General features: G+C 34.6%; 4 protein-coding genes across 7 annotated transcripts; all 4 read right to left on the bottom strand.

Annotated features, from left to right (window-relative positions):
* Positions 1-48,960: 48,960 nt before the first annotated feature.
* On the bottom strand, positions 48,961-67,506 carry LOC111062346 (ribonuclease P/MRP protein subunit POP5). The gene is made up of 4 exons (XM_039437026.1): positions 67,197-67,506; positions 64,420-64,568; positions 53,673-53,842; positions 48,961-49,378 (listed from the first exon to the last, which is right to left on the bottom strand). Exons 1-4 carry the CDS (start codon positions 67,214-67,216, stop codon positions 49,226-49,228), a joined length of 492 nt encoding a protein of 163 aa, XP_039292960.1. The 5' UTR covers positions 67,217-67,506; the 3' UTR covers positions 48,961-49,225.
* Positions 67,507-71,915: 4,409 nt separating this feature from the next.
* LOC120353414 lies at positions 71,916-75,926 on the bottom strand. Its single transcript, XM_039437025.1, has 2 exons — positions 74,250-75,926; positions 71,916-73,529 (listed from the first exon to the last, which is right to left on the bottom strand). The coding sequence occupies exons 1-2, from the start codon at positions 74,454-74,456 to the stop codon at positions 73,332-73,334; spliced, it is 405 nt and encodes a 134-aa protein (XP_039292959.1). The 5' UTR covers positions 74,457-75,926; the 3' UTR covers positions 71,916-73,331.
* A 1,580-nt stretch (positions 75,927-77,506) lies between these two features.
* Positions 77,507-84,628, bottom strand: LOC120353413. Of its 4 annotated transcripts, none has more exons than XM_039437021.1 (2): positions 84,400-84,628; positions 77,507-83,146 (listed from the first exon to the last, which is right to left on the bottom strand). In XM_039437021.1, the coding sequence occupies exon 2, from the start codon at positions 82,997-82,999 to the stop codon at positions 77,573-77,575; it is 5,427 nt and encodes a 1,808-aa protein (XP_039292955.1). In that variant the 5' UTR covers positions 83,000-83,146; positions 84,400-84,628; the 3' UTR covers positions 77,507-77,572. The 4 variants fall into 4 exon arrangements, with proteins under 4 accessions (XP_039292955.1, XP_039292956.1, XP_039292957.1 ...); XM_039437022.1 differs by lacking the exon at positions 84,400-84,628 and having other exon boundaries at positions 77,507-80,907; positions 81,628-83,958; XM_039437023.1 differs by lacking the exon at positions 84,400-84,628 and having other exon boundaries at positions 77,507-80,907; positions 83,020-83,035.
* Positions 84,629-93,920: 9,292 nt separating this feature from the next.
* LOC111062331 (ARF GTPase-activating protein GIT2) lies at positions 93,921-141,072 on the bottom strand. Its single transcript, XM_039436665.1, has 14 exons — positions 140,831-141,072; positions 139,710-139,843; positions 138,947-139,050; positions 137,128-137,308; positions 135,670-135,800; positions 134,250-134,448; positions 129,264-129,336; positions 128,149-128,331; positions 127,054-127,160; positions 124,635-124,961; positions 122,404-122,730; positions 114,184-114,336; positions 112,854-113,033; positions 93,921-98,149 (listed from the first exon to the last, which is right to left on the bottom strand). Exons 1-14 carry the CDS (start codon positions 140,892-140,894, stop codon positions 97,967-97,969), a joined length of 2,346 nt encoding a protein of 781 aa, XP_039292599.1. The 5' UTR covers positions 140,895-141,072; the 3' UTR covers positions 93,921-97,966.
* Between the last annotated feature and the right edge of the window lie 3,107 nt (positions 141,073-144,179).

Here is a 144,179-nt window from a genome sequence, read left to right as displayed (position 1 = left end):
TTTTGAGACTTGGCCGACACATATGATTGAATAGTTGGGGAAGTAACAGATTGAATAGCTTTATTGATAGCTCTTTAAAGCTCACACATTCTTTAAATACTATATATCTTTATTATCGAACAATCACCCTCCAATTATACTACATTCCACCTTATTTCCGATTTAGACTCAATTCCTCTCGGAAACTTCCAAGACATGTTTTGTGAAATATGTTGGAAGAGGTAGCCCTCTCACAATACAACCCTGCAACATTCAGAAGAAAATTCGCTAAATCACCTCTATCTACAGAGTGTGACGTAAACCACACGAGCCATACATTACATCAAACCATTTCCCCGTTCTCTTTCACTTTCATACCGGCAGAAAAAGAAAGAGGGTCACAAAAGAAACGGCGACATAAATTTCTGGTAACTGTAAATTAACAGTAGATTCAGATGCCGGTATTAGTAGAGAGTGGAATGCCCCATAAATTCCCCAGCGCCATTTTGACTAATCCTTTTTTTGTTCTAAAGAAATTAAAACTGTTCAGTTCGTATAAATCTTTTGATCGTGTGTACGGGAAATTGTTATGATTCGATGGATTCTGTTTTTCATACAAGGTCCTTATTTTTGTAGATTGAAAGTCTTTCAATTTTTACCCAATTTCACTTTACTGCAAGGTAGACTTTTAGACGTGTACTTAGACTTCAAGGTCAATGCCTATCATCGTAGAAAGAGTTATACAATATTTGAAGAGAATCGAAACACAGTCCATAATTTTAATGCAACAAACTCAAAACCACTAGTATAAAACCTCAAAACAAGTATAAAAACTCTAATTATTCCAACTACCTATTTCTCTAATAATAATTATATTCAATCGATAATTTGTAAATTATTTACAAATCAATCGATTTCACTCAACAAACAGAAAACAATTGAACCATTTCATAAATTTCCAAACTTGAATAATTAGTATCTGTGTAAGAAAAATGTTTTCATTCATTCATCAGAAGCATTTATAGAATATACCTTATTGCATATTCATGATTCTATACATGAAAAAACATAGTAGTAGTTAGTCATCAACTAATTATAATGATAATCATCATTGTAAACCTTCCACACACTTTTCAATAATCTGAACGAACAAAGTTCAAAGTTCGCAAAACGTTTATAGTTCATACAGTACCGTATATTATAAGATAATAAACATTGCATGAATTATAATAGGGTTATCAATCAAGTAATAAAAATCAGATCATTTTTACTTATTTAAGCGTAACCAAGACACAACCCTCAAGTAACTCTGCACCACCCTCTAATTTGCACGCTTAATAAATGAGTGAACTCTTGAACAAAGTAGAGAGAGGAAGCTCTCCGACCTGGCCATCTAGCCAGCCATTTTCAATCTAATTTATGTCAACAATTTATGTATTCTCCGTCCTCGCTTGGTCCTTCTTTATTTGTGTGCTCCGCTTTTTGCATATTCAACAGTCGTTTAATCCCTTCTTCCTCTCTGTCTTCTTTTTTCCAGAAGGATTAAGGAGGAAATTTCTAATTGGACCCTCTCAAGATATAAAACACTCGCCGAGCGATAACGAACACTCAAAGGGGGATCTATGCAACCCGTATTTATCGAGATGTCTCGAACCCTTAGCCTCCCGAAATCGTTATTTTGCCAGTTAAAGTCGGGGTTTCCACTTAGCACGAATAGTTGCAGTCAATGAGTCTGATAATTCATTAATGAGTGGGCTGGCCGTTCTTTTCGATCTGATCAGTCTCGATTAATCTTAACCTTCGTTTGTTCGGCTGCTAAGCCCGGCCTAAGCTCGGACTAAGTTTGCAATCGGGTCGCAAATTTATACTCGATAATTATCGCAGAAAAGTAACATTATTAGAAGAAGGTAATAAATATTTGAAAGTGGGTATCAAGTTGAGTTATCTCAAGTGAGATGTTTATTCTAGCAGCTCCAACTTTATATTATTGATAGGCCTAACTAAAGTAACTCTTGAATATCAGGATAGAAGATTTCTTATGTTCGACATTTTTCTGAATCCAGTGATATTACAAAATAATATTGGCAAAAGCAGTACTGCAGTGTAAACAGTAAAGTATAATTAATCAGTAGAAAGCAGTAATTTGTTATTTGAGAGCTCTCAGATGGTAGACTAGGTCTGAATGAGGGAGCAATATTCAATTTTAATCAATTATTGATTATTCCGATAACAAGCTGTAGTAATGTAGAGAGAAACACTACATTTTGATAAAAGATAACATATAATGACAATGCTTGAAATTTTTAAAACTAACATAACTGCAATTGAACATTTTGGCTTTACATTAAACAGAACCCTTAGCGATTCATGAATCAAGTACACGTACGATATCCACACAAGTATTTTAGTAATGAGTGATACATCAATGAAGATCTTAAAATACTTTGTGGAGGAATGAAACCTACAAACTAGCACTTCAAACCTTCAAACAATACTTCATTGATATTATATATGTCCTTCAACGATTCGTCCCCCCACCCTCCAAGTCCCAACCCCTTTATACCCCTTTCCCCCCACCACAATAACCCCTACCACTAAACCTATCCAAACCGACGCCTCAAGAGTGAAGATCCGTAATTAAGTTGGTCGGATATTTATTATCAGCAATAAGCGTGGCTAGAGAAGTGAAGAGAGAGAGAGGGGGGGGAATAAGGAGAAGAGAAGAGGAGAGAAGACGGTTAGTGTGAGATATTGTTAATGGTCAGTTTGGCTGAAATTGAGATGTTGGTGAGTGAGATGGTCTTTCTCGGTTATTACGCCGTTGAAGCATATGTGACCAAGACGACCCCTTCAAATCCAACACCATGCTTCGCAATGAACGTTGCAGCGATGGAAATGTGCTCGGCGCATGATGGAGACGGTAGTAAGGGAGGAACAAGATGGAACAAGGATGAAAGGATGAAAGAATGAAGAGGGGTGACAGATAGCAATGACAATATGGGTGAAGGATGATAAGGAATTGGTGGCAAATGAAAAGTGAAAAGGATAAGAGGAGATTGACAAGGGCATAGAATGAAAAAGGAATGCTGAAAAAAGAATTTGAAAAAGTTTCATTAGTTTTAGATTACGATCCCTCAGATTACTGCAGAATCAATGAAACTATGACAATTAATTGCAAATGAGGATAGAATTACTGTATCAAGCTTGAGCTGAAGGACAAAAGTAGATTTTTTATGAGAGTGTACTTCTATCATTCGTTTTGTTATTGCACTAACGAATAATTTTTTGTAAAATATAATCGTTCTCTTCCATGTCATGTTCAGTATCATGTGCATATATTATTTATAAGTCATAGATTACTGGTTACACAAACATTATTTGATTCAATCTCTGTCGAATGAAGTCATCAATTCATCAAAATAATTACGAAAGAACCAATCGGACGATGATACGATGATCTATCAACCACGATTGAATGTAATAAACGTTGTCAAGTTCCTCAACGTTTCATGCCCCACGTTGTGTCGGAATGTGTCAGGTTTCACTTCTATGGGTACATAAATATATGCCCCTCTGTGCGACGTTAGAGCTGAGAATTTATTTATTTCTGAATTCGAAAGAATTTTGTCTAAGGGATTGATGTTATGTCTGTATGACTTAAAATTACCTGATTCGGTTTATTAACTGATATTATGGAACCCTGAAGAGGATAACAATATAAAATATTCAGAGAAAATAATATGTAGTATGTAAAAATTACTGATGTTACTAAGATAAATTTTTTTAAGTGTCACACACAGGTTGACAGATGAAAAGATTTTTTATTTGGTCAGAGTTAACGGTAGTATACTGATAGACACACCTTGATCTCTTATATGGACCGTGAAATTTGTAGGTTATCCCAGATTTGGGAATGGAATATTTCAATTGCAATGAGCTTAAATAAAGCAATCTTGAAACTATCACCTGTTTGTTGTTCTGATAAAGAGCCAATGCAACTTGAACAAAGATATAGATCACAAATCCATGTATGATTGTGTCTCTCACCCTTATCAGAATTAATAATGAGTAATTTAAAAAATAAATATAGTATCTGAAAAGAGGTTCGAGTACAGAATCTAATTCCTTCAGTGTTGAGCTACATTGGCCTAAATCCTGCAAAATGCCGCATTAATTTTGTCTGGAAATTATGAGCTAGGTTACCGACAGCAACTAATGTAAGAGTAAATTAATGTGAGCAAAATTATATTAATTAATTTCGCAGCAATCAACTGATACATTAGCAACCATCTACAAACTTCCACTCAATTAATTTCTCAACTTGTTTCACTAACCATATGAGGTCTACTAAAATATCAATGATAACGTGTCAAAGACGATATTCAGGTTTTTAGAAAGGAAACGGACTGGAAGATATGCTCATTTATTTCAATGTATTATATAATCATTAGATTTGCGACATTACAAGATAAGCAGATAGTAATTTAAAATTTTCAAGTGAGTAATGGTGATCGGTATAATGTGTCTTGGTTTAACAATACCAGACATGTAGCCTACAATTGATAATTTAACAATCATTCATGAATTGAAGAAAATAATATAATAAAATGATAATTACAGGGTTGTAAGTTCTGCTTTGGAATAGCTTGATCGATAAACAGATTATAAATTAGTTTAATATAATTGTTAAATCTCACTTCGCATTTTTCCTCATTTCATTTTGTATTTAGCGCGCATGTCTCAGCTGTTTGTTCAATGCTTGACGTCAGCTGCCTACTAGATTATGTCTGCTCTGGTGGAAGAAATTAGCATTCTCTCGGGTTTTAATTTAGCGTTTTATATTTTTCATTTATTTTGAATATGTTCATTTCTTATTTCTGTATTTTGCATAATTACTGCGAGGAGATTCTTATCTTTGAATTCTTCATCTCTTTTGGCATATTTGTTGTTAACGGTTCATGTTGGCATTGGTTTTTGCCGTGATCCCTGTTTGCGTTTGCTCTAACACACTTCGTTTTTCCGCTTGTTAAAAATATCTTCAGCTTCTACGCCTTGCTTAGGTCTTGTAAAAAATGTTTATTTTTCATCCCCTTTTCAAATATGTAGCCTTTCAGCATTATAAAAATTGTTCTCTTATGTTTTTTGATCGTTCAAAACATCATTCCCAGTTTTAAAGTGCTTCCTGCTCAGTTTGGTTTGCATTTGCTTCGAGTTGCAACGTGCTCATGTAGACAAGGAAATTCTCAACTTCTTCAAAGTTTTCATCAACTTCTTCATCTCGGGGATTGTACTAAATCCATTTCCTGCTTTATTCACGATGAATAAAGGGGATCTCTACTCATCACTTCATCATCTCGGGGATTGTACTAAATCCATTTCCTGCTTTATTCACGTTGGATAAAGGGGATCTCTACTCATCAAATTCATCATCTTGTGAGTCTACTTCCAATCCTGTCCTTATGCGGTGTAAGGGAGGGTCCTTCTGCTTACCTTATTCATGGGAATATTCTACTCTTTGAGGTCTTCTGTCCAAGTCGCACGCCGAACGTCTGCTGTAGCCAACTTCACTTCTGAGAAGCATTGAGCTGTATCCACTGTTCCAGTTACTGGGAAATACCATTCAGGTCAAGTTTTTAATTCTTTTTATTCATGCATTTAAGTCTTTAATAAGGATTCATTCATTCCCTTTTTCAATCACTTGTTCAACCTTTACTATTTATGTTAGGCTATGTCCTCCAGTTTGAGATCTTAATCATAACTTGTCAAGTTCCTACATTCAAGTATTTTTGACTATTGAATGATTTTTCTATTCCCGGCTTTGTCAACTTTTTCTATTCTCGGCTTTGTCAACTCAATATCATTGTTTATCTTGTCTAGTCTATGATAAATGACTAAATAATATGCCTAAACTGACTAAATGACTAAAAATCCTTCTAACTCTTGATTGACCTATGTCATAGCCACCTCTAATACAAGGCCGCGGCCTACGATATTGCAACGTCGCAGTGTAGTGTGTAGGCCTAGAATCTAATACATGATTGGTGATAAAGATTTTAAAAAATACCAGCTGATCTTTCTCACCAATCATGTATTAGATTATAGGCCTACTACACTGCTACGTTGCAATATTGTAGGCCGCGGCCTTGTATTAGAGGTGGCTATGCCTATGTCAAGTTGTTAGGTTGCTATAATATTTTTGTAACCTCATTTCATTTTATTGTTTTTATTATCTTCAAGTATTCAACTTGAATCACTTCTTAGTAATCAATTTTTTAGTTACTTTTTTATATTTTTGGATCTGCACTTGAAGTTTAGATGTAATTTCAGTTTTGAAATTTCATATCTTTATCCCATTTGTTTACATTTTTAGGCTAGCTATTAACCTAGCTTTTTCTCTTTTTTACTTTCCTTCAAAATCACATTTCTTTAATTACTATTTGAAATATCTGTGTTTCAATGATTAAACTTCAAATTTGTAATTATTATTCATAATTATTATTAATTCACTCCAGATTGTTCTAGGTTCACAGACAAACATTTGTTTAATCCTGGTTATTGTTACGGTATACTATTTTCAATAATTTTTCTTTTAAATTGATTTATTTTTCTTAGCTTCAACCTTTGAATTTTCCAAATTTCTGTAATAATTTTTATTGAGCTCTTCTAAGTGTCATTATCAAATAATTTGCTATTTTTCCATTATTTCAATTTTTTAAGCTTCATTGTTTTCTTGGTCTGAGATCAGATATAATAATTGTCAACTTTTTAGAAATTGTGGATTTAAGTTTCAAATTTGATAGCACTCTACCTTTGTTCTCTAGGAAATTCTTATGAAATTTTTATCACTTGTTGATTATTGTTTTAATTGCAATATCATTTATGTCTTTTTTGATTATCTATTGTAATTCATTCCACCTGACTTATATTTTTTACCTTTTTCAATAATTTTCTTTTGAGCATTAAAATTGCTTATTCAACTACTTTGGTGTTGACAACCTTTTTTCCTTTTATCTACAATCCCTTGAGCTACCAAAGGTGCCATCTACCCTTTTGCATGGACAAGCTATTGGCCAAGGCAAGTGCATGCACAAGGGTGCACCGGTATTTATTATATTAATTTTTCAGTCCATCTATTCTAATATTAGCCTTTCAATCATTTTTTCTATCTTCATTCATTTATACAGTCCACTAGTTTTGGGCAAAAAATTCAATATAATAATGACTATTATAATGTAGATTAACTTTGTATTCTCCCTGATTGCCATCTGTTCATGACCATTAATTTTCTCAAGAATTTATGTCGCTTATAAATCGTAGATGGGGCCCCAATTTAGTTACAACAAGAATAACTCACGCGACTCTGTTTTCCTTTTTACTTGGTTCGCAAATAATTCTTCTATGTGCTGGATTTTCTGGCCTCCAAGTGGAACGTGCTGTTGGTGTATTATTCGGCTATTCATAAAGATTCAATCGGGTATTTTACGTTAAATATTATTTTTACAGATAAAAAGGAACTTTAGAATTAACATTAATATTTCAAACACGAATAATTGAAAACAATTAACATATAAAATTTTTCAATAAAATGCAAGTCTTCTAGAAACATATGACTAGGTCTTCGCTAGAGAAGGAGTCTCCATCCACGGATTGAGCTAATAATTTCTTGAATCTCTATGTTTCACAATTTGCATTTTGTTTGTTACAAACAATTATTGCTATTGGTTGTAACTGAGTTATGTAATGTACACGTCATATTTTTATGGAAAGTAGTTCCTTTGTTTACACTTAATCCCCTGACTTATAGGACAAATAAGTACATTAAAACATCAATATAATCCAATCCAAACCGTGCAGATCAATTTCGATAACAGATAAATTACGATAATAAAGATTTCGACATTTTGTGTTTTATCTCAACAATTCACATTTTGGTATCGCTTTCTTTGTCCTCTGATTGGTTGTTCATGCAAAGAGGAACAAATCCAGCGAGATCGCTTCCATTCAATATTTATTTGTTAATTAATAACCTAGATAATAAATGTAATTAAATTAAAAAATACCACTCATAAATGTAGACCTACATACAAAGAATATTTGTAACTTTCTTGTTGTTACTGTACATTAACATAATATATCCGTTTCATAATTTGTTTTTCAAGAATAAATTCATTTATTGTGCTAATAATTTCAATTAATTTGTTATTATAGATTCCATTTTCCTTTTTTACAATGAGGAATAATAATAATTCATAAAGAATGGCATGCGTTCACATTATTTTATATAATACGCAGGGCCTGGTTGATCTCGGATCTATACTAGTATTTTAGGCCTTCAAGCGTTTTAGGTTAGGTTTACCATAACATTTATTTGACCTATAAATGTTTTTTTAATACAATGATTTTATAATAATATAATAAATGATATGAACTCTCAATTTATTAACTGGAAGAGACTGATTCAATCGAATATCGTTATCAGTAACGGTAACGTTGGTAATTATTTCATTGAGAGATAGTTTGCTGTTTCTGCCTTGATCCTTCATAATATAATTTATATAAGAAATTAGTTTTTTGAGTAGCCACTTTGAAGAATCGTTACAACGCACGTGCATTGAAACGTATTATGAAATCATATTTCAAAAGCATTACAAAAGTGAACAGGAATAACCCATCCCTTATTTGCCAGTACATACGTACGCAAGCTCACGCCCACGCGCGTGAAATACCACGTGCGAGACAAAGACAGCGGCAAACTAGAAACGTAGCTAGTCACAAATAATTGCGACAATAACAATACAAACAGAGACAGAGACTAAATTGGACAATAACAATAATTAGTTCTTTTAAGGGAAGGAGCGGTTCACGAGAAACAACTACAATATACGAAAGGCAATGAAAAGCACCTGCTGAATTAGCAGCAGGAGGAGGAGGCAGAGAAGACAGTGATGAAGTGGTAGAGGAGAGGTGGAGAAGGACGAGGAAGAAGAAGAAGAAGAAGAAGACGAAGAAGAAGAAAAGGAGGAGGAGGAGGAGGATAGAAAAGGAGATTTAGCAAAATGATCACGTTCGATACTGAGAAGCACGCCACAACTGAAGTCTGTAGTAGATACTGATACAGAATTACAGAAATGTGGATGGATTATATGCCTATACCCCCAAAACACTTGGCGTATATCTGTGTTCCAAATATTAGGATCCAAATGCTGGCACCCCTTCCCTCCTAACTGCACCCTGTTGTACCTTATACCCGCCATTTATACCATTCCAAACACCAGAGAACGTCTTATCTGCCATTTAACGTGTTATGAAGGGTCTCAGTTAGGCTAGGTTAACCGATGATATCTTTCTTCCCATCATATCTTTACGCTCTTCTCCATCCTTTATTCGTCCACCATCTTTCCCTCTCTTCACCCTTTCGTTTCTATCTCCCTTCTTCAAATTCCTATCCTCCTCCCATCCTAGCTTCCTCTGCTGGTGGAAAACCCTTACGCCACATCCTCACGTCTTAATCTTTCGCATTTAATTTTTCTGCTAGATTACGACTGGTGCTCTTGTGATGCATGCAGAGTGTTATTATTTCAGGCGGAAATAATTGCGTATTCCGATGTGGTACGAGCAGAAACACGGATTTGAGCGCGCTGCAAAAATGGTAGATCAAAACTAAGTGTTTTTGTACTGAGCTGGGTTTCATTTCTTCGTGTTACAGTATTCGTTATTGTGTCCGAGAACGAGAATGAAAGATCCTATAATTTTTTTATAGTTAAGATTATGTATGAATGAAGAGACATATATGGAAATGTGTCACATTTTATACAAAATTACAACATTTTGTCACAATTAAATAGTTGTAATTTGTCATTAATTTCGAGGATTTATGTTTCTCTGATGGTTGCAAGTGTTGAAATTTTCCAACTATCTACATTTTTTAATATCAAATATTATTCATTATTGAAGATTTACTGTCTTAATGTTGTTATTTGATTATATATTCTGAGGATTTACAGTATGTTTGTTACAGTATTACTTTTCAATTGACGTGAATTTACAACCAATTTCCATGAGACAAGGCTCTTGAACAAATAAAATGATTATTCATTAATTTATTTATTTCTTTATTTCGTATTATAATTCATCAATCTGAATCATTATCTCTATAATAATTAACGAATATCTTAATCATATAAACGATTATTTTTTCTTTTGTGGATGATGTTCACATGAGCAACAGTACAATAGATGTTGAAATGTTTTTAAGAAAATTACTACGGTAAGCTAATTTGAAGAGATTTGTGAGACGTTTTCAATGATGCAGAAATATCACTTTGCTGTCTACCGATCAACACTGCTAGCCAAAGATTGCAGTTAGTACTCAAACGGGAATCATACATTCCTATTGCAGTCGATAATGACAATGAAGCGAAACTAATAAACCACAACTCATTCATTGCAAAACAGATCATCTCATCAAGCCACTAAGGTCCATTCACAGCAAGCAAAATCCACCCAATAGACTCTGATCTGATCAATATTCCACACTCACTACTTTATTGCCAGCAAATAACCGACCAACCAACCAACTACATCACCAGACACTCATCAATTCAAGTGCAATTTCGAGGTATTTGTTGCCGGCTGGTGGACTTTGTCGACGTCAAACTAAGTCCCCAGACCATTACAGGACTTGCGCTCGGTCTAGTTACCATGTGAAAACCATTCTAGTCGCTCATAAACGACTTGCAATCATCAAATTCGAGGGTATGATGTGTAACTATTGCTACCCCGCCAGCCGTCGCCTGAATATTGCATTGCATCGCATCGCATCGCGTGATGTAATTACTGTTGCAGATCGCCATCAGCTCGTAATGGGTCACTCCCGTTTTGATGAAATACACCTGGCGCGATTAAGTCAATTATTCAATGTCCGGGCCAGCTTACAAGTGCCTGAGTTTGCGATGATCGTTACAAATATGGCGACAAATGTGGTTAACCTTAGTGATTGGCAAGAGAATATTACGCGCTGGGATGAGTGTCAAGTCTTCCAATTCTTGATACAGTGCAGGATTGATTCCAAATGCTACCATTCCAATTATTGCATCAACATTTTTAATCTCTCAGTTATTTCTTCGAAATTAATATTTTCAATTTCCAAAAATTATAAAGGATACTGGTTCGTCTGTTACCTTACATAAGTGATTGAAAAGGAAATTGAACTTATCCAAGATGGTTGACAGTTTTTCCAGTACTTGACAGAATTGAAAATTTATTCCTTGGAAATCAAATCCGACTCTATTCTGCCTTAGTTTCTGATTACTTTAAATGTGTATGAGAATGAAACATCGAAGAGCTTGTTACTCAATTTATTATGAGTGACTTACGCGAAAGCCTTTTCTTCGAGTTCTAAATAGAATGAAAAGTTGATTTTCGCATGAGAAGTTTCTACTCAATGAACAAATATAATATGCTCAGTATTATATATTTTGGTAGCATGTTAAGCAAATAAGTAAATGAGTGCGACATGCGTTTACTGAGTATAAGATCGTAACGATAATAAATGAAATTGTGAATATGAAATAAATTTATATTTCAATTCACTTCTTAAGATGAAGCTGTTACTTTTAATTTGATTATTCATCTTGTTTTCCTGGTTCTTTCTCTCTTCTCCTTCCCAGTCCTCTCCCTCTTTTCTCTAACATTTTTCAACTTCTTTTAATTTCTCTACCTGTATTTTTCATTTTTTCTATCACACTTTTTCCTCTTTCTTTTCTCTTCTTCATCTTCCTATTACGATCCTACTCAGTTATCTCCTTCTCCTTTATCACGCCAATTTCGATATTATCTCCTTCTCCTCCTCTTCCCCCTCCACTACTCTATTTTCACCTCCTTCTTATTCTCCTCCCATTCTAATCATCACCGGCTTACCGAAACCGAGATCCACCCGACCCCTCCCTCCACCCAACAGCCACAGCTCACAACTGCTAACGAATATAAATCAACAGACACATCAAAAGATACAACCCACCCTCAATCCAGTTTATGATGATTAAAACCTCTAATGTCCTCTCCTCCCTCTCCTCCCTCTCATTCGCTTATTCCCTCATTCCACCATTCTTATTCCCTTGTGTCCGTTTACCTCTGGAAATTTGCAGCACATCATGCAATCACATACATTCAACAGAATATGAGAACGAAAGAGAGAGAAAGTAAATCATTGACAGAGATGAAGAAGAGAGGAAAAGGGGAAGATGATGATAGAGTGGAGTGGAGATACAGTAGCGTCGTGATGGAAGTTGAAGTCAGGTGATAGAGTGAGCGGAGGAAGAGAGGTAGACTGAACATTAATATGAAATCAATAAATATAAGTGATAAGAATAGTGTAGAAATTATTGTTAAGCTAGGTGTAGCCTACAGGGAAAGGAAAGGGGAAAATACGTGGGATGGATTGACGGTAAGCTTGGAGAAGCAGAAGAAAACAAAAGATTAGAAAAATAGAGGTAGTGAAACTGATTGATTGAATGATTGATTTGCTGTCTTTATTTAGAAAAACGGGGAGGGCTCTTACACTCAACTCCTCAATACAATTCTAAGTTACAACTACAACAAAACATTATACAACAAATAGATGGCAGGATACGAAGACAAATTAAGTATAACAAGTCAATAAAAAGACAAAAATACTGTTTCGAATAGCGAATTGATTGAGTACTTTATTTATGTAGATTACAATATATACTGTCTTATACACTTATATACAATAGCTTACAATACAGCAAAGTTATAGATGAATTTACATTATATAGACTAAGAAAATAATTGTTGAACTGTATATGATATGAAAAAAGCAATTTGTAATATAATAACTGTAGATAATAATTAAATTGTTATGCATCTACATAAATTGGCGGAGGTTTGGACATATCAATGTCCATTCTTCGGAAAGAATATTAAAAATATCCTCCCCACTAACTCTCTACCAAAACGTTAATTTCATTATTTAAACTAAGGATTTATTTATTAATGGAAATATTGTGAAAGTTTTAATCAATATGAATATTTAAGAGAAAAAAAACAGAAAATTTATAAAGTAAAATAATTATATAGGTAGATAAGATCAAATAATTAATAATTGATTAATAAAATGAAGTATGCTGAAAGTAGATCAGGGTAATCAACTTTCAGTAATATATAGCAGTATGCAGTGAATAATTGAAATAATATGAGTTTATATAATATATATATATATATATATACAATTCGTTCTATAACAGGTTTAAAGGTTTGTATTTGTGGGATGGGTGGGGGATGGTTGTCATGTGATCGTTCTAGGGCCGGACAGTTTCAGTCATTTGTTCCAAAAGATGTTTTTTTAAAGTCAGGATGAAGCTCGCTCGGCTCTCGATGGACCTGATAGAAACAGGAAGTGCATTCCATGCACGACAGGCACTGACTAAGAAGGATTTTGTGAAAATAGTAGTTCGATGATTGGGTATCCTTAAAGTACTATTTCCGGTTCTAGTATGTGAAGCATCTATCCTCCTACCTTCGGAGACAAATTTGAAATCATCTTTAAAATAGTTCGGATTACCGTATTTCAAGATATCTCTAACAAGCTTGACTATTCGAAAAAGCCTCTGATCGGGAAGCTTTAATGTTGAACTAGCAATGTGGGCTGGGGTGATATGATCATGGCGTTGGAGAGAGTAGACGAAACGTAGACAATAATTTTGGCAACGCTGTAGTTTATCATTCAGAGTGACTTGCATATCGTTAAGAACAGAATTACAATACATTAAATGTGGGAAGATGAGAGATTGAACCAATAATAATTTAATGTTTCTAGGGAGAATATCGTGCATTTTCTTCAATGCATGCATGGCTGAGAATACCTTTTTACAAGTTTTGTTCACTTGTTCTGACCAGTCAAGAGTATTATTCATAATAATGCCTAAATTTTTAACTGAGCTACAGTAAGGAATGTCATTACCATCTACACTAATTTTGTGAATCGATTCATAGTCAATATTGTTTATAAGACGAGAATATCCAATTATAATGGGCTGTGTTTTGATGGGATTAAGCTTAAGGCCATTTTTCTTTGTCCATTCCACTATCGAATTGATATCCTGATTCATTATTCCAACTGTTTCGTTAATTTTTGTTATGGGACAGCTTAAATATATTTGAAGGTCGTCTGCATAAGTATGGAAACTGGAGAATTTGATAATGGAAGAAAGGTCATTAGCATACAAAGTGAAGAGGAGAGGGCCTAAAATTGAACCTTGTGGTACTCCATGCATAACGTTTTTCCAAGTAGACTTTTTGTCACCGACAGATACACATTGTTTCCTACCTAATAGATAGGATTTAAACCAAACTAACGAGTTGTGACTGAAACCAAGAATAGCCAACTTATTCAGAAGGACTGTATGATCAACAGTATCAAATGCTTTAGAAAAATCAAATAGGGTGAGGATGGTGCATTTTCTTTGGTCCATAGCTAACCTTATATCATCAGTGACACGAAGCAGAGCTGTTTCAGTTGAATGGAATTTTCTAAAGCCTGATTGAAAGTTATGAAGCTTACTATTGTTGTCTAGAAATTTTACAACTTGAGCATGAATGAGTCTTTCTAGCACTTTGGACAATGCAGGTAAAATACTGATTGGTCTAAAATCCTCAACTTTATTGGGTGATGGAACTTTATTTAGAGGGCGAACCAGAGCAAACTTCCAGTTTCCAGGGAAAATGCCTTCTTCAATAGACTTGTTGAAAATGTATGTAATGGTTGGTAAAACAGCAAATAACATTTTCTTGATAAATTTAATAGGAATTTTGTCAACACCCGTAGCATTACTATGAATACGTTGAATTGCTCTGAAAGTGTCTTCTTCTGAGATTGGATGGAAATGAAATTGATCAGTAATTGGTAAATCTAAGTTTGTAACCTGCTCTTCAAGATCATCGATATGATTAGCAATGACAACTTCGTCGTGTTGGTTAGAGTGTGAAACGAAATGGTCATTTATATTGTTCAATGCTAAGTCAATTTGTGGATTCGATTTCTGCTTGCCAAGCCCGAATTCTTTTATTCCCTGCCAAAGTGATTTAGAGTCTTGTCTGTTGTTTGTCATAAACGAATTCAAGTACCTAATCTTTGAGTTCCGTAATTCCTGTTTAACTCTATTTCTAAGGCTCCTATACTCTATCAAACTGTCCAAGTCGAATGTCTTTTTAAATTTTCTATGTGCTTTGTCTCTACGTCCCATCATCTTAAGTATGTCTTCAGTCATCCACGGTACTCGTCGTTTTCTATTAATCCTCCTTGTCACATAAGGTGCATGTTTGTCATACAGAGTCAAAGTCCAATTCTCGAAAGTCTTGACCATGTCATCAACTGAGGGTAATGCTTCAATTTGATGCCATGGAGTCTGAGCCACATCAGTCAGGAAGGCGGCTTCATCAAAGTTTTTGAAGTCTCTATAAGTGATAATTTTCTGTTCTGGCTTGGGTATCTTATGGGAAAGTACACAGTAGATCAAATCATGTCTAGAAATAGCTGGGACTGAGATTTGGCCTGCTTGAACAACCTCATTGGGATCACTAACAATGAGAAGGTCAATGAGTGTGTCTGATTCATTAGTATGATGAGTTGGATCGAGAGGTAAAATAGTCATGTTTAGGCATTGGAAAATTGTAGTCAGTTGAAAGTAGTCATAGTTCCGATTTGTCATGTTCAAGTCGGTGTTCATATCCCCCATAACTAGTATACGGTTATAACAAGGCATAAGAGAAAGCAAGGCACTTTCGAAATCTGTGAAATGACCTATTTTTGGTGGGCGATAACAGATACCAACGAGTAATTTATCAGTACTGGATAAGGATAATTCAAGTAGCATAAACTCTGGTCTTGAACAATACTCTTGTTTAGATGTGATTAAAACTTTTGTTTTGATACCATCTTTCACATAAATTGCTACACCCCCACAAGCTTTATTTAATCTATCATTCCGGAAAAGATTATATCCAGGCAATGCAACAAAATTTGATGGAATACTAGGCTTCAAAAATGATTCGGAAATTCCGATTATATTGAAGTCCTGAAAACGGAAGATTGCTCTGAGTTCATCAATGTGGCAGCTGAGGGATTGTACGTTGAGGTGAGCAGCCTTGAAAAGTTTTTTGAAAGAGTGGAGCTTATTTGCTAGAAACATACCTGCGTCATTATTACTATTATTGAAATAATCATACCTACTTGAGGGCGAGCGAGCTGACGTGTCAGTGAGAGGCATCATGGAAGCAGCAGACCAATCGACCTCAGAACGACACATGACGGGGAAAATGGGGATGAGACTGATAAAACTTAACCTAAATGAAAAAGTCTCTTGATTCGAGTGCATTCAGTATGCCTTGGCAGTTCGGCTCCCTTCACTATTTATAGCACTAGTTAAAAAAATTCACTAAACACAATAAGATGTAGATGTGTGGAGTTCCGGTGATGAATAATCCTAATGGTGAATAAGATGAAGATTGAGGAAGAACTTGTAGTGGGAGATCTAGTCCAAGTGAAGATAGAGCGAGTAGGTATCCGGTAGTGGAAGAATCGGGTCCAAGTGGAGGTAGAGCGAGATTCAGATTCAGATTCAGATTCAGATTCAGATTCAGATTCCTTTATTCATGTCAGACTCCAGCAGATAATCCAATGTGGTGGGCAGTTTGCAGTGGTAGATGCTGATGGGAGCGAGCAGGTGGGGGAGCGAGAGAGAGCCAGGGCGGCGGCAAGAGAGAGCGCGTGCAAGAAGTCACAGGAACCAGGTCTGAAAACAGGAAGAAAACTCCAGCAGAAACACAGCAGAAAAAAGTACAGAAAGTATATGAAAATCATTAAGAGGATAGACAATTAAAAGAGAGTGTTCAGAGAGATGGAAAATAAGAACGAGAAATATGAATCAGTAGATTGATTTCAAATTGCAGTTGACGGTTGTTAGAGAGAAGAATGTGAAGAGAGGACTAAGCTGTGTGAAAGTACACATAGATTATGTAAGATTATTGTCTAAAAAGGTGGATGAAGAGAGAGATATTAGAAGAAAGTAGTAAATATCCGGTGCATAAAATGAGATAGATAATAAGAAAATGAAATTGGAGGGATGAGAAAAACCGAAGGAAAGAGAGAGGGAGTGAGTAAGAGAGAGCGAAGGGATTGATACAGATAGCATAGAGTACAGTGTTAATGATCTGGTATAGAAATGAAGTAAGCATGTCTATATTATTAAAAATATACAGTATAACTAGTTTTGAGCATGAATTGAGCTAATTTGGAGGGAGGTCAGAATGAGAAGAGGTAGGAAGAGAAGAAATTATAGAAGTTACAGACAGGTAATACTGCATATAAGAAAACAGAATAACGGATATATAAATAGAATACGCGAATAGAAGGCTGGAATGTGACTATGGTGAAAATCACAATAGAAGTGCCAATCAAAAGTTTACCGTCATTATTACGATGACTGTTATTTCTGTTATTGTTGTCAATTCCACGAAAAGTCAACTTGAATCCTGCTGTAAGTTTACTATACACACTAGTAATATACATGTGGAGACTGGATTCAGGCTTTGTTGATAAACAGAAATGGATTTAATAGATTATGGATTGACAATGAACTGAGATGAGGAAGAAGCGTTATAAACTCAGCAATTCGAAATAGGTTATAAATGTATTATTAAAGTGAACTTAGGTTTCGGAGCAGTTTTCATAATTTTATCAGCAGTGGAAAAGGTTCTATTTTTGTACTATGCTATCGTTAGATAAAAAGTGACACATTGGATTAGCTGGAAACATCATTCGGTTATGTCTAATGGAAAACTAGTTTCCTGATTGAGTATTGGATGATTCAATCAGTAAAACGTTTCAGTATACTAGATGAATAATTGCTATTACTAAATTGATATAGCTTTATTCCAGTTATATTTTTTCCATGAAAACAGTATTATATATGTTCAAAAAAGCAAAAATTAATTTTAAGATTTGTAAACATAGAATTCAGTTATATTTTTTCCATGAAAACAGTATTATATATGTTCAAATAGCAAAAATTAATTTGGTAAAAATGGTACCTATAGGGCAATTGTCCAACAAAAAATAAAAGACTGAAAAAATGAAAAGAGAGAAGAGTGATGATTACATGAAGAGGCACAATTGAAATAATGAGAGCTCACCTTTAGTAGGAAGATATGACGTGCCAACACCGTGAAGTGTTTACTGGAGGTCGGCAAGACGCTCGGCGGTGTAGATGCGTCGTCCAGGTCCCTCTCCGACGGCGTACTTGATGCGGCCATCGACTGTCCACGTGTTCCTTATCCCGTACTTGTTTGCTGCTGCGTTCAAGAGTGCCAGTCGGTGTTTCGTCAAGTCCTCCCTCACGGTGATGCCAGTGTTCTTGAGCATCCGCTTGGCTGCGAACACCCTCTGCCTCGTCCGGTAGCCGTCGAACCTCACGATGATGGGACGATGACGCTCCTTGCCTGCTGCTCTGCCCGTGTCCTGACCTGGCTGCTGGATTGGTCCCACTCGATGCGAACGATGAATGTCGTCGATCTTCAACTCCACGTTCAGCTTCTCCTTGCAGACTCGCTGAACAATCTGGTCGGTGGACTCCCCCTTGGTCTCCGGAATTCCAAAGAATCGCAGGCAGGTACGGCGACCATATTGTTCAAGATCGTCGATTTTTAATTCTGTCTCCTTCTCAATTGCTGCCATCCTCTGCCGAAGTTGATTATTCTCACCCTGCAATCGATCCAATTCGGATTGGAAGAAGGAGAAAGCCTCTGCGACAGCTTGGTTTACTTCCTTGTTTATCCTCTGTAGAATTTCGTCGGCTAGTTGAGTTGTGTCTTGACAGGGAGGGGTCGTTGACACATGTACCGTTGCACGCCTACCTGCCTTTTGTGTGGGAGTTTCCTGCTTCTTGCCGTTGCTCTTCACCATGTTGCAATAGATAAACCAAACTGTGGTCAAACTAATTGGAGGTTATGTAATACTATTTATTGTAATTACAGCGTAATTACAATGAAAATCAGACTTTTAAAAATATGTTATTAAACTATGTGAAAAACTTAATCAACTAATGTAACGCTCGAATCGATTTTAACAAGATAACCCTACAAAATAACGCTTTTCAACAGAGCCGAACTGCACTCGTGTTCACTCACTGACCATCAGAGGCGAACTGAGAGAATAACTGAAATTTCTTTTGAATTCAAGTTCAACTGTGAAGAGGGAAGAATAACTTTAATACTGTATAAGTAAAAATTATCATCTATACTTATAAAATTCTTATCTCACTGACTCAATGACTCACTCACTCATTCACTAACTCACTGATCACGATTTCTGGAAAACTACTGGATGGATTGCAACAAAACTTGGAATATGGCTTCCTTATACGTCCTAGGTGCTCACTAAGGAATATTTTGGCTCAACTCTAGGGGTGGTTTTTAAGGTTTTAAAGTTCGTCTTTTAGCATGTATATTCTTCGTCTCCTGATCTCTTAATTATAATTGAAATGTCCATATCATATGTTACTATAGAACTATAATCTAGAGAGAGAACCTCTTCGAAACAGTTGTTAACTGGCAACTAAATTAATAATTTTGTCAGGTTGGCATTAAGTTGAGATGACTTAATGCCAACCATTAGGTTGGCACCAAATTGAAGAACTAATTGAAATGCATTTTTCGAGAACAAATTGATTGGGCACTGCTGCTTCAATCAGAGCTATTCCTGAGAGTATAGATAATTTTAATTTTTCATAAAACAAACTTTTATGACGGGAGTTGCTTCTATCAATTGATCCTATTCTATCAAGTTTAATTTTGTTTATATATCTGCGAAAACTGCTTAAACAATTTCGATGTAATTTTAATAATCCAGTATGATATATGGAGGGTATTTTCAAAACTTCAGAAGTGTCCGTTGTGGAATCTGTTTGCAAAGAATGTGGAAATTCGGCCATAATTTAACTTGGGCGAAAGAAAGAGGTTATTATTTATTGAAATAATTTTTTTTAAATTATTTTACTGTTGTTGCTTTTCCTAATGTAAAAATTACTTTCATAGAAGTAAGGCGCTTTTCCCATGAATCAATTAGTCTCAAACATTGATTGTTTTACCAAAGAAAATAAAAGGTAGCTTTCGATAAAAATATTGGAGAACATGCATAACAGTTCGTTGACCGTCAGTATTCCTCATTAATAGCATCAATGCTCCCCATTCAAAAAATTCTGACACATTGATGTGAATCTTAGATCATAATATATGAAGATAATAATATAATCCTATACTATTGAACGAGCAATTTCTGTTTTTATGTTTGTATTTCACCGGATCTCGAAAACGGCTCTAACGATTCTCATGACAACAAATCAGATTATTTTGATAGTCTATTAAAATTTCTAGATAATATTTCTCGCGAGATACGGTAAGCTGTTTGGATGATTACACAGCTGAATTCCCACACAGGCGATCGACAGACGACGAAATCTGTTCTTCCAAGGATGAATTATCCTTTTAATGTCCTTCAGAGAATTTTTCCAGGGATGAGACCTAGTGCAATCGAATCTTTATATTATAAACCTACTATGTTCTGAATTTGGTGAAAATCGTTAGAGCAGTTTTCGATATCCGTAAAACATAAATAACCAGATATAAAAATTGCCAGATATCCTATACTATTAAACGAGCAATTTCTGTTTAGATATTTATATGTTTGTATTTCAACTGATCTCGAAAACGGCTCTCGCGAAATTCAGAAAATAGTAGGTTTATAATATAAAGATTCGATTGCACTAGGTCTCATCCCTGGAAAAATTCTCTGAAGGACATTAAAAGGATAATTCATCCTTGGAAGAACAGATTTCGTCGTCTGTAGATAACAGAAGATGCGTGTGCCTGTGTGGGAGTTCAGCTGTGTAATCATCCAAACAGCTTACCGTATTTCGCGAGAAATATTATCTAGAAGTTTCAATAGACTCTATAAAAATAATCTGATCTGTTGACATGACATGGTTTATCACTCTAAATTAGAGTCGTATATCATAATATTCAAAGTTAATAATTATTTTACAGTTTTAAGTGATTAGTGAGTGTTATTTTGTTATTCAATTTGCTTTGTAAACAATCTAAATTAGAACTTTTCTGTTTTTAAATATTCTGACTGAAAATTGAACCTGAATTCAAGTGTATGAAACATAACCTACTTTTTGGACTATTTATAGTGTATACATCAAAATTCGGGGAAGAAACAGTTTTGAGCTGTGCCTGTTTGTCCTTCCTCAATCATTTTGAGAAATTGTGCTCTGTTTATCAATAAATAAATAACGAGCGAAGCTCGGTGCCCCAATATTAGATAATGTTGATGATCGCTACTGTTTCAATTTCAATCATGTTTGTCATTTTTGCTTTAGATGCCAGCTGTTATTATTATGTGAAATAAGCTCTCATTGAATGTAATCATAATCCTTGAAGTCAATAATTATACTAAGGGTCGGTTTCCGAGCTCGGGATTTAGCCAAGTCCTAGACTTTAAACAGCTGGAGTCAGGAAATTGGCTTTCCAAAACGGGGCGTAGTCGCAGCTTTTATAACAGTAGTTGTAGTTTTTATTTTCTCATTTCTATAATTGGAAACGTTTTTCCTTGACGAAATTAGACATTCCTGAATAATTCAAAATAGCTGAAACTTTACACTATTCTCTCTTTATTTTATTTTGTGTTCAATTTTCTAGTTTTTCGAAATTTAATTCAAACGTGACCATGGCAATGACTGCGACTACGCCCCGTTTTGGAAAACCAATTTTCTGACTCCAGCTGTTTAAAGTCTAGGACTTGACTAAGTCCCGAGCTCGGAAACCGGCCCTTAGAAAGCAATTTCTGTTTGAATATGTGTTTTTGTGGATATGTATGTATGTCGGACGGATCTAAAAAAAAAGCTCTAACGATTTTGATTAGATCAAGAATATAGTGGGTTTGCGACAAAAAACATTATTTTGGAACAGGTCTAAACTCTGGGAAAATTCGCTAAAGTTCCTTAAGAAAGGATTATTGGTCCCTCAAGTAGCAGCTAATCAGAAAAGAGTTTTCCATAGTCTGTTGAAAACGTAAGCGAGTGTGAGCAAATGAAAAAGATTATAATAGCTGTAGTTGAGTTACCAATTTTGGCGACCTTATTCTAAAACAATGCACCATTCATGGAACATCTGGAAAAATAGATTCAGAAAAGGACCGGATGATAGCAAAAGAAATTTAAAATCGATCTCTCCAAACATATGATAGTTGAATGTATTGTTCATTGTGAGATGATAGAGATGCGACTAATTTCTTCAGTTTCTGTTGTATTGGTTCCTCTGTTGCTCAATGTTTGTACGCAGCCATGGCCTTGAAAGAGCCAGTTGCACTGTCTGTTAATTCATACTCCGGACTAAATACCACGAGAACCGATCAGAGAAGCCTTCTATTGAAAAAACCCTGCTCTGATCAATTCTCATGAAATTTAATCCTGATTGAACAGGCGTTTGTGCTTTCATGATGTCATTGCATGGCACAAGACAAACCTATTGATATTGATAGATCACAAGTAGATACCAAAGTTGTCAATTTAGATAGAAATTAAATTGAGTTACATGTTAGTTTAAATCCAAATTTTCATCCCCAAGCTTTTGGGTTCAAGCTAAGATCAAAAAAAGGAATCATATAATAGTAGTCAATAATCAAAGTGATTGAATACACTCTACTCAGATTTATGCAAATTCACTTTAAAATGAACCCACTTCAATATTTATTATAGTAAAGTTTAGGACATGAGAAATCAGCCACAATATGTTATACTAACTATTATGAATGCACTCTTCCATGGAAGAAAGAATCAGTGGATTGGCTGCTTTTACACTTTTGGATAAGTGAAACGAAAAGTAAGTGACAGGCTATGCCCAAAATTCCAGAATACGCAAGAGATCCATGGATAGGCAACCAGAGTCATCAAATTCCGAATCAACTTGATTTGAAATTTAATTTTCAATTGCATCAAGCAAAAACAAAAATAACATGATCACTGCTAATTTGATAACTGTCAACGGGAAATATTAATTACCAATGAATAAAGTCGAGGTCGACTCTTAAGCCCCGCCCAATATTCTACAAAGTTCGCTGCAATTGGACTACTCTTCTACAGAGAACTTCCAACACATTAATTAATTATTCGAATGATTTGACTCAATCATTTTCATGCCAAGTTGTAATCTCAAAAACGATTATAACAATTTTGGTAGGATTTAGATTATAAATGTTTCACAAAAATAATTGTTATCTTTTAATACCCGTAGCGAAGCACGGGTGCCCTGCTAGTTCATTATAAAGGAAAAACTGGTAGAAATTGTGAGGAAAAAGGAGACAGAATACTGGAAATAGAGGTAAATGTGAGAACTTGAGAAGTGCTTGGAATTGCAAAACGAGCTGACAAATAAAGAAACATTCTAGAAAATAAAGAAACATTGATTAATAGGATAATGATGAAATTAATGGAGAAGCAATGAATGCAATGCACGCTTCTTTCAAAAACAAGTATTGATGGAAATGAGAGAATGATGAAATGGAGAAGCAACGCATGCAATGGAGAAGAGAAAGTGGGAGAGATGAAAACTTAATGTGGGAAAATATAATAGAATAAAAGAAAAACCAGGGAAACAGTGTACGAGATGGGAGAAGGTAAAATGAAAAGGTGAAATTTGTGAAACTCTTTTTGTCTACAAAAGTATTAAGTACTTACAGCTTATAACCCATGCTCCATAATTCCATAACTAAGTACGCTAAAAAGTCAGTAGGCCTATATACCCCATCATGAGTACTGTACCGTACCGTGCTTTCCAGTTACTTTCGTAATTATATCTTGTGGTTTTGTGCACAGTTTATAGATGATGAAATTTTTTATCGCTTTCATTTAATTTCTGAGTCTGCCTGGATCCACTCTTTCACATGGAGTGATTTTTTCAAAAATCATTTTGTGTAGGCCTAGTCATGATTATTCCAAATACTTGCGTTTTTAGGGAGGCCCTTTTTCTACGTGGGTAATGATGATGTGTTTTTCCCACCTCCTTTTGCACATATTACTAACAAAACGTTTTTCAAAATCTAACAATATAATACACATCTTCATGATTCCTTATTATGGTACTGTACAACTTTCTTGAATATAAATATTAAATAGAATGTAGGGTAGATTATATTGATTGTTGAATCAGATTGGGGTTTTAGAACGTTGCAATCATTGCAAGCTACAACACAAGTGAAACTGAGATATTGTGCACCACATTTGTCCTGCAGCGGTCCGATCCTTCTCATGTCAAATATATCTGCGGAGTAGAGGGGTGGTGACTTTACAGATATAACGGACAAGTGTGGCGTATAGAATTCCAGGCCATTTTCATATATTATGTGATTGGATCTAAACGCTGCATGACAGGTGCGGCTCAGACTTAAGACTAAAGGTAGGAATAAGGGAATAGGCTATGTCATGAAATAAAACAATCTTAAGTATTTAAAATTTAAAGTTTTATAAAAATATGTTCACAGGTCGTTTAAGTTTCCTCTAGCTATGTGGACATTGAATATTAATCCCTGTTGAACTATCATAGTTAATCTGGAAAGAGCATTACGGTACAATAATGTCTGGAATCAAACAACATCCCTTATCATAAAACAAATTATTATGGATTACGTTCGATTGAATAGGTATTCAATACAATATTAATTCGAATGTTTCACACCCAGACATCTTTTAATATATCCATGCATGTTTATTACACTGAATTATGATGCATATTGAAAGGGTGTAATAACTCAATAAAATCAAACATCCCTTTTCAGTCTTACTCCCTTCAAACATGGAATTAAATGAAATAGTTATTTGTATATCTAGAGTGGAAAGTGCTGTTTTTTCTCCCTGAGGGAAAAGTTTGAAGCCCGAGGCGAAGCCGAGGGCAACAATTTTCCTGAGGGAGAAAAAACATTTTTCACTCGTGATATACACAACATTTTTCCTCCACCTACATTTTTATAAAAACTGCAAATAAAATAATTTTTAAAAACGTATGTGACCAAACAATGTGTTACAACATAATCTAAAAAGTAAACAGAAACAGCTGGCTTGTAATCACAGTTCTCCTCCGACAGCACTATCCGTCGGCTAAAGTTGTAACAACAATGACAGCCACAACTACAGCTATGATGAAGTTCCCGTTTCAAATTTGATTAGTTAATAAGTAATATTCGTTGGCTGGTATTTTGAATAACATGGATTAAAAGAAAAAATATATAATTTTTTTCCAGTATAGTGATATGAAGTTTGTAATAATAATTTCAGCATACAAACATAAATTTTATATATCGATCAAATGTCTGGTTGAGGTATTGAATTTAGTTGGTTTAATGACTACTCTATATGCTTCCTCATCTGAGCTTAGACCTTCTGACCTATTCCAAATGTACGTTTTTAAAATAGAGATGCTTCCCATGTCATTTAAATGAAGTCACTTTTACTCCCTAGGGAGTTTTTCTGTTTTTTAGTACCGAGAGCGAAAAAGTGACACTTTGGTATCATGTTTCAGGGAGTAAAGTAAGTACTTTTGACAGTAGCTGGAGGAAAAAAAATTTTATTAGGTGGAGTTAGGACTTTTAAGTCCTCTCTCCCACTAAACCTCAAATAGAACATCACTCCTAGTCATCTTTTTATATAGAGAACAAACTTCTTCACCAAAGACAAGGTGTGTAGTTGTTGGCCTATCTGTGATAATACGTATAGAACGCAGAATAATTCAATTGAATGAATGTCTCATACATTGAGAGAATGTGAATATTCAATCATGTAGAGCACTTGATTTCTTGTATCTTGTATTCCTTGTTGTGAAACAAACTTCATAATTTTTATAATAATTAATATAGGATAGGTTACAATCATTATGATAGGTTTTGAGCACTGATTTTAATTGAAATACCTATACATTACAAGCGTTTTAACACTCAATCAAATCAAACAAAACGCATCCTCTCGTTACGGGTACGACCCTGATCAATCACAAGTAGTCTTCCCCAAATCCCAAGCCACCGAAACACAAGTACTACTCCAACAACTTGCATCTCCCTTCTAATACCCGCTAGTGCCATTTCAAACCCATATCTTTTCTTATTCGTTTCCCAAACTGCATCAACCCCACCTCCCCCTGCCTACCACTATCACTCCATCCCTTCGCTACGTCGTTTTCACCCCTAAGAAAAGCGAACCAAGGGTGGGTAAGGTGTGTTAGGGAGGGGCGAGTAGGGGAAGTAGGTGGGCTTGTGAATTTTAATCTGCGCCCGTCTGAGTTAGCGAACGACGGAGGTGTATGCGTTACGCCGGCGGGAAACGGCTGGAAAAAGACTACAACTTTACGATATTAAAGTCATGTATTGTATTAGAATTCACCGCAAACGGAATTAAGCTCATTCCGTGAGAGCTGTAACCTTCTCTCTTATACATATCTACTATTTATTCTCTCACCCTTACATATCCATGCCATTCCAACTCGCTTTACATTACTTGTTACTTCTTCTTCTTCTTCTTCTTCTTCCTCTTCTTCTTCCTCTTCCTCTTCTTCTTCTCCTCCCTCCACCTCTTAACCCCCTCTCTCAACCAGAGTTTCCTCCAAAGACCGCAAGAGGAAGTTTTATTGCTGTGTGACTCTCCCTCAGCTCCTTCTCGATATCCCTTCCCCTCTCGTTTCTTTAAATAATATCTGTCTCCTCATTTTCTTGAATTTGTAGATTCATGTTGCACTGTTTACTACAGTGCTTAACTCTCCCTCAGGTTTTTTCCTTTTACTTTTACTTCAAATAAACTGAATGCATTTTATCATTTTTGTAAACTTTAACGTTTTTTCTCTATCACATAATATCATCGATGTTTAATGATCTATTAATGTGTCTTGATAAACTATTATTATTTGCTACCAAAAATTTTGGCGCTCCAAGGCTGAAATATTGATTTTATCATTTAAAACTAAAATTTTCAAACTATTTTATAGTTCAAGCTAAACAATCACATCACTTTCAATCTCTATGAACGTTCAATCACTTTCATTTAACTGGAATCATTTGAGACACATAGTGTACCCCAATTTTTACAATATAGTATAGAACATTGTTGTCATCCAAGTGATTGAGTGAACAGGTAGGCTACAAAACAACCAATAATACTGAATCGAGGGGAAGATTCCACTTCAAAACAATAGAAACTTGTGAAATCCTCATTGATTTATCAAATCACACCACATTAAATCTTATTAAGTACTTAATAAATGAATAATTATGATCATAATTTGATTATTAATTTATAGCTCCAATTACGTTCATTCTAATCCATCCATAATCGTGGAAAAACAACAAACAATTTCACTAACAGACTCGAGAAATGGAAAGCACATAAGTGAAACCAAGTGAAAGACCAGAATAAAACCAAATCCCGCTTTACTCCCGTGGAAAACTATTTTCTTCGAAGCTGAGGGTTAGAGGGATTTCCCCTAAAAACTACCAGCTCTCAAAAGTCTGGGAATAAACGAGTTGAGAAATGTTGGATGAACAAGAAAGAGGGAGAGGTGGAAGAAAGGGCTAGGAGAGAGGAAAAGGAAATAAGAGTTAAAGAATCTAACAGTCTCAGCTCCTCAGAGTCTAAGAACGAACGAGGTAAGGAAGGAGAAAGATGGAAAGATGAACAAGACCAAGAGGTAGGAGACGCGATGAAAAGGAAGGAGATGATAGGAGAAGAGGAGAAAGAAAGGGGTAGGTAGACGAAAAATAAAAATAAGTGGAAGAGAATGTAAGCATGTCGGCGGTTCATCTCTGCTGACACAATACTTGATTCTAGCTGTTAGTGGCTTTGTAGGGGAAAAAACTCCCCCCCCCCTCTTGGGGTGATGACAGGGGGAAACAGGGGTAGCTGTCAGGTCTGGAAGCACATTCAACAGGTGGCTCATAAAGTAGATATACCCAAACGAGCTCCATCTTGTCAATGCAGCTCGCTGAGTTACTGCCTCTTTAGGATGGGTACATCGCTCTTCAAGCAGCCAACCCATCACTTGTGTGTATGTATACTGTAATGCAGCTCAACTCTGTTGTCAAGGGTTGGGGTTCAAACCACTGACTGATCTACTCTGTCTGCAGACTGTCTACCTGTTACACTGATTTCGGATTCAGTTGGTGCTGATTTGCAAAAAGAGAAGGATTGATGGATGACAACATGGGTCGTATTTTTCATTGGGGACTGTTTTAGCAGTTGAAGTGGAGGGGATTGTTGAGCATTTGAGTGGCTAAATAGAGAGATGGAGTGACTGTTGGCTGTTTGGTTCCAAAAGAGTGCGTGATTTTAAATTGGTTGGTTTGTGGCTGATCATCCCCTTTCCCATACTTTTTTCCCAGCTTGAGCTCTCAGGATTGATGAAGTTTGTGCTTAAGAGTGCTTTCTAATTGATTTATTTGTTTGTGACTGATCTGCTCTCAAGTATTTGCCTCTGTATTTAGGCTACTGTTTTGAGACTTGTGATGAAATTGATTGACTGGATGATCTTTTCATTCATTATTTCCTATCCGTAATCTGATCTAATTCGACATGTTTAACGGAATAGTACATAGTAGGATAGTAGTAGTCTAACGATCTCAGGAAATGAAATAAAACAGTCACTTAAATCAACTTGGCAAGTGAGTGGTAGTTGTGTGATATTTAATGTTTATGTGATTGAGTCTGAGCTTATCAAGTAGGCCTATATTTGTTTCAATTCTTATCTACCGTATCTATTGATTAATGAGAAATAAATTTGCAAAATAAAAGAGAATCATTTTTCATCCACTAAACTAAAGTCGAGTAAACGCTGGACTAACGATAGTAAGTAATATGGAGAGGTCAGGATAGATAGTAGAATGATACTAAATTGGAGAGGATCTGCTGCTTGATAGCGGTCATACTTATTCACTTGTGCAAGTAAGTTGGGATATTTTAGGAGTCTGGTCTGGAAAATCTTTTCCGTACCACAGTAAATATGCGTATTAAATACAATATAAGTACATAAAGTTTTATGTTCAAAGCTTGTGTGAAATGGTGAGGTACTTTTTTTGTAGCGAAAGAAATTTCACTGAACTTACTCCTGTTCTTTAGAATTTCATCCGTAATTAATATTAATACTCCAGTCAAAGAAAGATTATCTAGAGAGAAAAGTATGGAGCACAATTTTTGACCCCGCAGCTCTTTTAAGGATAGTAAGGAGGCATTAATATCAAATGTCCTCACTCCCACCCCCTGTGCTATGGTGGTGGGGTTGTTTTGAAAGTATCATAATTTGGTTTTTTGCACATATCTCTAACAATATGCGTCTTCCCAGAATTTTATTTCAATAATATCTTCGAAACAATGTATTTCAGCGACATGACTTAACTGATCAAAAATGAAGCTAGATAAATTTCCTACAAGTTTTGTTCAGTAGAGTTTTGTGATATCTCCTTTAGTTTTCGATATAATATGCTGCACTTCTAAAATGTAAAATCTTTAAAAAGACAGTTCTTCTTTCAACTTTTTGCATTTTCAGGGCTTATTACTTAAATATTCGTGGCGCAAGTAGTGGCGCAGTCGCAGGAGATTGCTTGCGGCGCCTGCGCAGGTTGACAGCTCCGTTTTCACTCTCTCTCCAGGTGAATGCTTCGGGTCGCTGCTGGTTGCTCGCCACTGCTCCTATTCGTGCTCTTTCCAGACGACCGTGAACCGAAACGAACGCTCTCACTCGCTCTCATTGTGAGCGCATAACGTGGGAACGTAACGCAGTTTCTTGAAGTGTCACCCGGCAAACCAATTTATAAGACGTTGTCACGTCAAAACAATGCAACGAAAAAATAAGTACTGAACGTTGGGTTGTAGAGGAACCCAATTCTCTCCAAGTTGATGTATTATTTTACCATTTTATGCATTCAAAAAATTGTTATAAGAGCTCTAGTGTTGAGTGTTGACTTGAAATTGAAGAGAATATGATGCTCTATAAGCTCATGATTAGCACGGATTTTCTCAATCAATCATTGAAAAGTTAAAAGGGCAAAAAGATGAAAAAGTCGAAGCTGGAAGGGGTTATCTTAAAAATGAAACACCTTGGAGAGCTCATACCTAGAAAACTAAAAAAGATATGGAAAAATGTTACAGATAGAACTTGTAGGCGAATTTGTAAACTTCAATTTTGTATCCAAAAAAATTTCCGAAAAACGCATATTGTTCGAGATATGAGAAAAAAAAACAAAATATGGTACTTTCAAACCACCCCTACCGCCTTAGCACAGGGGGTAGGAGTGAGAACTTTTGATATGTTTTCCTCCCAACTATCCTTAAAAGAGCTGTGATGTCAAAAATTATGCTCCAAACTTTTCCCTGTATACCTATTTCTGATGATTCGTTGCCTGGGCTATAATATCCAACTTGATTGTGGAATTGATGAATTTGATGTAGTGGTTACTTGTCTCATGATAGCTTAAATAGAATGCACATATTATAAAATAAATCAATGATAAATTGATTGCATATGAAATATTTAGGACAATTTTTTTCAAATACACCACTTACTGCTTGATGAATAACAAGAAAGTTCTGATTACTTCAAATGTGAATAATCAGTGTACAAAGATGAAAGAAATAATCCATGTACTCTTATAGGTTTTTTTACTCGATGGTGAAAGTCAGAACTTTCATATTTTTCAAATGCTTGAAAATTAAGAATATTTCAATTGTCCTTTTGAGAACTGTAAAATCCAAATCTAAATTATGAAATCTGAACATTATTTTTGAAATGAATTTTATTGAAACACTTTACATATTGAAAATATAAGTATACTATGTGAAATGGTAAACCTTTGCCCCACTTGTTGGGTGATATTATGTAAAATGGTAAATTTAGTATATATAAGAGCAGTTGCTAAAGTCCCTAATTTGCGAATAAATTCGCAAATAGTTTAGGCCGTCTGGCTCGCAAATTTGCTGGGTTCAAACCGCAGCTCTAGCTCAGTGGTAGATACATGAATTTTCCAAATATATTTAATCACCACAAGGTTCAATGACTGGTGATTAATAATTCTTACCGCTGCTTCTATGAAGTTCTTGAAGAATACCAATAAGGAAATCAAAAAGACAGTTGATGACTGATTACCAGTAACCATGTATCCAACCGAGAATAATGAAGACCAACTATAGTTTTTTCTAGTTGATTTTTAAAACGCTCACCATGAATACAGGTATCCACCAATTTATCCTTCCGAAATTCCTTAGAACTTACAATGCCAGTTCTGGAAGCTCTCTGGATCCTTATATGATATAACAGGAACCTTATTAATATAATTATTAATATGTTCTTGTAGACGCTCGCGCATCTAGACATAATCTCACGGTGCCGTCTTTCTTAGCAACACAAACAATTGGTAAGCTATATTGAGAGCTTGATGGTTCAATAATCCCCAATTCCAACATTCTATTCATCTCTGCCATAGCTGCCGGGCGGTATGTAAATGGGATTGGATAAGATTTTCGATAATATGCTTCATGAGGCTTGACGTTGAGTCGGCATTCAAAGTCTTTGGCTAGACCGGGTTGTTCTGAGAAGACATCTCTATTTTCAATGAAAACCTTCGCGACACTGTTTTTTGTATCTAAATCCCATTCGGCACAACAGTTTATTTTATCCAATAGTCTTTCCAACATTTCTTCAGAGGAAATATCTTTATCAATCACACCGTCATCTGCTGTCGTTAAACTCAACACTTAAAAATGCTCCATGGTTTCTTCGATTTCATGAATACCCCAAGTCCTAGGAACCCCTTCCATGTGGTATGCAAATTGTACAATCCGATTTTCTCCAGGATGTCTTTTTAAACTAAGAGGTGTAATAATTTCGGTGGTGGTAATTTCAGGACTTGCATGGAATTTTAGTGTATGGAAATTCAAACAGGTTCGAAAATATTGTAGGAAATCAGCGCCTATTATCATTGATGGACCTTTGACTGGTAACACTAGGAAAGTATATTCAAATATAACCCCTTCTATTTCTACTTCTAAGAGACATTGAGTGGTCACTCTTATTCTTCTGCCAGGATTAATACCGGAGATGTATACATTAGTAAGGGGTAGTGTAGCTATTGCATGTTTATCTTTGATGTTCAGAAACATATCTTCTTGCATAAACAGCATTGTGAGCTACTGTCAATCCGGGCTTGTAGTCTAGTCCCATACAAATTGCATTCGATATAAGTTTGTAGCTGACTGTCTGGTGTCACGTCGGTACTGTCAGGATTTTCTAAGAGTGTTTCCCGCTGATCTTCCCAGAAAGTAGCATTTATATGGAGAGGTTTAGTAGGTTCCTCTAATGTGGCAGATGAATAATTATCCTTTACTTATGGGGTGTCATATAGTCATGTAGTTTTAGAAGCACTTATATCTTGATTTGGTGGTGGGTTATTTGCATGTTGATTTTGGGTTGTTTTTGTTGTATGTGCTACTGTGTAAGATGTATTTGTTCTGTCATGATTTTGATGTGTTTCACCTTGACTCTTGTGACCTCCATCTCGCTTATAATTATTCCCATTTAAACGATCTCTGCCATCATAATTTATGCTTCTTTATCTTGTTGTTTACCATTGTAATATTGGGATCTATTTCTGGAATTATTTTCAAATGATTGACCTCTGTTATTATTTTCAGTGTATTTTGTATATCAAGTGTTTGCTCCGGCATTTGACATTTGATTCTCACCATTATAATTTCTTTGGAAGTTATTGTTATTATGCTGAAGAGAATGATTGGGATTTCCTGCGTGATCATTTATCTGACTTGATTCAGAAGTAATGGATTGGATACAATGTAAATGTTCTATCAGTTCTTTACAACTGGAAATAGGGGATACTGCTAGTGTCATGCGAACACGGAAAGGAAGCTTTTTGGATAGTATATTAGCTAGTGATGAATCAGCTAAAGATTCGTCTAGTTGCGTTGCAAATTCTTATACATCACGTTAGCCACAAATTCTGTATAAGAATGTCCGCCTCTATTATCATATGTGCATGATATAATCTCTGATAGTGCGTCCATCTGTTTACGTTTGCTCCAATATTGCTGCAGGAACTGGGAGAGGAAGTCCTCCAGGCTATTAATATCTCGCATCTGGCTCTGGAAGAACATCAGCGGCTCGCCGAGTAATAGACTGGACAGTTGGAAACGCCATACTAACCAAGAGGTGGGTATCAGTTCCTGAATGGCTCTTATCTGATCTACGAATGGTCTGGGTTGCATGTGACGGTAGGAGTTATCAAATTTTCCAAGATTTTGGAAAATTTGAGTGCCGTTTACTACTTCAGTCGGTGTATAATGCATTCGACTGACTGGAATACTTTCCATACGTGTCTCTATTCTGGAGACTCGTTCTTCATTTGCGGTCCATTTATGATTCATAATTTTCTTATTTGCATTCACTTCATCATACAATCCGGTTAGATTCAACTGTTGTCCGCCTATGGCATTCTCCAACATGCCGTATCTCTCTCTTGATTTAGTCCCCTCCTCCGTTAGGCTTGCTATACATGTCTGTACGTTACTCTGTTCTTTAATTACCTTTACTATTTTCTTATTATTTTCTTCCACCTTTGACTCCATCTCACATTTAATCCCTAGTACTTTTTCCATTACAGTTCCTATGATAGTGGTACTTAGCTCTTTACCTAATATGTTCACCTGTTTTCCTACTTCCCTGGGTACCTCATCCAACCGCCCATTTACCTGACAAGTGACTTCATCCATACGGGTTGCTAACTCTCTGATGACTGAAGATTGTGTAACTATTTTAATGTCTATCATACTTCTCACTTCCTCTTTGAAGCTAGAAAATTTTTCATCAATAGTTTTGACATCTTGTTGTACAGCTTTGATACTTTCTATGATATTTTCTGCCCTTTTATCTTGGCTTGCTTGTATATCTTCTTGTATTTTTTTAGCTTGTCCTTCTAAGGCTTGGCTGAGCAAGAGTTTGAATTCGTGTATGGAATAATTTGCCATGAGATTGGTAGTATAACCGACTGAAGAGTCTAATGTGGTGTTGTGCTTTTCTAGGTTGGTGGTGGCGGATGGCGGTTGACTGGCTACATCGGATGGCGATTTGGTGGTGGCATTCTCTGCTCCGTCGGCGACGCTTGGAGCAATCTGCAGAGACGCCGGCACCGGGTTGGACGCCCTCACTCCCTCATCTCCACCAGCTGGACTCTCCTCGGAATTTATTGTATCAACAGCATTATCAATTCCTGTAGAAGACAATTGGGCCAGGTTTTGTGGGTCGAAATTGATGGAGCATACGCTGCCTCCTCTCTCTCATGGGGTCTCCGCTGCATTGTCCTGGGGTTGTTGGTCGGCCGGTGTCATAGTCATAGGGTTTTGGGGGTGGTTGCTAAAGTAGGAAATTTGTGAGTTAGCTGGCAACTGGTTCATGGTGACGATATTATGGATTACTTCGAATAAGTTGCCAAATGTACTACCAAATTACTGGAATATTACAATGGACGTACTGATAGTGCCTATTTTGGATAAGATTGTGTAGTGTTAAAAGTTTCAAGTGTCATGTACATATATTACGCAAAGACCTTCCTAGTGATACAGGTATGAATATCAACATGGAGAAATTATATTAATATAGCTCTTAAAATTTTAGGTAGGGTCTCATCTTTCTTAATAATAATAATGTTCTTATGTTTCAAATAACCTATAACCCTGGTCAGCATACAATATTTAGATTCAGAGATCAAGATCAAAATTTTGCTATAAAATTCTATGGAAATTTCCATCCAATTTTTCTCTATTATGAGAATTATGTTATCCAACTCGTGTGACACAGTTTGTCTGTATTTATGCAGCTTGAAAAATTTCAATTTGAAGAGCAACTCAATTATTTTAGCAAGAAACTTACGATACATCATCAGATATATCTTGTTGAATCAGTTTCAGATTATACTTCTTGCAGCTTTCAGTTTTATTAATAATTCTCTTTAGCATTGATAGTAAGGTTGAGTAGGTAAGCTTTTCATCATGCCCCACGTTGGGCGCCATTATGTGAAATGGTAAACCTTTGCCCCACTTGTTGGGTGATATTATGTAAAATGGTAAATTTAGTATATATAAGAGCAGTTGCTTAAGTCCCTAATTTGCAAATAAATTCGCAAATAGTTAAGGCCGTCCGGCTCGCAAAATTTGCTGGGTTCAAACCACAGCTCTAGCTCAGTGGTAGATACATGAATTTTCCAAATATATTTAATCACCACAAGGTTCAATGACTGGTGATTAATAATTCTTACTGCTGCTTCTATGAAGTTCTTGAAGAATACCAATAAGGAAATCAAAAAGACAGTTGATGACTGATTACCATTAACCATGTATCCAACCGAGAATAATGAAGACCAACTATAGTTTTTTCTAGTTGATTTTTAAAACGCTCACCATGAATACAGGTATCCACCAATTTATCCTTCCGAAATTCCTTAGAACTTACAACGCCAGTTCTGGAAGCTCTCTGGATCCTTATATGATATAACAGGAACCTTATTAATATAATTATTAATATGTTCTTTCTGGCGAACTAGTATGACTATCATCAAAAGATGATAAGTACTGAATGCTCTTAATAAGATCAATATTAATTGATTCACAAATTTTATATGCTGCACAATATTTTTTCTTGGTACTGTGACAGCCCAAACTGTATATCACGAGATGAATTAGGATAAAATAAACTTCTATGATTTTGTATGCTGACATAAAACACAAAATATATTCTCATAAATAACAATATATATATATATAATATATATATATATATATATAAATTGTTATTTATGAGAATATATTTTATTACAAGCTTTATGAGAATATATATATAAACTAATCTTATATCTATAAATTTTCAATATATATAAATTCTTTTCTAATATTTTGAATAATTATCACAAGGTTTACTGGCATTCATAATTGTGAGTTTTAACAATTATAAATATATTATATTTAATACTGATACTTGGATTTCCAGTCAATTCAGAATTCTACAATTTAAAACCTGTTCGGTCTGCAGATTTAATAGGGCAAGCTTTGATCAATTAGCAAATAATAATTAATAAAATTTATATTTAAAAAATAGAATCTCAGGGTTTTTAATGAGTCCATGCCGTGCATGGAAGTAAGCTTTCTACATATATCAAATAAAATTCATAAAATGTTCTTATAAACTATATGATAGCACTCAACACGTTGCAAAATTTCTTTGATTTGAATTTATTTATATAGCGCTTTGATTAATTCCCCAACTCTTAACAAAAGGCCTTTATAAAACGAGCTCATTTGATCTAACACTCACATTAATGATGTTCTTGACGGTCTCATAGAATGAATTTATTATTTCCAATAATTAATTATGCAGGTCCTTTTCATCTCGGCTGGGCTCACGCATGGGCCAGATTTCTTATAGATTTCTTTCCGAATTAAAGATATATTTATGGGAATTGATTACAATTACGAACTCTTCAACAACACCGAGTTCACAGATAAATAAACATTAATTACAAATAGTTCACATTTAAAAAATTGATTGGCTTGATAATTTTAAAATTTAACAAGAAGGAAGAACCCTAATTTCCATGTGCATCCTTTTAGAATGAGATCACAAGCCAGAAGAAGGTGGTTTTCAGAAAAATTTTATCTCTTCCTTGAACGATTTGTAAGCTTCTTTCTGATTGGCTTTTAATTTAACAAACTCCATACAATTGGTTGCTTCAGATTCAGGGTTTCTTCAACTTTATAATAGAAAAAAAAAATAAAAGTATTTATATAAATATATGGAGTGATTGTCTTAAACTATTCTGATAAATAAATTGTGATATACCGTGCTAACATGTAACATATATTTAGTTTTTTATACAAGTTTTGTATACCCTTGATTTTTGTACTTTTTTAGATTGTAATAAATATTTATGCAGCAATAATAGTTGTCCCTATTTATTTACATAAATCTTCCTCAGTATATATAATACATCTTTTGTGAGTAAACTTTATAATTCAACTTGTACTGGTTGATCAAACAATCAGCTGATTTGTTAGGTATTGATTCAAATAACTATCGATTTATTCTTGATTGATTGATTCATTTAAAAGTGTAAACAAATAATTCTAACCTCAAATGTACATGCAAACTTTTATTTTTTATGATCTGCCAATAATAAATAAGCCGCTTTATAATTTGTAATCCTGCCAATGGATCCTCATAGTTGTTGAATTACAATTATGCATGTTTTTTCTTATCATTTTAGATAATACGATTACTCTTTTATCACTAACAACATTCGATTTTACTTGAGTGGTTCTTTGACTAGGTTATCTTTCTTTTCCATTTTATAATTCTATTAAAGTTCAATAGCTCATTTCAAAAATATTTTGTGGTGCTAAAATACCACGTAACAACTATTGCAATAATTGTATCGAATCTAAGATTTTTAATTACACAAGTACCTCTATCTGTTTATCTACAAATCAATTAGTTTCAGCTGGAATAATAGGTGGAAGTCATAGCATTCCCAACGATTGGAAATAAAACTGTATTTGACCATCAAGAAACCACTCGAAAGAAGGCCTGGAATCTAAATAATGTTAAATGGTCATTGAAGTTACCAATTTATGGGTGATAAAACACACCAGTCAAAATCAAACTGGAAAAGCCATAGCAATAGTTCATTCATTGCCAATAATTAATTACAAAATTGTGGATGAACCAACAGGCATTCGCCCAGAACGATTTCGATCCCTAATTTGGAATAATATTATGAGTTTCAATGTTTTTTTCAATTATTTTACAGATTCCTAATAGTAATCTCAAGCTCTACTGAGTTTGCAAAAAAACTTTCAACCTCCTCATCTCAGACCAATCCCAATTCCAACATGAAGGATTCATGTAATGTAGCATGAGAAAATCGAAGGATGAATGAATGATAATGAAAATTGGGGAAAACAATCAATGGAAAAAATATTTACAAATAATTTGATGAGAAAGAATAATAGAAGAGACCTCTAGAAAGGAAGAACAAAGAAGAGATGATCCTTGAATATAGAGCAGGAAAGTGAGGATAGTGAGTAGTTCGTTGCTATGCAGAAATAGGGTGTGTGTGTGTAACTTCTTCAACAATACAGTACTTGTCTAAGCTCATACGAGAAGAAGATACCGTAGCTTTTCCAAATGTCTACTTTTTCTTCTATCTCCTTTTCTATTTCACCATCAGCTCTTCTTCCTCTTCTTCTTCTTCTTATTATTATTCACCTCCATCTCCTGCCTAAGCTCTTCAAACGTTCTGCCTTTTGTTTCAATCTTTTATATACACAGTTTTCGCCCAGCAGTGTGTGTCTTACATAGAACAGCTCTTCTGCCTTCAAATTGCGAATTTTCTCCGCTTTTAAAATATAGACGAGTGCGCTGAAGTTGAGAAGTTCTCCGGCTGCCACCTCATTCTGCAGTCTGATATTCACTTTCAGACAAATAGAAAACAGTTTTGAGCACTCTTGAGTCCTCACTCTGAGAGGCTGCTGCTTGGCTTGCAAGGCAACTTCATTGAATAAATTTAGAACAACTTCTCTTCTCTGAGATCGAGTTAAGTGAGCTAGTGATGTTACAATAGTACTTTCCTCTGAAAGTTAAAAATTATTTCAGTATATTATTTTAATTCAATTCACAGCATTTACAAACAGTATCGCTTCAATCTTCCAAATTTATACAGAAAAAATCTTTGAATTTAATGTCTTGGATCTAGTTGAATATGTTTAAATTTTCTAAAGTCATTAACAAACACATCCAGACTGAACGAAGATTGACAAGCACATGAACACATCTTATGTTTGCCAAGTTATGTTCTATCTAATACAATTTATAAGGACGGAAAATCGTACGTCCAAAAATCGATGTGCGTGTGACTGGCCTAATAGCACTGTATTCAAAAACTATAAACATTGGCAGATGTATAATTTATTCAAGAGATTTAAAAAACATTCTCACTGTAAGATGTAATCGAGACTTTGAAAAAACTAAAACTAAGAACTGAACTGGACTTTGATGAAATTGGAATGAGACGGCTACATGGGTTGAAAGAAATCCGGAGGGATACGAGAAAAGTAAAGTGGTAACAGCAGCTTCTCTTTGTCACACATACAGAGTAACGGCCAGCAACGGTCACAGTTATCACATAGTTATTCAAAAGTATTCTTTGAGTATCTATAGTGAGGTCCATGTTATAATGGCAGTGTATGATTTGCAATGGTGTTGCTATCCTTGTGTATCATTCAACAAAGCAGATGGCGCTATCTCTTTCACACATTGCAAGGTTGACATATCGTTCATCAACAATGAAGAAATTCAACTAATTGACGAAATAGGGTTAAGGGGTAGGTTTTATTTAGGTTATATTCAATAATGTTTCATAAGGATAGGTTAGGTTTTTGCTTTGAAATTGCAATATGCTAGAATGGGCTAGGGTCCAGGTAGAGTTATGTTTTTTGTTGTTTCAAAGGTGAAAGGATAAGTTAGGGGGTTAGGAGTTTGCTTTGAAATTCAAAGTATTGAATGTGAAAGGGTTAGGGGTTAGGTTTTTCTAAGTTATATTTAATAATGTTTCATAAGGCTAGGTTGGGTTTTTGCTTTAAAATTGCAATATGCTAGAAAAGGCTAGGGTACAGGTAGAATTATGGTTTTTGATATTTCAAAGGTGAAAAGATAGGTTAGGGGGTTGGGAATCTGCTTTGAAATTGCAATATGCTGGAAGGGATTAGGGGTTTTTACCAAGATTTATGTTTATTAATGTTTTAAATATTAAAGGGGAGGTTAGGGGGTTAGGTTTTTGCTTTGAAATGACAATATGCTGACTTAGTAGTGTTTTTTAACATTAGTTAAATAACAACCATTATATTTATTAATTATATTATTGAAAAGTACTCTTTCTTTTATTGAATGAAATGATGATAATATATTGATTATTATATCGAATTTAATGATAAATCATCATTGGATAATAATATCACCATCAAAATGGAATGACGGCTCCAGTTATGGTGCTCGGTAACCATCATCACAAGGAACGTTACATTCAAAGAACTGACTAAATGGAACGGGAAAAAACCGTTACTAACGCATGCGCGATACGGTGCTGTCTGAGACCGAGAGTGGTTTGTGTGGTAACAAAAGAAAGATGAAAAATAACTAAAATGGTTGAAGCATTATGAAACGGACAAGAAATAATAAAATTGAGAACAGAAACATGAAAAAAATCAAGGAGGGTTTATAAAAATACAAGAACGTGTGGGAAGTGCGAAATATATGGAAAATATGGAAAATCCTGGAAGGGTTGGGTTGTAAAAATCATGAAAAATGTGAAATATAATAAAAATCAACAAAAACTTTATAAAGAGGAAGAGATGATGCAGGTGACAAGATGAGAGGTTCAACAAGATGAATATGGAGAAAATAGAATCAAGCGATCAACAAGGAATATAGGCTACATAAACTACATTTGAAAAGTACAGAAATCGAACAAATTAAAACACAAGATGTAGCAGAGGCAGGAAGAAGAGACAAGAACATCAGAGAAATCCAAGCAAAGAGTAAGCAGAATTATAGTCAAGTAGGAAACAAGGAGAATATAAGCCGTAACAAAGCAGGATGGAGGAGGTGAATAAATATACAAGAAAGACGAAGGGATGAATTTAAGAGAGAAGGGAAACACTTCCCCAATTAATGGCAGCTTATCTGCATGACCGTTTCTTTAGCGCTCTTACTCGCACCTCAAGGCAAGAAGCACTGTATATTGAGTGTACTATCTATGTAAAGGACAGTATAAATGTATATATACTGATGGCAGGAGGTGCTCTCCTAGTGATGGCGCAGCTCTCTGTTCTCGGCTCAACTACAATAAATATGGAAGTGGAAGGGTCTGGCAAGTAGGTGATTCGTATGCGGACCATGGCAACTGTCAGTCAAAATGGCCTTTCGTCCCGAGTCCCTCCAAAGAGAAATTCAGTCTAAACCCCCCGGTCCTCGGCGGAGAGATTCAGTCAGAGCCCCTCACTGGAGAAATTCAGAGAGCCCGCAATAATCAACCCCCGCCCCCACCCCCGGAACCTCACAAGTTGGGTCCCCGGAAATCAGGACGAATGTGCGCGTGTGTGAGTGTGTCTGATGAGATAGAAAGAAATAGAATAGAGGCCGCCAGCCTCCGATGGAGCAAGAGTGTGCGGGATGACAATAAGAACATATTATGCACGACTACAAATCAATGAAACACAGGAGCTACTAATCAATTATAATCAATTAAAATTGTGCGAACTGGGAACTTTGAAAACAGGCATTAGTCAGCCAGATTACACGCTAGTATTTGCATTAATTAATAATCCAATCTCAAGTTTTCTATTCACTTATTTCTCTTGTTTATGAAGCATCACAGCAAAAGGAAATCAATTGATAGTTTGTTATTCATCAATCGCTATCAATATCCAAGACATGATAATATTTCATTCCAGTTTGGTGCAAAAAATAATTATTCATTATTTAAATAACAGTAGTTAAAATATGATACCACATCATAAAATCATTACAAAACATTATTCGAAAGTCGAATCTTTTATTTTCCTACACCTATAGGTATTTCCCAAACATATTTTTCATTTAATCATGTTGTTTAAAAATTAAGTACTTTTAATATTTTATCGATAACCTATTAAAGAATAGAGACTACATACACTATACATTATATTAATAGAATTGTAATTATGAAGTAAACTATAACGCTATAGTTTCGTTATAAAGTCAATGCTGATGACCCAATAACTCATCATTCTGCCTGAAAATTTATATTTTTCAGCACTACAAATTCCATTGCTTTAGAAAAAAACTTGTTTAATGAGATAGCTTCAGGATGAGGTAGACTAATTCAATTAGGCTACAATTATCTATATAAATTGTGATTACCATAATGTAGGTGGTAGTAAGCAATTTTTTTGGCTTTAATATTTTCAAGCTTTTTAATAATTTACAAATTATTAATGGATTTTTGAATGTAGTACTAAGATTTTAACATTCATTATTAGCCAAGATCCAATTTTCATAGTGTTTAAACATTATTGGACTTATTGTGAGAATTGTAGGAATTGTTATCATAACCTGATATTAAATAGGCCTATATAGATTCGGAAGAGAAACAATTCTGGATTAATTCTGTTGTTTCTCTCACAATCCTTGTTTTGATTTTGTGAATGAGTAACTTGTAATAAATACGTGAATGGATGAATGAATAATAGAATAAATAGATAATTGAATATTGGTGTATTCTAATAATATATTGACGTCATATTAAGTATCGGGATCATATCATAATATGAAGAAGACTTATTGCTGTAATGGAATAGAAAGTGATTGCTGTAGGATTTCTGTAGATCGAATGTTTTTTCAACAAATTAATTCAATAGAACATTAACAGTAATTCCAAAAGAATCAACGACGATGACAAGTTTAATCATTGAGTAAAGTAGATTGCTATGCATGAAGCTTTGCGAATAAGACTGCAAATCGCCTGACGGTGACGGGAGCGGAAAAAATGCTGTTAAAAGCCATCGCCGTCATGCGATTTGCAGTCGTATTCGCAAAGCTTCTATCTACGTACTTCAAGGGTTTTCGCTGATGTTGGCCAATAATAAATTGAACACGTTGTAATATTGATGTATATCCTACCTATTCTATATAGTGCATCTAATAGTCTTGAGTTGATAAGACGATATAAGATTTGGATAAAAGTTATTCCTTGTTGGTTATCCATCTTGTTTTCACTATTATTATTACTATTGTATTTTGATATAACTTTAAAGTGAAAAAACACACATTCTTTGGAGTGGCGACGACCGTTTCGTGCTGGTATTGTACATTCTGAATGTGCAATACAATGTGCAATACCAGCACGAAACGGTCGTCGCCACACCAAAGAATGTGTGTTTTTTCACTTTAAAGTTATATTAAAATACAATAGTAATAAAAGTTATTGATTCGTAGAACCCAAAATCTAAGCTAAATCCGCAATAATAAAGAAAAATCATAAAAGTTTCAGTGGAGTGTAACAAACCAACCCCATAATTACTCACAGTTAATTTGGTGAGGAGGCGAGTAATCAGGAGGCTGATAATGGGGCAAAAAAAAACTTTGTAATTGAGGGGCAGAAAAACATTTTTTGGAAATAATCAGTGAGACACTTTGATGAATGACAAACCCCTCTGGGAATTAAACTCAATTTCCAATAATTAATCTTCTTCAAGGAATTATTTTGGAAGATATCTATGATAAAGGATCTGGTGAGGGGCACTCACACTACTTTCCTTGCCATTATATTGCTCCTCGTTTTATCCTCTGGAACAATCTGGGGCTTCAAAACTAGGTTTTTTAGAAAGCAATAATTTTGTAAGCTAGGTAGAAGTGCATATACAGTAGAAAAACATGTTTTTGGGCTCAGGAGGCCTACAAACGTATAGAAATCATTAAGCTGTGCAAAGGCTAAAAAACCCCTTTCTACTGGTAATATTTTACGAAGTTTTTCGATTTCTATACTATCAAGCTACCAAATGAAAAAATTTTCTCATGACATTTTTTTCGATCATTATTTTTTGTTTAAATTTTTGGGACAGATCATTTAAAATTCGGTTTAGAGATAAATTCATTAAATTCTAAGGATCAATTCGTCATGGTATTGTTGATTGAATAAAACAAAAAGTTTCCGAGAATATATATTTTTGAGAAAGTTATTCAATTTACCAGAAAAAGACCAAAGATAACTCAGCTAAAAGTTATTTTTGGTCATTTTTACTAAATTGAACAATTTTCATTTTTAATTGTTTTCCTGAGAAAACTTTTTCTTCTTGATAGCTTGATAGTATACAAATCGAAAAATTATATTATATAATATATATATATATATATATAATATATATATATATATTATATATATATATATAATATATATATATATATATATATTATATATATATATATATATATATATATATATATATATATATATATATATATATATATAATATTTATATATAAAAATAATATAAATTTGATAAATTTGTAGAAAGTAATTTCATAGTCGTTTAGGTTATCAGGTGCATGTTCAAGTTTAATTTTACTTTCCTTGCCCTACTACAACCCTACTAAGTACTACCGTAGGTAAGGAAAGTCTTGCTCTCACAAAGTCATGAAGGTAGTAGCATAGATGAAGGATAAGCGGAAGCCTATATTTCTTGTCCCTGGTAGTAGTCTAATCTAAGACTGTGCAACGGCTAAAATACTTTTTACTGTTGATATTTTTCAAAGTTTTTCGATTTGTAGACTAACAAGCTATCAAGAAGAAAAAGTTTTCTTCTAAGGTACTCTAATTAATCTAATATAATATAGTATAGTCAATTAGAAGTCACCTGATCAAACTAAACATCGATGTCTCAGAAGAAAGTGAACAATATAGAAATTCCAACACGAAGACAACTTGAATTGCGAAGCTTAGACAGGTGGTAGTCCAATAGGGCTATCAGTTTAAACTTTGACGTTAGTGGAACCTCCGATTGGCCTTTACATTTTTCATCAGTTCAAATACTGAATAAGAGAATATTTTTTATTCTAAATGATTTCTTTGAAAAAATCCTCAGAAATACTTTAATATCGGGGCACCGAGCTTCGCTCGTTATTTTTATTTATTGATGAACAGAACCATAGCCTACTTTAGATAGAAGGCCGGAACATGTTCAATATGGCAACGTGTGGTTCAGGCCGACCATGCTTTATTTGATATGCATAGATTCATTACACCATTAGAAAAATTGTATTTTGTAGAATCATTTGTATTATTGTATATTGTGAAATCATTTGTATTTGTTAGTAGGGATAGTAAGTATTTGTCAATAATGTTATTATAAACCCACAGAGATATGTAAAGATAGATTAAACTATTGCTATTGGATATCAATTCTTCTGTGATTTTTTTGTATACTATTATGCCTAGATTCTAGATATAATTTAGTTAATGAACAAAGTTGAATGAATTATCATTATTCCAGCAATTTATTCTTTCAATAACCAATTACTTCATTATTAATATGAATTATCACTTCTCTTTATAAGGCTACTTTGAAATTATTAAAACATGATATAAATCTTCAATACCGTACTCTTTGTATTTTTTTCTTCCAAAACACGCCTAGTTCCAACTCATCTAAAGCCATTTTTCCTAAATAAAAAAGAATGAGTTGAAACAAGTCTTGTTTTGAAAGAAAAAAGAATAATAAAGGGTAGGGTACGGTACTTGATGATGTGTTTTAATATAAATTGATGGATATTATTACGAACAAAAACTGAATGATAGTAGAATATATTATTCCCTTTGATAGATATTATTGAACTATCGATTATCTTTACGGTGTATAGTTAGTTATAGATGCACAAAAAGCGAATGCATTAAATTTAGAAGTTTCTTAAAAAGAAGACAATATTCGATTTTCATATTTTTATTTTACATTTAGAAGGTACTATTCAATACTTTCATCTATTAATGAAATGCATTTGATCATTAAAATTGCTCGTAGGAGATACAGACACAGAAAGTAAGTACAGTGAAGTATATTGCCAAGCTAGGCATTATACTTGAAACTCCTAGAGCTAAAGTTAAAATCTGGTGTGGTGCACTCACACCACTTTCCTTGCCGTTATGAAAATTGATCAACTGACGCTAGTGTTCCCGCGCATCTCAAGTCTACTTTTCCAAGATCTGAGCCAGCTGGTGACAGGACAATAGCGCTACAGACACACGAAGTCTGCTATCTCTTCATAGTGAATGATTTAATAGAATCAACAGTTGCCAACAGTTTGCAATTGAATAATCTTATTTTCTCGAATTTCGAGCTTATTTCCAATTTTAGGTGAAAATGTTAATGAACATTAATTGTAGAGATTACTATGCTTAATCTTTTCCACTTGAAAATTTTCGTTTAAATTGTATCTGAAGCCTGATAATTGGGAATCTAAAATCAAACTTTGCATACATGGTTCAGTGCTCCTGAAATTTTTACAGATATGAGACTTGTGGCAGTTGATAGAGCTTATCAATGACTTTTTTAGGTATGAATTTGAACAAAATCGTTGGAGCCGTTTTTGAGAAAATCGCGAAAAACCCTGTTTTTGACAACATTTTCGCCATTTTAGCCGCCATCTTGAATTGCATTTGATCGAAAATGTTTGTGTCGGATCCTTATAATGTAAGGGACCTTAAGTTCCAAATTTCAAGTCATTCCGTTAATTGGGAGATGAGATATCGTGTACACAGACGCACATACACTCATACACACACACACACACACACACACACACACACACACATACAGACCAATACCCAGAAACCACTATTTTGGACTCAGGGGACCTTGACACGTATAGAAATTTAGAAATTGGGGTACCTTAATTTTTTTCGGAAAGCAATACTTTCCTTACCTATGGTAATGGGGCAAAGAAAGTGAAAATAGTCTATTAGTTAATATTATATATTTTTTTACTATTATTGAATTTAAATTCTCAGTATTAGTATTTGATAAAGGGCATAAAACTGGTAGTTAATCGGGAGTCTACCCAAGTGAATTCAATTTGCTCGGCCTGAAGCTGAGCTTGACTGCGACATTGCCAAGTTGTGCGCTCCAGCCTTTATCTAAAGTAAGCCATGACAGAGCACAATTCTCTGAAATGATTGTGTTTATATTTTACAGCTGGCTATACGTCAGCTTATGAATTTCGGGGATGCGATATTTTGATTTTCCACAGAATCGCTCGCTCACTTTTTACTATCCACGGACGACGAAAGTCTCAGCTGTTTCAGCCAAGGATGAATTATCCTTTTAATGTCGTTCAGCGAGTTTTCCCAAGGATGAGACCTAGTGCAATCGAATTTTTATATCATAAACCTACTATGTTCCACATTTTGTGAAAATCGTTAGAACCGTTTTCGAGATCCGTTGAACATAAATAACCAGATATGAAAATAGCCAGATATAAATAATATACAGAAATTGCTAACTTAATATAATAGGATGATAAGCCATTATCAGATCTTATCAACTGGAGCATATACAGTGCCCGAGAATCAACAATACACAGCATGTGTGCCAATAATAATAGGAAATTAATTATAAAATTCAATAATATACAGAGTGGGTGAAAAGTCCGAGAACGGCTTAATATCTCATACACAAATGTTATTTGACGGTTTGTGTAGTTGGGGATCCTACTCAAATTGAAAGTACTACTTTACTATGACTTCAAAAATCTGGTCCGCCATCTTGGATCCGCCATATTGAATGCAACTTTATTTTTTTAAATAGGAAGGTGGTCATGCGATACATGATTTCGATACGAAATTTCAAGAAAAAAAGAATGGCGAAAACCGCATATCGATATCTCAAACCGTTCAGAAGATATTCACATTATTAATCAATATCATGCATATCAGAAATGAAATAGATAAGTGGTATTGATTAATAATGTGAATATCTTCTGAACGGTTTGAGATATCGATGTGCGGTTTTGACCATTCTTTTTTTCTTGAAATTTCGTATCGAAATCATGTATCGCATGACCACCTTCCTATTTAAAAAAAACAAAGTTGCATTCAATATGGCGGACCAAATTTTTGAAGTCATAGTAAAGTAGTATTTTCAATTTGAGTAGGATCCCCAATCACACCCACCATCAAATTACCTTTATGTATGAGATATTAAGCCGTTCTCGGACTTTTCATTCATTCTGTATAGGTAGCCTACATTAACCATGAACAGCAGAGCTGAGTCATAAATGCTGCCATGGTAAAAATAAGCCATTATTTCCAGATATGTAGATTGAATATTTGGAGACGTAAAAATGGAATTCAAAGTCCTAAAGCCCAACAAAAACAAATCATATTGCAAATAGAATAAATAAAATTAGCCCAGTCGTACAATACACTACAAATTAATGAGAATATTGATGTACTACAAGAAATGTTATAAAATGAACTATTCCACACATACAGCACCTACTTTCAATACACTATCGACTGGTACATTTATTCTGGTACCGTATCTATTGATATATTACAAGTCTCTAATAAGAATATTAGTGTCAGTTGGGAACAAATAATTAGTTACTAAAATATTCACTACTACAATAGTCACCACTAGTACTACACAATATGTAGGTACTAGAAGATGAAATTTAATTTTTACTTTAATTTTACAATGAATTCACTCGAAATGAATAATTCCAATGATTCCTACATCACATCAAGCAATACACAGTTTCGACAATAATTACTAGTCTGATAAGTTTCACACTTGTTAACTGATAACAGATAACAATGTTCTTTGCAGGTCTACAGTACCCGCTTTATTCACCGGACCTGCAGAAATCGAAAGAGTAGCATCGCTATGCCTATCCGGATTGTGATATCCCAAACCGAATAAGTATTAAAGATCAAACCATGATGGTGAAAGCAGATAGTATAGAGATGCAAAAATATTCAACAATTGTTAGTACTTACCGTTATCAATATATTATCCATCTTCTTACAAAAATGTTCTTTTTTAACAGAACAACTGATAATATAACATATCAGTAAATCAAACCACACCCTGAATTCCATAGAATAACCAAATCATACAAAAATGACTGAAAAATGAGTTCTAGAGGATAATAATCATCTAGTTATTGGAGGATAAATTAAATTTATAGCTTGCGGTTTAACGGTAAAGATTCAGGTTTGGAATAAGGTTAATGGAGTTTAGCTCAAAAAATAGTCTATAATCTCATTTCAGCGACTGCTACAACAAATTATAGAAAAATATCGGTACGAATTCCATAACATGGAACATTTTACAATTTCTACAAAAAACAAAGTTTGAGAGAAATAAATGTTTAAAAAAAGGTTGTCCTTTAACAAACTATTTAACCCCGGAATTGATGGCACATTTAAACTTACATTTGTCTCAATTCTCCATTATCTATCAGTTCATTTTTCACAACACATGGAGTAAAAAGTGACACTTCAATCGTTGTTCTTGTCATCGGAAGTTTCTGTCTCTCTCACACAAATGTTTCTTGCTTCAGGAAGAGTCAAAACACTTTTTGCAAATTCTTTTCGTTCTTCTTCAGTCTTCAATGTTGAGTAGAGTTTCTGGAGATGATTTTCTTGGTAAGCCTGAAATTAGAAACAAAAAGTTATTAATCTGTCCAAGTGAGATCAAAATGAGTGGACTAAAATAAGATTCATTTTGTTCTACAATCTGATCGAGTTTGGCAAAAGTCAGATTTCCAAGTAAGGAGAGTAAAGTATTTAATAAATTACATTCTTCAAGAACACTACCTTAGAATGAACACTTCAACAGAATCAACACTTTAGCATGTGGTACACTTGGCATGGAATATAAACCAAAAGCTTGGTTCCACGTACGTCTATTGAATCTAAATGTGATTGAATGATGTCTTATAACACGACAAGACATGGTTGCGTTCAAAGACACTGATCGATAAGTGAAAGTGGCTCTAAACGAGGCACTGTTTGGTCTAACTCAAAGACCTTAAAGATGCATAGACTCACATGCAGCGCTAGTGTACTTGGAATTGGAATCGACCATTGAGGGGACAACCTGGAAGATTATCACACACTTAAGATCTTGAAGATTTTGTAATCTATGATATTACATAAAAATATATATATATATATATATATATATATATATAATATATATATATATTATATATATATATATTATATATATATATATATATATATATATATAATATATATATATATATATATAATATATATATATATATATATAATATATATATATATATTATCAGGATACACACGACACGGATAGATTGAAAACACTTAAAAACTTACATTTAAACGAGAATTTTCTGGGGCTGGGCCCCTATGTCAATCAACCAGGAAGTGAAGTGGTGCAGATTTGAACATTCTAACGGTCGTGAGGAGGCGCACTGATTGAAGGAGCATTATGGGATTAGTTGGTGATGGGTTATTTCAAGCAGGAGAATTCAAATTTGAGTGGGCTATGGATAAGGAAAGGTGTAGATTATGTATTGATAGAAAAGAGGAGATTTAAAATTAGAAATCCGAAATGAAGTAGAATAAATCAGTAAATGGAATTATAGAATTGAATTGGAATTAAATTTATTTTAATTTTCATTGAAAATTTATTATATAATTTGATAGCTGTGAAATTTCTTATACTCGTATATGATGAAATTTATTTCAATTTAATTGGACAGTTTGTGTAGAGTTGATAGTTATGGTACTATTGCTGTCTGTTGAGACCAGGACTGGAAGCAGCACCAAGCACCCAAATAAAAGCCAATTCTTTCGTCTTGACATCTATGGAGGGGGCTATGGGAGGGAGAGTGGCAAGGACTTTGACTTTGAAGCATTGGTCGAAGTTCTTGTTGTGCTCAGAGCCATGGGTGGGGATAGGTAGGGAAGTATTATTTTTAAAGGAAGCCCTGTGATTGTTGATCCGGAGGTTTAGGGCAGTGGTGGTTTCACCTATGTAGAAGGCAGGACAGAAGTTGCAGGAAAGGAGGTAGATGCAATTTTTGGAGATGCAATTACTGGATTGATGGATTTGATGGGTGTAGTTGGTGATAGGACTGGTAAAGGAAATGGAAGGATCAGTGATAGGGCAGGTTTTACAGCGGGGGCGTTTGCAGGGTAGGGTACCAGGTGGAGTTGGGATTTCATCAGAGGTGAGTGATTGGTTTTTATTAAAAATTCTTTTGAGGTTGGGAGGCTGCTTGTAAATGAGGGTGGGTGGTTGCTGGAAAAGGTGTTTGGTAGAGGGATTGGAGGAGACGACATGGAACAGATCTTTAAGGACAGGCTTGAGGTTTTCGATTCCAGGGAAGTAGGTAGTACAGAGCTTTGGAGTTTGTGGGATTTGGGAATTTTTTGTGGTTGGATTAGTGTCTGTTTTGGAGGAGATTTGTTTCTGTAACAACCTTTCAGGATAGTTACATTTCAGGAGGGATTGGTGGAGTTTTTTGAGGTACTGGTCAAGGTAGTGGGGATCACTGCAATTTTTTTGGCGTCGGATTGAGAGGGAACGTGGGAGGGATCTTTTGATGTGGTAGGGATGGCAACTCTCAAAGTGTAGGAACTGTTGAGTGTGGGTGGATTTGGTGAAAGTATTGGTGGATAAGGCATTGGAGTTGGAAAGGATTACGTTGACATCTAGCAAGTTGATGGAGGATTCAGAGATATTCCAGGTGAAGGAGACAGAGTAGTTGGAGTTGAGTTGATTGAGGAAGTGGGAGAGGGTATCATGTCCATGAGGCCATATGAGGAATATGTCGTCAATGAAACGGAGCCACATCAGGGGGGATAGGGTTTGTTTAGAAAGGAAATCCTGTTCAAGGAGGCCCATGAACAATATATATCATATATATATCATATTATATCATATATATATCATATTATATTATTTATAATACATATATTGTATAATATCTCGCGCTAAAATACCTCAATGGTACCCTTTAATTTCAAGTAAGAGCTAGCATTGGGAAGGCATAGGCATTGTGAGTTTATACCTCTTCAAGGTCTTTGGTCTAACTGATAAGAAAGTAAACGTCATATCCGGTTCGTTCACTGATCAGCTCATCGTACTTATCTACCGATGGAAAAGAACGTAAACAGAGTAGCTGAACATATACAGACATGGCTGAATACGAGGTTGTTTACAATTATAATGGACTCCATTATAATGTATTTGGGAGCACAGAAATGCATGATTACATAAATTCAATAACATTCAAAATATTATCCAAAGCATTTGAAACAACTCCAATCACTTGATGGTTTTTCATTTCAATTGATAATACAATGAGATAGGTTAGGTTCTAGTTTTGTTTACAAATATAAGCAGCAGAAGAAATATCTGTCAGTCATGACTCATGAGCAACCGTTCAGCCATGGAATACATACAGAATGGAAGGAATCAATCTAACCAAGACTTGAGTACACCAAGACCACGACACATGACTGCAACATCTTGTTAGAAATTAAAACTACAGCTATATTACAATGCTACACTTTCTTTCAAGATGGTGGATTTTGGTGTCAGGTTACTAGCCGACTTTCCATTCTGTGATCAGGTTTTTTACTGAACGTAAAAAAACAAGATGGAATTGATCAGTGGCAGCGATGGAACCCAACCAATTTTATGACAACCATCTGAGGGAACAATAATGCAATAACATCATACTTCAACATTTAATCCTGGTTAAATTTAATATGAAGTACGAAGGACGCGCAATCGGGCCAAATAATTGAATATCACTGCAATACAATGAAAATTACTGATGTGAAAATGACATAGATTTTTATTATACTATTATGGCAAATAATGAATTTGAATGTGATCCATGAAGTAACTTTTTTCAATTTCTTGACTATTATCAAGAATAAATCATAGATTCGAATTACACTAGGACACCAGTGGTTAGTGGTGACCAAGCAGTAACTTATTCAGATCAATGACTTGCGATGAATCTGACACCAGTGGTATCCCAGATCTGGTGACTCTAGTCTAAGCACCACAAGAGCTGATGTCCCGCGACTCACTTGGACACTGAGTGTCTCACTGGTGTGTGAGCATGGTGTCCTAGTGTAATAAGAACCGACTATTGCCCAGACAAGAGTGGTCAACAATTAACTTCATAGCATAACCAAAATTAATAATACAGAACAGAGAGTGTGCAATAATACAATTGATATAGCATACACATTTTTGTACACACGAAGGAACATTATTAATATTGATTTACTAGTACCTTGTAAATTGCCAGCCTTAAGCATACAATTTAGCACAAAATGCATACCATGCAGCCGCTCTCTTAACTTTAAAATTACACTTTAGAGACCAGAATATGATCTTCCGAATATTTTTGACAGTTGGAAAAATAACTTCAATTATAATATCTGAAAAGCTTTCTCTCTTCCACCACCACCCACTTATATCTTGAAACAAAAAAGTTTCTAGCATGTCAAAAATGTCATGTTTTCGGCTAGAAATGTACCGTATCGACATTGACACACATAATTATTTATTTAAAAGAAAACTACATATTGGATGAAAATGATCAAGACTTTAATAGAAAGGAAACATTCTCCCCGTTATTTTGATATAAAATTGTTACCCATTACTACACATATTTTCCTAATGTTTTCAATTCTATCAAACAAATTAAATTTCCTTTGAATCCTTCAAACCTGGAACTTTACCAGCACTACTAGGATATCGGGGATGATATTCTACATTCAATTCCTGTAGTTAATTTAGAAATTTGCGAAAGTTGCAATTTTACTATGCAACTTGGCAAGACTGTAATTCCTTCAGATGGAGGGCCAATTCTCAACTTATTTCATACAAAGTGTTAGTGTAGATTAGAAAGCTATAAATTTGCACTTTTACCTTGATAAATTTGTAGCATTGATGGAGTGTAGCACCAGTGTATAAGGTATTGATTGACACGTCGTCTTTGCCTATGTTATGAATGAATGGAATGGAAGTTGCCACAAAGCGATGTGGACCATGCCTACAACGTATCACTGCTATCCTTGTTTCTTTGTTGCAATATTTTACTGAAAAAATATAAAGAAAATCAAAGTTTTTTAAAGAAGAAAAGAAAATTTTGAGATGGTAAATAAAAGATAACTTCATTGAAGATAACATTATGGTATTTAATTTTATTTTAATATGTCCTGTTTCACTGAAAAAGTGAATTTCTTTCAAAGACTATTAGAAAAAATAAGAGAATTCAGAAATTAGAGATAGCATGATATAGTCGTCTCAAACGTCATATTTTATTTTATGATGTTATGTTGAGCTGGGTCTCAATGGAAATTCTTTGCAAGAGATATGATTTGCATTATTCATAACTATTTTTTCAACATAAAGGAAGTTTTCACGCAATATGCCGACTATGCGCCGACACAATGCTATACCAATATCATAAGGATAGATATTTCATGGTGTCAAAAAGAGCAGCTTCCACAAACACCGATACGTCACAGACAAATCATTGATAGCATCACTTCCTTAACATGCAATTCCTTAACGGCGTCTAGTATTGTGTGGCTAGAGCCGCCGCGGCTAGAGAACATAACCTAGAAATTCATTATAGTCCAGTCAAAGAAATGTTATAGAGGGAAAAGTTAGGAAGACAATTTTTGACCCCACAGTTCTATTAAGAGTAGTAAAGAGGTAAACATATCAAAAGTCCCCACCCCTATCCTCTGTGCTAAGAGGAAGAGGGTAGGGTGGTTTAAAGGTTCCATTTTTTTGGTTTATCGCATAAAACTCAAAAACTATGTATCATAAGGACTTGTCTGTTATATAACAAATTGAAGCTTACATAAGTTCCTACAATATACAATCTACAACTTTTCTTATATCTCCTCTGGTTTTCGAGATATCCGCTCTTGAAGGTGTGACATTTTTGAAAAAAGAACCACGTTTGCTACAATTTTTTTGCAATTTTTGCTCTTATAACTTTTTAAAAATCGATGAAAAAAATCCATATTAATTATGAGCTTATAGAGCATTAAATTCTCTTGAATTTGATGTATCACACTTTTATGAATTTCCCTACACCTTTTGCAGCAGCTTTAGTGTTGAGTGTGAAATCTCCATTTTTGCAACAATAGATCAATTGTCAACGGAATTTGGAGGGAATGTTTTAGAAAAATTTTTGACTTTGCATCTTTGTTGAGACTAGTTGGGAGGAGAACATATCAAAAGTCCCCATTCCTAACTCATGTGCTAAGGGGATGAGGGTGGTTTAAAAGTTGCATTTTGCAGCGTTTTGCTTCCACGCTCATATCTTGAGAACAATGCATTCAACAGACATAACTAACCATTCAAAAATAAAGCTTGATAAATTCTCTAAACTTTTTGTTCTGTGGAATTTTTTGATATTCCCACCAGTTACCGAGATATTCGCTCTTGAAGATATGTAATTGTTAAAATAACAGGTTTTTATCCAATGTTTTGCTTTTTCAGGGCTTATAATTCTCCAACAATGCAACATAAAAACTTATGATTATCGTACGTTTGTAGAGAATTCGCATTGATGTATTATTTCACTCTTCCAAGTTTTCCTTTCATTGTTATAGCAGCTTCAATATTAGGGGTGAAATTTCCATTGCTGCAACAATTGATCGTTCGACGATGACATTTGAAGTGGGTGTCTGTGACACAAATTTTGACTTTGCAGCTTGATTTGGACAAGTTAGTGAACTTAGCAAAAGTGCGCATCTTTATCACCTCTGTTGGAGGAGTGGAGGAGTGGAGTTGACACTTGTTGCAGCAATGAAAATTCCGCCCCCCCCCCACGTTGAAGCTGCTATAACAATGAAAGGAAAACTTGGAATAGTGATATAATACATCAATGCAAAGAGAATTTAATTCTCTACAAACGTACGATAATCATCAGTTTTTATGTTGCATTGTTGGAGAGTTATAAGCCCTGAAAGAGGAAAACATTGGACCTGTTATTTTAACAATTACATATCTTCAAGAGCGAATATCTCGGTAACTGGTGGGAATATCAAAAAATTCCACAGAACAAAAAGTTTAGAAAATTTATCAAGCTTTATTTTTGAATAGTTAGTTGACCGAGCGAAGTGAGGTCTAAGACTCAAGCCGACGGTTTGGCATTTCTCTTGATGTTTACATTTTTGAATGTTTAAATGTTTATATGTTGCGCATTTACGGCGAAACGCGGTAATAGATTTTCATGAAATTTGACAGGTATGTTCCTTTTTTAATTGCGCGTCGATATATATATATATATATATATATATATATATATATATATATATATATATATATAATATATATATATATAAGTTTTTTTTGGAAATTTTGCATTTCAAGGTAATATAAAAGGAAAAAGGAGCCTCCTTCATACGCTAATATTAGAGTAAAATCAGACTATAGAATTATCCACCATAAATCAGCTGACAAGTGATTACACAGATGTGTGGAGAAGCCAGTCTATTGCTGTATTTCCATAAGGTCTATAGTTTCAATCAGGTACTTGTGGATGAGAAAACTGCGTAAGGTCTACTGTTCACAGAACTACTACAGGGTGTCCACTGAATCAGGCTCAGAAAATTCCCGTACAATTCCCGCATATTTCACGTTTTTCCCGGTTTTCCTCGCTGGTTAAAACACATGATTAATATGTAAAAATATAGGTTGGGGGGGGGTCTATGGGGTTTCTCAGAAGAAGGGTCAAATTGGAATATTCTTAAATAAAAATATTTCAAAAGAGCACAAGTATGTTTTTCAAGAATCAAAATGTAGCACCATTATACGATTAAGTTATACTGTACACTGTATTTCGAATAATATAAAAAAATCAATTTAGAAGAAAAAACTATACTCCCTAACCTACCCTTTACCCTTTAAACCGTTGTAGTCTGGTAGTCACTACCAGTATATACATTGGTGTTTGCAATATAGCTCTGATTTTTCAATATATTGTTTGGATACATTAGAAGTCTAGAACCAATTTTGCATGCAAAATTTCCAATATCTTCCGATTGCCACAATTTAATGTATAATTCAAAATTCCTCTGGGCGTAATTTTAAGCTCTTCAACCTAAGACCAGAAAGCGAACAAAATTACGCCCAGAGGGATTTTGAATTATACATTTGAATTGTGGCAATTAGAATATATTGTTGATTGAAAACTAAAATTCATTTAAATTGATTATTTTGTTGAAATTTTACTCGTTTTTGTAACTCAGAACACATTAGATATAGAGAGTTCCGGATGATTTCATTGAATTCAGAATTTTATAAAATGAAAAAAAGGCAAGAGCAAATTCAACTGTCCGACGACTGGGTGGAGATAAGCTGGAAACTAAAAATTAAACGAAAATACGAGGTGTTTGGTCCATTCTGTATCCATCACAAGAAAATTTTGCATGCAAAACTTGATTCTAGAGTTATTTTATGTATCCAAACAATATATTGAAAAATCAGTAATCAGTAAAATCAAAACTACAATATTATATTGAAAGCACACACCTTTTCATGTCTATACTGACTGGAGACAGGACTAATATTAAACATCCCCTCCCTCAGCGGAAGGACCCACAAAAAGGCCAGGAGTGGAACTGACGTAGGTCACGAGATTGTGGGTGGAGAGCCCAAACCTCACCACTGTTCAAAGAAGGGCGGCCATTCTTGCAAAACGTCTTGAGAGAGATGAGGCTTTTGATCCTAAAAAGTTTCGGAGGAGCAAAAAGAAAAAAAACAAGAGACCAAAGATGGTTGAAACTCCAGGCACAAATGTGGGTCAAGACTCAAGAGGGTGAGTCAAGGGTAGCCAGGCGCCCTAGAGGCAACTTGGCGACCCCTTCCTCAGCGGAAGAACCTTCAAAGAAGGCCAGGAGTGGAACTCACGTAGGTCACGAGGACCAATCAGTCTGAAGAGACTGCCAAGCATATCACACTGGATTGCGACAAGCAACCAGGTGATGAATGGGATGTCAGCATGGGGGAAAACCCCTGGTTCTTGTAAAGGACATAGGTATTGGTTTGCCTAACATACTACTTGGGGTACACAATAAGCTTCGGTTGACGTGTGGGGTTCTTTGAACCTTTGAATCCTTGAATCCGTCCCTTCAAAAAAAAAAATTAAACAGAACATTTAAGGTTCTGAAAAACATAGTGTGATTTGATTTACTATCAATAATTTCAACATCGACAATACCTACACCAGATACGGAACTACACCTCAAATAAAGGTATTCCCACATGCCGAACCAAACCTCGAACAGCGTAGCGAATCGTACAATCCACCGTGCATCGAGCCGTGTGCAGCGAACATGAGCCATATGTTTCAAATGTTAACACTCAGCTGTTAAACAACCGCCGCGCAGTTCTCCGAACCGTTCGTCGTCCCACTAGCCGCTCTTTTAACCAATCTCCACGCCGTTCGCCGAACTTTTCAGCCAATCAGAGCCCTTGATTAAAATTCGCCGTGCAGCTTGCGGTCCAATTTTGGCTATCCATCACAAATGGAAAACATGTGAATACTTTTGCGAACATTAATACAGTACAGGCTTCTTCTCATTAATTTTATTTAATCTATATTTTGAACAATTCATTGTCATGAATAATAAATTTATAGGAATCGTTAATGTTCAATGTAAATAGAATTTCTGAAAAATTATTGATTGGATAGATTTCAATAACTTATTAAAATATTATTGAACAAGAACTCAGTATCATGAGTATTTCCTTTTAAAATTATAATAATTTTGATATTTAACTAATAATTAATTTCACCAACTAACCATAAGTGAACTGGAATAGATTCTGTAATTTCCATATTCTATTTATTTTAATAAATACTACAGCATATACTTACAAAAGTGACACCTTTATAAATATTTTCCACTTGCCATCGATTTTCGTTGGTAAGAACATTGATCATTGTTATTTCACGAAAAAGTGGGTATAGTTGTACAATTTCCCCCAAAAGGTGTCTGGTTTGGTCTATGTTTTGGCAACCCAAAAGAACTTACTTATAGTCTGTGTAAAATAAGTTGAGACTTGGCCCTCTATCCGATGAAATTACAGGGTTGCCAAATCGTGAAAAATTGCAACTTTCTCAAATTTCCAATTCAACGTCAGAATTGGATATAGAATATCATCCCCGATATCCTAGTAGTGCTAAAAAAGTTTCAGGGTTGAAGGATTGAAAGGAAATTTAACTTTTATGATAAAATTAGAAACATTGCGAAGATTTTTTTCTTTTGAATATCACTTCTCTTAGAATCATGGGGCGTCGTAATGCGTAATCATTTTATATCAAATTAACGGGGAGAATGTCTCCTTTCTATTGGTGTTTGGATCATTTTTATCCGACCTATAGTTATTTTTTAATTAATGATTATGTTCGTCAATGTCGAGACATTTCTAAAAGAGAACATGAAATTTTTGAGATGCTAGAAACTTTTTTGTTTTACAAGATAAGTAGGTGGTGAAAGCGAGAAAGTTTCTCAGAATAAATTGAAATTATTTTTTTCAATTATTGTCAAACGTACTCGGAAGAAGGTATTTTGGCCTCTCAGGAGTTTCAAAGTCAAGGATAGCGGCTGAATGGTGTGCCACCATATGTTATCAATAGCTGGGATCAACAAAAACAAAATACAGAACGATTGAAAAATTCAGCAACTGCAAGCCACATGATCATAAATAGTGAAAATGACAACTTCGCCTCGAATAATTCAAGCAGTGTTTCATTACAGCCTTTCTAGAGGCAATCAGCTGCTTGCGTTTGAAATAATTCAGTCAAATATTTTGTAAATTGCCAGCCTTGAGCATAATTATAATTTGGTACACATTGCATACCATGCAGCTGCTCTTCTAACCTTAATAAAATCTGGTGTGCGCACTCATACTACTTTCCTTGCCGTTATGAAAATTTAACACCTGACGCTAGTGTTCCCGCGCATCTCAAGTCTACTATTCAAAGATCCAAGCCAGCTGGTCACAGGACAATAAGGCTGGAGACACACGAAGTCTGCTATCTCTTCATAATGAATGATTTAATAGAATCAACAGTTGCCAACAGTTTATGATTGAAATAATAACATTTTCTCAAATCTCGAGCTTATTTTCAATTTTAGGTGAAAATGTTACTGAACATTAATTGAAGAGATTTCCATGCTCAATCTTCTCCACTTGGAATTTTTTGTTCAAATCGTATTTAAACCCTGATAATTGGGAATCTAAAATCAAACTTTGCATAGATGGGGCAAAGCTCCTGAAATTTTTACAGATATGGGACTTGTGGCAGTTGGTAGAGCTTATCAATGACTATTTTAGGTATAAATTTGATCAAAATCGTTGGAGCCGTTTTCGATAAAATCGCGAAAAACCCTGTTTTTGACAAAATTTTCACAATTTTATCCGCCATCTTGAATTGCATTGGATCGAAATTTTTCGTGTCGGATCCTTATATTGTAAGGACCTTAAGTTCCGAACTTCAAGTCATTCCGTTAATTGGGAGATGAGATATCGTGTACACAGACGCACATACACTCATACACACACACAACACACACACACACACACACACAACACACACACACACACACACCACACACACACACACACACACACACACACACACACACACACACAACACACACACACACATACAGACCAATACCCAAAAACCACTTTTTTGGACTCAGGGGACCTTGAAACGTATAGAAATTTAGAAATTGGGGTACCTTAATTTTTTTCGGAAAGCAATACTTTCCTTACCTATGGTAATAGGGCAAGGAAAGTACAAATTCCTTGGAGACCGAAATACGATCTCTTCCGACTACTCTTGACAATCGGACAAATAATTTCAATTATTTGTGAAAAACTTTCTCGCTTTCACCACCTACTTATCTTTTGAAACAAAAAGTTTCTAGCATGTCGAAAATTTCATGTTTTCTGCTCGAAATGTCTCGACATTGACAAACATAATCATTAATTAAAAAATAACTATAAGTCGGATAAAAATAATCCAGACACCAATAGAAAGGAGACATTCTCTTCGTTAATTTGATGTAAAATTATTACGCATTACGACGACCCATGATTCTGAGAGAAGTGATATTCAAAAGAAAAATAAACCTTCGCGATGTAAAAGTTAAATTTCCTTTAAATCCTTCAACCCTGAACTACTAGGATATCGGGGATGATATTCTACATCCAATTCTGACGATGAATTGGAAATTTGAGAATGAAATTTTACAGGAGTTGGCAACTTTGTAATTTCTTCTGATGGAGGGTCAAGACTCAACTTATTTTACACAGACTATAGGTGAATAGGACCTTTTTAGGCTCACCAATCTATACTATAATAAAGTGAAGAACTGGCTTATATTAGTACAGGATGGGAGAATTATGTTTGACGCATCATCACGTCTGAACTACTGGACTGATTAACTTGAAATTTTGCATATATATTCTTAATTAACCGAGGATGGTTATAGACCTATTTTAAATTCTTCATTACGTCAAGTTTTAAAATAGACCCTTGCAGAGCACAGGTTACCTGCTAGTCAATAATAAATTTTTGATCAAGGAATAAGGGCGTGTTATTTTAATCGATTTGGAACATTCAGAACAGTACCTACTGAACTGTACTCTGCATGACATTCCACAACGTTTTCGGCCGACTGTACAGTGCATCAGTCAGTCTATCAGTGACTTTTGACTTAAATGAGAAAGGGACTGGAAAAATTATAATTAAATAAAAATATCATAGAGATTTACAATTTATTGATGCAAATATAAACACATCAAAGAATGCGTTTTTGCATTGCGGGTACATAATTAAAAACAAAAACATTAAGCAGATTAAAACAGTTTATCCAATATGTTGCTTATTTGAAATGACCCTGAATAAAAACCGGATAAGCAAGGTGTATAATATTAATTTTTCGTGATAGGTTATTATAACTACTCTAAATACTTTTGTTACCAAGTAAATCATAATATCTTAGAGCCTGTTCGATTGAATTCTCATATTGGTTTTAATTTATTTAGTACCTATAAATTCAAAATGGATGATCAATTATTGATTTACAAGGAACTATGATAAAGAGAATCCAAATCAAATAATATTCTAATCATGTTTAGAAAAAAATCAGTGATTGGAACATATAGGCATATGTCTTGAAATTATTTAGATATCATTGACACTACGAAAACTGATGATTTGAAGCCGAAATTAGTAAAATAAATCAACAGTAGAAATGTTTCAATATAAAAATTGAAAAATATTCACCACTTAGTATTTTATTGTTTGAATTCGCTGAGAGATTCGCTGCATGGCGCGCTGCGCAGCGAATTGCACGGTTCGCTGCGCTGTTCCAGGTTCGGTTCGGAATGTGTGGACATACCTTAATAATGAATATATCAAAAGAAAACCTACTCGTTCCAATAGATCATATCGATGCACAGCACCGATAAAACGCCGAATCGATACACGATATTTATAGAAAGCCACATCGATACACCAACCAGCATCATTCATCACTAATACACCACTCATCCACTGGCTAAATTTCAACTCTATCCTTAATTAATATACAATTGGCTAGTTGACGGGAGTGTCAAAAAATTCCCGTACCTCAACAAAATTCCCGTACAATTCCCGCCGCGTGGACACCCTGTACTAGTTATGTCTGTTGAACGCATTGTTCTGAAGATATGAACTTGGAAGCAAAATGCAACTTTTAAACCACCCTCATCCCCTTAGCAGATGAATTAGGAATGGAGACTTTTGATATGTTCCCCTCCTATAACTAGACTCAACAAAGATGCAAAGTCAATAAATTTCTAAAACATTCCCTCCAAATTCCGTTATCAATTGATCTATTGTTGCAAAAATGGAGATTTCACACTCAACACTAAAGCTGCTGCAAAAGGTGTAGGAAAATCCGTAAAAGTGTGAAATTGTACATCAAGTTGAAGAGAATTTAATGCTCTATAAGCTAATAATCAGCATGGATTTTTTCCATCGAATTTTAAAAAGTTATAAGAACAAAAATATAAAAAAATGGTGGCAAACGTGTTTTTTCAAAAATGTCACACCTTCAAAAGCGGATATCTCGGAAACTAGAGGAGATATAAAAAAGTTGTGGAATGTAGGCCTATAGGCCTATTGTAGGAAATTATGTAAGCTTCAATTTGTTATATGACAGTCAAGTCCTTAAGATACATAGTTTATGAGTTTTATGCGATAAACCAAAAAAAGGTACCTTCAAATCACCCCCACCTCCTTAGCACAGTGGAAGGGGGTGGGGACTTTTGATATGTTCACCTCCTTACTACCCTTAACAGAACTGTGGGGTCAATAATTGTCTTCCCAACTTTTCCCTCTAAACCCTTTTTTGAGCATTCATTGCCTGGACTTTTAGACATGAATCGTATGCCGCTCATTCACTTGCCGCCACAATTTATTTATGGGAACAATCACAAATCATAAAATTATAATTAGGAAGGAACAACAGGCTTGACCGAAAACTACCCCATTCACAAATTTTTATAGGCTTAATAAATAACATGTCCAAAAAAATGTGTTATGTTTCTACAGTAAGAAGTTCAAGCTAAATTCTCGTCAAAAAATATATATGAGCTTGAAATTTTGAATTTAGAAGAATTAAAACACCAACTCTTAGATAAATATTACACTTAATTACCACTAAAAATTGAATTAAGTTATTTTATAAAATTTTGAAGCCAAAAAAACAACATACAGGCTTAAAATACAGTATAATGATCATGCAGCATAAAATTCAATGAGTTATCGAATATATTAGGTTAAATGTAAAGGTTGTTCTCTAGCCGCGGCTCCTCTATCCACGCGTCTCTAGAAGCCTCTAAGGAATTGCACCTTTGCAAGTCGACGACAATCGGCCGACCTAAATTACAAGTAAAATAATTATGTTCATTGCGGAAAAAACCAGGGTCATAGCGGATAAGCGAATTACCGGATGAACTAATTTTCAAGAGAAAGTAATGAATGATGTAGAAAGTACTAAATGTCTGTAGTTTATCATTTTTTATCAAGTGGAAATTGTTGTGTGTTAACCCTGCTTTGAACATTTTATTGGAAAAAATTTAGAAACAAATGAAGTTCCTGTTAGATTTTTATCTAGCTCCTGTTTTACCATTTCGATTTAGTAATTTTTATCTGATGGATAATTAAATAAATATTGTACCCAATAGCTCGGGCCGCATTTATCATGCAGCTTTCTCATTAACATAATGATCAGTGATAACAACGACCTTGATTAATGCATGCAACACATGTCCGTCATTTGATCTGCCACTTGAAACTGGCCAGTAGCCACATACTCAGTGAAACACTAATGCCTACAATCGGCCGTAAACGCCGCTCAATGCCGTGTCGAGTACAGTATGTCCTACCAAAACTACTTTGCTGTTTAGACTGGGCAATAATTTGACTGCATTTTTTTCAAAACCATTTGGGATATAAGTTTACCACAGAATATCACATAAGCGAGTACCGGATGAACGAGGTTTCAATATAGCCTATTGTACAAATAAAACACATGAGATAGTATAATAAAAACATTCATTATCATCCATGAAGTAAATAACGTACCTGCTAGTCCAGAAGTAATAGATGCTACCCCTAAATCGCCGTGAAGATTTTCAACTTCTCTCATTAGAGCTTTGAACAATTTGCTGGTTTTCAACGGCCATGGCTCATTCTTAGGCAGCTTTACTGGGTCCACTTCAACTGTGATATATCTGAAGAAATATGAATTGAATTGAATTGAATTGAATTGAAAAAATCTTTATTCATAAACATGTAAAAATACATATGAATAGTGTCACAGAATACTAAGGAATATAGCCTAAATACTAGTTACAAACAAATGTCATACACATAAAATATTATAAAAACTCCTGTAACGAGTACAGGGATAATTTTACCAAATATTCCTTTAACTCAATACCAAACCTTTTAACATCTTCTAAAATTTTCAAATCGTTTGGAAATTTTGAAAAAAATGATCTTCCCCTAAAAACGGTTTTCCTCTCGAATAGGTATAATCTATGTCTTTCAACTATTCTGCCATAACGGGTAAAGTAGCTGTGAGTCTGGTTTCTTATTTCAGTATTAGTCTTTCTAAAAAACATGATGACATCATATATATACTGCCCATACACTGTCATAATCCCAAGCTGCGAGAAAAACAATCGTACTGAATCACATCTTTCAAGCTTAAGGATTATTCTGATAGCTCTCTTTTGCTGCTTGAGTATCTTGTCCAGATTCTTTTTGGTTGTACCGCCATAGATACAAAGTCCATACGCCAAATGTGAATGAATTACAGCATGGTATACCGACTTCAATGTCTGGACACCACAAACATTGGACATCTGCCTTAGAGCATAGAGACCTGTGGAAATCTTTTTCATAACATGGCAAACATGACTATCCCATGTAAGATTACAGTCCACTAATAATCCCAAAAACTTTGTACTCTCTTTTGTTGCTATAGTTTCATTATTCAATGTCACCCTAGGATATAGATTTTGGTTCCTACTCTGCTTTGTCATAAATGGGATAACTATTGATTTACTTGAGTTCAAAATAAGATTATAGCAATTCAAATAATTATTAATAGAGGCTATTCCAATAGCAGATGAGATTTCCACATCCTGAACCGATCTACCAGAGAATATTATATTTGCATCATCGGCATATAGACAGACAGACGCTCTATCTTGGACCATCCTAGGCATACCTGTAACATAACACAGGAATAGTAAAGGACCTAAGATAGATCCTTGGGGAACTCCATACTTCAAGCTTCTTAGGTCGGAGCAATAGATATTTTTATATTTATATCTTTGAGACTCTTCTAAATGCTCTATTTGAACGAACTGCTGTCTGCCTTTCAAGAAAGATGAAAACCAATTCAGCTCCTTACCATGCACTCCCATAAACTCTAATTTTTTCAACAGAGTATCGTGACACACACTGTCAAACGCACGACTTAAGTCTAAAAAGGCGCCGATAACCTTTTCCCCTTTGTCAATAGCATCAATCACAGTACTTATAAAATCTACTCCTGCAGTGATAGTAGATTTTCTAGAGCGGAAGCCATGCTGTTCTTTATCTAGTATATTATGTGTCTCTAGATAATCCATCAGCTGAATATATACAACACGCTCATATATTTTCGAAAACACAGATAATAGTGCCACTGGCCTGTAACAAGCAGAATCTTTCAAGTTACCTTTTTTAAAAATTGGTATAACTTTGGCTGTCTTCAAATTGTTGGGAAATTGGCCTGAAATTAGAGAGGAGTTTATTATATGTAATAATGGCTTAATTATAGCTGGCAGAATCTGTTTTACTACTGTAATTGGTATGTCATCCGGTCCAGTCGAGAGTTTATTTTCAAAATTCATAACAATTTCCTGCAACTCAGATTCTAAAATTGTTTTAAATTTGAATTTCGGAGATGGCTGGCAATTTTGAATGTTTGGTAAATATACAGGTTCATCATTATTTTCAGGAATATTTGGTATCACAAAATTGTCCACTGCTGTAGCAAAAGTCATTAAATATAGGATCAGTTGTATTCGTTTCATTACTTATTATACTTATATTTGAATGATTAAAAATTTTTTGTTTTCCTATCTCATCTTTTATAATTTTCCAGGCTACTCGATTCTTATTTTTTGCATCAAAAATTTTCTTGTCAAAATATTTTTGCTTATCTTTTTGCATAATGAGTTTCAAAGCTTTCCTTTTGGATTTAAGTTGAAATTTCACATCCTCTGATTTATACTGTCTGAATATGTTTTCCAACTCTAACAGCTCCTTCTTTTTATAAACTGCCTCAGCACTGGACAATGTTTTACTACTGTACTCTTTTTCATTTCTGAATAGTTTTGGAAATTTTATGTTGAAGTAATAAAAGAAAAGCAACATGAGAGACATTAATTCTGTTTGCAAGGAAATAGACGGTGCCTATACGAACGTAAACATCAGGTATTTTTACTACATTTTTATATTAGAATACTAAAACCCAAGGTTAAACAAAAAACCACTATTGGCCTAGCCCAAGTAAAAATTCATAAATTTGAAATATGAATAGAAAATAGACATTCACTCATTCACAGTACATAAGCAACACAATGAATAATAGTTTCTATTCAACAAATAATACAAATTAGAAACTATAATTGGCAGTTGAAGAATAAAAGGTTAGGTAGGCCTAGCCTAAGCAGGTGCACTTTTGATGCCCAAATTATAAATTCAATAGAGCTTTGTGAAAAGTATAATAATATCTCTTTATATTATTAAAATTGAAATGAATAATAAGCTAACGTAAAAACATAAGCAATTTTTGTTTTTACCTGTTTTTGAATCTCACCATGATCAAGATATAATAAAGTCAATCATCAATAACAATTTTACTTCTACTTTCACTATTTCAACGGTAACAAATGCAAGCATTACAAAAACTAGCATAATTGGGCATTTATTTCAAAAATTGCAAATTAACAATTAATAACACATCATGGCTCAAAGACAAAGGAGTAACTTAATGAAGTTGAAGATTGAAGTTGCAAAAATTGAAAATTGTAAACGAAACATGTGTTGGGTTATGTTCACCCGTTGTCTGCAAAAATTGACAGCCATTTTGAAATGAGACAAGTGCTGCTTCAAAGGCGGTATATTTGAAAATGCTTTCGTAACTTGAGAAAATTAAAAAATAATCAGGTCTTTAAAAAATATATACATCGAAAATAAAACTTTATTATTTTAGAGCTTTTAACCAATTATCAACACAAAATAATTATTTTTCATGTCAATTTCAGACTAAATTGATACAGTAACTGCCAGAAAAAAAACTATAGTGAGGTCCACGTTATAATGACAGTATTTGATCAACTTTGGTTTCGCTATCCTTGTCCATCATTCGGCAAAGCCGGTGGTAGGCCTACTATCCTTTTCTAGGTCCACAACGATGACAATTATGTTTTTGACAGTGTAGAAATATAATTAATAAATGCAGAGAATCGTCATCGCTATTCTTTTTTCTTTATTCACTGCCATTATAACGTGGACCACACTATAGGTACCATATTATACCATAAGTTTACCGTAATTTTGAGGAGCGACTCAGAGGGTCTACTACCATGAGAAGATTTATAGATGACTAGTAGGGCACCCGTGATTCGCTACGGGAATTAAAAGATAAGATTATTTTTGTGAAATATTTATAATAATCTAAATTCTACCATAATTGTTATAATCGTTTTTGAGATTAGGCCACAACTTGGCATGAAAATTATTGAGTAAAACAATTTGAATAATTAATTGATGTGTTGGAACTGCTCTGTAGAATAGTAGTCCAATAATTGCAGAGAATTTTGTAGAATATTGGGTGAGGCTTGAGAGTCGACCTCGACTCTATTCATTGGCAATTAATATTTCCCGTTGACAGTTATCAAATTAGCAGTGATCATGTTATTTTTGCTTTTGCTTGATGCAATTGAAGATTAAATTCCAAATTAAGTTGATTCGGAATTCTATGACTCTGCTGGTATCCATGGATCACTTGCTCATTCTGAATTTTTTGGCATAGCATGACGCTTAATATTTTCGTTTTACTTATTCAAAAGTGTGAAAGCAGCCAATCCACTGATTCTTTCTTCCATATGGAAGTCCATTCATACAAAAGAGTCTATTCATAATTGATAAATATGCTCCTGATATCTATCAAAATAACTTTTCTGGTAGCAAAATTAATAGAGGACCAGGTAGGCTGAGTCCTGAATACAACTCGTCCTACCAAAACAATAGGTAATGCGAATAATTGCAAAATCAAATAGTGAATAATTGTTATTTTTATTGTTGAATTGATTGTGATGTAAGTTTCAAAATACATAAGTTGAATGTGATGTCAATTGTAAAGACTTTTAAATTGTGAAAAAACAAATTCAAAAAATAAAATGATTTTGTATTCAAAATTTTGAATATTATTCAATGTCCTGAAATGACAAACTCTTTGATTGCCTATGTAGGCACAGCTCATAAGTAAGATAAATCTATATAAGTAAATGAACAATAGCAGTATGAATGATAATTAATGAATGAAAATAGACAGATGAATGAATGAGAATGGATGATATTACAAATTTATGATGAATATACAATTACTCAACCTGAATATCTTGAGGATGTCGAAAGCTGTCGAAGATTGTAGGCATTTGTAAGAAATGCTCAGGCAATGGAAATCATCATCACCATACCGGCCAGAGAGTGGGAGGGTATATGTAACCCCAAAGTGGAATGCTAAATTGTACAGTCGACCAAATGAGTGGGAGGGTATATGGAACCCCAAAGTGGATGCAATTTCGACTGTCAATAGAGACTGCAGACCTTTATCGGTAGATTCGATCATAGGTAGAATTGTAGAACAGATTCGGTAGCAGATTGATTCGAGAGATGTAGAGAGAGATTGATTGAGTTTCCCAAAATCCAAACTGTGGACAGAGGAAAAGAAAATACCCTACGGTAAGAAAATATGTTGACTGTAGCAACAGCACTCTGAACTACACAGAGTTCAGAGTACAAAGAGTTTGAAAACAAGAATATAAAATGAAGATTTGTAGAAACATCAAGCAATCTTGATGATCTTGGAATTTTGCAGAAATGCAATGGAATCAAAATTCTAAATTGACATCTTTTAAAAAAGATTGAAATAGATGAACAATGTAAAATTGGGAAGAGCCTTTAACTAAATTCTAAAAATTGAGTTCAGAAAAGCGTGTTCAAATTGAAAGTGAGGTTACACCTACCTGAAGTTTGAGATTCAAACACAATCCGTGAAGACATACAAGTTGTTTGATTGAATTAGGCCAATATTTATCACAAATATGCCAATGAAACATGAAAGTACTGAATATTCAGCTGGAATAAATACAAATTCGAAAATTGAAACAAGAGCTGGCCAATTCCCACATTCTGGAATCGAGTTGAAAACAAAGAAGCAGCACACCAGCGCCACACAAACCGAGTGGAGCAAAACCTACCTACAACGGTTTCTGCAAGTGAGAAATGCAAGAATAAAGATACAAAACACAAATATTATTCAAAAGCAAGTGAAAAAGGACAAATTTGAAATTAATCAAATAATACTAGACAACAAATTGAAATTATTACAAAGATACAAATATTGAAAACAATGCAGACTAAATCTGCCAAACGTTGGCTATACTGGCAACGCGCTAAGTTCAAAGATCAAGGATGATGCAAATTGAGTTTTAACATAGACTGGGCCCCATTTTGCAATTATAAGAATTGTAAAACAAAGAAGAAAGAAAAAATATGTTAAAGAGATTTGCATCATTCGCTATCATCTAATGGCAGAGGTGCAACACTAGCAATAGAACGTTTGAAAACACCAGAGTCAGTTAGAACCTGGATGACTCTAACCTTGTCATAGGAGCCAGGGAAAACCTCTGTAATACGTCCAAGCTTCCAGAGTGTTGGTGGTGTCCCAGGATCCTTCAATAGCACAAGAGTGCCAACTTGAAGATTGGGTGATGAAGAAGACCATTTATGTCTTTTCTGAAGAGTAACTAAATATTCTTCAGACCATTGTTGCCAAAATTCCTTTGTGACTTCAGCAAGTCTATTCCAACGTGCAAGAAAATTCACATGTTTGAATTTCTGCTTATGAGAAGGCAAAGCATTGAGTGGGCGCACAATGAGAAAATGCCCAGGTGACATAAATTGAAGATCAAGAGGGTCCTCAGACAATGGAACAATAGGTGAAGAATTCAAAATAGCTTCAACTTGTGCAGAAAGAGTACACATTTCTTCAAAATTCCAAATATGTTTGAAAGCAATAATTTTATATATACTCTTGAAATTTCTTATTCCTCTCTCCCACAGACCACCATGATGAGGAGCTCTTGGGGGAATGAAATTCCATTGAATGTGCAAAGATGCAGCTGAATTTTGAAGTATTTGTTGATTGCTAGGCAAGTTGAGGAAGTCACCTAACTCTTTGAGATCATTATTTGCACCCACAAAAGTGGTAGCATTGTCTGAATATATATTCCTTGGAATACCTCGTCTTGAGATGAAACGGGTGAGAGCAGCCAGAAAGACTGAAGTGGACAGCTCTGATACTACTTCTATATGTACAGCACGAGTTATCATGCAAATGAAAAATGCAAAATAGGCTTTACCAAATGTCCATGACTTTGGACCACCAATACGGAGACTAATTGGTCCAGCATAGTCTAAACCAACATTCATGAATGGAAAATCAATATTTACACACACAGAGGGCAATTGACCCATCAATTGTGCAGCTTGAGTATGAGTGAAACGAAAACACTTGATACACTTTCGCAGAACATTCTTAACAGTACACCTTGTTGATGGTATCCAGAACCGTTGTCTGATTGCAGCCATGGTTGCTTGCACACCAGCATGACACAATTTGTTATGATGATAAAGAATCAGTGCCTTGGTGAATTTGTGATTGGCAGGAAGCAATATCTGATGCTTGAAATCAAAATCAATATTAGCATTAGCTAAACGTCCTCCTACTCTTATGAGGCCATCAGAGTGAATGAACAAAGACAAAGAATGAAACTTACTGGAGGCATTCAACTCATCATTTGCACGTAAAATTTCCAACTCCTTGTGGAATGCTTCAGCTTGAATGGCTTTCAATAGATGAATTTCAGCATCTTCAATTTCATCAACTGAAAGGGCGTCAGTACGGCGATCAGCAACTTTCTGACGAACGTTATGTAAAAAATGCAGAACATAAGCAGTGACACGAATAATTTTAAAACTATTGGAAACACGTTCAGAAATAATGGATAAAGGTGAAACAACTGCAGTATTTACAAGAACTGTATTGGGAGCTAGAATAGCTACATGAGAAGAGAATGACCTCCAACTATCAGTTGGATCAGCCAACCATGGGGGACCATGCCACCAGAGTTTGTTGTTTGCTAATTCACTAGGAATCATGCCACGAGAAATTAAATCAGCTGGATTGTGAGATGATTTCACATAGTTCCAGACATACTTTGAGGTAGATTCTTGGATTTCACCTACTCTCAATGAAACAAAAATTGACTTTCTGTCAGGAGGAGACTGCAACCACTTGCAGACAATTTGAGAATCTGACCAGAGAAAAACACCTGAAATAGTCAAATCAAGAGAATTCAAAGCACTTACAACTTTGTTAATGAGTCGTGATAATACTAAGGCACCACAAAGTTCCAAATTTGGAATGGAGACAGGCTTGAGAGGTGCAACACGTGATTTTCCACAAAGAAGATGAGTTTGAACAACATTATTTTGGATGGTGCGTACATACACACAAGCTCCATAAGCAGTAGCGCTAGAATCAGAAAAACCATGAAGTTCAACTATGGAACATTGATCCTTTGATACTACACAACGTGGTATTGAAATGCTTGAAATTTTGGATAGTTCTTGTATGATCTGCAACCACTTCAGTAGCATGTCATTGGGCAGACTATCATCCCAATCAATTTTTGCAAGCCATAAATTTTGAAATAAGATTTTTGGAAGGATTATGATGGGACTAATGATTCCAAGTGGATCAAAAGTTGAAGCAATAACTGACAGAAACTCACGCTTTGTGAATGAAGTCTTTTCAGAAATTTTATCAATGTTAGAACAGATGGATAGACTATCAGAATTGGAATTCCACAGTAAACCTAGAGCTTTGGTTATTCCATTATCAGGATCTGAAATTGGTTTAACAATGGAAGTTTCTAGCAAATTGGATGGTAGTGAATTCAGTAACTCAGGGGAATTGGACATCCACTTCCTTAATTCAAAACATCCTTTATTCAAAGTGGTGAGCAATTGATGTGACAATTCCATGGCTTGTTCCAATGTAGATGCACCAGAGATTAGGTCATCAACATAAAATTCTTGATGAATTGAATGATACAATGGAGAATCAGGTGTTGATTCAAGTTCAGCAAGTAAATTCAAGGTTCTAGTGCTGAGATAAGATGCACAAGCTGTCCCATAAGTAACTGTGGCCAATTGGTATTCTTGAAGAGGTTTTGAAGTATCATCTCTCCAAAAAATACGATGCAAATTACGATCAGAAGGATCTAAAAGAATTTGGCGGTACATTTTAGTTATGTCCGCGATGAAAGCAAATGGTCGCATACGAAATCGTAGGACAATGTCAAAAAGGTCTGACTGAACAACAGGACCCTTGAAGATAACATCATTGAGAGAAATTCCGGTTGATGTTTTGGCGCTAGCATCAAACACAACTCTTGTTTTGGTTGTAGTGGAGTCGGGCTTGAAGACAGCGTGATGTGGAATATAATAGACTTGTTCCTCAGGGGCTGGTGGCGGTACAGGGTGCATGTGACCTAAATCTTCATATTCCTGCATAAATTCAACATATTGAGGTTTGAGCTCAGGTTCTTTAAGAAATCTTTTTTCCAATGAATGGAAACGTTTCATAGCTTGAGTCCTTGAATGACCAAGGGTGGCAAATGAATCCTTGCGAGGTAAGGACACTTGGAAACGACCATCTTCATGCCTGATGGTATTTTCTTTGTAGTGTGCTTCAACCCTAGCACACTCAGGAGAGACAGGAATAACTGAAGAGACTTCTTCCAGCTTCCAGAAGGTTTCCAACTGATTGGAGACTTCAGCTGTGGAGACAAAATTGGTAACAAATTGATTAGATGATTTTTTGAGTGACACTGATTTAGGTAATTGACAAGAGCCAAAAACAATCCAGCCAAGTTTTGTATTTTGTAGGATTGGAACATCAGGTGACACAATAATTTGATTGCCAGTCATGATTGCGGCATAAACGTCAATACCCAATAGGATATCAATTTTCTTAGATTTATGAAAATTTGGATCTGCAAGTCGAATATTGCTTGGAATCTTGTAATAGTTAAGATCAATTGTGACACGAGGAATACATGAGGCAAATTTCTCAACAACAATACATTCTTGTTGCGTTGACCAAGTATGATCAGATGATTTTATTAATACTGAGTGAACAACTGTAGATTTGGCTTGCATACTGGACACTCCATTAATCAGATTAGTTACATGACGAGAAGGAAGAGCTAATCTATCAGCCAACTCTTGAGTGATGAGTGAACAATCACTTCCTGTGTCCATTAAAGCATTACATGCAATTAATTCACCATTTGAACTAACAACCAGAACCTCTGCGGTAGGTAATACTTGAACTGATGACTTATTATTAGAAATGATGGATGAAGCAGCATGTGAAACAACTGTTGTTTCTGAATTATCAGATTGTGAACTAACTGAATTTGATGCTGAAGATGAATGGGCACTAGAAACGGTGCACTCATTCTGAGACTGAATCACATTAGAAACAACATTCTTACCTCCTGAATTGCTAGTAAAGGAATCATGTAGAACAGTGTGATGTCGCTTATCACATTTTTGGCATCTCTTTGAAGAGCAGTTGTGATTGTCAGTGTAAGGATTAAGGCAATTGAAACACAACCCTTTCCTTTTGATTGCATCATAACGTTGATTGATGGGAATCTTTGAAAAATTGACACATTTGAAAATCCCATGAGATCGATCATTGCAAAATTGACAGGATACTGATGGCTGAAAATTATTCAGAGTATTATTTTGAGCAAAAGGACGAGTATTTTGCCTAACATTGGGTGCATTTGAAGTAGCTTGAGTAAAAACCTTTTGATTAGTTGGTGGATTTGAGGGGCTATGAGATGAAATAGCATCCATTACCTTACATTGATTTTCAAGAAATTCCCACAGTTTATCCATAGTAGGGATTTCATTTATTTCAATGCGTTTTTCCCATTCGCGCAAGATATTAGAGTCAAGTTGAGAAGTGATTTTTTGCATGTAAAGTAAATCTTTAATTTGAACATCCAATTTGAGCGCTTCTAAAGCATTAATGTGACATTTACAGTGATCAATGAAAGCTCTAAGAGATTTGGAACAATTTTTCTTGAGTGCTGGGGGTGATTCAATACCTTGAATGTGGGTACTTGCAATTAATCTGGGGTTATTGTACCTCTGTGTAAGCAGATTCCATGCAAGCTCAAAGTTTCCATTCCCTGGAGGAATATTCTGAATGCGTGCAAGGGCTTCACCACTGAGAGCTTTGCGCAAATAATACAGCTTTGTAGCTGGAGCCAAAGTTTGGTTTTCAATAACCATATTGGAAAAGGTATCACGGAATTCAAGCCATGAATCAAAGGAACCTGAAAATTCTGGTAACGGTACCATTGGTAATTGTAGACCTTGATAAATAGGCATAGTGGGTTGCAAAGGCAGAGAATTGACATTATTAGCAGTCACTGAAGCAGATGGCGATTGATTTGTGTTGATTACACTATTATGATCTACAGACCCCGGTGATTTGGGAACTGGAGAGGAGTTTGGTGACTGATGTTCCATTGCCGGTGCTTGAAATGTAGCAACTTGCTGCTGTGAATCATAATTTTTCAAAATTGTATTTACATTAGCAATTAACATTAAAAATTTTTCTGTGACAATTTGATGTTCATTGTCATCAATGTCATCTGAATCAAATTCCAGGCTTATCTCTTCATAACGCTGCTCAAAGTTGAGCAATTTAGTTTTGACTGCTAGTAGTTTTTGAAAATCATTTTCATCATTGATTTTAAAATTGAAATATTCAGTATAAAGCCAAGATAGATTTTTAATGATGCCACTTCTCACAGTGAGAAGGCTGTTTCGTTTGCCTTTAGGAGGCATATTGAAAATTGGAACGATACCTCAATTGAAAATGTTCGACCTCCTCTTACACTGGATGGCTACTGGTGTTGTATCCAATTGTTGGGAACAATGACATAAGTGCTTGGTTGAATGTATCAGTATGAGCAACTCCATACAAATATTACCCTTGAACATACAGAAATAAACACTATGAATAAAAGTATAAGACAATAATCATTACACAATTGATGTAAAATAATGAATAAGAATAAATGTATTTTCTAAGCATATGTCAATATGAAGTATCCGGACCGGAGACGGCCAAACTTATAATGATAAATATGCTCCTGATATCTATCAAAATAACTTTTCTGGTAGCAAAATTAATAGAGGACCAGGTAGGCTGAGTCCTGAATACAACTCGTCCTACCAAAACAATAGGTAATGCGAATAATTGCAAAATCAAATAGTGAATAATTGTTATTTTTATTGTTGAATTAATTGTGATGTAAGTTTCAAAATACATAAGTTGAATGTGATGCCAATTGTAAAGACTTTTAAATTGTGAAAAAACAAATTCAAAAAATAAAATGATTTTGTATTCAAAATTTTGAATATTATTCAATGTCCTGAAATGACAAACTCTTTGATTGCCTTTGTAGGCACAGCTCATAAGTAAGATAAATCTATATAAGTAAATGAACAATAGCAGTATGAATGATAATGAATGAATGAAAATAGACAGATGAATGAATGAGAATGGATGATATTACAAATTTATGATGAATATACAATTACTCAACCTGAATATCTTGAGGATGTCGAAAGCTGTCGAAGATTGTAGGCATTTGTAAGAAATGCTCAGGCAATGGAAATCATCATCACCATACCGGCCAGAGAGTGGGAGGGTATATGTAACCCCAAAGTGGAATGCTAAATTGCACAGTCGACCAAATGAGTGGGAGGGTATATGGAACCCCAAAGTGGATGCAATTTCGACTGTCAATAGAGACTGCAGACCTTTATCGGTAGATTCGATCATAGGTAGAATTGTAGAACAGATTCGGTAGCAGATTGATTCGAGAGATGTAGAGAGAGATTGATTGAGTTTCCCAAATTCTAAACTGTGGACAGAGGAAAAGAAAATACCCTACGGTAAGAGAATATGTTGACTGTAGCAACAGCGCTCTGAACTACACAGAGTTCAGAGTACAAAGAGTTTGAAAACAAGAATATAAAATGAAGATTTGTAGAAACATCAAGCAATCTTGATGATCTTGGAATTTTGCAGAAATGCAATGGAATCAAAATTCTAAATTGACATCTTTTAAAAAAGATTGAAATAGATGAACAATGTAAAATTGGAAAGAGCTTTTAACTAAATTCTAAAAATTGAGTTCAGAAAAGCGTGTTCAAATTGAAAGTGAGGTTACACCTACCAGAAGTTTGAGATTCAAACACAATCCGTGAAGACATAAGTTACAAGTTGTTTGATTGAATTAGGCCAATATTTATCGCAAATATGCCAATGAAACATGAAAGTACTGAATATTCAGCTGGAATAAATTCAAATTCGAAAATTGAAACAAGAGCTGGCCAATTCCCACATTCTGGAATCGAGTTGAAACAAAGAAGCAGCACACCAGCGCCACACAAACCGAGTGGAGCAAAACCTACCTACAACGGTTTCCGCAAGTGAGAAATGCAAGAATAAAGATACAAAACACAAATATTATTCAAAAGCAAGTGAAAAAGGACAAATTTGAAATTAATCAAATAATACTAGACAACAAATTGAAATTATTACAAAGATACAAATATTGAAAACAATGCAGACTAAATCTGCCAAACGTTGGCTATACTGGCAACGCGCTAAGTTCAAAGATCAAGGATGATGCAAATTGAGTTTTAACATAGACTGGGCCCCGTTTTGCAATTATAAGAATTGTAAAACAAAGAAGAAAGAAAAAATATGTTAAAGAGATTTGCATCATTCGCTATCATCTAATGGCAAAGGTGCAACACTAGCAATAGAACGTTTGAAAACACCAGAGTCAGTTAGAACCTGGATGACTCTAACCTTGTCATCGGAGCCAGGGAAAACCTCTGTAATACGTCCAAGCTTCCAGAGTGTTGGTGGTGTCCCAGGATCCTTCAATAGCACAAGAGTGCCAACTTGAAGATTGGGTGATGAAGAAGACCATTTATGTCTTTTCTGAAGAGTAACTAAATATTCTTCAGACCATTGTTGCCAAAATTCCTTTGTGACTTCAGCAAGTCTATTCCAACGTGCAAGAAAATTCACATGTTTGAATTTCTGCTTATGAGAAGGCAAAGCATTGAGTGGGCGCGCAATGAGAAAATGCCCAGGTGACAAAAATTGAAGATCAAGAGGGTCCTCAGACAATGGAACAATAGGTGAAGAATTCAAAATAGCTTCAACTTGTGCAGAAAGAGTACACATTTCTTCAAAATTCCAAATATGTTTGAAAGCAATAATTTTATATATACTCTTGAAATTTCTTATTCCTCTCTCCCACAGACCACCATGATGAGGAGCTCTTGGGGGAATGAAATTCCATTGAATGTGCAAAGATGCAGCTGAATTTTGAAGTATTTGTTGATTGCTAGGCAAGTTGAGGAAGTCACCTAACTCTTTGAGATCATTATTTGCACCCACAAAAGTGGTAGCATTGTCTGAATATATATTCCTTGGAATACCTCGTCTTGAGATGAAACGGGTGAGAGCAGCCAGAAAGACTGAAGTGGACAGCTCTGATACTACTTCTATATGTACAGCACGAGTTATCATGCAAATGAAAAATGCAAAATAGGCTTTACCAAATGTCCGTGACTTTGGACCACCAATACGGAGACTAAAAGGTCCAGCATAGTCTAGACCAACATTCATGAATGGAAAATCAATATTTACACGCACAGAGGGCAATTGACCCATCAATTGTGCAGCTTGAGTATGAGTGAAACGAAAACACTTGATACACTTTCGCAGAACATTCTTAACAGTACGCCTTGTTGATGGTATCCAGAACCGTTGTCTGATTGCAGCCATGGTTGCTTGCACACCAGCATGACACAATTTGTTATGATGATAAAAAATCAGTGCCTTGGTGAATTTGTGATTGGCAGGAAGCAATATCTGATGCTTGAAATCAAAATCAATATTAGCATTAGCTAAACGTCCTCCTACTCTTATGAGGCCATCAGAGTGAATGAACAAAGACAAAGAATGAAACTTACTGGAGGCATTCAACTCATCATTTGCACGTAAAATTTCCAACTCCTTGTGGAATGCTTCAGCTTGAATGGCCTTCAATAGATGAATTTCAGCATCTTCAATTTCATCAACTGAAAGGGCGTCAGTACGGCGATCAGCAACTTTCTGACGAATGTTATGTAAAAAACGCAGAACATAAGCAGTGACACGAATAATTTTAAAACTATTGGAAACACGTTCAGAAATAATGGATAAAGGTGAAACAACTGCAGTATTTACAAGAACTGTATTGGGAGCTAGAATAGCTACATGAGAAGAGAATGACCTCCAACTATCAGTTGGATCAGCCAACCATGGGGGACCATGCCACCAGAGTTTGTTGTTTGCTAATTCACTAGGAATCATGCCACGAGAAATTAAATCAGCTGGATTGTGAGATGATTTCACATAGTTCCAGACATACTGTGAGGTAGATTCTTGGATTTCACCTACTCTCAATGAAACAAAAATTGACTTTCTGTCAGGAGGAGACTGCAACCACTTGCAGACAATTTGAGAATCTGACCAGAGAAAAACACCTGAAATAGTCAAATCAAGAGAATTCAAAGCACTTACAACTTTGTTAATGAGTCGTGATAATACTAAGGCACCACAAAGTTCCAAATTTGGAATGGAGACAGGCTTGAGAGGTGCAACACGTGATTTTCCACAAAGAAGATGAGTTTGAACAACATTATTTTGGATGGTGCGTACATACACACAAGCTCCATAAGCAGTAGCGCTAGAATCAGAAAAACCATGAAGTTCAACTATGGAACATTGATCCTTTGATACTACACAACGTGGTATTGAAATGCTTGAAATTTTGGATAGTTCTTGTATGATCTGCAACCACTTCAGTAGCATGTCATTGGGCAGACTATCATCCCAATCAATTTTTGCAAGCCATAAATTTTGAAATAAGATTTTTGGAAGGATTATGATGGGACTAATGATTCCAAGTGGATCAAAAGTTGAAGCAATAACTGACAGAAACTCACGCTTTGTGAATGAAGTCTTTTCAGAAATTTTATCAATGTTAGAACAGATGGATAGACTATCAGAATTGGAATTCCACAGTAAACCTAGAGCTTTGGTTATTCCATTATCAGGATCTGAAATTGGTTTAACAATGGAAGTTTCTAGCAAATTGGATGGTAGTGAATTCAGTAACTCAGGGGAATTGGACATCCACTTCCTTAATTCAAAACATCCTTTATTCAAAGTGGTGAGCAATTGATGTGACAATTCCATGGCTTGTTCCAATGTAGATGCACCAGAGATTAGGTCATCAACATAAAATTCTTGATGAATTGAATGATACAATGGAGAATCAGGTGTTGATTCAAGTTCAGCAAGTAAATTCAAGGTTCTAGTGCTGAGATAAGATGCACAAGCTGTCCCATAAGTAACTGTGGCCAATTGGTATTCTTGAAGAGGTTTTGAAGTATCATCTCTCCAAAAAATACGATGCAAATTACGATCAGAAGGATCTAAAAGAATTTGGCGGTACATTTTAGTTATGTCCGCGATGAAAGCAAATGGTCGCATACGAAATCGTAGGACAATGTCAAAAAGGTCTGACTGAACAACAGGACCCTTGAAGATAACATCATTGAGAGAAATTCCGGTTGATGTTTTGGCGCTAGCATCAAACACAACTCTTGTTTTGGTTGTAGTGGAGTCGGGCTTGAAGACAGCGTGATGTGGAATATAATAGACTTGTTCCTCAGGGGCTGGTGGCGGTACAGGGTGCATGTGACCTAAATCTTCATATTCCTGCATAAATTCAACATATTGAGGTTTGAGCTCAGGTTCTTTAAGAAATCTTTTTTCCAATGAATGGAAACGTTTCATAGCTTGAGTCCTTGAATGACCAAGGGTGGCAAATGAATCCTTGCGAGGTAAGGACACTTGGAAACGACCATCTTCATGCCTGATGGTATTTTCTTTGTAGTGTGCTTCAACCCTAGCACACTCAGGAGAGACAGGAATAACTGAAGAGACTTCTTCCAGCTTCCAGAAGGTTTCCAACTGATTGGAGACTTCAGCTGTGGAGACAAAATTGGTAACAAATTGATTAGATGATTTTTTGAGTGACACTGATTTAGGTAATTGACAAGAGCCAAAAACAATCCAGCCAAGTTTTGTATTTTGTAGGATTGGAACATCAGGTGACACAATAATTTGATTGCCAGTCATGATTGCGGCATAAACGTCAATACCCAATAGGATATCAATTTTCTTAGATTTATGAAAATTTGGATCTGCAAGTCGAATATTGCTTGGAATCTTGTAATAGTTAAGATCAATTGTGACACGAGGAATACATGAGGCAAATTTCTCAACAACAATACATTCTTGTTGCGTTGACCAAGTATGATCAGATGATTTTATTAATACTGAGTGAACAACTGTAGATTTGGCTTGCATACTGGACACTCCATTAATCAGATTAGTTACATGACGAGAAGGAAGAGCTAATCTATCAGCCAACTCTTGAGTGATGAGTGAACAATCACTTCCTGTGTCCATTAAAGCATTACATGCAATTAATTCACCATTTGAACTAACAACCAGAACCTCTGCGGTAGGTAATACTTGAACTGATGACTTATTATTAGAAATGATGGATGAAGCAGCATGTGAAACAACTGTTGTTTCTGAATTATCAGATTGTGAGCTAACTGAATTTGATGCTGAAGATGAATGGGCACTAGAAACGGTGCACTCATTCTGAGACTGAATCACATTAGAAACAACATTCTTACCTCCTGAATTGCTAGTAAAGGAATCATGTAGAACAGTGTGATGTCGCTTATCACATTTTTGGCATCTCTTTGAAGAGCAGTTGTGATTGTCAGTGTAAGGATTAAGGCAATTGAAACACAACCCTTTCCTTTTGATTGCATCATAACGTTGATTGATGGGAATCTTTGAAAAATTGACACATTTGAAAATCCCATGAGATCGATCATTGCAAAATTGACAGGATACTGATGGCTGAAAATTATTCAGAGTATTATTTTGAGCAAAAGGACGAGTATTTTGCCTAACATTGGGTGCATTTGAAGTAGCTTGAGTAAAAACCTTTTGATTAGTTGGTGGATTTGAGGGGCTATGAGATGAAATAGCATCCATTACCTTACATTGATTTTCAAGAAATTCCCACAGTTTATCCATAGTAGGGATTTCATTTATTTCAATGCGTTTTTCCCATTCGCGCAAGATATTAGAGTCAAGTTGAGAAGTGATTTTTTGCATGTAAAGTAAATCTTTAATTTGAACATCCAATTTGAGCGCTTCTAAAGCATTAATGTGACATTTACAGTGATCAATGAAAGCTCTAAGAGATTTGGAACAATTTTTCTTGAGTGCTGGGGGTGATTCAATACCTTGAATGTGGGTACTTGCAATTAATCTGGGGTTATTGTACCTCTGTGTAAGCAGATTCCATGCAAGCTCAAGGTTTCCATTCCCTGGAGGAATATTCTGAATGCGTGCAAGGGCTTCACCACTGAGAGCTTTGCGCAAATAATACAGCTTTGTAGCTGGAGCCAAAGTTTGGTTTTCAATAACCATATTGGAAAAGGTATCACGGGATTCAAGCCATGAATCAAAGGAACCTGAAAATTCTGGTAACGGTACCATTGGTAATTGTAGACCTTGATAAATAGGCATAGTGGGTTGCAAAGGCAGAGAATTGACATTATTAGCAGTCACTGAAGCAGATGGCGATTGATTTGTGTTGATTACACTATTATGATCTACAGACCCCGGTGATTTGGGAACTGGAGAGGAGTTTGGTGACTGATGTTCCATTGCCGGTGCTTGAAATGTAGCAACTTGCTGCTGTGAATCATAATTTTTCAAAATTGTATTTACATTAGCAATTAACATTAAAAATTTTTCTGTGACAATTTGATGTTCATTGTCATCAATGTCATCTGAATCAAATTCCAGGCTTATCTCTTCATAACGCTGCTCAAAGTTGAGCAATTTAGTTTTGACTGCTAGTAGTTTTTGAAAATCATTTTCATCATTGATTTTAAAATTGAAATATTCAGTATAAAGCCAAGATAGATTTTTAATGATGCCACTTCTCACAGTGAGAAGGCTGTTTCGTTTGCCTTTAGGAGGCATATTGAAAATTGGAACGATACCTCAATTGAAAATGTTCGACCTCCTCTTACACTGGATGGCTACTGGTGTTGTATCCAATTGTTGGGAACAATGACATAAGTGCTTGGTTGAATGTATCAGTATGAGCAACTCCATACAAATATTACCCTTGAACATACAGAAATAAACACTATGAATAAAAGTATAAGACAATAATCATTACACAATTGATGTAAAATAATGAATAAGAATAAATGTATTTTCTAAGCATATGTCAATATGAAGTATCCGGACCGGAGACGGCCAAACTTATAATGATAAATATGCTCCTGATATCTATCAAAATAACTTTTCTGGTAGCAAAATTAATAGAGGACCAGGTAGGCTGAGTCCTGATTACAACTCGTCCTACCAAAACAATAGGTAATGCGAATAATTGCAAAATCAAATAGTGAATAATTGTTATTTTTATTGTTGAATTAATTGTGATGTAAGTTTCAAAATACATAAGTTGAATGTGATGCCAATTGTAAAGACTTTTAAATTGTGAAAAAACAAATTCAAAAAATAAAATGATTTTGTATTCAAAATTTTGAATATTATTCAATGTCCTGAAATGACAAACTCTTTGATTGCCTTTGTAGGCACAGCTCATAAGTAAGATAAATCTATATAAGTAAATGAACAATAGCAGTATGAATGATAATGAATGAATGAAAATAGACAGATGAATGAATAAGAATGGATGATATTACAAATTTATGATGAATATACAATTACTCAACCTGAATATCTTGAGGATGTCGAAAGCTGTCGAAGATTGTAGGCATTTGTAAGAAATGCTCCGGCAATGGAAATCATCATCACCATACCGGCCAGAGAGTGGGAGGGTATATGTAACCCCAAAGTGGAATGCTAAATTGCACAGTCGACCAAGTGAGTGGGAGGGTATATGGAACCCCAAAGTGGATGCAATTTCGACTGTCAATAGAGACTGCAGACCTTTATCGGTAGATTCGATCGTAGGTAGAATTGTAGAACAGATTCGGTAGCAGATTGATTCGAGAGATGTAGAGAGAGATTGATTGAGTTTCCCAAAATCCAAACTGTGGACAGAGGAAAAGAAAATACCCTACGGTAAGAAAATATGTTGACTGTAGCAACAGCGCTCTGAACTACACAGAGTTCAGAGTACAAAGAGTTTGAAAACAAGAATATGAAATAAAGATTTGTAGAAACATCAAGCAATCTTGATGATCTTGGAATTTTGCAGAAATGCAATGGAATCAAAATTCTAAATTGACATCTTTTAAAAAAGATTGAAATAGATGAACAATGTAAAATTGGAAAGAGCTTTAAACTAAATTCTAAAAATTGAGTTCAGAAAAGCGTGTTCAAATTGAAAGTGAGGTTACACCTACCAGAAGTTTGAGATTCAAACACAATCCGTGAAGACATACAAGTTGTTTGATTGAATTAGGCCAATATTTATCGCAAATATGCCAATGAAACATGAAAGTACTGAATATTCAGCTGGAATAAATTCAAATTCGAAAATTGAAACAAGAGCTGGCCAATTCCCACATTCCGGAATCGAGTTGAAAACAAAGAAGCAGCACACCAGCGCCACACAAACCGAGTGGAGCAAAACCTACCTACAACGGTTTCTGCAAGTGAGAAATGCAAGAATAAAGATACAGAACACAAATATTATTCAAAAGCAAGTGAAAAAGGACAAATTTGAAATTAATCAAATAATACTAGACAACAAATTGAAATTATTACAAAGATACAAATATTGAAAACAATGCAGACTAAATCTGCCAAACGTTGGCTATACTGGCAACGCGCTAAGTTCAAAGATCAAGGATGATGCAAATTGAGTTTTAACACATAATAGCTAGTATAACATTTATTGTGGCTAATTCCTCATGTCCTAAACTTTACTATCATAAATATTAAAGTGGGATGAATTTGCATAAATCTCAATAGAGTTTATCCAATCACTTTGATTATTGACTACCATTATATGCTTTCTTTCTTTGATCTTAGCTTGAAAGCAAAAGCTTAGGGATGAAAATTTGGATGAAAACTAACATATGATTCAATTTAATTTCTAGGTATCTAAAATAGTGGAGCATCAAGCTTTGCTTGTTGTTTATTTATTGATAAACAGAATACAATTATTTCAAATGATTGGGGAAGGACTAACAGGCACAGCCCAAAACTACTGTTTCTTCCCCGAATTTTGACTCATACACTATAAATAGTCCAAAAAGTAGGTTATGTTCCGTACACTTGAATTCAGATCCAATTTTAATCCAAACATTTGAAAACAGAAAATTTCTGATTTAGATTGTTTACAGACCAAATTGAATAACAAAAAACACTCACTAATCGCTTGAAACTGAAATATAATGATTAACTTTGAAAATTATGATATACTTTAATTTAGGATGATATACCATGTCATGTCAACAAATCAGATTATTTTGATCATGTCGATTAAGCGATAGGAACAGCTGATGGAATATTATGTTTTTTTCGATTTAGTTTTTAGCTGATATTGAAACATGGAAATATCAGGCCCAGTAGCACAAAAGCCTGTTCAATTTCCATCAGGATTGAATTTCATGAGAATTAATCAGAGCAGGGGTTTTTTTTTAATAGAAGGCTTCTCTCATTGGTTCTCGTGGTATTTAGTCCAGATAATGAATCAGCAGACAGTGCAACTGGCACTCTCAAGGTCATGGCTGAGTACAAACATGAAGTAACAGAGGAACCAATACAACAGAAGCTGAAGAAATTAGTCACATTTCTATCACCTCACAATAAACATCACATTCAACTACCATATGTTTGGAGAGATCGATTTTAAATTTCTTTTGCTATAATCCGGTCACTTTCTGAATCCATTTTTCCAGATGTTCCATGAATACTGTAATGTTTTAAATTAATTAGGTAGCCAAATTTGTTTACTCAACAACAGCTATTGTAATATTTTTTATTTGCACACACTCTTTCTCACGTTTTCAACAGATTATTGAAACTTTTTTCTGATCAGCTGCTACTTGAGGGATCAATAATCCTCTCTCAAGGAACTCCAGCAAATTTCCCCAGAGTTGAGACCTGTTCCGAAATAATATTTTTTGTCGCAAACCAACTATATTCCTGATTTAATAAAAATTGTTAGAGCTGTTTCGAGATCCATCCGACATACATACATATCCACAAACACGCATATTCAAACAGAAATTGCTTTCTTAGTATAATATGTTAAAACTATTCTCCATCTTCAAACAATCTCTTTTATGATTTTTGATTTTGAATTGTCATGTTCTCTGCGCGGTACCTAGTCATTAGTTTGTATCTTTGCCGCTGGAGCTAGTGGTCCACTGCCGACCTGATACTGGGCATTTTCTCTGCATATTTTATTTATCTTTGTTTTAGTTTTTGGATATGCTCTGAAGCCATAGTCATTTTATTATTGTATTTGTCAATTTGTTGTTCGGCTTCCAGATATTTTTTTGCATCCTTTTAAACATCAATTTTTATTGATGATTTCTTGATCGAGGTAGCACTTGCTTGCTACCCACTTCCTTCCTTCACTGCTCATAGTTTGGCTGTCTAGCATCAAGTTTGTGTGTGTCTCCAATTATTCTGCTTTATTCGTGAAAATAGTTTCCACCTTGCCCTGTTTGCTTGTTTTATTTGTTGGAGACATTTCATCGATTCTTTGGAGCCATCAACCTTAAAATTTGGACAATTAGTTCATTTGTTATTTCAATTTTAATTTTTCAACGTGTTCGTGAACTCTTGCATGTGTGTGTACGCTTCCTTGTACAATTTGTAAGTTACAACTTGAACTCTCATCTCTCGGGAAAATAGTTTTCACCTCGCCCTGTTTGTTTATTTCAATTGTTGGATAATCTCGACTGGTTCTATGGAACTATTATTAGTTTTTCAAGATTTGAACACTTGTTTCAGTTTTACATATTATTTTTTATTTCCATTACAGCATTCTCAAAATGGCTGCTTGTGTGAGTCACCGCGTCTTTCTACAAGTTTAAATTTGTTTTACATATTGCAGACTCTTGTTTTACATCGAGTGCTAAACCTTGTCTAGTAATTCTTTATTTGCAATTTTGGGGCTGAAAGTTTACCCATCATTCATTCTATTGATAATTATCGATATATTGCCAATCTCTCTGATTAATGTGACTCTCAATTGTGAATCACATTTTACAAGTATTGCAACTGAATATTTCCAAAACTTGGGATATATTTCCTTTGAAACTTTGATTGAAAACTCTTCCTCTTCAACTGGCTGCTGTTTCATTGGCATTTCAAACAAGTTGGAATCTTGTTTGTCTCCTGATGTGTCCATTTGAGCTATTGGAAGCTCACGCTGTCTTTGAAGGCCCTAGACCAAACCGGGACCTTGACTCTGGCCTATTAGAGCTAAATTGGAAGCTCACGCTGTCTTTGAAGGCCCTAGACCAAACCGGGACCTTGGCTCTTGCATTATGTTCTGCAGCTAAGTATTTTGTATCACCTACTTTGTATTTTAATACTTCCCTAATCTATTGTTTTTATCTTTCAGGTTAGGAATTCATTGTTGTTCATAGTCAACTTTACTTTATTTTTGAGTTATATTTGCTTAGCCAAATTGCTCTTGAGAATAATTGTTTGTCAGTTTTTTGTAATCAATTCATGAATGTTCTGTGAACATTGCAATATATCAATCCTATTTAATTCTTTGTTACTATTCTTTTGATTATTGCTAAAGCTGTAGTTTCTGCATTTTGCAATTAGGCTATTTCGGTATAGACTACTGTTATTCATATAACCTTATGGTTAATTTCAACTTACCTGTTTTCTTTTGTTGGTATCGAACCAATTCAAATGTTGAAGCCTTACAATTCAACATATTTACATTTCAATTTTTCTAGGTGTTGTTTTTTATTAAAAATGACAATTGTAGGTTTAAACTAGACTACTTATTATAGACTCTGGTATTCTATTAACGTTTGTTTTAGTAACTATTTCATTATTCCATTTTGGTAACCAGATAGATTATTTTTCTATGTGCATTGCTGTTATATTTATAACTGTTTACTGTCACTCTTTAATAATTAATTTGTTTGAAATGTTTGCATAATGGTAACATCATTACCTGATTATCTTTAGTTATAATTTACTATTTCAAATTGTTACATTGCAATCAGTTCTTGTATTCAGATTACTGTTTTTTACTAGAATCATAAATGCTGTTTTCAAGTTTTTTCATGTACTTCAACCTTTTTCTAAACTTAATCTTAAATTTGTGCATAACAAAGTTAAATTCTATTTCAATTTTATATTGTCGACCAGTCACCCTGAGGGGTTATTTCATGTATTCAAATTTACAGAATATTTCTATTTAAAATCATTTTTGTTGGCATCATATTTTTCTCATGTCAACTAGCATCAACTACATTTTATTTCTTGTTCATGTGATTTGATATTCTCTAATGCTGATTAAAGTTTGTATTTTACTAATAACCTATTTTTTCATTTGGCATTTCACCTTAGCCTACATTTTGTTGATTAGTTTTAATACTGAGTTGCCTAAAAATGTTTTCCATTCATTCCAGTGCACAGGTTTTTGAATGCACAACGTTTCTTGCACTCATGTGGAATTTCAGTCAGGTGTCAAATCAGTCAAGACACATTGTTTCTCTTTTTTCAGAATTTGATTTATTCTCTCCTATTTATACAGTCCACTCTTTTCTAAGACTAAATTTCACAGTATAATTGACTTCAATGATTATGATTTCATTCAATGAGAGCTTTTATTTCACATAATAATAACAGCTGACATCAAAAGCAAAATGTCAAACATGATTGAAATTGAAACAGTAGCGATCATCAACATTATTATCTGATCTAAATTAACCAAATTATAGTAAGATTCACATCAATGTGTCAGCATTGTTTGAATGGGGAGCATTTATGCTATTAATGAGGAATACTGACAGTCAACGAACTATTATGCATATTTTCTAATATTTTTAGAACAAACAATCAATGTTTGCGAATAAATGATTCATGAGAAAAGCGCCTTACTTCTGTGAAAGATATTTTTACATTAGGAAAAGTAACAACAGCTATTAGGCCGTTCTACCCCTTTATTATATATCCTTTAAATAATATATGCCCTTTATAATTCATTTTAATGAATGCCCTTACTAGAGAGTACAAGAAGATACAGGAAAATCGAAGCCTGCCAATACATGAGGATATACAAGATGCCAATCAGAGACGTCTGCAATCTCGTAAGCCACCGGTTAGGACGGCAATTACAGCCTTAGATTCAGGTTTCCGTATAACTGAGGCCTGGCAACAAGCGTGGTCAGCAAAGCAGAACATTGACATCCCATTTGTAACCAAAAGGCCACCAGGCTTCGATTTGCCTCGTAAAACATGGTCGGCATTGAATAGGGTACGAACTCATCATGGTAGATGTGCCTATCTGATGCATAAGTGGGGGAAGGCTGACTCCCCTTTCTGTGAGTGTGGAGCAGTCCAGACTGTGAGACACATAGTGGAGGAATGTCCCAGATCAGCATACACAGGTGCACATGAAGATTTCCTGGTGGCTAAACCAGCATCAATAGCCTACTTAAATACCCTGGAAGCATGCCTCTAATTTCCAGGTCAAAAGTGACTAAGATATTTTCATTCGATTTATATATGAATTTTCTATTGTTTTCTTTTTTTTCGAATTTTGTGATCATAAATGTGTTGTGTATACTGCCATACGCTAAATAAATAAATATCCTTTATAACCCTATATATCCTAATAACCCCTTTATTTCGCCCAAGTTATATTTTGGACAAATTTCCTCATTCTTTGCAAATAGATTCCACAACGGACACTTCTGAAGTTTTAAAAATATCCTCCATATATCATACTGAATTATTAAAATTTGATCGAAAATGTTCAAGCAGTTTTCGCGATGTCGGATATACAAACAAACAGAATTAGTCTTGATAGAATAGGATGAATTGATTGAAGCAACTCCAGTCATAAAAGTTATTTTTATGAAAAAAAAATTATCTATACTCCCAGGAATAGGTTATAGCTCCGATTGAAGCAGCAGTGCACAATCAATTTGTTCTCGAAAAATGCATTTTAATTAGTTCTTCAACTTGGTGCCAACCTATAATGAAGTCATCTCATCTTAATGCCAAACTGACAAAATTATTAATCTAGTTGCCAGTAGTCAACAACTGTTTTGAAGAGGTACTCTCTAGATTATAGTTCTATAGTAACATATATGGACATTTCAATTATAATTAAGAGATTGGGAGAAGAAGAATATTCTTCATGCTAAAGGACGAACTTTACACCCTTAAAAACCACCCAGAGTTGAAATATCGCCAAAAGATTTCTTAGTGAGCACCTAGGACGTATGAGGAAGTTATATTCCAAGTTTTGTTGCAATCCATCCTGTAGTTTTCCAGAAATCGTGATCAGTGAGTAGAGAGTCAGTGAGATAACAATTTTATAAGTATAGATAAGTTAATTAGTCATTAGATCATAAGAAGATAAAGTAACTGAGTTACCGAGAGGTATAGTCCAGGCAATGAATGCTCAAAATAGGGTATTAGGGGGGAAAGTTGGGAAGACAATTTTTGACCCCGCATTTCTGTTTGGGGTAGTTAGGAGGTTGACATATCAAAAGTCCCCACCCCTACCCACTGTGCTAAGTAGGTGGGGGTGGTTAAAAGGTACCATTTTTTTGTTTCTCGCATAAAACTCAAAAACTATGTATCCTAAGGACTTGACTGTCATAAAACAAATTAAAGCTTACATAATTTCCCACAATATTCATTCTACAACTTTTTTTATATCTCTACTACTTTTCGAGATATCCGCTCTTGAAGGTGGGACATTTTTGGAAAAAACACGTTTCCCAATAATTTTTTTCTATTTTTGCTCTTATAACTTCTTAAAAATCGACGGGAAAAATCCATGCTGATTATGAGCTTATAAGGCATTAAATTCTCTTCAATTTTATGTATAATTTCACGCTTTTACGGATTTCCCTACACCTTTTGTATCATCTTTAGTGTTTAGTGTGAAATCTCAATTTTTGCAACAATAGACCAATATTGACAAAGGAATTTGGAGGGAATCTTTTAAATAAAATTTTTTACTTTGCAGCTTTGTTGAGACTAGTTAGGAGGAGAACATATAAAAAGTCCCCATTCCTAACTCATGTGCTAAGAGGATGAGGGTGGTTTAAAAGTTGCATTTTGCTTCCTCACTCATATCTAGAGAACAATGCGTTCAACCGACTGAAATAACTATTCAAAAATGAAGCTTGATAAGTTCTCTACACTTTTTGTTCAGTGGAATTTTTTGATATTCCCAACAGTTCCCGAGATATTCGCTCTTAAATGTGTGTAATTGTTTAAATAACAGGTTTTTATCCAATGTTTTGCTCTTTCAGGGCTTATACCTCTCCAACAATGCGTCATAAAAACTGATGCTCAACGTAGGTTTGTCGAGCATTGAATTCTCTTTGAAATGGTGTATTATTTTACTATTCCAAGTTTTCCTCTCATTGTTATAGCAGCTTGTGCAAATTACAGTGGTGTGCACAAACACACATATGGGAACAATGTTAGGTTAAGAAAACCTATTTATTTTAAAAACCAATTGTTTCTTGAGGCACAATGAGGCTCAACTGATGTGATAACATTGTGAAGGCTAACGAAGTACGGAACACACTTTTTATACACTATGCCTTAAGTAGAAATTTTCATTCTATTTTCTCCAGTCACTATAATTATATACATTGGTGCTTGCAATTTATAGTGTAGTTCTGATTTTTTAATATATATTATTTGGATACGGTACATGAGAGAAGTCCAGAACCAATTTTTCCATACAAAATTCCCTTGTGCTAGATACAGGGTGGCCCAAAAATCTCATATCATTTTCCAGTTTTCAGCTATTTCTGCCAAATCCGCAGTAATCGGACAGAAAAAATTGCTCTCACCTTTTTTCAGATTATAAAATTCTGAATAAAATGAGATCATTCGGAACTCTCTATCTCCAATGAGTAATGAATTATAATTTTCAAAAATGAGTAAAATTTAAAGAAAAAATCAATTCTGATGGATTTTAGTTTTTGATCAACAATATCTTCCGATTATTACCATTGAGATGTAATGATCTCAGATTGTAGAGCAAAAAAATACGCCCAGAGGGATTTTGAATTATACATCTTAATCAAAGATGTTGATCAAAAACTAAAGTTAATCAGAATTGATTTTTTCTTCAAATTTTACTCATTTTTGAAAAATCATAACTCATTACTCATTGGAGATAGAGAGTTCCGAATGATCCCATTTTATAATCTAAAAAAAGAGAGAGCAATTTTTTCTGTCCGATTACTGCGGATTTGGCAGAAATAGCTGAAAACTGGAAAATGATACGAGGTTTTTGGGCCACCTGTATCTAGCACAAGGAAATTTTGCATGGAAAAATTGGTTCTGGACTTCTCTCATGTATCCGAATAATATATATTAAAAAATCAGAACTACAATATAAATCGCAAGCACATCCCCTTTTGTATGTATTTTTTATTGACTGGACTAATATAGATGAAGCTTATTACACGGTACTGTAGGCCTACTCTAATTAAAAAAATGAGGTTCATTCTGGTGTTTCTGTCAAGTAATCCTGAGGCGCATTGACATTTGACAAAAGGTAACTTCAGGACATAGAAATTCTTATGGTTGCCACACTAGCAACCAGGTGACTGATAGTTTTATCGAAGAGGCACTAATAATAATTATGATTGATCCTGCAATTAATAATGATTCCTGCCAACCTAAACAATACAGTGCCTACACTGAGTATTTTTGCCATTTCTATTCAAATTTAAAGGTTGGAATTAATAAAAATATTAGCACCAGCATTCAATATGTTATTAGTGCATAAAATGTTTCAATTCATAGTTACTTTCAAATTAAAGACATGAGAGCTATGAATGACATTTGAAAATGAGTTGAAAAATGTCATGTAGGGTAATTTAATTCCAATTTATCAATTTGGATTGAAGCGACCAAAATTTTTTAAATACTAAAAAATGATATCATTTAGGTTGGCAGGAATAAGCAGAGGATCTATTGTCAAACTAGGCAAACCACTAGTGAATCAATCATTAAATTAGTAATATATTTTCAGATTATTGTTTTGAGTTCGATGCAGAGGCGTCCAGATCCAAAAATGATATACTGAAATTGAGCCCGAAAACTTTGCTAATTGATTATGGTAACAAATGAATCGATATGCCGGTATATAGTTCTAGAATCTACAATCAATGCCATGGTACGGTGCCAGTACCATGTATTACGATGCTTTATTCAAGTTTCACAATATCAAATAATGCAGAGACAAACGAATATCATTTATAGTATATCTTTCTATCTAGTATTCTTTCCTCTCTGCTTAAAGTGATGTGAATATCAAGTAATGTTGGTCTATTTATTTCAATTAAATGCCAAACACTATATTTTTCTTATAAAACGCAAATATTCCCTGCCAGAATCACAATAGCCCAAACCAGTTAACATTACCAGTATATCCGGTTCTTGTGAGTCTAACGTGCAATATCTTGGGTTGCTTGGCCTACTTTTTGGCAATAAATTGAGATATTATATTGATATTCATAGGAGCTCTACGAAACAAGATGTTGTCATAAAAAGCAATAATTGTTGGAATGAAAAGTAAACCACTAGCTACAGTACATACAAATCAAGAAACTGAACTACTCGTACCTTATAATACGATAAAACAGGAAAGGATGAAAAGGATGGTATAGAAGGATTCTGAAAATATATTCTACCTATATACCAAATACAAAAGATACCTTTACACAAATAGTGAAAACAATCATGATGTTAATTTATTTAATATCATTACAACATAATACTGGATATAGTCGTATATATTCTTTATAAAACTTTAAAAATATTACAGCTATTTATTAACAATAACAATATTGTATAGGATAACACTTGGAGATGCTAGAATACTGAATACGTTTGTATATTTCACGTTTCTCATAAAAAATGTCTCAAATATAGAAATTTGTGATAGAAAAAGAGTTTGAGATAATGTCTTTTAAAACTTTTTGCACATAAATTCAATTGACAATTACAATATGATTCGGATAAGGATATGTTGGTGGAACATTTCAACAAAAAGTGCCCTAAATGAGTAAAGTTGGTAAATAATTTTGCTACATTCCATTATTTCCACTAAAACACAATATTATCATACCGTGAGCCAACTTCTGTATTGAAAATTCAGATCTTAGTAGAAGGCATGAAGAAGATTGATTTAATAATGGTGTTTTCACTTTAAAGTGAGATTTCTGCATTAAATTATTTTCAAAAAATATAATAGACATTTTTGATTATTGAATTGTACATTTTCAATTTTTTTACATGTTAAGTTTAATATTTCATTAGTATTCAATATTTTTGTACTCATTTCACAAAATTTACAGAATGGTAAGTTTTTCGGATGGCTTTCATTACCAAAAAATCTAAGAAAAAGATATTGCGTACCTAATGTCTTCAAAATTCTAAATGAATAATGAATTCATAAAATTCTATATCAGACAGAAACTGTAGAGGAGAGGAATATTTAATCCAATGCTAATGTCACTGTATGATTTTATCTTGAAATAATAAATTTTACAATTTCTATTCGAGATATTGAAAAACTACATATTATAGACCCACCCTAGTCCTATGAAAAATACAAGAAACATTCTTTCAAACTTAATTACTCCTTTCACTAACTCATTCTCATCCTTATTTTCTCTCATTCACTTTCTCTCTATTACACCCAATTATTAATTTATTCAATTAATTATTATTGTAGGAAGCACGATTAAAGTCTTTGCATAAGCCAATTTTATAATAACTAGCTCTATAATATTGGGAAGCAATGGAAAAATTATCGAAACATTATTATAACTACAAATATTGAGGAGAAAATGGATTATGGCAGTAGAAGTATGAATGGAGAAAAAACAAAAATGTAGGACAGGAACGAAGAAGACCAAAATCACAATTATTCAGGAATTTTATACAGAAATGGAAATATAAATTTTTAAATAGGATCATTTTTTCTATGGCACTCAATTACAGATTAGTAGGCACTAAACAATAAAGCACAATTTATAATTCGAAATTTAATCAAATAGGCTAATTACATGGGTATGAGCGAATTATTTAGCACACACGAAGATTTGAAAGTATGAATTTTTAGTTGTATGATTCGATAAGTATGAGTAAATTATTTACATGATAGTTGTATGATTAGATAAGTATGAGTAAATTATTACATGATAGCTATATTACTCGTACCAAAAGCTACTGTATTTTGTAGAAGAAGATAAATAATTGCAACAATTAAAATCAATGGATGTACAAATAGAGCATAGACTGAATTGCGGATGGTTCAACTGGAGAAGGATGAGTGGTGTGCTCTGTGATAAGAGAGTGGACTGTAAGATGAAGGGTAAGGTGTACAGATCGGTAGTGAAACCAGCTTTGTTGTACGGCGCGGAAACTTGACCTGTTTCAAAGAGACAAGAGAAGAAAATGGATGTGGCTGAGATTAGTATACTGAGATAGATGTTTGGGGTCACAAGAAGGGATAGGATTCGTAATGAGGTGATTAGAGGTACAGTTGGGGTGGGACCATTGGGTAGGAAGATGCAGGTTGCCAGGATGAGGTGGTTTGGACATGTTCAGAGACGTGAGGAGGATTATGTGGGACGGAGGGTGCAGGATTTAGATCTGGGTGGCAGGAGAATTCGAGTGAGGCCAAGGATGAGATGGAGAGACAGAGTGGAGGCTGATCTGCGGGAGAAGGGTTGAAGACACGAGGAGGAGATGGACAGGATTTTGTGGAGGAGACGGCTGAAGGAGGGAAATGCCGACTCCATATGATTGGGATAAGGCTTAGCCAAAAAAGAAGAAGAAGAGAAATAATTGCAATTACATTATAAAGATTGCCAAAGTGGAAAACCTATTTCACAATTCTGGCTGAAATATAAATTTTGCTGCAAATGAGAAAACAAATAAAAAGTATAGAAACTAGATTCATCTAACTCAAATATAAGTCCTAACCACAACCTCAACAGTAGTAGGTTGAATCAAAGCAGCCCCACATTCTTTAGGGGATTCAAATACATGCAATTGGTAAGCAATATGTAGCCTAGTAGGTTGAATCACAGTATTAAATCTGCGAGTATGAATTAGTCAAGTAAAAAGAAGCGCAAGCCAACCAACAATTAAACTTCACTTTCTTTTTCAGTCTTAGAATAGCCAAGAAAAATATAACAAAATACAATATAGAAAAGACAATGGATGGTATACTTTTCATACATACGAGTACATTTCATACGTTACTCGTACACATTTCTCAGATATTGGAATTTGATCTGCTCCATAAATTTACAGTGTCCCAAAAGTAAAGTGTCAAACTTCGAGAATAGGTTCTATTAGTCAAAACAAAGACATAATGTAGAATAATTATTTTTCCTAAAACGCTTCGTTTATGAGATATTCGCCATTTTATATTTTTTACAGAATAATTTTTATCTTCGAAGTTATCCAACCGATCGCTATAAAAATCGGTAGGTATGTTCAAATAAGAGAGATGAACTGTAGAAAAAATATTCAACTTTGTCCAATTCGAAAATTCATAATGGCGGCCATTTTAAACTTTCAATCCAAAATTGCGGGAGAACGGTGATAGATAGAGAAATTTACCAATTTTAAGAACAATTTTTTTAGGAAATTTTATTTACAATCAGTCAACACCAAAAAATTAGAATCGGACAAGGCATAACAGAGATACAATGAAATGTGTGTTACGAGGCAGCAAAACATCAAATTATGATTTTCTTGTGCTTGGATAAGAACATTCATAATCTGATGTTAATACAGACTGGTAACTTGGATAACTTGGAAGAAAAAAATATTTCGTAAAAAATACAAAATGGCGAATATCTCATAAACGAAGCGTTTTAGAAAAAAAAAACTATTTTATATTTTCTCTTTGTTTTGACCCATATAACCTATTCCCGAAGTTTGGCACTTTACTTTTGGGACACACTGTATAATTATTTGAAAAAGTGTTTGATGGCTACATGGTCTTACTCAAACAATATTATTAACGACCAATGCTACAACGAATTACATCTTTAACGATGAAGATGTGAATTGTAAGATAGAAAAAATGGCTTCCCAATATCAGAATCTAAGGAGTTTAGGAATTGAATCCAAGGAAGATAGAATAATTCGACATTGGATTATTTGGATATTATTTCATATTCACTGAGAGGACGCTTAAATGCGTTTACTCCAGCTAAAATCCCTGGTCAATGACTCATAACACACTGTTGTTGTTTTTATGCTGATTCTAAAAAATATCTACACTCTCTCGCTCTTTCTCTCATAAAATAAGCTCGCAGGCTCTCTTGATTCAGTGAGATTTGGCAGCATTGTACGTACTTCACAAGAGCGATTCTGCAATACTAGGTTTCCACAGACTATAGTATTGAACTGCGTACAGACTTTTGCACCACGAACACGCGCATTTCGCTTTTCATCAGCTGATTATATCTGTATTTGTACAGAAACAGTAAGGTTAATAATCTTTGCACCATCTGATGAAAAGTGAAAGGCACGTGTTCGTGGCGCTCGAGTCTCCATATCTAACATCACGTCAACCGACTACACCAATATCAAAATTATCATTCCTGACTACATGGACGAACGATGTAGTAGATAGAGATGACAACCAACCATAGCCTAAATAGTGGAGGTAGCAGAGATGGAATCGCGGAAGATCCTGAGACGGGGCGCGGCAACGGGAACAGGACGAAAGAGCATGATCGAATGTCAGGTGCGCTGGCGCGGGTCCTGGAAGCGCGTCAACAGCTGGCGGTTGGCCTTGGCCATGTTGTAGGCACATGTGCGCACGCGCTCCGAACTGCTCTCGAGGTTGGCGCACTCGGCCTGCAGTCGCACGGTGCTCGTGTTGAGTTGCCGCAGCGCGTTGCGCACTACCTCGTCAATTGGTTTCTACAAATACAAACTAAGATTAAAGTCTACAGTTCAGGTTCCGCAATAAAGTGAAAGAATGACATAATAATAATAATAATATAATAATAATAATAATAATTTCTCTGGATGTTGGACGACACATCCAGAGGAGTTAATTCATAAATTAACACATTACATATTTTTTCATACATTTTCAATAATAAAACAAATTCAGAGTTTACAAAATGATGCCTCCCTATATAATATATGTGTCGAGGTTATCATCAAATTGATACTAATTTATGCTACAACAGATAATACAAAAATTCCAAAAAATCTAAAACTATATTCTATTACCCTAAGCATCACCTAGTACATAGATACTAAACCGAGGTACTATTTTCTACCTATAAATTACCTTATTTAAAAAGAATACTACTTAAATCTAAATCCTACTTACTATTAGCAGAGACAAGAATAATATAGTTACTTATCCTTCATCTATGCTATTAGTTCCTCACTACTTTGTATCCCAATACTAAATAACCAATGTCTAATTTTTCTTTTGAAGCTATTGAAATTTTCCTCTCCTTTGATTTCTAATGGTATTCTATTAGATATTGTAGGCCCTAAGTCCTAGTGATCTTTGCCCAAATGCTGTATTCATTCTTGGTACTTCTTGATTGTAACGTTCTCTTATTCTAGTATTATGGCTATGATTTATGATATGGTTCCTATTTTGATGTTTTTTCATATACCCTAATAACAAAAATATATACAATTGCCTTACGCTGAGTACTCTATTTTCTATAAATAATTCTATAGTTGGAAACTGGATTTCCCTGTTTCCCTTTATTTTCAAAATGCGTTTTTGAGTTTTAAATAATGGATCTATAAAACTGAAGTTAGCTGCACCCCAAACTAACAGACCGTACCTTAAAAGAGATTCAACTAATGTTAAGTATACAATTTTTAACATTTCTTTGTCTATGATACGCCTTAATTGATAGCATTTGTATATAAGCTTCCTTATTTTGGCAGTTGTATATGTTATGTGCTTGTTCCATTACAATGAATCATCTACTATTTCTATCACAATTATTAAGCTTCCTTGTTGTCATGTGTGGTTTTGTGCTATTTGTTAAAGAAAAAGCTAAAAATTTTGTTTTTTCTGAATTTAATGACAATAAATTATTTCTTAACCAACTAGTGATTTTTGTGAGTTCTATCTCTGCTGTTTGGAACACTTCTTCCCAGTTTTTTCCTTGAAAAAGGAGTGCTGTATCGTCAGCAAAGGCTATAACTCTACCTTGAATTTGAATGGAGCACAACTCATTTGCAAAGATCGAATACAAAATTGGTCCTAAAACTGTTCCTTGAGGTATTCCAAACTTCATGGAACCCTCTGCACTCATATGGTTCTCAACCTTTGTTTTTTGCTGAGGTAGGATCTGAACCATTCAAGTGGCACTCCTCTTAAACCTATTGCCTCAAGCTTTTTTATTAATAAGTCATGGGAAACTGAGTCGAAGGCCTTTGCTAAATCTAAAAATACTGCTAGACATTTATTCTTTTCCTCTAAATTGCTAGTTACAAATTTTGATAATTCTAGTACAGCTAATTCTGTACTTATACCTTTGCGGAAGCCAAATTGGTTAGGAGAAAGAATATCATTAATTTCTAAAAAGCTTATTAACTAGTTTTTCAAAAATTTTTGATACATTGCTAATCAGTGAAATAGATCTATAATTACTAATAATTAGTTTATCATCTGCTTTATGTATAGGACTGACACAGATTTGCTTCATTGCTCTTGGAAAAGTACCATATAACAAGCTCAGATTGAAAATATGAGTTAAAGGTTTAGAAATTAAATTTTTTATTCCTTTCAAGGTCCTGTTATCTAATCCATCTAGGCCTGGTGCACCATTGCTGTGTAAAGAATCAATTGTGTTTATTATTTCCTTTTCATCTATGGGGAAAAGAAACATATTATTTGATACATGCAATTCTGGTACATTATCTGCTATAATTTGGTTAATATTTTTATTCAGACTCTCAGATATTTTGTTAGCCATACTCTCTCCAATATTAACAAAGAAATTATTTACACGACTCAATAGTTCTCTAGGATTATCTTTCAGTGTGACTATGTTCAAAGCATTTTCAAAGCATTCAGTTGTATATCCTTTTTCTGATTTGAATCTGTAGCATCCTTGATTATTTTCCATGTCTTCCTTACTTCATTGTTCGCTTCATTTAGTTGCATCTTCAAATAATTTTCTTTTGTAGTTTGGATGAGTGACGTCAGTGTATTTCTGTATCTTCGGTAGTAGTTAGCAAGTTCTCCGTTCTCTGGGTCCAGCTTCCTTCTTCTATTTAGAGAATCCCTTGTTCTTATAGCTGAGATAAGTCCTCGTGTTATCCATGGTTTTATGCTCTTGATCCTCTTCTTTTGTCTGTAATGATGTGTATTGCTCTCCATATGTTTTTGTAGAATTTCTAGGAACTTATCGTAAGCTGAGTCTGTGTAATTTGACTCAAAAGCCTCCGTCCATTGTTCCACTCGCAGTCCTCTCCTCAAGCCGTTCAAGTTGACAGATTTACAGTTAGTTGAGAGTTTACAGTTAGTTGAGCTCTGTTCATCCCCATTTGTTCTGTCTAACTGATGTTCTTCCAGTCCAAGAATTGTAATGAAGTGGTCTGTGATACTCGAGTGATATACGATTGGATGGATTTTACTTTTACGGTTGGTCAACATATGATCCAAACAAGAAGACGTTCCCGCTGTTACCCTGGTAGCCTTTTTAATGCAGTTCTTCAAACCGTGTATTAGTCGACGTGATATTGAGAGAAAATACAGTTATATTAGAGTGTTGAAGAGCAGCGTGGTGGAGTTGTTGTTTATCCTCACTCACACTGTTCTCTATCTCATCCACGAAATCAAGTTCGTTTGCCACATCCAGCACGTTATTATTACTCATCATCATGATTATTCAGACGCACTCCTCCATGCTTGTTCTCCTCTATTTTCCTCTGCCATATCATTATATATTTATCATCAAAGCTCAATGTGTTATTTATAAGCAATGATATGAGATCATTCTCCGCTGCTGTTAGATAGTTGAAACTATGAGTGTGCCTACTGAGTGCTACAATCACATGACTTTCACTGTTATAGATCTCTAGATCCTTTGAATTTGTCCTCACTAGAATAACATTTCTATAAGTAAGACCTTGTGCTTCGTGTATCGTGTGAAGTTTTATTGTTTTATCAATCCTGTCACCTAGTAACTCTTTAATAATTTTCTTCTCATTCTGCGTGTATGTTAATACGAGTGTTTCTGGATCAAGCTGTGGAAGACCGCCGTTGAAGATAGTCTTCCTAATTGAGCGAAGAGTTCCACTAGTTGTTTCAATTTTACCATAGAATTTGGATAGTGCACAGCATACATCGATCGGATATCTTCTAGTTAATGTCACTTTCCGTGTGGGCTCACAAAAAACTGAAGGATGAGACCATCTAACTTTCAGTCCACTCCTTTCGATGTAAGGAATCTGTTTAGAATCACCAAGTAGGAAAACTTCGGAGCATCCTGATAATTTCGCAATGAAACCAATGTAGCCAGCATGCATCAGTAGGCCTACAGCCTCATCTATAAAGACATGATGATATTTCTTGCCCACTCCATTTATAATGAAAGATGAAACTGTTCTGTAATCTGATATGATTATCTTTCTACAGTAATCCTTACCGTACTTATGAATGACAGCCTCTTTGATGTCTTTGATTCCTGCTCTTGTTTGACTTAGAACTAGATCTATTCCTGGTTTATGCTGGTTCAGTATTTCAAACGTCTTTCCACACCCTGGCACACCATCTATCCACGTAATATTAGGAAGACTTGAAGCAGAAATGTCAACTGATGATATTTTCTGATACAGCTCACCGTTTAACATGAGTTGTGTATCTCTACTAACAAGAATGTATTTTTCTTTTGTTAAGAATCTTTTATTACTTTCGTTGAATTCCACGTAGGTTCCTTCGTTATCCAAGCAGAAGCCCATTCTATAACTTTTTTCCAGTGGGCCATAGAAATGTTCTTAGATTATTATCATGAATATTCATATCTTTACGCTTTATATCTATTAGGTACGAATAAGAGCTCAATAAGTTGTTTTTTGTAATGTTAGTCAGAATTTCTTAGTAAATAATAGAATTTATCTGATCATGTTGACTCAGAAGATTTCTGAGCTCCAGCATACTATTTATAAATTCATGTTTGGGTGGTTTTTCAGGTAAGTATCCCGTTGGACATGCTTTCTCATTGTTTTTCTCTTCTGGAATATTTAATAATGTAAGATTATTTATACCCTTGTAGTAAAACACATATTTAATATGTTTTGTTGCTAAGACAGTACTTAAGAGATCAATACAAGATACATCAGCCATGGTTCCAAAAGAATCAATTCCATCTGTCAGAGCTTGTTTATCTGAAGCCCATTCATCGATCATAGATAGTAATATTTATAGATTGGAAAGCAAGTTACTGTTTATCAGTAACAAGTTTAGAAAGCAAGTTTATTATCTGTCAATAAAAACAAATTGAGTATTTTCAATGTCTCGTCGAATTTCACCGACGCATCAATTAGCTTTGTTTGTGAAAATATAGTAGTTGGACTATTGAATCAATCAATGCTCATACATTTCCTATTTACTACGGTAGCAATGCCCTTGGAAATATTTACTTTTTCGTTTTTTACGCTGGCGAAGGAAATATTCAGGTCAGTGTAACCTCCAAAATTAAATACGAGTGATGTCCTACTTTTTGATCTTTGTTGAACTCTATATGTATCATTTTACCTAAAATACATACATATGTATGTATCAAATTACCTAAAATTTCATTAATATCCATCACAATATTTCCAGCCTGATTTATTATTTTTTGAGAACAATATATATTTTTAAACAATCCCATAATTGGTCTTTTCAATCAAATGCTGCAATGATTTCTGGTGGCTAGGACATTGTGGATCGTGAACTTTATGATTTGATGGCTTTTTGTTATTCTTACAATTGCTACATATTGCTTCCTTGGCGGTATTCGGGCAATCTTTAGTGCTATGATCTTCAGTACAGTGACCGCAGACTTCACCTTCTTTTTTGCAATACTTTGAAACGTGACCAAAGCACTGGCACTTGAAGCACCGTTGAACCGAAATAAAGTCATTCAACCTGCAAGAAGTCATGTCGACAAAGACTCGTTTCCTATTTATTAGAATTCTTCTTATCTCTGGCTCACATTCAATGAACTACTTCCTTGTTTTTTGGTCCAACCTTGTAGAGAGGCTTACATCCGTTTAAAAATGCTTCTTTTCCTAGTTCAGAAGCTGGCAAAGTTTTTGTTGAAAATGCTCTCGGCTAGTTCCTCTTTGCTTAAATCACTAGGGACATCGTAAATTATTAAACGTGGCTTCCTATTCTGTGGTTCAACTATTTTCAAGTCTTCAACGCCTCATTTTCAATTATTTTCTTCTTGTCCTCTTCCGAATTCAGAAAAATCATGAGGCCACCTCCTCTAAGATTCACGGTCTTTTTAACTCTAATATCATCTTTGTTTTTGATATTCTCCCGCAATACATTTTTAATAATTCTACTGTTTTCCACTTCGTTCAGGACTGGTTTGAATGGCTGCAACATAACTATATGCTCCTGTGGTTGTAGTTTCCTAACATTGTTCCCTGCAACTTTATTATCCTTCGATTTTCCTGGAAACTGCACCATATCAGCATAGCTTAACGTAGGCCTACTTTCACTTTGTTTCATAGTGTCTACCGCCTTATTTATATTTTTAAAGGACTCCTGAATACCCTTATTGGTGTTTCCGGGCCCTGCCGCTAGCTGTGAAATTGTCACTGACCTTGTTTCTAATTTGACGATTGTTTCCGACAATTTATTAGTTATTGAAATAAATCTGTCGAAATCAGCTCTCAGAACTTTTCTTTTTTCATATTCCGCTTCCGCCCATAGATTAAGTTCGTGCTTTATCTGCTTTAAAAGTTCATAATCCTTTGAAAATTCATTGCTGATTACCTTTGATGTAGATTGTTCTGCTGGTTTATCCATTGTAGGGGACTCCTTGACCTGTCCTGAAGATGATGATTGCTCCTGCTCTTCTCCCACTTCCTCGAATTCCGGAATTAATCCATATGGCGCCCTGACCGGTGATCACATATGTTACGTAATGGATAGATTCACTAGTCTATCAGCTATAACTCACTTTTGCAATAATCACAACACAATTGTTATTATGATCCGCAGCTCTAAACAACGATGTTTACTACTCGGCGTCTCAATTAATAATGTGACATATCATATATATATATATATATATATATATATATATATATATATATTTCATGAGTTGATCAAATTTCTGGTTGATGTATTGAATTCAGTTGAGTCAATGACAGACAACTCTATTATGTTTCCTCATTTGATGTAACATATTTTATTCCAGTTTTAACAGTTATTATTATTATCTAAGTAGTGGAAAATTTTGTAAGTAGAAAAACAACTTAATCTGTCTTGTTTGTTCATTGTAAGACAAAGAGTATCGTCATCGAACGGACGGCACGCATCGGACGGATCGGACGATTAGATTTGATGCATTAGTTTCAATTGGAGTGCGCATAACTATCCGCATCGTACGCATCGTTGATCGGAAATGCTGTCAGGAATCCTGAGAGGAGCATTGAAGCCGAAGGCTCCGTTCGGATTTAATGACTCAATGGCTAAATCGCACGGCGATAAGTGGAGTTCAGTTCAACTATAATGTTGTCTGAGTACATTCAAAGGCTCAAAAAACATTACTTGCGACATGCGGAAGTAGCTAAAAAAATTTACTTCATCTTCAATAATTAAATCAGGAAATAGATGATTAAATTCTCCGTATTCTATCCTTTTCTGATTAATTCTATGGATCCTCATTTTTTGTTTTCTCTTCCTACGTCGCTGTACCTCTTCTTCATCTTTGGCTAACAAACAAGTAACAACTATAACTTCTTCTTTGCTACTGCTATCCATCACTTATGTACTGACAATATAAAAACTTGTAGTACTTTTTATAAAAAACTTTAAAATAAGTAAAGTAATAATACCATTTAAAGAATGGTACTAAAAGTGATTCTAGTGGAGAAGATTGTTTTAATTTTCGGAACAAAATATTTCAAATTTATATTTATTTTACAGTTTTGAGTGCTAAGTAAAAAGAAATTTTGTTATCAATTTAGATCTTAATCTTTCTAAATTCAAAATTAATAATTGTTTCAAGTGTTTGGTGAGAAAATTAGACAAAATTTTATTAAGTGAAGGAAACATAACCTTTTTTCTGGACTATTTTAATGAATCAAAATTCGGGGGAGGAACAGTTTTGGGCTGTGCCTGTTGATCCTCCCCAAATTATTTTAAATAATAATTTTGTATCATGAATCAATAAATAATAATAATAATAATAATAATAATAATAATAATAATAATAATAAAAGTTTTTATATTGATTTTATTAATTTTAACAACAGCAAAACATATAAGTGAAGTGATTAACTGTAATATTTGCTTATTAAATTCCTAATTCGCACACGACTCGACATATCGCAATGAATGCAATGAACTAAAATGTCAATGCTTCGATGACGACTAGTGTGCGCAGCAACTAAAAAAAGTACGATCCGTCCGATGCGTGCCGTCCGTCCGCTGACGATCTGTGTGCGCCTACCTTAATCGAGTATTCCGCACTATTTTATTTATCGTATCTGTTAGCAGTGTATCGCACTATTAGTATCATTTATAAAATCTTTATCATAAACAAAATTATTAATTAATAGTTAAAAACATAAATTCATTAAAGCTATCCTGCTTCTCTGAATAATGAATCTCAAAAGTGTATTATAGCAGAATTATTTATTTTGATATGTAGTATATATTTTTATCTTGATCTATAAGCTCGGAATATTTTTTTTATCTATATTATTAGGCTACTAAATTTTTTCTCTCTCCCAATAGATTGGAAGCTACTTTTAATTTTTAAATGAATTTTGATTAAAACTTATTTTGTTGGTTACTTTATTAATATTTTATCATTTTACGGCTCGAGCGAAGAATGAACTATGAATGTATTGGATGATTTAACTGATTTTAGGCATGTAAGTTGTAGTGTGTTTGATGATTGCAGTGTGTATGGTGATTTCCTAAGTATGAATGGTCAGTCTGGATTGAGTGTGTTTCATTTAAATATAAGAAGTTATAGAAGGAACTTTGATGAATTATTACTTTTACTTCAAAGCATCAATTTTAAATTCGATGTCATAGTTCTTACTGAAACTTGGATGGATGGAGTTGAATTCGCGGACCAGCTCGATGGGTATGCAATATTTCAAACGTCTACCCAATACAATCAGAATGATGGAATAGTAGTTTATGTGAGTTCGAATTTGCTGTATTCTTGCTGTGAAGTGAATGTCGGAGGATTGCGGTGTCTTAATCTGGTTTGTGATAAGGATAATCAACGCTACAATTTACTTTGTGTTTATCGTTGTCACGGAGTTGACCTGGCTAGCTTTATCGATGGGTTGGGGGATAGATATCAAGAAAATAATATCAATCATAATAATAACAATATTGATAATCATCATCATCAACTTAATAATAATAGAGTTATCCAGTTGATTGTTGGCGACATCAACTGCAATATTCTCGGCGACCAAATTAATAACATTAGCAGTAGGTACCTTGACACATTATATGAAGCTGGTTTCGTTTGCTGTATTGACGTACCAACTAGAGTAACAGCCAATTCATCATCTTGCATTGACCATTTATTTGTTAACATCATGATACTAATTCCCTTTTCCCGTCAGTATTGAAGTATGATATCACAGACCATTATCCAATAGGTATAATTATAAAACAAAATATAATAAATAGGCCGGAAATTCGTTCAAATTATGACTATCAGAGAACAAACATTGCAATATTTTCAAATCTTCTATCTGAACAGCCATGGGGCGAGGTCATTTCCTCGGATGACCCAAACACAAGTTCAACTAAATTTATTGAATTAATTCAAAGTGTGTATCAGCGTTCCACCTCGTCCTATCCGAGGAGGAGTGCTGATAAAAGACTGAAGCCCTGGATCACTTTAAGCCTTGTCAGGGCAATTAGAAAAAGAAATAATTTACACAGAGTAATTAGAAGACAGCCGTTTAATGTGCAACTGATAAATTATTACACCGAGTATCGCCGTGTATTAAGCCGACTTCTTAAAACAACTAAAAAAGCTTACTATAAACAGAAAATATTTGAATCAACTAACAACCCTAAACAATTTTGGAAAACAATTAATGAAATATCTGGTTCAAATAACAATAAAACTCCTTTTCCAGTACAAAATTTCTTAAGCTCATGCTCCAGTGATAACCATACATTAAATTCCTCACTAGATATTGCCAATGACTTCAATAAATTTTTTGCTAACATAGGAGCTGATCTAGCTCAAAAAATAAGACAAAATAATGCCAATATCAGAACAATTCCATTTACACCACCTGACTCTGAATCCAGATTTATTCTTAGAGAGGTTTCAGAACAGGACGTTCGCCAATGTGTGATGGGAATTCGGGGAGGCTCTGCCCCTGGCTGTGATGATATTCCCGCTAACTTGATAAAAAATAATATTGATATTCTTCTCACCCCGCTCTGCCACATCATAAATTGTAGTTTCAGAACCGGAATTTTCCCTGATTTGTTTAAGCTTGCCAAAGTAATCCCTCTCCACAAGTCAGGTAGTAAAGTTGACCTTAATAATTACCGTCCTATATCATTACTTAGTATTTTCTCAAAAGTTATTGAAAAATGTTTTAAAAACCAATTAACTAATTACATAAAAACTAACAACCTACTCACTGAGTTTCAATTCGGCTTCAGGGACGATTGCAACTCAGAAAACTGCTTTTATCGCTTAAGCGACTTTTTGAGGGTGGGTATTAATAATAATAAATACATTCTTCTTCTATTTGTTGACCTCACCAAGGCTTTTGATTCTATAGACCGCTCCATCTTGATGAGAAAACTGTATAAATATGGTATTGCTGGGATAGCTCATTCATGGATCAATAGCTACTTGTCTGAGCGTAAACAGATTGTGAGTATCAACAATACATATAGTAATGTTCAGGGAATAGACTATGGAGTAGTCCAGGGTAGTACCCTTGGTCCGGTTCTATTTCTCCTGTACATTAATGACATAATTGAAAGCAATATTATGGGGAAAATTTTGTTATTTGCTGACGACACTGCTGTGTATTTTGAGGGGGATAGCTGGAGAGAAGTGTACAGGACCGCAAATAGTGGTGTAGTGAGACTGAAAAAGTGGTTTGATAGCAATATCCTTAGTATGAATATTAGTAAAACCAAAGTCATGCCTATTTTTCTTCACAAAAAACGTGCCCCACCTCCCCAGTTGGATCTTAAACTTCACATGTGTGGTCGTGAGTGGGATGTTGAATGTGACTGCAGGTCAATTGAGTCTGTAAATGAAATAAATATCTGGGTATCATTTTTGATAATAGACTGAGTTGGATGCAGCACATAGCCTACTTGAAAAATAAGTTGAGAAAGTTGATCTTCGTTTTCTCTAAATTACATGGTATCCTCAATGTTAAAGAATTAAGAATGGTATATTTTTCATTTGCTCAGTCCATCATGACATACGGTATTATTGCATGGGGCGGTGCATGTGATGTATACATTAAAGAATTATCTATAACTCAGAAAGCAATTATCAAGGCTGGACTAGGTCTGGAAAGGACTTATTCATCAGATCTCTTGTTCAATTTCTTCAATGTTCTCACTATAAAAAAACTTTTCATCAAATCTGTTATGACCTATGCATTTAAAAATAAGATTGTTTTCAATAATTCCTCTCAACACAATTACCTGACCCGCGGCTCATATCTCCATCATTCTGGTGTTTCACGTAATATGAGATCTGTCTGCGACAGAAATGTGACATATCTGGTTCACGTAATTCTGCGGAATGCACCTTTGTTTGTTAGTCAGCCGGGGGAATGCTCAATATACCAATACAAAAGAGTATTGCGGGGGTGGTTATCTGCCCTAAATAACGACGAATGTGATCTGATTTTGAGATCTGCGTACGTCTAGCCCCGCTGCGCGCAAACGCGGTTGGTTAAACTCCAGGCTTACGCTTCAAATTATTCTACTGTAGACCTATATTCTATACAAATTTTATTCCTCTATATATTTATTATTTTGAGCTTCCAATTTTCATCTTCTCTACCTCCATCCGTAATCAACCAATGAATTTAAATGCATTTAACAGCCATTTTAGAATGTTGGTGTGTGTGTATGTATGTGTGTGGTGTGTGTGTGGCTGTCTTCCCCCTCCCTGTATGTGTGAGTTGTATGTGTGTAGTTGTGCTACAATATTTCTATGATTGAATAATAATTTCTATTATCTAACATATCATAATTCAATTTACTTCTTTATTTAAGTTATTCTTTTCATTTCAATACAATGTACCTAGCCAAATCTAATTTTCCAGGAATTTCTCTCAAGTTATAATAATTTAAATAATGTAATTACGAACTCAAACAACTCACAAACAGACCTGCGTGTCCATGTGAGTGTTGTTTCAATTATATCTTTTTATATATTGTTTATACTGTAAATGTTGGAAACAAATAAATTTGATTTGATTTGATTTGATCGAGTTTTAACTCTCTCTCTCTTGATTTTCTGTCTCCGTCAGTTACACAGCTTGTCTGATTTTTCTCTCTTTGTTGTGCTATCATTTGTCAAAACACTACATGTATTTCGAATTAAAGCGGTAAACAAGTCGTCCTATCAATTTTTGATTCATTCATTCTTACTTTGAGTTTCATAGAGACAACTCACACTCATTTTCTTGTCTGTCATCTTCAATCACTTCTTGATCTCTCATTATTTGAAGAAGATGTAGTCAGTTAATCTTCTGTTTAAAGTTTTATATACCCGAGTGGAGTTAATTCTTTTTTTTTTTAATTTTTGTTAGTTTTCAATATGTAAATTTTTCTTTAAAGTAACTTTTCTTTAATAGTTATTTGTGCAACTAGTGCGCAAAGTGACAGTTTGCTGCACCGAAAGAAACATTTACGCACGAGCCGTAGGCGAGGGCGGAATGGTTTCTTGAGTGCAGCAGAGGAACTTTGCGCACGTATTTCACATTAAATTTTTCCTACAGTTGCCATTCAATATGAGAAGTGGTTGATTATGGGTAAAATGATGGCTGAAATCCATCAAATGTTTGTATAATTTTGTTATTAATAACAACTTTAATTTATTATAAACTTGATAATCCAATTGAAAATTAATAATTGATAATTTATTCAAATTAAAAATTGAATTGATCCAATTAATTTGAAAATTTGAATGATTTTGAGTAAATCTTAATTTCTAAATAATATTTCTGAAACCAATCAATTTATGAATGGAAAAATATTATTTGAAATAATTAATAATTAATAATATTCATAATATTCATAATGTATAGCCTAATTTAATGAGTTCTCATTTTTATTTATTTGGAAATCAGAAAAAATATAGATAGAACAAATTCGCATTCAAAATACACGCCAACAATGTCAACAGCTGATTGGGATGGCTGCAAGATAATACGCAAAGTAATACTTTGCGCACTAGAGCGGAAAAGTGATTCTTTGCGTTCTGTAATCAGTGCAGGAATGGTCACTTTTCAAGGTAACTGTAGGAAAAGTAATTTTTCTTTCGAACTCTATATGTTTTCTCCAGTTTTCATTTTCTTTTCTCATAAAGTTTTAAAAAGATGTTTTCCTCTTTCAAATCCGCTTATACAGGTAATTGATGTATTTAATTTTTGATTATTATTTTTCGTTGATTTAGTTTTTCTATTTCTTGTCTAAATTCTTTCTTTTTAAATTGTTCGAATATTAACTTCTGAATGAATTTTTATAAGTACTTTTGTAAACTTAATCTGTTAGTAATTTGTAATCGTAGGTTTTATTAATTATTCAATCAATAATCTTCAAAGTTTAAAGTTCATGAAAGTTTATGTTTGGTAATCTACTTCTTTCATCATAATTTTTCTGTTTCTGGAAAGTTAGTTTTCTTTCTTCCTTTTAAGACATCATTTTATATTCTTTTTTTAGAAGTCTAAATTTTATAGAAAATTTTGTAAGTAGACTTTTCATTTCATTGTTATTTTTCTGAAAAAGTTATCTTCTTTCCTTTCTTCTATTATACATAATTTAGATTCTTCTATTTTACATAATTTTCTCTACAACTTGTATTTTTGTATTTTTATTCAGCGGTCGATCGAACCTTTCAATCTACTCGAACTTCTGGAACTATTATAACTACCCTAACTTCTCGAACGACTCCGAATACGCAAATTATGGAAACTACTAGAACTACCTCGATATCACGTCAGTAGAAGAATATAATGAAGAAATCATCTAAATAATCAGGAAACATCTATCGTCGTCAACTACAAATTGGAATTTGTGCCGCGTTACTTTGTGAAAATTGAAGGTTGTGTGTATTATTATTTTGGGGCCCCTAAATAAAATGGTTAAAAAAGGTATTTATATTGAAATTTTATTAGTAAACTATATAACTTTGAACGTTTTATTATTTATTGTTTTTTATGTTTGTTTTGTTTAACCGTTAATAAATCTGTAGAGTTCATTTTATATTAATCATTCTTTTTGAATAATCCCTTTCTCACCAAATGCAAATAACTTATTATTACCTTAGATCGTAAGATGCAATGGTTATCTATAAACTAACCTAAAAACAATTTGTTGTTAAAAAAAAAACTAAATAACGTTACACTGAGCTTCGATCTTCCAACCTATTTCCAATTACGTTTTTAAAATCGAGATGCTTTCCATGTTATTTAAATGAAGTTTCTTTTACTCCATAGGGAGTTTTATGTTTTTTAGTCCCAAGAGCGAAAAAGTGTCTAAAACTGTCTAAAGTACTTTAGACAGTAGGTAGAGGAAAAATTAATTTCAGTCTTTATAAAACTCATTTATATTTACTATTTCCCTCAGCTAAATTGGTAGTACCATAGGAAAAAAATAGCATAAGAAGATATCCCATGCTATAGGGCATTTGTGTTCCAATTTTCACTCTAAACTCAAGCCGATAGTCCTAGTATTTCTTTTTCGTGATGCTATGAACGCTTGTAGTTTCTCATACTGTGCCGTTCTCACACTCTCATCCGGCCAAAACAGTAATAATAGACAGTAATTGGCTTGAAATTTGGAACATAAAATACCAATACCATGGTATATCTTCTTACGCTATCTTTTCTCTATGGTAGAACCATACCAGGTACTATTGCTACCAATATAACAGGGAGTTTCTTCATACAAAGTTAGTCTATGGAACTCGGAAAAAGTGCTCTTATACCGTAAGGAAACATTTCTAGGTGAAACATTATTTATCAGTATATTAATAGAGTGGGGAAATAAATGAATCAATCAAAGTAAGAATATAAGCAGCTGTAGCCAATGAAGAATAAAAAAAGAGAATGATTCAATCAGGAATGCAGAGAAACTGCTACAGTTTGGATTAAATCTAACTATAAAGCATTATTTCTTCGTTTCTTGCGAATAAATGCTATTTATTTGGTGTACCTGAGGGAAGATGGCGGTGAGCTCAGCTACGGCTACTCGGATGCGTTCTGCGCATGGCACAAAAGTATGGCGGCTGTCGGGTGACTGCATGGTCGACCAAAGCTCTTGGATGCGCTTGGTCACCTGCTCTGTGCGTCGGATCACCTCCTCCGATTGCGGCATTGGACCCACAGCATTCGACTAAACATCACAACATCAACACTTACAATATTCATCTATTCTTTAGTTTTTGTTTGTATCATCACTCATTCATTTATTGACTGAGCGAAAGCAGAGGAAACCTATACATAACATAAACCTAAGATTGTTTATTCTATGATGAAAGAAATACAATATAAAATGGAAAAATAGAGTTCAAATTGAAAAATTTATAGTCGATGAAAATGAAAACTAATGAGTTGACTTGAAAGCGTACAATGATAGTGAGTTCAGTAATAAACTTCAAGAAAGTGAGTGACTATGAACTATGCACAATTATTCAGGCTGCAGTTATATTTTAGAGTAAACTCTGAATCCTGAAGAATTAGAATGAAGCACTAATGTTTATGTTAACTTCCGACTATATTTGACTGGAAATGAAAAACGAAGCTTATAAAAAATTATTGGATAGAGCGAACATATTTAACGAAGCTATAGAATATTGGAAAGAATTAAAAATAGTAAGTGAAGGATGGGATGAGGTGGAGAGGACAAAAATTATAAAACTTCTGTAGATTGGAGTTCGAATTTCAAGTTTTTTGTGAAGAAAAGTGATTGTATCTTATTTTTCGGTTTTATCAAGGAGCAATTTGACTGAGTGGTCGCGCTGATAATTTATCTCTTGGATCGCTTGAGCCAATTCCTCTGAATATGATTCACGAGTTGTAAAATCGCTTCCCGGTGATTCGGAACTCATCTAAAACTGTAGGTCCATTCATTTATATCATCCACCTCATAACCCACGCAAAAGCCTAGAGCTCATGTTGGCATCACCCTCAGCGAAAAAAAAATCATGTCATTAAAGAAATGATCCAGGAAACAAGGGTGGAGAATAAATTTTCCTCCACAATCAGGGTAGTGACTTTATTTCTGGTTTTTAAAGAATGTAAATAGACATCAAATAATATCATGATTATTATTCTGTTAATTTTAACAAATACCATAATGAAACATTTTGTGAATTTAGCGAGGTGAGAAGTGCTTATTATTGAGCAATGAATCCATATACTCACAACATTATTTGAAACAGTTTTGGGCAATAAAAATGCGCCACTATCCAGGATTTAAATGATCCTTGCTTTGCTCTACCAAAGAGTATTTACCAGATGATATGATGGATGAATCAACTCACTTGAGCTCTGAGCGATTCCCTTGTCTCGTACATGGAGACGGGGCGGGGAGGAACACCCGTTCTTGTTACGTCTAAAACTGGTTCAGTCTCTGTTTCCGAGTTCTGTTGAACTGCACTTCGCAATTCACGATTCTCTTGAGTTACTTCGTCGACCTGCAAGTCAAATTGATATAATAATATTCATCAACTGATAACTTCGATAATTATCATTTGTTCTGAACAAAGCTCAGGCTGGAGCTACCATAGGACTGTAATTTACTATTTAAATAATCAAATACAAACAAGGGGCAAAATTTAATCTTCAATTTGAGCCAGGTTATTTGTACAGTTAAACTCTGCATTAATGAACAATAAAAAAGAGCAAAAACTCACCAAATTTATTCCAATCTTGACTACTTGCCCTTCGAAGCCTTTATTGGGTGTTTTGGTCAGGTTCAGGGTGGGACGAAATCTGGGAATAGACAGGTTCTTGCTTACGAGCTGCCTTTTTGTTGATTCTGCGTTCAACTTGCAGGTTATGCACTGTGTTTCGAACAAAGCTCAAACTGGATTCTTTATAAATTCAAATCCGATTCAAATTAATTCAATTCAATACTATTTACGCTGTTATATTCATAATTCACACACACAACACTCAAACAATTTACAAGAAATTTCCGATCGAAAATTACATGACAGACAAACACAAATTTGGTCTTGCAAAAAAACGGGCCGACGAAACAAGACAGACAAGACTTACAAAAACATCCACAATGCCAAGCAGCAGGACGGTCTGCGCCGGCGCAAACACAAGCCTGCTATTGGCAGAACTACAGTCTGGCATTCTGGCGCTACAATTCGAGTTCTCTGACCAGACCATACCCCCGCCTCTGAAAAACTATTTTTCAGCCAAGTTACAAAACTGAAAAAAACAAGAAAAGGAAAAATCCAGACATGCCAAAAAGAACAAAACACCAACACCAAAAAACAACACAAAAGAAAAAATGCAACAATCACAACAAATATTGAGTTGGGAGTGGATATAATTTTGTTACTGGTCTTTTATAAATACCAGTTTTTAGGCGAACACTCGCCACTCGAACCTCGCCGTCACTTCCCGGAAACACTTGTTCAATGACACCCAGTGGCCACTGCAATGGAGGTGTGTTTGGTTGGTCAACTACCACAACCGTTCCCACACCGATAGAAGTGGGTGATTTCAACCATTTTTTACGACTTTGAAGTTCGTGCAGGTACTCTCTTCTCCATCGGTTCCAGAACGATTGAATAAGTTGACTGACCAATTCATACCTGGTGAGACGATTCACAGGGACACTGTCCACGTCTCGCATGGGAAACGATTTCAACGGTGTTAGAGTCAAAAAGTGCGCTGGTGTTAAAGCCAGCGGTTCACGCGGATCCTCACTCAGTACACACAGCGGGCGGGAATTCAGGACACCTTCAATCTGCACCAATACAGTGTTCAGTTCCTCATAGGTGAGAAGTTGATTGCCGATTACTCGGAACAGATGCAACTGTACAGATTTGACATTTGCCTCCCACAGACCTCCAAAATGCGGCGAACCAGGGGGAATGAATTTCCAATCAATTTTGTGTTCGGCGAGTTGACTAGTCAATGTGGTTTGAAACTCGGACGAGTTCAAAAGTTGAGATATTTTTCGCAACTGTTCCTTGGCACCTACAAAATTAGTACCACAATCGGAATACATCACACGACAGGGTCCACGACGTGACAAAAAACGACGAAACGCAGCTAAAGATAAATGATCGATCCGATACCAACTCAATATGTACCGCCTTTGTTGCCATACACACAAACAGTCAAATGTAGGCTTTCAAAACACAAGGATTACGACGTCTCGTCATAGTAATACGCAGAGGACCAGCGTAATCCACACCACAATTTTCAAATGGTTTGCATTTTGACACTCGACAAGCAGGCAGGTCACCCATTTTCGGAATAATTGCATTATTACTAGGTCGAATACGGAAACAACGATTACACTTAAAGACACAAATACGAATAATAGAGCGAGCAGACAGTATCCAGAATTTCTGTCTGATCAAGGACAACAATAACGAAGGTCCAGCATGACAATTCTTCTTGTGATGATAATCAATTAACATCGATACGAAAGCGTCGGATTTTGGTAAGATCATCTGATGACAAGTCTCAAATTCAAGTCCAGCATGAGACAAACGACCGCCGACGCGAATCACACCTTTATCAATGAATGGAGACAGGCGACGTAGGCGCATAGAACAATCTTCTCCCTTCTCTAATTGCACAAATTCAGATGAAAAATGTATCTTCTGTACCACTTTACATAGATACCTCTCAGCAACATCGAAATCTGATTCTTCTGATTGGGGTAAGATTCGTAAGAATTTGAGAACAAGAATTACAATTCTCAAAAGACGACCATAATCCGAACAACGACCAATCAATGAATATATTGCATTGCTGTTACAATCAGGAGATTTTTGACTGTCAACACTGACGGTCTTTTCGCCTCCGGTGGATCCACTATCTCTTCCATTTGAGTTCGTACGGGCCAATCGCATTCGTCCTCTGCTATCCATGATGGACCTGAGAGCCATAACGGAAAGTTCACAAGCTCAACTGGTGATAAACCTCTAGACAAACAGTCAGCGGGATTTTCAATTCCGGCAACATGCATCCACCCCTGTATACAAGAATCCTGTATTTTTGCGACGCGATTACCAACAAAAGTTTGCGGATGGAGCATTAATCCAACACAAGGTGACTGTAGAATCAGAGAGTGCGACAATACGAGACACATGACAACGTTCACTAATAATAGTGACTACTGAATTCATGAGTTCTGCCAACAAGAGTGCCGCACACAACTCCAAACGAGGTATTGAAACAACTTTAGATGGTGCTACCTTGGATTTGAACACAATAATACAATTCTTGGCTCCTCGCTCTCATTCTGCGACTTCACATAGATAACTGCACCAAAACCAGACAATGATGCGTCACAAAAACCAATCAAACTGATGTGAGAATCCTGAAACAAACCAACGTGACGTGGAACAGCAAATTTCAACAATAGAGGCAACTCTTTTTGACAATTCTCCCAAAGAGTGCATATAGACTCAGGCGGCTTCTCGTCCCAATCCACTCCTAATTTCCACAGTTTCTGGACAAGACACTTTAGAAATAATGTAAACGGTGACAAGAGACCAAGTGGATCATAGATACGAGCCATCACTGACAGAATAGAACGCTTAGTAGCGACGACCTCACCACTCTTGACTGAAAACTGAAACAGATCAGTACTAGGTTGCCAATTCAATCCCAAGATAGCCAAGGAGTTGTCTGCTTCGAAATCCTTGTACGAAAACGATTTCTCTTCCTCCGAGAATTTCTCCAACATTGATGGTGAATTTGAAGTCCACTTTGTGAGCGAGAAACCTCCTCCCTCAAACAGCTGCTTGGACTGACGATACAGCTCCGCGGCCTCTGACTCTGTGGCGACAGATGTGACTAAGTCGTCCATGAACATGTCTCCTGGTATTCTGGCCTTGGCTGCTGGAAAACGATTTCCATCCTCCTCTACAAGCTGGTGGACGGTGCGAAGCGCCAAATATGGAGAGCTTGAAACACCAAAAAAAAACACAATTGAGCTGATAAATTTCGATTGGATCCTCCGGCGAAAATCTCCACAATACACGCTGATAACGACGGCAGGAATCCTCCACTAATATCTGTCGATACATTTGCTAAAGCATTCGATACAGTAGATAGATCTAAACTAATGAAAAAGCTTGAGGTCATAGGTGTCCGTAATGAGTCATTCAGCTGGTTCAACAGCTACCTAACGGATAGGCTGTCCAAATAATGGGAGTTGAGAGCAGCTTAAATTCTATTGATTACGGTGTGGTGCAAAGAAGCACATTGGGACCATTATTATTCCTAATCTATATCAATAACCTGGCTAAACCACCTCTCACTGGCAGCCTTTTCTTATTCGCTGATGACACAGCGCTACATGTTACCGGTAGAAATAGAGACGAAATGTATCAAAAGGCATCCACTGACCTACACCTGTTGAAAGCGTGGTTTGACCAAAATATATTAACACTCAATATAGGAAAGTCCAAATTCATTGAAGTTTCTCTGCGAAAAAGTCAGGATCCTCCCATTGACTCAATAACTTTGCATTCTTGTTTAAACCCTAACAATATTCATTGCCGCTGCGAGTCCATTGAGCGAGTCAGTTCATATAAATATTTGGGCGTTATAGTTGACGATAAATTAAAATGGTCAGACCACATAAACCACTTGAAAAACAAAATCCGGAGATCTATTTACATATTCCTAAACCTACGCCAATTCTTAAAAATAGATGATTTGAGAAAAGTTTATTTTGCTTACGTCCAATCTGTGATAACTGCCGGAATTTTAGCATATGGAGGGGCGTACAAATCCATACTCAATCCTCTACTCATTACACAGAAACGAATTATTAAAACAGCTCTGAATAAACCCATTCGAACGCCATCAAATGAAATATATGATGAGTTCAATGTTCTAGATATTCGACAATTGTATGTCAAGTGTTTACTTCTTTACATTCGCTTAAACAGTAACAATATGTTCAAAAAAATAACTCATAATCGCACAACACGCTCAGCATACTCATTAGGCATTGAAATTCCGAGACTTATAAAAACTCATTCAACAACAAACACCCATTACATTGCACATATTTTATACAGAAACATGCCAACCATCCTCCGTAATGTTCATAACTGTACACCTTATATGTACAAAAAATACCGTACATTAAAATATGGTTGGGGGAGATAGGAAGGGAAAATATAGAGCTCATGATCCATTCCAGCTATCAATAATAATTATATTATGTTCCTAGTTATATTGATATCAACATTTTTCAATAATTTTTAATGTGTTGTTCCAATGTTTTGACTGAATATGTATATGAACTGATTTCTACTTCAACTATTTATCATATTATTCTCTTTGAATATCATATTTCATCTAGAATGATTGGGGCACTTTTTCAGGCTATTCTTCATTTGGTAATATTTTTTAATATATCTAAACATAAATTTACACTACTCTAGTTTATTTACTGCATGTATGTACCAATTTGTTATTCAATTGAATTATTTGTTTATTTAAAGCAATTATTCATCTACTTATAAATTTTTTCTCTAAAAATAGAGTAGCTTAACTACTCTAGTACAATACCGCAGGTAACTTACCAGATATTACAATATTTTATTCATCTATAAAAACTATCCTTACCTTATGCTACAAATTATTATACTTTTCTTATAAAAAACAGACTCCTTTCCACACACAGGCTACAGCCTTCGTGGAGGAGAAGCATGATATTTCTTTTTTTCTTCACAATTTGTGTATGACTGTATTTTAATTTTGTCAATATTGTCTAATATCTACTCTAGTTGTTAGTGTCTAAGATTAGTTAAGTAGGTATAATAATAAAATCATTACAAATTTGTGATGTGTACACCATTGTTTGTAATTTTTCATGCAATAAAAATAATTTGATTTGATTTGATTTGTTTAATGTCGGCAGTTAGTGCGATTGGGAACAAACGAAAATTAACTAACAAAACAAAAATGCCAGTCTGCAATTTGGGACCAGCATGAAGAACCTGGTTCAATGACAAACCAGATGATGTTCTGGAACCAGCATCAAATACAATTCGGATGGGCGTGGTAGTGCTGCTTGCTTTCACGATGGCGTGATGCGGTATGTAGTAGCCACCTCGGTCTGTCTGATCTGCTACAAACGACATGTGACCCTGACGTAGGTAATCGATCAATATTTCATGATATGAAATACGAATATTGCTGTCAAGCTCTAGTCGTCTCTCCAAAGTCAGCAGTCTGCGTTCGGCGACAGCATACGAATCTCCCAAGCTGCTGGGCGGCTCCGCAAATGACAAGGCAACAACAAAACGACCAGAATTCACACGATGTACAGACTTCCAAAAATTTACCTCACACTCCAACTCTTCCGGTTTCAGTTGACAGCTTGGTGCAGGACACGATTCCAACTCCCAAAAACGTTCCACAAAACTATCTAACGATGGACTACTAACGAATGGACTACAGATGGCTGTAAAACAATTCGACACATTCGTTGTTGAAGTGAGAATCGGCGCTCTCCCCATCAGAATGTGACCAAAGACACTATTAACAGTCATCAATTCGTGCGATTCACCTGTACTAGGACTCCCACGTAGCAAGTGAGGAACTAACTCCGCACCAATGATGCCATCTATTCTACTAGGAAGGTAAAATTTGTCGTCAGCCAGTGTGAGATTTTCAAGATGATGAAGTTTGGATCTGTCGATTTCACAAGAAGGCAACTTGTCGATGATTTTATCTACCACTGTGGCATCCATTGAAAACTTGACGGTAGGATCCAACTTCGACTGAATCGACACACAAGTACGACCTCGAACTTCACTAGTACCACCACCGAATCCACGAACAACGGTTTTCATGGGCTGGAATGGTAGTCTCAAACGCCGACACAATTTGGCTGTAACAAAATGACACTGACTCCCGGTGTCAACCAAGAAACGAACATCACAAAGCTGATCATTACAATCTCGAACATGTGCAGTCACGGTCGACAACACAACGGTCGAATTTTCTACATCGTTGGATGTAGAACAACAACTAATAGGTGATGTGCCACCTGCCTTGGAGTTCGACGAGGACGCAACACCTTCATTGGAACTTGATCTGGAAAAGTGCAATAAAGAATGATGAGATTCTCGACATTGAGCACACTGTGTTTTACTACGACAATTTTTACTCAAATGATCCACATCAAGACAACGAAAACAACAAAACTTTCCTTTAATCAAACAATAAGTCAAGGAGTCATTTCCCAAGGAGTCATTTTCAAGAAACTTGCACAATCTACTAACAGATGACCCGGTTTTGAGCACTTCAGACAATTGGGATTTTTACTAGATGCATCGTTAGATGAATCATTAGATTGAACCACAAACACCTTTGATTTATTATCCTTTTTGTGCTTCATATTAAACGATTCAGTCTGTTTCTCATCAGAAGGAAGAATCTTAATTTGCTTTTCAATGAACTTGACATAATCGGTATAAGTTGGCATAGCCTTGTCACGGACGGCCGATTCAAAATTTCTACGAGAACTTGGATCCAGCAATCTCAAGCCATGATAGAGGAATATCGAGTAAGTTATCAAAGTTAAACTTTGATTATCAATTAACAAGATAAGTTATTGCTGAAAACAAAACTATATGATTAGATAATGTTCTTCCAACAATTCGTAAAATACGTCACATTTTGAATAGAGTTTGTCCAACAAGACTCGTTCAATATCATACTTGGGAAATTGAAACTGCTAATGACAAAGGAAATACAGTACATTGAATAGCTCCACGCCAATGAATCACTCACTTTGAAAGGCTTTTTGCAAGTTGCATTGCAACAAAAGAATCATTGCAAAGTATCAGTTGAGTCCTCATAGACCCTTATTTAAGGAACACAACCTTCTTACTGCACCGGCTATTTATATATTAGAACTGGCTTTGCTTTTAGGAATATCGTTTTGGTCAGGGACGGGTGACGCATGCATAGTACACGTTTTATAGGTCTTATCTACCCAAATCATAGACTCACATTACTTGAGAAAGGCTCATACATGGATATAAAAATTTTCAATTCTTTGCCACATAGAATTCAAGACAGTGCTACCCATGATCGTTTCAAAGAAAGCCTTGAATATATAGTCTCATATAAAATTGAGGAATTTTTTGAAAAAATCACCACAGAAGCTTAATGCTATACATATCCTAATATGTATCATTTAATATGTATCATCCATTCATTCATTCTCTATTGTTTCCATTTATATTAAGTTGACGTTTCATACATAACTAGAGTTTTGCTCTTTCCAGTGATTTCATGTGAAAATTATGTAATATATAAATCATAGTCCCTACTTTTTAATCTTTGTGACTAAAATTAACTACTCACTCACCTTTTATTCATTCATTCATACAATAAGTACATTATCAAAATGATAGAGAGAGAAAAAATAAGGCAACCTTGTGCTATTCCTCTCCCAAATTTAGATAAGGACAAAGTCCGAAATTCAATTCATTTATTCCCAATAGTCTTCACTTAGTTCTTCAATTCACCTTAGTCTGTAACCTCTGTATCTGGGCGGTCAGATCAGTTATCATCTTCTGCGACGCAACCAGCTGTGTCCTGAGTTCATCCTCAACACCCGTCACCTGCGCCTGTGCCAACTGTGACGTCACAGACTGCGCTGCCGACGACCTGCTCGTCTGCGCATGTGCCAACTGTGACGTAACAGTTGGCGCATGCGCAGACGACCTGCGAATCGCAGCGTGCTGTGGACTGGTGGCCGAACTGGAGCTGGTCTGCTCGGTGGCCACTTCCGACGAACATATACTGCTTGTGCTCATTGTTGGCATTGGTTTTCCGCTAGCGTTAGCTGCCACCTATCCACCAACAATCAAAATCGCACCATTTACCTTTAAAATTAAACAAGAACTATTTTCCTATAAATCATTCCAATCAAATCATTTATTTGCCATACACTAAATACATATTCAAAACAAATAAAAGAAAATACACAATTTTATAATTAAAAGTATAAAATAAAAAGTAAGCATAAATAATACCAAAATCATAATTAGATACTTTTCATGTGTAATTTGGCATCACCAGCAAAAGGAATTAAGCCTTGCCCGCTGGTAATAATAAATAAATAAATAAATAGATTTTATTGTCGTAGACCAATATAGGTAATTGACAAAGTCATGGTAATACAATTACGAAATAATAAAGTCAAAGCAATAGTTTAAAGTCACAAAGTAGAATTACATCAAGTAGAATTGAAAAACTCTGTCAAACAATAGAAAGGTCTCAAAACCAGCCACTCAAAAAGTAATTTTTTAAAAATAACAATATTTTCACAACATTTGATATCCAATGGCAACTTATTGTACATTCTCAAGCCTATGCTGTCATAGTGTTTCATGCTTATGACAAGACGTTGATATGGAATATCAATGTGGTCTTTTTTCCTGGTGTCATAAGCATGAATATTGGATCTTTTATTCAAGCTATGGAGATTCTTTCTAGTGTGCATGATTACTTGAAATATATAGAGATTTATGACAGTCAATATTTTTGTTTTTTTGAAAAGAGGTCGACAGTGATCTAGATACCCTGCACCTGTCAATATTCTGATAGCCTTTTTCTGCAAAAGCAAGACCTTATTGATGTGGCAGCTGTTTCCATATACTAAAATTCCGTATGCAATTATGCTTTGAAAAAAGCAAAATATGAGCTTCTGAGGTATTTTTCCGGTACAAGATTCTTCACCTGCCTTAACAAAAAGATAACCCTAGATAACCTAGCAGAAACGAAATTTATGTGGGGTTCCCAGGTCAACCTGTGTTCAAACATTAAGCCTAAAAACTTAAAACTATTGTTATTGTTGTGTGTGTAATCCCTGAGACCAAATGTCATAAGCTGAGTTTTATCCTCGTTCAATTTAAAGCCATTAGCTCTGAACCACTTGGAAGCTTCCGCCAAGGTATCAGCTGTCATATTATGTAAAGTGTGTGCATCTGAATGAGAATTAAGAAAAGTAGTGTCATCAGCATACAACACAGTCTTGCTGTTGATTGTGAGAGGAAGATCGTTTATCATCAATACAAAGAGGAGTGGTCCCAATATTGATCCTTGGGGGACGCCGTACTTTACTTTAGCAAGGTCGGATCTCTTATTTCCTACACAAACAACTTGCTGGCGATCGCCAAGGTACGATCTAAAAAGACTAAGGCTCCTTCCACTGACTCCATAATAAGCTAATTTTTCAAGCAAAATATCATGATTCACGCAGTCAAATGCCTTGCTCAGGTCACAGAAGGCAGCCTGAGCAAAGCACCTGTTTTCAAAAGACTCAATTACAAATTTTATAAGTGCATCAAAGGCGTCATTAGTGGATCTTCCCTTCACAAAACCAAATTGATGCTCCGATAGTATCCTAATATGTATCATTTAATATGTATCATCCATTCATTCATTCTCTATTGTTTCCATTTATATTAAGTTGACGTTTCATACATAACTAGAGTTTTGCTCTTTCCAGTGATTTCATGTGAAAATTATGTAATATATAAATCATAGTCCCTACTTTTTAATCTTTGTGACTAAAATTAACTACTCACTCACCTTTTATTCATTCATTCATACAATAAGTACATTATCAAAATGATAGAGAGAGAAAAAATAAGGCAACCTTGTGCTATTCCTCTCCCAAATTTAGATAAGGACAAAGTCCGAAATTCAATTCATTTATTCCCAATAGTCTTCACTTAGTTCTTCAATTCACCTTAGTCTGTAACCTCTGTATCTGGGCGGTCAGATCAGTTATCATCTTCTGCGACGCAGCCAGCTGTGTCCTGAGTTCATCCTCAACACCCGTCACCTGCGCCTGTGCCAACTGTGACGTCACAGACTGCGCTGCCGACGACCTGCTCGTCTGCGCATGTGCCAACTGTGACGTAACCGTTGGCGCATGCGCAGACGACCTGCGAATCGCAGCGTGCTGTGGACTGGTGGCCGAACTGGAGCTGGTCTGCTCGGTGGCCACTTCCGACGAACATATACTGCTTGTGCTCATTGTTGGCATTGGTTTTCCGCTAGCGTTAGCTGCCACCTATCCACCAACAATCAAAATCGCACCATTTACCTTTAAAATTAAACAACAACTATTTTACTATAAATCATTCAAATCAAATCATTTATTTGCCATACAATAAATAATCAAAATCGCACCATTTACCTTTAAAATTAAACAAGAACTATTTTCCTATAAACCATTCAATCAAATCATTTATTTGCCATACACTAAATACATATTCAAAACAAATAAAAGAAAATACACAATTTTATAATTAAAAGTATAAAATAATAAAATAAAAAGTAAGCATAAATAATACCAAAATCATAATTAGATACTTTTCATGTGTAATTTGGCATCACCAGCAAAAGGAATTAAGCCTTGCCCTCTGGTGAGAGTTGCAATCAGTTAGTTATTCTCGAATAAATTTGTTACATTGGTTGTTTCCTAGTTTTATACAATAATAGAGAAAAAAATAATACACGCTTTAAAATCCATTTAAGAGTTAAAGTAAAGACAAACTTGGTCCCTGATCACTTGGTTCATAATATTCTAATGCTGGATTTATTCATTCTGCGGCATGGCATAACTGATTGGGGGGAAGGGGGGGGGTTTCAACTTGATATTGAGGAATATTGAGGAATTATTCGTAGCGCAAAAACTGATCATTAAAATTATTCTAAACAAACCTAGATTGTAACCAACCAAAATGATTTTTAGTGAATTTTAAGGTAATGACAATACGCCAATTATATATAATAACCGTAATTGGATACTTGATAAAATATATATCCCATTTTCCTTGCACTTCAAATTCAATTGCCAATAATTATCATTTAAGGTCCACTGCAAATAGATATGTCACATATCACACCAATATTGAATGTTTAAGGAAACAGTTGATCTATATAGGCACTAAAATATTAAACCTTATTCCGGACCACTTCCTCATAGATCAGTGGAGAAACTAAACTGGAAATAAAAAATTGCACCTACAGTAACTTTGTAACTTTTTCTTCATATCGACGTATGAGGCTCGAGATTTCTGCTCAAACCCTTTCAAAGGCAATTTCTTTTTGATACATCATTAGCTTTAACACTTTCTTATAAGCTCATTTTTTCCTCTTATTTTTCCTACCTTCTTCACCATTTCTTCCCTTTTCCGCTCCTCTTCACCCTTCTTTCCTTACTTTTATACCCTCTACCTGCCAATTACATATATATGGAAACCATAAATTTATGGAAACCATAAATGGCTAGGTATTTTTCCTACTTTCTTTATTTTCAGCACACCCCACCATGGAGTCTGTTTTTCGTATTTTATTTGAAAATTTAATTTTTGATTTTGGATTTTTTGATTTCTTTTATGTGCCTATATTGTTTTGAATTGAATAAAATTATTGATTGAAATAAAAATCTTTTTTAATAAAGCACAGATCGGGGGGAGAAGAACAAAGGATACTTTGTACTATTTCTTTCCCAAATTTGGTAACATTAAAAACTCCGAAACAGTGTTACGTCTTCTAGGTTTCCATTTAAACAACAATTTCGGTCCAAACATATGTATACAAGCTTTACTTTCAAATTTAGATTACAACTAATTCTGGATTACAAGAGTCCACCATCAACTTATTTTCAATGTTGGTTTTTTATGCTTTATATTTTCAAATGATTATTATATTTTTATGTTACAAGCTGGAAATAAATTCAATGTTTGTATCCGCAGAGCATACAGGACCGATGTATGATACTGTAGTAATACCATAGAGAAACAATACGGTAGCGTAAGTAGATATCCCATGGTATAGGGAGTTTATGTCGCAACTTTTACACTGTTATCTCAAGCCGATTATTGTCGATTACTGATGTTTTAGCGGGGTGAGAGTGTATGAACGGCACAATATGAGAGACTACCAGCGTCACACAGCATCACGGGAAATAACTGCGTGGACTATGGGCTTGAGATAACGGGATGTGGGCTTGAGTAAAAGTTACGACATAAACGCCCTATACCATTGGATATCTACTCACGGTATTGTTTCTCTATGGTAATACCCAGTATAATGAGCTGCTGTCAACTGTTATAGTTGGCACAAAAAATTAATAAATAAGTACAACATCAACTTACCAGGGCGGCAATTTGCTCGGGAGAGGCATAGTCGTCGTCAGAGGCTACACTATCATATAACGGCTCATCATCCGAATTGTCTTTGAGGTGTCTACAGTGTATTGACTCTGGAACAAAATTAAGTTTCATTGATTTAAATCTAATTAATTGTATTGAATTATATAAGAACAGCTATTTGTGATATAGTAGTTAAGCATTGAATTTTGTGAATAACTGATAGATGTTTTTAGTAAAAAACGCTGACAAAAAAATACTGCTATATTTTATGTTGAAGGAGGCTTGCTAAGCTGTTAGTTTGATTGATTCTATGATTTTCATTCTATTCTAAGCGAGTCTGTAGAATTAACGCCTGTATTCTATGTGCTGAATATAAATTGAGGAATCGTGCTCAATATCAATCTTTATTCTTCAATTGGAAAAAACAGTCATGTTCCAATTTCCAGCCTATACAATACAATACTATTTTTTCTTATCGGTCTCATTCATTACAATTTCAAGTTGGCTTAGTCAAGTAGAATTTCAGTAAGCCAATTTCCAGTTGAGAACTAGCTTGACGAACTCAACTTGACAATAAATCAATATGCATTTATTAATAATTAAAATTGCAAATCATAAATGAATAATTATAGATATGACTATAGGAACAGGCATCTACAAGTATGAGCAACACGCCTAGCCCAAAACTGTTCTACTCTCAAATTTTATAAATCGCAGAATTTCCAGAAGATAGGTGATATTTCAACCAGTCAGATGAGCTTACTTAATATTTGGCTTTAAATCAGTAATAACGACCGCAGCCAATAGATTTGTACGAAAGATTAGCATGATATAACTTTACGCTGAGGAAACTTTCATAATGTGTTTTGCTCTCTTTCATAGACTAGTCCCATTCTCACGTAAAGTCTCGACAAGAATCGTACATTCCTAGATTTATTATCATTCAAATGCAAATAGATTTCACAGATTATCATAATCTAAAAATAAATGAATACGTTCATTCTCTGACTTGATCTTCAAGTTCATAACACGTCCACCTAATGTATACGATGAATTAAGACATTAATTTATTGAAAGAATAAGTTTGTGGATATTTACCAGGGAAAGGCGATTGCCTTCGCTTTGAATCAGCTAAGATGTCGATAACAAGTGAAGCGAACTCTCTAGGATTGAAACGAGCCAACTTTTGCCGTCCCTGGTTGCGCATCGAAGATAGGTCCGGGTTGACTGGCAGAAAAGGCACTGAACCCAGCTGTAGTGAGGCTGGTATCGACTGCCATACTGCAAAACACATAACACATTAGAACTAATAAGCAGTCCAGACTAATTAGGCAAAATTAGTAAATCTATTTTACAGTGCATTGAAGTACTATACTGTGAATTCAAGTATTTCCTGGACTGGAAATTGATGAATTCTGTGGGAAGTGAGGAACTAACTCCATTTTGAACTTTGTTATTTATTTAAATTCAAGAGAGAAATAATTAGCTATGAGTTGCCTGATTTTTTTCTAATTATTTCAAAAGTACCCATTTATTCATTTATTAGAAAGAACAAACAATACAATGATCGGAAAAAACAGGCTATTGCCCAAAACTTCTTCCTTTTCCCAATTTAGTTTCAGATTGTCCAAATATTATGTAGGTTATGTCCATTTCAATTTCTACACCAAAACTTATATGTTACTGGAGGTAACTGTTAATTGTACTGCTGCCGCAGCCTCTACACTTTGACAGTAAAAATTTGATAGAAGGTCGTTCACTTGAAAAGTCAAAGACTTAATCTATCCTATACATCCTCTAATGAATTTTCAAATATCGGTTGACACCTCAGGTTTTTTGGAGAGAAAACATCCGTCGAAGGATGAAGTAGTAAAATTATGCCACGAGAATAGAACTTGGGAAGCTGGGAATATTCATTTTGAATAACAACATTCATTTTATGGTGCCTGCAAGGTTGGTCAAGTGATCTGGTAATCACAACCACTGCCTGGTCGTGGGTTCGAATTCCGCCGGTAGGAATGCACTTTCGATCATCCCATAAATCACCCATGCACCCATCCATTACCCATGTACAAGCAAAAAGCTTATAAAGGGGATCATCAACAATAATTCATTGCGAGGATCTTTTTTTTTAAATCAAATGGATGTATTTTCGATTTCTATGAATAAGGAGAATTAAATTTAACTGTGAATTTTGCTAAATGATGACTCACATGTTTCAGTTTCCCTCCTATCAACTTCGTCGTACACATCCATTGCTAGGTCTTGGAATAGCGGATTAGTGAGCTGGAAAAAATTAAATTTATAATCGAATATCAGTAAGCTAATCTAATCAATAACGTCTAAATAATATTATTCTTAGATATCAAAAAACTTAAATGCAAAACTAATGACAGTCACTGTGATATATAGGAGAATTTATCAAGTCGAGTGAGATTCCCATTAAACTGTCAAAATATTTTATTTTTTTTTTAAAATTCAGCATTCCTCGTGAGTAGAACCAATAAGTAGTAAACGTAAATCCGAACGGCTTTTTGTTTGTTGGGGAGTTCCTCATTGCCTGAATATGTTATTTAAGCCATCAATAAGTCTTTCGGCTGCCATACTTCAGCCGGAACCGACAGTTTCACGTACCCTTCTGATAACACGGGAGTGACCTGGCTGAACGTTTTTGTTTCAAAAGTGTTATCACATGTCAATAATTCTCACGGAGTATTCTCGGACCAGAAAGGTGGAGTACGTGAAATAAATACATAATCTTTAGGACTCAATTACCATTAAAATTTTAAAGAGAAATAGTACAAGCCAGCTTTGTTTTCCTCTTCCGGATTATGTTATCTATTACTATAGATTATTGTATTGATAATAGATAATTTATTGTTAATATCTGGGTTAGAAGTTGGAACCCGGGATCTCCTTTAGGCTCTACTAAGTGTGTGTGTATGTGTATCTATTTAGAAAAGTTGATTCATTTTATTTACTTAGTATTGATAGCATTTTAGGTGTATTCTTATTTCTATTCTGTATAAACAAATAGGTTGTACTCTTTGTTTCGAGAAGAAACAGAGTAGAAATGGAGAAGAGTTCTACTCTTTGTTTCATCTACTCATCTATTTAATCTCTGTTCTGAATACGTTAATTTTTTCATTTGTTTCCATTATAATGTAGTGTTAGTATGTAATGGATCTTGAAAGACCTGGTACATTGTCATTTGTGATAAAGAATCAATAAAGAATCTTGCTACGCAATCACTATATCCAACTAGACCATGGATCATTCCAAATCAAATCCAATTTATTTCCTGAAAAATACAACAGAAATATCAGCATTTAAAAATTATACATTATTAATTTGAACTTTATTATATGAAAATAAAACAAACCCTGAACTCAATTTCAATTAATATTATAGAACTTAAACTAATGCTAGGTTTATGAATTGATAATAAGTTACTGTACTCAAATAATAAAGGGAAAAGCTTACATAGGCAACATATTGCCTGTGCGTGAGATAGAGTTGAGTTAAATTAAGAGTGTTATAGAAAAAATGTCAAAAGGAAATGACGGTTTTATATCTTAGGTATTAATAAATTAGAGGAAAGGCTGAAAAAGAAAATAAACATAAGATTGGTAGAAGATGCAGAAATTTTAAAGAAGCGGCGAACCAAAAATCTAGTTCTTTGAAGATTGAAGATGATCACTAAATGAAGAGGTATATAAATATATAGCATGTTCCGAGCACCAGTCGAAGAGAGATGGGGGAGTGCAAGTCAACCAAGTGAACGGGGCCGACCTCCCACGGCAACGATAAGTGAGACGGCAAACTCCTTGTCGACCTCAAATAACCAATTTTTGATGTTTTTTGAAAATTTAAGGAGAAGCAACATTGAAAAGATTACTCTGGTTGGTATAAAGTTGAAAGTTACGAAACAAAATAGGCTATGTGAAATAGAGAAGTAATTTGTATTTGAAAAAAAATCTAGTTTGTTAGATTGTGCTAACACCGACATTTGAAGCATACCTAGCGTATTTGAAGCGTATGGCTGTGACTAGTTGGAATGAAAATGGAATTGGCATTTTATAAATTTATATTAACAGATCTTTGATGTATAATTTTTTATAGATAAAATCATTGATTCTCTAAACAGAAGGGCAGTGGAATATCTTCTGTTCTTTCTTAACCCCGCCTTGAGAATTGCTCTCTGTACAATCTTTGCTCTATTGATATGCACATAGTATGCCGAAGACGAGCTATCCATAAGAAAGCAACGACTGAACAAAAGCATGGTTTACTTGTTTTATTTCATTAAAATTTAGAATTTCGCTGAAACACCTGAATGCAAAAATATATTTTCCCAAATTAATAGCTGTAATTTAAATATGTTCTGCCCATTTCACTCAGGAATAAAAAACAACACCCAAGTATTTATAAGAATAAACTCTCTCAATTGATTCGCAGGAGCAATAATTGTTGATATTGATGTGGCAGTTTCTACAGTCATGTAAAATTAACGGCTCTAAGGTATAATCTGCTTTGCTTCAAATCAAATCAATTTATTTTCCACATTGCATTACAAAAAAAAAATGTAAATGCTTGTTAGGCTAATGGGCATGAACTTAGTTTTCGAGATGTTGAGAAAGAGTATACAGAGTGATTCTTAATTTATTATGGTAAAATAATTTAATACGTGATAGTAGAGGTAAAAATAAGAAAAAAAGTTCTCATAAACATATATCCATAAACGCTTTATTAGCGAGCTAAACAGGGTGAAAGATTTCGCCCGGAATTCAGTTCCTCTGATGAAATTCACCGATGCTGAATTGTTTGGGGACTAGTTTTTGAAAAACTAATGCTGGATTCATATGGAAAAATATCTGAAAAATTGAATAAAACTAGTCTGAAAGCTGTAGTGTGAGTAGTTTTTGTGAAAAAAGTTGAAATATGCAAAAAATCTAAGTAGAAAAACACAGACTTCTACGTTTGATGCTCAATAACTTTCTTTAATGACCAGTGAACAAATAATTTTTCGAAATAAAAATTGTAGAGAATTTTATTCTAAAAAGAATGATGTAAGCTGTGAAAACCTAATTTGAATAATAGTTAAATGAAATGTATTCTTATGTAGTACATTACACCACAAAAATTTGCAGTTTCATGAGGAGAGAACTAATAACTCATAGGTTGTAGCTGATTGCAAATAAAACATGGATGTAAATAACAGCTGTTCGAAAACAGCTTATTTATTTTGTTTCAAATATAAAATCATTTAAAAGAAATTATCAGCTGAAAATTATTTTCAGAAATATTTTAGCTCACTGTTGAACAAAACAACAAACTGTAAGTTAGGCCTACTGTAACCGCGCTGTGTTTTTGTTTAATCTATTAACCAGTAATTTGTAACCATTCCACTTTGCTTTTGTGTTAAGTGATAATTTTTTTTTAAAAAGGCAGGTAATTTTAGACATTATCCATACTCCAAATTAGCTGACATGCATTTAATGTATGGGATGGGACACTGTAATAGTAGCCTACTGAAGCAAGACTTTTGTATCAAGAGAACTTTCCCAACCGAGTATGTACAAGTTCAAGGTTTTTTGCCACTATTCATCAACATCTGTTTGAAACAGGTTCTTTGATGTCCAAAGGCACATTTATGCAGGCAGACCCCGATCTACTAAGACTGTTGAGTTAGAAGAACAAGTTCTTAATGAAATTTATGAACATCCAGAGAAGAGCACGAGAGAATATTGTCAGTGCAGTTTAATGACAATCAATCTATTATCTGGAGGATACTAAAAGAGCAACAATTACATCCAGAAAGTTCATACTCTATTGCCACGAGACTGTATTCCCCGTGCTGGTATTTGCCGATGGTTTTTAGAAAAACTTGTTAACTCAAACTTTTTAACAACCGTTTTATTTACCGACGAAGCACACTTTACTAGAACAGCTATCGTTAACGTCCACAACCATATTTGGCAGATGAGAATCCTCATGCCATCAATCCTAATCGTCCACAACATCAGTTTTCAGTAAACATTTGGGCAGAGAGAGGAGCTATTTATCTTACTTGAAGATGTACATCTTCAGTTGCGCCAAAACATTTGATTTATGCATGATGGAGCTCCAGCACACTTCAGTGTTGCTGTTCGTGAACACCTGAATCACAGCTTTCCAAATCAATGAATATGCCGAGGTGGGCCAGTACCAAGGCCAGCTAGGTCACCAGACTTAAATCCTTTGGATTTTTATCTTTGTGGACACTTTAAGACCTCAGTATACAATACTCCGATTGATACCATTGAAGAACTCCGATTAAGGATTTTGAACGGAATAGAAATGATAAAGCAGACTCCTAGAATATTTGAACGGGTCCGACAATCGATGAGAAGACGTCTGAACATATGCATTAAGAACAACGGAGGTCACTTTGAACATCATCTTTAGTCTTTTGGTATAAGTTTAATGTCATTTAGATTATGTTACTTCCATATAAAAATAATTTTTTTCATAAAAAACCGAATATAATTTATTTGCAATCAGCTACAACCTATGAGTTATTAGTTCTCTCCTCATAAAACAGCAATTTTTTGTAGTGTAATGTACTACATAAGAATACATTTCATTTAACTATTATTCAAATTTAGTTTACACAGCTTACATCATTCTTTTCAGAATTAAATTCTCAACAATTTTTATTTCGAAAAATTATTTGTTCACTGGTCATTAAAGAAAGTTATTGAGCATCAAACATCTGTGTTTTTCTACTTACATTTTTTGCATATTTCAACTTTTTTCTCAAAAACTACTCACACTACAGCTTCCAGACTAGTTTTATTCAATTTTTCAGATATTTTTCCATATGAATCCAGCATAAGTTTTTCAAAAACTAGTCCCCAAACAATTCAGCATCGGTGTATTTCATCAGAGGAACTGAATTCCGGGCGAAATCTTTCACCCTGTTTAGCTCGCTAATAAAGCGTTTATGGATATGTTTATAAGAACTTTTTTCTTATTTTTACCTCTACTATCACGTATTAAATTAATTTACCATAATTAAGAATAACCCTGTATATGTTCTGATAAAACTATTTTTTAACAGTTTTCAAGTCATATTCAATGGCATAAATGGTTCCCATTCAACCAATGCTGTCAGTTCGAGATGTTCATCACAGGAAGATACAATGAGCATAGGTGACCTGTTGAAGTTTGAAGCGGGCCTCGTTGGCGGTGTGGTGCGGCGGCTCGATGCAGTCGGCGGGGTCTGGCACAATGAAGTGCTGCTGGCTGAGCGAACTATGGTCGGGTCGCCGCCGGCACAGGAAGTAGGTCAGTCGGTCGGGCACCTCGTACAGGCACCAGCACAGTCGCTGGCTCACGTCTAGGTGGCCGCTCAGTCTAACAACACGTTAATTAAACACTAGAATGTTGTCTAATTATATCACCAATTCATTGAAATGTTACATACTTGTTCCAACACCGATAGTGTCATCTTCAGTGTGAAAATTCGAAACTTGAAAATTGTAGGTTAGGATTGAGTACACGGTAGGGTTGTAATATAAATCTAGTGTAACTTGGTTTTGCATCCTCATCAACACGGATATGATGCCATTTATTTATAGGTCCCGCCAAACTAAAAATGATATACATTGTGAACCAATCGGATTTATAGTCAGTAAATTATAAAACCCCTAATATAATGTCCAGAATTCGACCGAAACAGTTCAACATTTTCTAAACAGTATCTTACGGGAATAGTATCTTACGTCACATGGACGGGAAGGGGTCTTTTGCAGGCGAGAATGATGTTTCTAGTCGAGTCTAGAATTTCATTCGAGCACTGCAGAAGACATTCACGTCCAAGTAATGTAGGCTACACTATTTTTTGTCATAATAATCTAAAGAAGAATAATTGAGAAATAGAAAACATTACCTGCTTGTGCTGAAGTTACTACATGCATCCTATAAACATAACCTAGTTTACAAATTCTAGAACAGGAATTTTGCGGAAGTTGACAAAACTTCCACCTGGAGCACTGAAGTTGGTTTTTTTGTAGCAGTTTTGCTGTTCCTATTTCGGAACTAGGGAACATACTCGACACATATATGTTTTCATTACAGTAGAATCTGATGTAATGAGAATCATATGTTTATTTGTTATGCAAACAGCTGTTTATATATATATATTTTGCATAGTCATTCAATCTCAGCTATTTTCCATGCATAAAATCAAGCCGGTAAACATCTGTTTGCAGAACAAATAAACATATGATTCTCATTACAGCATACTCTACTGCAATGAAACCATATGTTTTATTTACAGTCGCGTATGTTTCCTAGTTCCGAAATAGAAACAGTAAAACTGCTACAAAAAAAAAAACAATTTCAGCACTCCAGGTGGAAGTTTTATCAACTTCCACAAAATTCTGATTCAGAATTTGTAAACTAGGTTATGTTTATAGAATGCATGTAGTAACTTCAGCACAAGCAGGTAATGTTTTCTATTTCTCAATTAGCCTACTCTACGGAACACCTACATTACTGACATGTATCGAAATGTACCAGGCTCTGCCTATAACGGAATTTCAAGTCTGGACTGTGAATTCAAAGCATTGTTACCTTGCACAAGCTTCAGGAGTGTTTCCCTGTTTGTCGAGAGCACTGGGATCTGCACCGCACACAATCAGCAGCTCGACTTGCGATATCTGTCCCTCTCTGGCCGCCACGTGCAGAGGTCTGCTCCCCTTTTCCTGAGCACAAACAAAATGACTAGTTACTTTCAAGTGAAACATGTAAAGAAATGTCAATATTTATACAGTTACTACGATATTGAATGATTAATCAAAATAAAAAAAAAGATTGAGTTTGAGATGATTAGCTTCTTGTAGCTACTTTGATAATTTATTCTCGACACATCAAATAGCAGAACATTCAAGACACTAATGAGGAATTGGCTACAAGAGAGATGTTTCTACAGTTTGATGGACTTTTTTTCATGTACAGTGTGAGAGAACTTTGAAATGAACCAAGTAAAATTAGAATAATTAAGATGATTTTTTGACTTCCAATATTCACGGAAATTCGATGACTTTTATTGTAACTGACAAATTGACATTGAATGTAAAATGTACATGCATGAATAAATATGATTATTATTATCATTATTATTCTTGCTTTTGCGGGTTATACAAATAAGAGGGGCATTTACATGCAGCCTCCAATTCTTCACTATTGTTCAGATTGTTCTTATCAGCCTACATTTAAACTACCAGGTGCATTGCAGTGTTTGACGTACTATACGTGGTAGAACTGATTTTTGCATTTTTTCTACCAGATTTTCTGAAACGTCAATCATTTTGCAGAATTCCACTGTTGTTTTTGGTATCAGCCCACCCACAGTTATAATAATTATTGACCTTGTGCAAACCATACATAATATCTTTGATATAAAATGAAAAAGACTAAGAAATTGTCAAAAAAACACTGATTTATTGATAATTAGAAAGACCGGTTTCGGTTATTACACCATTGTCAATCTCTGATAAACATACAATTTCTTAGTCTTTTTCATTCAATATGAATAATTACCACAATATCAACTTCTCAACTACACAAAAAGTAATATCTTTGAGTTCGAATGCGAGTTCCTGATATTTCCTGAGTTTCTCTACACGGGTTTTTGAGCATTCTCATCAGCTGGCACCGCAATATCAATTATGATAGCCTCCTTTCTCAACATGTCCATCAAGAGGATATCAGGCTTGTTATATAGGACCTGCCTATTAGTGATCATTTGCGCATCCCAATAGATCTTGACATGGTTTTTCTCAGCAAATGCAGGTGGTGTATATAAATAGTATGGTGGAGTTTCATTTATCATACCATTCTTCAGTTGCAATTCTAAATATACAATTCTTGCAACATTATTGTGCCGCCTCAAAAACTCTCTGGGGCACACATTGAGCACCCTGAGGTGATATGCTGAATACTTTACACAGCAGCCACATACAACCTGCACCTGTCACTTATGCTCAGATCACACATGATGTGTCTTCTATAGGCATTAGTGGCTATCACCTGGTCCTGTATGGCAAGCACAAAGCCTTCTGTCTCTGGGAACAAGTTCCCAACTGTGAGCCACCTGGTTGACTGCTCCTTATCTGTTTGGTCCGAGCAGAGGAGACCATAGTAGCGCCCATGCAGCTCCTTCTGCTGCCAATCTGCCTTCAAGGACTGAATAGTGGTGGCCTCGCGTCCACTGGGGTTTCTCAGATCAAGTGCAGTGTGACCATTGTCTAAGCGGCACATGCCCATCCAATCAGCATTCTTGAAGTCCTCAACTTTTTCTCCTGATTTTCACATCGATCTGTTATTTTCAGCAGACCGCGACCACCAAATTTTTGAGGCAATTTTTGAGGTTATTATTATTTAAAGAATATAGTGATGAATCGAAAAATGGACTTGAAAAAGTGTATTTTACCATTCAATTTTATTTATTTGTGTAAATAGCACAGGCGTCTGCTCCATGTTGGCTTCTTTTCCATTATCGAATAGCTATGGACTATTAAAATTTATATTTTAATGATAATGGAATATTAAATTATTCGTTAATTAGCTAACAAAAATATAGTAGTATATATATAGTAGTTATATATAGTAATATATTTTGACACGCCTATGTGTCAAAATATGTACTTTTTATGAAACGAGATTAAGAAATGAAACAGGTTTTGTATGTTTCTTATGTTCAAATATTATACTCGCTCCATGCAATACAATAAATAATTAATAACAATCAATAACAGTCTCAATACATTAAACACATTACAGGTGGTAACTACAGTACATTTATGATGAATTGCCATGGAAAATATTCATAGAACACACACTTTCATAATACTCTTCTAATGTATAGAACGCATTCTTTAATAGGAATCTTTTGATAATTTTTGAAAATACATTCGATGGCAAACTTTGCATCCTCTCAGGTAAAGCATTGAAAAGCTTAATAGCTATGTAGTAAAATGTTTTTTGTGACCTAGAGTAATTGCAGAAGTTTATAGCAAGATTGTTCTTCTCCCCTGGTATAAATTTATGACACACACCCTGTTGAACATATGAGCTATGATTCTCCTTAACATAAACTAAGCATTGATATATATATAATGAGGGAAGTGTCATAATACAAATGGATTTGAAACTCTCTCTCTCTACAGTGACCTCTGTAAGGAAGACCACAAATAAATCTTAGGCTTATAGCTTTCTTTTGCAACTTGAATAATTTAATACTATATTCCTGAGAGCACCAAATTAAAGTACCATAGGACAGATGGCTGCGCAAATGTGAAAAGTATACAGTTCTTAAGACCTGTAAGTTCACTATTGTTCTCAACTTTCTCAGCATAAAAAGTCCTTTACTCATCTTATTCGCCATTTTATCAATATGACTGTTCCACTTCAATTTTGAGTATATGATAAATCCGAGAAAATCAACCATGCTTTGGTTACTATCATGTTAGCTATTGCTAGACGAAAAACTGATCTTTTGAATTTTATTTGAATTTAGACACAACAGGTTTGCATTACACCAGTTCTCAACCATAAGAGTCATTTCATTTATTGGTCTGTCGTTAGTTGAAAGGGTCTTTGTGCTAACACAAATCGCAAGATAATCAGCAGACAGGTATCCTTTAGCTGACTAAAGGTCAGTGTTAATGTTTTACATTATTATTACTTTTACATATTTCACAATTTTATTACGATAGTCAATGACACTTCAAATCCCAAAAGTTTACGATTACAGTACTTGGAAAGTGGATACCGGTAGCTATTTAATCATTGAAACTTAGAGGTTATTTTCAATTAATACTATTTTTAATTATTTAAATATACTTACTGGACAGGATCTTTTGGCTGTGGTTTCCTTTTGATAATTTTTGACTCACTAAGCAAAGCTTCCCACATGCTGTTGATTCCTCCATTATTTAAAGTGTGAACCATCTGAAAAAAGCAATGACTACGGTAAATCTAAGGAATATTGAAATAATTTACAACCGATCTAGATTGGTATGATAATATGTAAGCTACATAAGAAGATTTATGTCGAAAAATTACGACAGAGCAAAAAATTTGTATTTCTTTTTTGATAGCATGCTATTCAACAATTCGAAGTAGTCATACTGAATATAATTAAAATGTTCAATTAAATTCTATCGAATCCTGTTAAGACTTCTTAATAACATTTGGTAACTTTTTTTGGAATATTATTACATAAATTTTATTATATCCTCTATCATATGAATGTGTCAGAAAAAAATTTCATTTGATTAAGAAAATTCAGTCAACCAAAATTAAGGCTGAACCAAGAGGAAATACCTTCATGAACAATATTCCTTCCACTTCAAGCCAAAATAGAATACCTTTTAGTCTAATGATGGTTGTGCTATGATAATGAATGAAAAATATATTTTCATCCTATAATTTTATCATATAGGCTACTAGTTGCAATATCTCCCATTGCTTCCATGTTCAATCGTTCTAGAATTTTCAAAATGAAATCCATTGCAGTCATTAAACGACTTATTATTTTATTTTTTACAACAATATTGAACGTTTAGCAACTTTTATTTGGAATTTTGGAATATTGACGGAATACTCACAGACAGCAACGTAGGTGGCCAATGAGCTCTTTTTAATGATTTTACTTGTGATATATGTCTACCCAAACTTCTATGCACGCTACAGCATTCATCACACACGAGGAGGCCTCGATTCACAACTGCCCATCCCGGATCTGTAACAAATTACATTCAACGAATCACAACTTTTAAAATAAAATAAGACAATATCTATAAACAACATAACTTTTAAATTTATTTACAAATAAAATTTATATTTTTATGTAATTTAGGACATGTGAAAAATGTACTCCTTATAATATATTATATTCTATAAGAAAAGCTTTCAATAAAAATTTATATAAGTTCGAGTACAATTTTTCTTGGAACGCCAAAAAGTAATTGATCTTGAAAGGAAAGAACTAAATTTAATGTGAATGTCTTGATAGTTTAAAAAATGCAATAGACCTAGAGAAAAGTAATTTGTTCACCTAATAAAATCAAAATTATACAACAATTATTAACCAATGATCAGAAAAACATGAAAAGATAAAAATGTTCCTGATAAGATAAATCATCTAAACACATAGTCCAGAATAGTTTAAGTTTTGTAGTTCTTCAATTCACAAAATTTTCAGTCCTCAAAGTTTTCACAAAGTAGATTTTCAAATTTAGATGCTTCAAAACTAAACATAGAACTAATTAACTAAACTAATATTATTTTTTCAGTACAGTAATTTATTTATATTACATTTATTCAACAACTATTCAATTATGACTTATGGTGTTTTTCACGCGATCAATCCAGGAATGCCTGGTCATTCATTGAGAAATTGAAATTTATGGAGATTATTTTAATAAATGTATATTAATGCGATTTGGAGCCTTATAAGTATTTTGAAAGTTATATTAATATAGTTTCTGTAATAAAAATTAATATTATCAATATTTATAATAAATTATTGTATTCTTATGACAAACAAGTTTGGTTGAAGAGCAAAACATTGAGGTTATATTTACATTTTATAAAGTTAATTTCTGCGTTATTTACTATACTTTTAAGTGAAATAATCAAATCATAAATCATGAAAATATATTTTTAAATGTTAAAAGAAACATTTTGGACAAAATAATACACTCATTATTAAAAATGTTATGTTTACCTAAAGATCCACAGTCTGCACACAGCTCAGTCAAATTACGAACACCTAATTTCCCGGAAGACATTCGGAGGAATTTAATTAATTTGTTGACATGTGATATTCAATGGAAATTGTAAATTCAAAGAGCTATCAATTAATATTGATAGTAAAATCTAAAAACATACTAATTAGTAATTATTAACAAATTAGGTTGGTTTGTGCCACTCCTCCAAAATATACTGGCCAACCGGCCATGCCTAAGAGACAGGTTGACCAACAGTAATATAATTACAGACAATCATCAATCTTCAATCTTCTTCATTTGAAAAGTTGAATGTAAAAATCTAAACGAATAGTTGGAAACAAGAATTTATAGTCAGATTTTTGACATTCAAAACTAATTTCAGCAATCTCCCAAAACATAAAATTTGTGGTCAGAAATGGGGTCGCAGAGAACCACCAGCCCTTAAAACCACCACAGCCAAAAAAAATGTGCCAAATTGAGTTTTTCCGTCAAACCTGGACGCCGACAACTAGGTCTTTTTTCGATCCAGCTTGTCGCTTCACGCACACGACAAGCTTGGTTTACTCGCGGAAATCCACCACCACCGGCCGAAAAATTCTATTGACCAAACGTAGGCAACGTTTCCCAACTCGTCAAAAGTGGCATCTTTCTATAGAGCTGTGAATGATTATTTTGTCAATAGGTTCAGATACATATTGTTGGTTGAATATTATGAAGGACAATATTATTAAAAATCATTGAATATTCTGATCACACAAAAATGTAATTTATAAATTGTTTGTTATTTTTCAAAGACACGACATAATTATTATGTATATAACTTATATCCACTGTACTAGTTGGAATCATTGTGGATTCTATTTCTATTTATTTATTCAATTTTAGGTTTCTAGTTGAATAGCAATAGCTTTAAAGCCAATAAACTTTATGTTATGTTACGTTTACTGTTATAACTGAATGTAAATATTTTTGGTTTCTGATACAGTATTTCCGCCGGTACAAACTGATTTTCAGTTTAACTGCCAAGTTCAATTTCATAAAATCAAAATGTAACTTGCAGGGTCCCAGCAAACTGCATTGAATCTAATCTTCTCTCTATACTTATAAAAGGCTAGCCCCGACAGACTGAAATCACACCACAGCCCAAACTACTGAGCCTAAAAACTTGAAATTTTGCACGATTGTTTATGGTAGCCTGAAAACATCCACTAAGGAAGGATTTTCAGAAATATGCCCCCCTGAGGGAGCTGGGGCTCCCCCAAAATTTTATACTTTTTAACCGCTCATTGCACAGCAAAGTCATGAGGAACTTTTTTGTTCAGCTACGAAAAAAAATTAGATCTATGCAGAAAAATTTCAATCAGGAGCACAGGGGGGTCCAGGAGAGGGCATTTTTCGTAAATTTTGATGTAAAATCACACTACAGCTCAAACTAATTGTCCTACAGACTTGAAACTTTGCACAAATATTATTCAAACATGCTAGACGCACACTAAGAACGGATTTTGAGATATTTTGGCTCTAAGGATTTCAAAGGATGAAAAAGGATCCTATTAAGTAAGCTTATGGTAAGGTGAACTCCATATGGAACTGAGATAATTGACACATTATATTCTAACATATGTTGTAATCATTGGAAAGCTTAAAAAACAATTTCATCAATTAGCTGATCGAATTGATTTTGTGTTGATTGAGAGCGCGAGCTTGCCACATGTTTGTTCCATTGTTGTATGCTTGGCCAGTTCGGTTTGCACCTTCTATCAGCTGTATATGGAGTCTCATACACTCCGATTAGAGCAGAGCACAAAGGTTTTCTTTGGTTAGGAGCTTGTTGATAATTCTTTTTTCAAATTCAAATTTTATTGCCATCAAAAACCACATTGAAAACTTTTTTAATAGACAACAAGATTACAGAAACAAAATGTCAAACATTTATTTGTAGCATGGCCAGAAAAAGACAAACTTGAGTACCAGCTGTGAGTTTATTAAATATAACTTAATATATATTTTTTTTTGTTAATATTTTGTGAATAAAAATTACGAGTTGATGAGAGATGTGAGTAATTCCTTATATTTATCTTGACCTCAAGGACACCTAGAACTTTCAATAAAATTCACAATAAATTGAACAAGAATTTTAAAGTGATGAAATTTTCACCAATTTATTATCACTATTCAAAAACCACATTGGAAACTTTTTTAATAGACAAGAAGATTACAGAAACAAAATGTCAAACATATACCTACATTTATTTGTAGCATGGCCAGAAAAAGACAAACTTGAGTACCAGCTGTGAGTTTATTAAATATAACTTAATATATATATTTTTGTTAATATTTTGTGAATAAAAATTACGAGTTGATAAGAGATGCGAGTAATTCCTTATATTTGATTCAAATGGTTATTCATAATACAGTAGTCAGGGTCACTGCAATCAAAATTTTTTATTCTGTACGGTAGCTAATAAATTTCATACGTATCGATTGTCCATGATGTATCCAGTGTCCATAATGGAAGTAATTGAACTACTAAAGATCAATGGCTTACTGTTCTCTCATAGATTTATAGTATTCCTGGTGATCGAGCCTGTCTTTTTCAGCATTGTCTATTAATAATAAAGCTTAATTTACAACTAGCTTACCCAGCAAACTTCGTACCGCCAATGTATCTCATGTTATACTTGACTTTATTTGGTGAATCATGAAATTTATCTGACAATCAACATGTTCATTTACATCTCAATACGGACTTCCTATGTGCTTAGTCATGCAGCATTCATTATTCCGAAAACATATTATTCTTCTCAATCAATTGGTAGTTATATCTATCAGTAAAGTTTTCAATTAAAAAAAAGGTTATATCAGTGTTTCAAATAAAAATATTCAATGTTTTCATAGCTGTAGATTGTCGATATATGGTCCAGGAAATATGCGATTTATGATGAATCACACAGAATTCCATATTCTTTCCATTTTAGGATGAATATAAGCTAAGCTAAATTCAAAAAATGGTAAATTATTCTTTCATTCTTCAGTAATTAATGAATGCAATATGAAGACTATACATATATACTCTCTTTCATTAGATGTATAATTTTTTCAACATTTTCCAGTTTCTCAATGATAAGGGAGTGATAATTATTCGTATAGGTCTTCTAAGGAACCATTATCAACAGCTGGTACCAATCAACTACACTTCAACTCCAAACTACCGTTTTAATACCAGTACACAATAATTTATCACAGGGTGATTATGTTTATTACAGCTGGTAACTTTAGATGCTAAATCATATTATCACAATATGATCTTGAATCATGATCATCTTTTCGTTCTCCAGTAGCCGG

Source organism: Nilaparvata lugens, chromosome 10 (assembly GCF_014356525.2).
Source record: "Nilaparvata lugens isolate BPH chromosome 10, ASM1435652v1, whole genome shotgun sequence".
Taxonomy (NCBI): domain Eukaryota; kingdom Metazoa; phylum Arthropoda; class Insecta; order Hemiptera; family Delphacidae; genus Nilaparvata; species Nilaparvata lugens.
The sequence above is the reverse complement of the archived record's forward strand: the minus strand, read 5'-3'. Positions and strand labels throughout refer to the sequence as shown.

Coding starts and splice junctions, on each gene's coding strand:
- LOC120353413 (XM_039437021.1), bottom strand. CDS start 82,999: ATGCCTCCTAAAGGCAAACGAAACAGCCTTCTCACTGTGAGAAGTGGC.
- LOC111062331 (XM_039436665.1), bottom strand. CDS start 140,894: ATGTCTTCCGGGAAATTAGGTGTTCGTAATTTGACTGAGCTGTGTGCA. Junction 134,449..135,669: donor ACTCCTGAAGCTTGTGCAAG/GTAACAATGCTT, acceptor ACGTGTTGTTAG/ACTGAGCGGCCACCTAGACG. Junction 124,962..127,053: donor CCGAGCAAATTGCCGCCCTG/GTAAGTTGATGT, acceptor GTTGGTGGATAG/GTGGCAGCTAACGCTAGCGG.
- LOC111062346 (XM_039437026.1), bottom strand. CDS start 67,216: ATGGTGAGATTCAAAAACAG. Junction 53,843..64,419: donor TATTACTTCTGGACTAGCAG/GTACGTTATTTA, acceptor ATATTTTTTCAG/TAAAATATTGCAACAAAGAA. Junction 49,379..53,672: donor AATGCTACAAATTTATCAAG/GTAAAAGTGCAA, acceptor TTCTAATTTCAG/GCTTACCAAGAAAATCATCT.
- LOC120353414 (XM_039437025.1), bottom strand. CDS start 74,456: ATGATCGATCTCATGGGATTTTCAAATGTGTCAATTTTTCAAAGATTC. Junction 73,530..74,249: donor CTTTACTAGCAATTCAGGAG/GTAAGAATGTTG, acceptor TTGTCTCCACAG/CTGAAGTCTCCAATCAGTTG.